Source organism: Microtus pennsylvanicus, chromosome 6 (genome assembly GCF_037038515.1).
Source record: "Microtus pennsylvanicus isolate mMicPen1 chromosome 6, mMicPen1.hap1, whole genome shotgun sequence".
Lineage (NCBI taxonomy): Eukaryota > Metazoa > Chordata > Mammalia > Rodentia > Cricetidae > Microtus > Microtus pennsylvanicus.
Window position 1 is genome coordinate 48,878,108 of NC_134584.1, and position 144,179 is coordinate 49,022,286.

Genomic DNA, 144,179 nt, shown 5'->3' on the forward strand with positions numbered 1-144,179 from the left:
CGAACCCGCAGGTCCTTTGCACAGAATTCTGCAGTGGACGGTTTGTAGCATTTCAAACTGGTAAGTTTCACCTCCGATTGCATCATCGGCTCTATTGTTCCTTGTGTTTTTCTTGTGGCACAGCGCCTGAAATTTGTACACAAGTATTAATCTTTTACAAGGGCATTGTTGACATTTCTTGTAATCATTTATTTGAGTCATAAAGCTCTTCTTCAGTAAGTTGATGGTGCCTGCCATGTTCAAGTACTGCCAGGAACTAGCTGATCTTGAACAGCACCATAAGGCCAGAGCCCAGACAGCCAGGTTGAGAGCTAGAATAGACTTCAGCTCTTTCCATGGTTCTGACACCAATCAGCTCTATGACCTGGAGCAGCAAATAATTCTGTAACAGAGAGATAGTTGTCAGACATTTTTTTGGAACTCAGTTTCCTTATCAGAAATAACAAACGCAAACTAGTAACATATGACACCTGTCCATTATACGAAGATGGGTGATGCCCTGGAAGTCCTCTTAGAGTTCTCTCAAAGCTCCCCCCTCATGTGTGCAGATAATCGCTGGTTAATTAGAGTTTTAGGTGAAAGTGCCTGGATGTGGCCTGGCAGGTTACAAAGGCAAAACTGGGAACAAACGGAGCCACAGGTCATGCGGTCTTCAAGTGGAAAGCAGAGGTTTTGTTCTTCTCTGTGCATCCCTGGGATCAGGGCCCAAGGATGTAACCTCCCTGCATCTGCAATGTTGTCTTCAAAATAAAAGTCATCATACATTTTATTTCTATGATCTAGGGCTAGTGCATCAAATAAAACAATCTTTATAAAAGCCCCTTTAGACATTAAAAATTAAATTCTGATATAAAAGCCACCAAGAAGACATAAAGGACCCTTTCAAACACTACAGTTTAAGAAATCAGCATCTCATGAAACATTCGAAAGGACTGTTAGTCATGCCTGCAGAACACTTTATTTATGGCTGCTGGAAGTGAATCCTCGTTAGCACGATGATGCATTCCCCCAGTGAGGCCTTTGAGTGGCAAGATTCTAATGCTCTTAGAGAAATCCATGAAGTCCAAACAGCCTCACCTTGTCCGAAGTGTTTTCTTAACATGCACATCCATCGTGGCGGGAGCAGAAAAAGGCTCTGAGATTGGGCTGGATGGAGGAGGCTGATAGTCACGTGTCCCCTGCATCCTGAGAGGCTGTGTGAACACCCCTGACTAGGCTGTGTCAGCAGTCCCAACAGCTCTGGGTCCCATCCAATGGAGGGAACAAAGACTGGGGATTCTTTTAGAAAATTTCTCTGAGCGGCGACATTGTCCGACACAGTTTCTTTGATAAAGGGCTCATTATCTGTCTGTGTGACTTTGCTCTTGGTTTTGATGCTGGCAGTGCCAATGAGAGCATATTTAAGCAAATCCTTTTACCCCGACAGCTGTAGCAGCGCCCTGACAATGTGTGCCAGCGCTCCAGGCTTGGGTGTGGAATACAATCAACCATGGGCTAAATTTCCAATTAGCTGAATCACCAAGGAACGTAATTTATTAGCTTGCTTTTCACTCTGCTCGCCCTTCCCCGTCACTTTTCTAAGGCAAGCTCATTTTCAGATTAAAAAGAGCAGAGAATGCCTTGGAATGGTTTCTGGAATTCAACTGGCATGTGATTTCAGGGGCTGCGTGGGTCAAAAGAAGGCCACTCTAGAACACTGGGGGGGGGGGGGGATGACCTCAAAGCAAAGAATTCAACACAGTAATCCACAATTGAATTGTTCTAGGAGATGGTCTGAGAACAGTAGTGGGAAGATCTACCATCCCAGTCTGAAACAGGTCATTACGACTTCATCTCTAAAAGGAGGGGACAGATTTCAGATGAAAAGTCAGGAAACCCAAAGCTCAGAGGACTGCAATTTTTGTGAAGAAGAAAACAAGTTTTAATTAAAGTAAGGTAACTGACATGTTCCTCTTCATCAGACAATCCCCAGAACATGGTCCCTGGCACACTCCAGGCACCTAGGAGATTTCAACAGGGATTTTTTTTTTTATAGCAAGGATGAAATATTCAGCAATAGTCTCCACCACATTTACCCATTAACAAGAACCTTTCAGTCCAGCCAGGGCGTACCTGTAATTCCATCCCTTGGGAGCCTGAGACAGCTGGACGGTTAGTCTCAGGCCAGCCTGGGCTACACAGTGAGACCCCCTTTCCAAAACAGCAGCCGCAGAAATAGCAGTCTTGCAGCGAATCATCCTGCATCCAAGTTTCCCTAGACTCAGGAAGGGATTACGGTGAACGAGGAGGTTTTCAGGTTGCTATGCAGGCTGTGTAGTAAACGAGAGGATCGTATCAAAGGCAACATCAGTAATGGCATGTACTTTGTAGACTTGAATATTTATTGCAACAGCTTTATGGAAGACACTAGAAAACTCCCATTGTTCTCAGCAAAATTAATAAATCATTGCAAACCCTGGCAGAATTTAGAACGCCGGGGAGGGGAAAAAAAAGCTATCCTCTTCTTTTCTTATATCTTTAGTATGGCATAATTGGCACAATAAACTGCACAGACTTGATGTGTAAAATTTAGGGAGTTTTAACAGACACCTAAGGCCAAGAAACCATCAGCATCATTAAGACAATGAGCATAGTCATCATGCCCCAAAATCTCTGCATGCCTTTGCTTAGACGCTCCATCTCTCCACGCCTACATCAACCCAGAAGAGCAGCAATCAATCATTAATCACAGAGCAATCCTCTAACATTTTAAGTGCATTTAAACAAGCCCTTTTAGACCATTTATTTTGGACTATTTCTCTCTCTCTCTCTCATCGTAGTTTGAAATTGACCCTTGTTTTGTGTATCAGCAGTTGAGTCCTTAGTTCTTTTGCTTCTGCCCCTTCGTTTACTACTGACAAAGCAGTATCCCCCAATGAGCAAACACCAGAGTTTGCTTACTCCTTCACCTGTTCATTGCTGGAAGCAGTGCAAACAAAACATGTGTGAACGTTTACAGTCTTCTGGTGGGCCTGGACTTTCATTTCTCTGGACCGAATACTTAGGAGAGGAACGGCTTGATCTTATTGTAGACATACACTTAACTGCTTAGCTGTTTTTTTGACTGTCCCAGTCCATATCACCTCTGCCAGTGTAATGGAATTACACTTGTCCCATGACCTTGCCATGACTTGGCATGGTCAACCACTGGAATTTTAGTTTTTGGTAGACCAGGTATAACTATGTTATTTCATCATATATTCTTTTTTAATCTGACAGCCATTTATTGAGAGCTTCGAGAATGCAAAATAACATTCTTTAAATAAATTTGGTCCTTAATTTTTAAAAATGTTGTTGCATTGAAATGGCTATAATGTCTACTGTAAACCCGTAGTGCGGTAAGAAGAGTTATGCTCACAGCATCCTGCAGCCATCACCAACTTGCTTCAAATTAAGCCCTTCCTGCCTTGCTACTCTGAAACCTCCCTTTCTCTCCACGAATTTGCCTAGTCTAGATATCTCATGTCAATAGAATGATATTTCCACGTGGTTTTTCTCTCACTAGGCATGATGTTTTAGAAAGTTCATCTGTGTCCAGCAAGTTCACCAAAAATATTTTCTCTTATGTATACGCACATATGCATATGCTTCCTGTGTTACATGGAGGTATTTATCCACTCATGTGATGAGGAACAGTTGGATGGTTCCCAGCTTTAGGCAATTGTTGAATATGGCTGAACAGTGTTCACAGTTCCTGTGAACATGATGTATAAGTGTCTGATGGACATTTGTGGTTTTCATTTGTACTTCCCCATGGGTTTTTATATGTGAATTGGTTTTTCATCCATATATTTTTTGTTGTTGTTGAAATTTTGTTTGAAACCTTTCAACCACTTTTCAAAACCACAATTTTTATTATTCTGTCGTAAAACTTTCAAATGTACTTTTAAAAAGTTTGCTTTTAATTTTCATAGTAGTATAATTTGGGGAGAAATATTTTGAACATTGATAATGCCCAACATATTATTTTCTTTTCCTTTCATCCATTTCAAATTTTTGTGTCCTAATATTCTGGAAAGCTTTTCAAGGCCTTCCCAAAACATTGAAAAGTTATATTGCTTTAGCTGTTAAATTTAAGCTGATGATCCATTTCAAGTTAATTTGTATATAGTGAGCGGTAAGGTCAAAGCTTGCTTTTTCTTGTACACAACTTCCCACATGCCCCATGACCATTGATGGGTTACAACACATGTATACTGGTGGTATGTTGGCCCCACTGACCTGTCCGAAAGTCTGGATCTGGTTTATCTGCCAGATGTGCTGCAGGCACATCACCCACACTGTAATGTTTTAACAGTCACAGATATAGGAGTTTAGCAGGGAGCCGGAAGTCCTACCCTTCAGACCTCTCTCCCTTACTGAGTGCTCCCTTACAGAGCAGTTTAATAAGGAAATGCATACATTTTGCTTGTTTTATATTTTATTTGCTCAGCCAAGCTTATTGCTTCAAAGTGTACCTTCTTGTTGAAGATGGTTTGAAGAGAAGATATTAGACAAAATGTAATTGAAATCGCACTAAAGTGCCTCATTACTCCCCTTTCATACCCAGAGAGTCAGTCATATAGCATGACAGTACTTGCATACATGAAGCCTGAATTCCATTTCCAGTATCACATACGCACTCATGCGTGTACTCCCATTCACTTACAAGAAACTAGGGTCCCCAGGGCATATGCCATTATCAGAGATTTGTAAGCATGCAGCCATGCACTTAGTCTTTCTCTGGAATACAGTGGGTGGTTCCCTCTTTCAAAACTTCATACGTAATAGCTTTAATAAGCTCATTGCACCTAGATGAGAATTATAGGAATGCTAGCTTCTTGAATTCTTACTCTGATATTAAGCATCCTAGTCAATGTTTTTTTTCTTTTTCAGAGTTCATAGTATGTATTTAACTTAGACACTCATAAAAAGATACTAAGATAAGTAACACGCAGCTTGGATTCACCCCAAGTACTTTTCAACTATCAGGCAGGAAAGGGGGGAAAGAAAAGTACTGGGCAAAAGACCACAGTGTTTGAATCCAAGGCCGTCAGCCATGGTCCTCACCAGTCACCAGCTGAGTCATCAAGTGTCGACAGTTTCCATGGTATTGAAGAGCAGAAGATGTGGGATGGGTGCATCTTCAGATCAGCACCGAAACACCTCAACATCCCTCGCCTTACTTATTTTAAATTCACAAAGTGGTGACCATCGTACTCTTGGCTTAACCCACATTAAAAAAGAAAAACAAAAATCAAAAACGATGATTTAATTGCTACCACATAATAATAGGGATATTTCCCATACATGCAGATTTTTAGCGTCTCTCTGAAAACTGGAAGGTATGGAAAACCTGAACTTAGAGTCGAGGCGACAGCTCTCAACTAGCCTCCAGTGTCAGCTGCTCCTCATGAGATCAGATGTTTCGACACCTGACAACCTTGCTGAAGATACCTTTCCCACCTGCATTCTCCACGGTAGTGGTTCTTAAAAGCTGGCTTCACCTTGGTGCTATGTGAAAATACTTAAAATAATTGATGCTCATGGCTTACCTCTGGACATTTTATATAATCCATCTTGGGGATACAGGGCAGATCTTGGATGTTGGTAAATTCTCTAGGCAATTTTGCAGCGTAATCAAAATTGAGGGCCACTTGGATACGTCATTTAGCCTGCATATGTATCACCTGGCCATCTTGTTAACTGCAGTTGTGAGCCAGTAGGTCTAGGGTATGACCTCCTATTCAGTCTTTCTAATATGCTCTTAGTTCTGACAAAGCTTCTAGTCGGTGGGCCTCGTGTTGAGTTAGATTCCAGAACATTTGTATTCATTTAGTTTGTGTTTGGGACTCTAAAATACACACAGGTTTCAATCCTAATGGAAGCATACTCTAAGATGACAGTTAATGCACTGGCTGGAGTACAGATGGCCAGCCAGTAATGGCATCCTACTGACTTTTTGTTGTTGAGGAAGGATACCATCTCCGTTTGCTTTGTCCACTCAAATTCTTCCTCTATAATGCAGGTTCTTGATTGACTCTGATTTCCAAACCATCTTTGCTGCTATGTATTATAAGTGATATTCCTGTATTTGTGGAGGGAGCTGCACATCTTCTGACATTTTTAGGCACCAGCCAATGCCAATGCCAACAATTTGACCAGTACCAGTTGAACTGTATGTCCTGGTTAGCCTGTCTTTCTTTCTTTCTTTCTTTCTTTCTTTCTTTCTTTCTTTCTTTCTTTCTTTCTTTCTTTCTTCCTTCCTTCCTTCCTTCCTTCCTTCCTTCCTTCCTTCTCTCTCTCTCTCTCTTTCTTTCTCTCTCTCTCTTTCTTTCTCTTTCTTTCTTTCTTCTTTCTTTCTTTCTTTCTTTCTTTCTTTCTTTGTTCTTGTTTTGTTTCTGTTGATTTGACATGTCTTTCGGGAAGAAGGGATTCTCACCTGAGAAGATTCCTTGATTATATTGGCCAGTAGGCAAGTCTGGGGGAAATTTTCTTGATTAACTCTTAATATGTAAGGACCCAGACCATTGTAGGTGATGTCACCCCTGGGAAGGTGGTCTTGGATCAGTGAGGAACAAGCTCCAAGCAGTTCCTCCATGACTTCTGCTTTAGCTCCTGCCTTGATGTTCCTTCAGGATGGACTGTAGAATATAAAATAAAATTATCCCTTTCCCCCTAAAGTTCCTTTCGGTTTTGGTCTTTATCCCATCAACAGAAAGCAAACTAGAACACTGTGTCTATATGACATATGAGCATTTTATTGGAGTGGGTTCCAGGATGTCCCAGAAGCCCCAGGGCAATCATTCTCAAAACCCAGGATGCAGCCAATGACCTGGAGTTCCCTAAACAGCTTTTTTTTTCCTCCCTCCAATCTGACATTTTTGGCTTAGTGAAGACACCAAATTTAAATTTCCAGTAAGCTTCAAGGAGATGCGCCTGGCTCTGACTGAAGTATCTGGAGGTGTTGTAGAAAAGAAAGGCAGGCGAGTCGCACAATGGGCCCCCTGCCTTATCATATCAGCTTCTTGCTTTATAACAGTCACATTTTGTGTTTCCAGATAAGATTTTACTCAAGAGAAAGTTACTAGAAAACACAGGTTTAAGGCTGTGCCTCAGAGGTTAAGAACTTGTCATGCAAGGGTAAATACCCGAGTTCGGATCCCTAGCACTCAAGTCAACACTGGGTGGGCATAGGGGCTCAACTGTAAGCCCAATGCACAGGTGGTAGAGACAGGCGATCTTTGGGGCAAACTGGCTAACTGGACTATCTGATGAGGAGCTCTGTGTTCACGTGAGAGACCCTGCCTCCATAAATGAGGAGAGCGATTGCCAACCACACACACACACACCTGCACATGTATACATATACATGTGAGCATGCATATACACACACACACACACACACACTCCAAGAATGAATACTGATATTGTATTGTCACTGCCTTTAATTCATAGAACATATGGGAAATGAAAATACAATACCATACTTGCTGTGGGACAATGGTTGGTAACCCTGTCACTTATATTTTAAATAAACGCTGATTGGCCAGAAGCCAGGCAGAAAGTATAGAAGAGACTACCAGGCAGGAAGTAGAGGTCAGGCAAGAAGAACAGGAGAATTCTGGAAACAGGAAAGAGGCAGTCTGCATTTGTCACCCAGACACAGAAGAAGCCAGACAGAGCAAGCAAGATGTGACTGCTACACCGAAAAAGGTACCAAGCCTCCTGGCTAACACACACACGAATTATGGGCTAATATAAGTTATAAGAGTTAGTAAGAAGCCTGAGCGAATGGGCCAATCAGTTTATAGTTAATGTAGATCTCTGTGTGTTTCTTTGGGAATGAATGACTGTGGGACCTGGTAGGACAGAAACCTCAGTCAACACATACTATTGATGTGTGGGAAGTTACCAATTTGATACAAATGAAACAGGTTATTTGGTGCCGTGCATGGGGAAATAACTTTATTTTCCTCCCATGTGACTCTCTCTGACATAAGCTCTGTGTTGTGTTCGACTATGATGGGAAAAAGTCAAAGAAAGCGTAAGTGTACAATAAATTGCTGAAGACTTGTCTAAAAGAAAAAAATGTGATTAGGGATCACATACTGTTTTCAGGCTGACTAGACTCCTCTGGTGGGGGTCTCTTTACAAGATTCTAGGGAGCGCAAAAGGAGGAGATAGCTGGAAGAGTTTTAGTCTCCTCAGAGGTGAACCCAAGGAAAACATTTGTGAGTGTTTATTATTTTAGTCATCTTAGTTTGGATTAGATCCAAGGACTTCTACCACAGGAAACACATCATTCCCATCCACCAGAAGGCTCTGCAGTTGGCATAGTACAAAGAAGGTTCCCTGCTTTCTTAGATTCTTATTGCTGTGATAAAAAATATCCCGACCAAAGCAACTTTAGGGAGAAAGGGTTTAGCTCACAGTTCCAAATAGTCTGTTATCATGGGTAAGTCAAGGGAGCCACAGGAACTTGAATTAGCAGGTCACGATTATGTTCTCGATGAGAAAAGAGCAAAAACTAATGCGTGCATGCATAGGGCTCAGTTTCTTTTCTCCACTCAGACAGTCCAGAACCTTTTGCCCAGGGGGATACTCTACTCATATTTAAGATGGATCTCCCTATAAAAATTAACAATCAATATTTAGAGAGATTCTACAAAGCCTAGGCTGACTTGAACTTCAGACTCTCATGGCCACAACTTCAAAGTGCTGGGATTGCAGGTGAAGGTTACCACATCCCACATGATAGGTGGATTCTTAAATACGATGTGAGCAGCCACCTGCTTTTTGTCTTTTGTCTTCACCAGACACCAGGAGTAACAGAAACATCGGTGTACCAAGGAAATCTCCGATTTATTAGAATGTGAGTCACCTTTAAATGCAATTACATTTGCTAAGAATAAGCTGTGAATTTCATCTTTTCCCTTCTGCTTCCAACACTCGCAGTAATACAATACCAAATTTAGAATTTGACAAAAGACTAAGTACTTGGTTAAGAAAAAGTAGGATTCTTGCCAGAATACTGGAGAAGAGCCGCAAAAAGGAACTTTAGGGAGAGAAGGGTGGGTGGCTGCGGATCCCTGAACTGCAAAGTAAGCCATATTCTGGGAGCAAATTTTTTAAAAGTTCAAGAATTTCTGAACATTTTCAGAGAACAAAACATGGGCTGACATCTTCTCATATCATGGGAAGGTTGAGCCAACATCACTTTTTTCTTTAGGAGCTTCAGGTGTGGTTAATGCTCCAAGGATCTGCATTCTTACATTTTAGAAACCATAGCATTCATTTGAGTTGCAGCCTGTCAGAAGCATTAGAGGGTGGTGGGCTATTTGAATGACCTACATAGGGCCTGCGGGTCCAAGGACCGCCAGAGATCCCTTCTCACAGAACTCTTTTTTTCTCCCAGGTCCCGCCTGGCTCGGGAGGCAGCGGTGCCAGGCGGCCGCAGGCTGCGGGCACTCCTTGCTCCGGCTCACCCTTTCACCCCTCCTTCACCCCAGGAGTGCCACGCCGGGTGGCGCGGTTTTTCTGACCACTAGGGAAGCTGTGCTGGCGAGGCCAGGAATTACAGGGCCTCCCTTCTTTGGCGAGCCTTGGCATCTGCGTCCTCTTGACCCTAGCCACTGCTTCTGAAACTCTAGTGTGTTCGAAAGGCACAGGGTCTCGAAGAGAGCAGGTAGCTAGCCGGGTTCCCAGGAGGCCAGAACTTATCCTCTACCTCCCCCTGGGTCCCCACCTCCACTCCCTGTAGGGCCCGGGAGACGCCCCGCAGACGAACCAGCCCCAAGCGCGCAGAAGTAGAGCTCCGCAGCGGGGACCTCCCGCCGTCCGGTCGCCTGGGACATCCCCGTGCCGGGGGCGGAGGCGAGGGCGGCGGGGGAGGGGACTGGGGGTAGGGGCGGGAGGCACCGAGTACTGAGCCCGGACCCTGGTCTCCCGCCCGGAGACTGGTAGAGGCGGAGGGCGCGGCTCGGGCTCTGGGGGCGGGGTCTCGGGCGCTGATTGGTGTGTGTCTGGGGGCGGGGCGGCGGGGCGGGTCCGGGGCGGGGCTGGCGCCAGGCGCTGGAGCCGAGGGTGCACCGCAAGGAGTAACGAGCAGCTGGAGCCGAGTTGGAGGAAGCAGCGGCCACGGCGAGGACGGCTGTGCAACCAAAGAACCTGGACAGCGGAGCGCCGGCGGGTCGCAGTTGGATCGCAGGCGCCTGTGAGCTGCGAGCTTGAGAGGCCGCTGAAGCCCAGGCCAGGCAGAGGAAGGAAGCGAGCCGCTCCGGAGGTAGGTGGCGGCGGTGGGTCCCCGTGTGCCCGGGAGGGGGAGGCAGTGCGAACACGCTCGGCCGCTGCTCTTCCTGTCACCGGCAGCCGCTTCTGCTGTGGAGCCACTCGAGGGGAAGCGACCCAGCTGCCAGCCCCCAGTCGCCAGCATCTCTCCGCCTCTGGAAAGCCTTCTTCGGGCCAGTGGCTAGCCTGCGTGGTCGCGACCACCTCCTGCTGTCGTTTCCTCGGTGTTACCCGGCTTTGCTCCCTACCGGGCGCATTCGGTCCCTGGAGTTGCCAGCTATCGCCGGCTCCCCTCCTCCTTCGTCACCTCACGCTTCCGAGGGTCCCCTTTTGCCCTGCAGCTTCCTGGAACCGGGAGCGCGCGAGGAGAGCGCCTGGATCTCTGTCTTTGCAATAGCGTGACGTCCCCTCCAGGCCCGGCAGCTGCAGCCGGGGTCTCCGGCCAAGCTGGGCCACGGTGGTCCCCGGAGCTCGCCCCCAACCCCCGCCCTCCGAAGTTTGCCGCCCTCCTCTTCCGGGGTGGGGGAAGTGCGCCTCGGGGCGGTCGGTGGCTGGGGCTCTAGCTTGGCGTCTGGCGCCCGCCGGGCTTGGGCAGGTTGCTGGAGGCATAATGAGTGGGATCCTGGCACCGCCCGGAAATCCAGCTTTTCCTAACGCAGGGCAACCCTGGAGGGACCTGCCCAGCAATATGCGGCCGACCCGGGAGAGCCGGCCCCGCGTACAAGCCTAGGCTAAAATATCAGGGGGAATTGTCTGCAAGCCACTTCCTTCCCAAAGGCAGAAACTGCCCGGCAGATCACGAGACAAAGAATGGAAACGCTCTGACCAGGCACGCATGTATAGAAATGCATTTTGGTTACCAGCTTTCGCGCACAATAATGCAAGGGTGTGAGCGGAGTGGCTGTGGCATGTTGAATGCTGTGTGCCGGCATTGGATTCAGGGGAATTCTACTCCTGGCACTGCTAATACCGGAAAGGTCTCTCTTCCACCGTTAATTCTCGAAGGAGCTGCAGGCTCTGGTTCTGTACTGGTGTGAGTTTAGGTTTTATTTAGGGGTTTCATGGTTTTAGGGCTTAAAAATTTATCCCTTTCTTTCCCTGTCTTTCCCCTTTGTCAGACAGTGCGAAGTAGGAAAGGATAAAGCAGTTCCGGGTTTTGAATGTAGCATAAGATTGTCATTTTCAGTGAGATCGAGTTTCAAGTTTTAGGTGGTAGGAGCCTTCACCGAGCGGATTGACCTAGACTCCTTGTGGAGCCCTCTCTTAGTATTTCGTTAGCTCATAGTGTGTTTTGGACACCTTAAGGATAGTAAATTATGAGCAAAAAAGCTTGGAGTAGTAGGCAGATGGGGTTATTTCTGCCACGGATTAGCAGATTAATGGTTTCTAAAGTAGAAATCATTAGGACTTCAGGGCCTTCTGCACAGGTGAGGTGTCCCTGCATCGTTTGTCACTGAACAAGGAACCAGCAAACCAGGAGATTTTTTTTTTTTTTTTGCTAGTTACATTCACTGTTTTCGGGATAAAACAATGGTAAGCAAGTCGTTTTCTTAAGCACGCAAGTTGTTTAATATTTGGAAAACAACTATTTTTGCCTATTACTAAGAAAATGATCCTGATTCTTCTTGCACCGCTCCTGGTTCAAAGTCAGGTTGAAATAGGAAAGGCGAGTGGGGGAAGCTCCTGGCTTTGCAGAAGTTCCCTGCAATGCCACCACCAGCCGCCTTCCCCTGTGTGCCTGTTGCAGGCCACACTTCTCTTCCATAGCAATCTGTCCGTTTTTATGATTTGAAGAAAGTTGGACTTAGCTGATCCTGGCTCTCAGACTGCTGTGGGAGAGTTTGCTTTTAACTTTCATCTTGCCCTGGGACTTGTTCCTAGTTGCATAACAGAACTCTGCCATGTGCACATTGTTATCTGCTGTTTTATTTGCATTTTTTATGATAGCACTCTGCTTTTTCACATCTGTGATGCACTGTAGCCGTGTAGAAAAGTATCTCAATGTGCTTTTTTCTTTAGGTTTTTTTTTTTTTTAATGAAGTTGGTTTGAGGAGAGAGCAATAGAACATGTTACAGGAATATGTATTTTGACTGCTGTTGGTGGGTTTATGCATGTATCTTTTGGAAATGTTAATTACACCTAAGCTGATGAGTTGCTTTTTTTAAAAATTTTTGTTAGTGCACATTAATTTTTTGGAACTTTTTTCTTTCTTTCTTTCTTTTTTTTTTTTTCCTTTTTGGTTTTTTTGGGACATGGTTTTTCCGTGCAAAGCACTAGCTGTCTTGGAGCTAGCTCTGTAGACTAGACTGGTCTTGAATGTACAGAGATCCACCTGCCTCTGCCTCCCAAGTGCTGGGATTAAAGGCAATGTGCCACCACTGCTTGGCAACTTTTTGGAACATTTTTATACATGCATGTTACACATTTTGGTCCTACTCACTCCCTCATTACCCTTTCTTGTCCCCTTTCCCCTGTCGCCTAAATTTCTCAGAAGGCTTTGAATCTTAAGTACAAGTCTATGCAACTCACAAACTTTGTACCCTTAAAAGCTTTGGCTGTTCCTTTAAACTTTTGCCACGAACACCATGAGCTTTAAGGTTATAGTGTTGATTGAAATTTCCTTTCTGCCGCCCTTTCTCCTAAGTAGTTCAGGGGAGTGTTGTAAAAAGCATTCACTTTGAAAAATTAACATACTTGTTAAAACAGAAACAATTCTGGTCCAGCTTTTATTGTGTTTGCATTTTTGATTTGCAAAATGTGTTTTATTGGATAGATAGTGAATGATCCAACTGGGGGGGGGGAGGTAGGGAGGAGGTTTATGGTCTAATTGACTATAGCCAGCTGAGCTAACGTGAGCTTTTACTTTTGACTGTCTCATGAATAAGAAGAACTTAGCCCCTGTCAGGCCATTATGTGTATTGGGTTGGCTAAGCCCAGAGCCCCTTGCATGGTGCAGGGTTTTGCTAGCAGAAGCAGGAATGAGGCAGCTGGTGAAACTTTGAAAACTAGAAAGTCACCTGTCAATGGAGGGGATTATCAGGTGTGTGTGTGTGGGGGGGGGTACCTTCATTATTTTGGAGGCAGTGTCGCAAGTTGTCCAGACCGGCCTTGAACTCTCTCTACTTGTAGCAGAAGTTGACTTCGAACTCTTGAGCCTGTGACCTCTACCTCCCCAGCCCCTAGGGTTGGTTATAGGCTTGTGCCACCAAACCCAACCATCAGTTTTGTTTTTACTTTAAAATTAGACAATGTAAATTGTATCATTTTTCCTTCTTGAACTTTTAAAGTTCTCATTATTTATTGTGTTTTTTAAAGCCTCGTTTGTGTCCACCCTAATGTGATTTTTTTTTTTTTTTTTTTGGTCATGGTTTTGCCAGCACTCTTACTGAAATCTCGTGCCTCAAGTAGTGGCAATTAAAGGCTATTTCTTGTACACTAAGGCCAAATGAACTGGAAAGTAGACTGTGTAATTATGTATAGCTAGTCTGTTTGGATTATGCTTTCTCTCACCCCCCACCCCACTACCTTCTGATGAAATGTGGGGTGAGTGTACTACAACCTTAACTGCAGAAATAAAAAGGGCCTGTAAAAACATCGCTGGAGATTTTGTTCTGCCGCCATTGTTTTCCTTAAAGTCAATCAAATGTATAGCCATCAGCACCTGTAGTCAAAATAGTCCTCAGGTTAATGATCACCTGGGAGGAACTGAAGCCATAGGAACCTGGCAGAGGGTCAGGAGGCTCTGCCAATGGCCGTTGTGAGTCGGTAGAAGCCAGATGCCTTGCCGGGCGGTTCAGCCTTTGCCCCTTGCCTTCCTCCTGGAATGCCTCTGTGGCCCTGAGGACTGGGCTCATCCCATGAGGACCCAGCTGCCCTCATTCTCCTGAGCATTGCGTTAGCGTGCTCAGATTTTCCTTTCTGAGGGCAGTCTAGGGAGCAGCCATGAAACCCAATTAGAGGACAGTGTCATGACTCCCACCTCGTGCCCTGTCACCAAGCAGGCTCCCTGTCACCCTCCTCCCACGTAACACCCCTTTGACCTCTACTCAGCTGCTTTCCACCTTGGGTCTGGAGAGAGAATTACTTGGGCTAAGTCCACAGGCAGGCTCTATCTGACTCTATTTACAGCAGGGTTTTATTTTAGGTAGCTTCGGGCTTCTTTTAGAACTGCTTGCAGCATTGAAAGGCAGCGCAAGAGAAAATTCCTGGCACCTGTCTGTTTCTGTTTTAAATCTGCATTGTGTAAAAGGCAGTAACATTCAATGCTGATATTGCTGGCAGTCCTGTCATTCCCGAGAGCAGTCTGCAAGAGTGCCACCACCAAAGTTGACTGTCACTTCAGGCATGCTATTTCACCCGCCTTGTTTTCCCATCTGCAAAATGGGGCTGAAAATTAAACCATGCAAAGCTCCCAGCACTGTGCCTGGCACACAGCGAGCCCCGAGTCAGGGATAATTATATAAAGCTTGTACCGAGAAGCCTGGTGCTACGTGCTTTGTGAGTGTAATTGCCTTTAATCCTCATAATGACCTAGTGAGGGATAGGCCTACTTCTTCCAAGGCCTCACAGGTGACGAAATGATGGAGGGAGGGTTCTAGGACTTGCCAATAGCTACCTATCTAGGCTGGGATCAGGACAGCCCCTGTTAGCTGCAGGGCAGAATTCACCCTTCCTGCCATGAATTTTAAGGACTCTTATTGTTCTCTCTCTCTCTCTCTCTCTCTCTCTCTCTCTCTCTCTCTCTCTCTCTCTCTCTCTCCTTCCTTTTTTATTTTGTCTCTCTCCCTTCTTTTCTCTTCCTTCCTTCCTTTCTTTCTTCCTTTCTTTCTTTCTTTCTTTCTTTCTTTCTTTCTTTCTTTCTTTCTTTCTTTCTTCCTTTCTTTCTTGTGTGTTTCACAAGAAGAAGTACTTTAGGGCATCTCCCTTTGGTCATTCCTCCCAGGGCCATCATTTCAATCCCTCTCTACTGTGGTGGTGCAAGGAACCAGGCATATTGGCCTCATATCTTCTTCTTGGTGGAAGGATCCCTTCTTGGTCACATGGCCCCTCGTCTTACCCCTCTCTCCATCCTGACCCTCTTAGTCTTAGAAGGACTGCTGTGAGTGGGCCAGAGGAACCCTCTCCTCTTCTCTTCTTGGTGTGCTCAGGGACACCTAGTGCTGTAACCGCTTTGCAGCCCTGTCTCTTTACTGTGTCACCTGGATGTGTACTCTCTGCCCCTAAAGGGCTTGCAGGCAGGAATTACATACCCTACCTACCCACATTAGCTACCCAGCCTGGAGTGGGGCAGCAGGCAGTGCATTCTGCCTAGCTCATTGCTTTCCAAAGGAATGAAGATATCAGATGCTGTAACACTGGGCTTACATTGAGCCCATCTTTTTCATCCTATTTTAATTGAGGCTATTCAATCCCATCACTTTATATGTAGACTCATGGTCTTTCGTAGACTCCTAGGTCAGTTTAATAGTTAATAACTTCAAGCATTTTGAAAGGTAGACATATTTTCAAGTAACAGTTCTTGTTGCTCAAAAGACTGTAAGTTGAGGTGGGACGTTTACCATAGACTCTGAGCTCTGTCACACTAAGCGGGGAGGTTACACATGGAGGTGCAGGCTACCCACCTTGTCTTGGCTATAGAGCCTTTTGGTGCTGCCACCCAGTGTCACGCTGCTAATTTCATCACAGGATGGCGATGTATAAATAGATATCGTCTTGTCTTTTTGTTTGTTTTTAATTTTAAATGCAGTTTGAGGAGGTCCATTATTTCTGCCTCCTTACTCGGTTTCCCAAATCCTGTCCTTTGTAAAAGGGGAATATAATAACACAACAAAACCAGAGGGCTTTTTAGAGTGTTTGTTTGGTTCTTTCTCATTGTGCCTGCAGATTAGAAGGTTAAACTAAAAATACATAAATAAATAAGTAAAAAAAATTATTTTTAAGCCATTGTACATTGAGCAGTCACAGATTTGTAATTGTCAAGCCTTAGAAACAATTTTATTTGGGCAAATAAAATAAAAATTGCTCAGTGTGTTAGCAGAGAAAGAAAATTTACTTCTAGTGAGTGGGACTGTAGACAGCTATGAAAGGGTTGAGAGACTGGAGCAAAATAATAATAATAATTATAATAATAATAATAATTCCCATAAGGCAGTTCAGTTGCATATGATCTTGTATAAGAATAAGTTACTTTTCAGTTTCTTACAGAATTCCTTTATGCTCCTTTGGGGGGATACAATATCCTAGCCTAGCTTACAGTTTACAGCATAAACTTGCCTGGGTATCTGAAAGTACTACTTTGTTGACAGTGACTGTGGTCTACATATAAAGTGAATCTGGCTGGGAAGAGCTCACTGGGCAGGTGTTTGTAGTCGAAGAGAGTGGGAGGCAGAATTCAGTGAACGTGGGAAATAGCTGTGGCGTCCAAACTCCAAACTGATCTCCGGCGGGCGACACGGGCACTCCCCATGCTTCAGGCTCTGGGTGCTGCAGTCCTGGGGACAAAGCAAGGGAGAGCTTGCCAGTCCTTGTGACTCTGGGTTGAGGCTTCGCTCATCTCCCCAGGGAGGAGCCAAGGTGTTAGAAACTGTACAGTAAGAGAACCAGGAGAGTAGCACAGGGCAGAAAGGTCAGGAGGAATACAGGTGGCAGGAGCTTCCTTTGCAGGACGGAGAAGGGCAGGTTTCCAGAAGTGGGCGGTTGTCCAGAAGTGATGGGCTCAGGATTCTTTTATTCCCTAGTTTATGGACTTCCTAGGCAAGGATGTCTTTTAATGGAGTCGTGTTGGAGGACATTGGCATAGCTGAGGTGGAAATAAGTTATGGTGGTCTTCAAAGCGGGGCCTCCACACGTTGACTGGATCTGTATTTAGGTTCTGCCTCTGGTGTGGAGTGCAATCACGCCTGAGATGCTAAACTTCCCCTGAGATGCTAAACTTCCCCCACTTGTCAAGTAAGAATATCTAGAGTACCTTGGCTACTGTAGGGATGGAAGGGGTTAATGGAGGCACAGCTCGCAGTAGATATCACGTGATGCTGATTGTGCGAACACTGCCTCATTTAAATGGGTATGGCAGGCCAGAGAAGTGTACCGAGTGCAGTCAGGGAGGGCTGCTTGCCTTCTCTGCCGGGCCAAGGTTTCTCTGAACCTTGTCACCACAGGACCAGGTCCCCACCCAAGTGAATGACTTGTGTGCTCACCCTCTTTTTACAACATTGCTTCTAGACTGCTTCCCTGACACTCAACCAACCTTAACCGTCTGCATTGATCATCCTGGCCATGTTCTACTTGCCATCCCTGAGTCATGTTCAACTTGCCATCTGCGAGCCATAAGAGATCTGGGGTTTCTGGATCAGAGTAAAATCCGGGGTTCTGCAGAGCTTTTAAGATTCTCTTGCCAGTGGCGGGGAGAGAGCATTGGCCCAAGCTTAGAGGCCTTGGCTTTTAGGGTGGGGATTGCTTCTCGAGAATCTAGCCTCCAACAGTTATCAGACTCCTCCCAGAGTCTCGCCCCCTTCTGTGGACTTAGCCCCAGGCACAATCAAGAGGCTCTCAGGGTCAGAAAGCCCTGAAAAGGCAGGGAGCAGTTTCTGAGTCGCTGGTGTGGAACGTGCCTAACTGCATCATTGTGTTGTGTGCTAAGGGCTTGTTTCATGGGGGCTGGAGGTATTGCATTTCCTGTTCTACTGAGAATCCCACCAAGCTGGTCCTCTGGGTGGTTGCAATTGAGGAAGTGCAAGGCACCAGCTGGCAGAAAGATCAGCCCTGGCTACTGACTTAGGACTTCCCCCTCCCCCTCTAAAAGACATACATTGCCAGGAAAAGCTAACAAAAATTTCAGGGCAGATTTGAAGGAATTAAATTATTCTTAGGCATATTGCCTGGTTTCCAAGCTTTTAGGGATATGTAAATTTTCATGTTCTTTGGAGTTCTGTGTCTCTTTTGTACAGAGCACATTAGTACAAAAAAATGAGATTTGCTAGTTCTACATTTTTGTGTGAATTTATGCAATGAATATTTAATTTGATTCTGGATCTTTCAGAAGGAGAGGTTTTCTTCAAACGTAATCTAGCTTATTTTCCTTATACGCTCCACTGGCCATATTAATTTTTTTCCCCCTCTGATGCCTGAAATGCAAAGTAGAGCACTATCCCAAATTAATATTCTCGCTACACAAAGATTTCCAGTGTTTGTTTTCACTTCCTTTTAATATGCAGCCCTCCTTAGAGCGTTATTGTATAAAGCTAAGAGGCTTTAGCCATGTGAAGTTGAATGCTTTACACTTCTGAATGCCAACACAACAATTAATCTGTGATTAGATTTTGCTTTTTAAGACGCCGGCATTGAAGAGTGCCTGTAACACTCAACTGCTAAAGTGTTTCTCTCTCCTAAACTTAGGAAAGTCTCCTTGATGGGACACAGGCCCGTGTGGCTGTGTTTGTATCGCTTTATTGTACAGGTGGCTGAACTGAAACCTTTAGCTGGAATTTAGTCTCTGCAGTAAAGGTGTCCTTGATCAGTCCACGGGGTGCAGCATGGATCTACGGTGCCTGCTGTCCTGCTAGTCATCCAGGATGACTAAAGCTCTCCCCGGTTGCTCTGCCCCCATATGCTTGGCAACTGAAAGACAAAGTTTGTCATTACCCTGGCCTCCGCCAAGCCTGTTTTACATAGTACTTCCGCAGCAGCAGCAGCGTGGCTACTTCCTTTCCTATCTTAACTCCTTAAGATCTAGCTGTGTCCTCACTACTGGCCTGCAATCTGGCATCCAAGAAAGTCAGCGATGGTTCCTGCCCCACTGAAATCAGCTCTGCTTACAATGCCTCCGGTGTCCTCCTGATTTCAGCCGGAGTTTTCGGCCATCACTAGTACTTCTACAGTGGCTGTCTCTATCCCATGAGCCCAGCAGGTCTCTTGGCTCTCCTTTGCCTAATATTGGTATGGAATTAATTCTTAGCAGTACAGGGTCAAGCACTTGCCCCCCTTGCTTCTGCCAGTGAGCCTTGACCACCTTCCACACATTTTCCCCGAATACCGTGTACCACTTCAGTCTGCGCCTTTACAGGCCCGCTGCCGCCTCTCTGTCTCTGTCTCTGTCTCTGTCTCTGTCCCCCCTTTCTCAGCAGCCTTCGCTTCCACTCTTTCCCTGTGCCGGTCCCTCCTGGGCATCGAGGCCAGACTGGGATTCCTTTAGTATAGGCTTCGTCCAGTGACTGCTTCCCTGCATGGCTGTGCAGTGTGCACTGTCGAGGACTGACTTACGCTGGCTGTCCGTGAGCATGACCTGATTGCCTTTCCAACCCAGGTTCACTCTTCCCGCTTTGTCTTCTGATGGATGAGACTGCCTTTGCGTCTTTCTGTACTATGACTTTTGCTTGGTCTGTCTGTAGCCAGGAGCATGCCTCGCATTCCATTCTGGCTGCAGATTCCTGCAGTGTGGTGTCTCTCTCTCTCTCTCTCTCTCTCTCTCTCTCTCTCTCTCTCTCTCTCTCTCTCTCTCTCTCTCTCACACACACACACACACACACACACACACACACAATGACATTTACCTAATGTTTTGGTTCCTTGTGTACTGGTCTTATCTCCAGAACATTGCCACGCGCTAGGGCTCCATCTCCCGACCCGCCCAGTGTTCTTAGAAGGCAGGGCCTGTCTTGCTAATCTTGGTGGTGTATACTGTGTCAAGCAGCACACACTGGCCCGTGTATGTCGCCTGCCAGAGTGATTAAGTACTTGTTGAATGGAAGTAGAAATTCAAATCCCCACAGATGGCAAAGTGTGATGTTCATTCATAAGCCTGGTTTCTGCTTTGCTAGGTGAAGCTGAGAGGGGAGTGTGGCAGTAAAATCAGACGACAGATGGACAATGTGACAAGAACGTCAGAAAGGATCGGGCCTCGCTGCGAGAGTCAGCCTGGAGTCGAGGTGTTGACAGGCCGCTGAGAAGGACACCGGGGCGGACTGCGGCATGCCGAGGGAGTAGAGCCTTGTCTTCGGTCACACCATTGATGGAGGACAGATGGACAGCCGGACGGCCAGTCAGCTCTCTTAAGCCTTTGGATAGCGGTCCTTCGTCCTCGGCTGGCCACCCGTTAGGGATTTTAGCCCATTCTGTGAACTCGCTTCCCCTCAAAACGTAAACTCAAGACTGCGGTGTACGAGCCGACTCCTCTGTTGCCCGGTGACAGAGCTGCAGACATGAGCGCCGAAGGGTACCAGTACCGAGCGCTGTACGACTACAAGAAGGAGAGAGAGGAGGACATCGACCTGCACTTGGGGGACATACTGACCGTGAATAAAGGCTCCTTATTGGCTCTTGGATTCAGTGATGGCCAGGAAGCTCGGCCTGAAGATATTGGCTGGTTAAACGGCTACAATGAAACCACTGGGGAAAGGGGAGACTTTCCGGGAACTTACGTTGAATATATTGGAAGGAAAAGGATTTCACCACCCACTCCCAAGCCCCGCCCCCCTCGGCCTCTTCCTGTCGCCCCAGGTTCTTCAAAAACTGAAGCAGACACGGAACAACCAGGTCAGCATGACGAGTATTCGGTTGTTTTTTTTTTTGGTTTTTTTTTTTTTTTACATTTTTTAATTGGTAAAATCTTAGATTTGAGCTGGGACATTAAGCTCTGAGTAGAAGTCATCTTGGCAATTTGACATGAACTGATATATAGTATATAAAAGTTTGGGCGATCATGACATGGCTTAGAAGTTTGCTTTTGTGTGGTTGGGAGCTTGTATAAATTGGTGGGTGATGGTGTCTGAGAGCCTGTTTAGTGAGTACCATTAAACGCTATTATTATAGTGGCCATTGACTTAACGCAGGCCTCCTATTCTTATGGCTGTTATTGCTTTGGGAAAGCAAAGGGTACGTCTAGTATAAGCATATTTAATATTAATGTGGTTTGCATGGAAAAATGTCGAGTCTTGTAGTGACCACAGAACTCAGCAGAGAAGAAACCATTGTTTTTCTAACCTAGAATCTGCCCCTGGGTTTTTTCTCGAGGCTTGGGGTTAGCATAAAAGGAAAGGAGCTTCTGTTCCCACAAGGGCCATACCATTGTGGCAGTAATGCCAGTCATCTGGAAACTCGGGCTCACTGGGTACTTCTCTTAACTTCTCTTACATGGAGGCTACCTCCATTCAAAATCCATGTGCTGGAGATGGCCTGGCCTTGGACACGGCTGTTCCTGGGTAGATTTTCTTTCTTTCTTTCTTTTTTTTTTTATTTTCAGTTTCTCACTGAGATGAGCTTCACGTTCAACATTGGTGCTGTTTTGTTAGATACTGTTTCTTACTAGTAAATCTTGGGACCCCCTTTGGGGGGAGGAGGTGGCAGGGGTGGCGTAGTCTTTCTCCCCACCCCCAGAGACTCCGAAAGGAATAACCACGTTCGTTAGACAGATGAAGCTGCTGAGCTGTGGTTCCATGCTGAGCAGAACTGGACGGGGCCTGCACGGGAGGCTTCTGGAAGGGCTTCGAATCAGGTGAAGGAGCGCAGAAGAGGGAGGCAGATTTCAGGGTGAGAGCTGCCTTTAGGCACTGGGCAACAGGGTGAACGATGTTCCAGAGGGCAGATTTGAGATATCCCCGAAGGCCTGGCTGCTCTTTCCGCCTCCCACATTGGACTCCAAAGGGTTACTTGTTCTGAGAATGTTATACTATAGCTTTAAAACTGTATTTCAATCAAACCAGAAAGTCTTGAACTGTGCATGTGTTCGGGGCACCGACAGTTTTCTAAGTGCTGTGTTTCTCCCATACTTTGGTTTAGCGGACTGAAGGTTTACAAGTCATTGGTTTTCTCTCCATCAAATAACAGCTTTCTGACCTGACTTCTCTTTGCCATTGTTATTTGGAAGATTCGCTTATTTTCATTTTATGTTGCGCATTTGTGTCAGACTGTGTGTGTGTATGCACACCACAGGCATGCAGGTGCCCACAGAAGTCATTAGAGGGCACCAGATCCCCAGAACTGGAGTTATGTGATGTCGCAAACTACCATGTGGGTGTTGGGAAATTACACCTGAGTCTTCTGGAAGAGCAGCCAGCACTGTTAGTCGCTTAGCTTTCTCTTTGCTCCTCTGACTTCTTATTTTTTTTTTTTTTTACATTAGAAATAGTTAAGTAGGTTCATTTAAGAAGAAAAATGACCTTGTTGCACCCCAAATACAAAGGGCTGCAGAACCATAAACAAAAGCTCAGCTGAGTTCGAGATGACTCATGAGGTGGAGTTGAGGGTGCCAGGTCATAATTACTGACGAGAAGACTCTGTGAACAATAGCTTCTAGACAAACACATATTGGATAACGTACCCGGTATAAGTTTATCCGACTGTCATATGCAGTCAAGGGATGAGACCTACAGAAAAATGACGCTCTTTTCTGTAAGGCGTGGAGCTATTCATCGTGCTTTCGTTCTCTGGTGAGCACGGAGATTTTTAACAGCCTTTTCATTTTTCTTTCCGATATGTGGAGGGAGAGAAAAATGAAAAATTATAGTAGGATGTAAGAAGAGGCCCGTCATGATATGTGTGGAAATATTAGGAAGAACGGGCCTGAATGTAAGTGAGAAATTCGGAATAACTGGAAGGTCAGGAAGACAGTGGAAGGAGGGGGTCACCAGGAGGGCACTGTACTAAATGTTCATCAGATACTCTAGGAACGTTAGCCTCATAGTCTCATTTAAATATGATTCATGTGCCATGGGAGGTCAGCAGTCCCGGGGTTGGGACCACTGTAGCTTTCTTTTTTCTTTTCTTTTTTTTTTTTGGTTTTTCGAGACAGGGTTTCTTTGTGGCTTTGGAACCTGTCCTGGAACTAGCTCTGTAGACCAGGCTGGTCTCGAACTCACAGAGATTCACCTGCCTCTGCCTCCCGAGTGCTGGGATTAAAGGCATGCACCACCATCGCCCGGCCACTGCAGCTTTCTTTTGCCCAAGAAATATTCATTTCCAAAGCTTTGGTAGCGGGAACTCATGTGACAACAAGAAAAAAAGCGTTCTCCTTCTTTTCACTTTTCCTCTTACAGAACAGACGCGCTCAGTCTTGTCGCTCTTCTGTGGACTCTCTCCATCTAATGTGGCTTCTTTTGAATCCTCTGCTTTCTCTCTCTCACCTATAAGCGCCCCCCCCCAGCCTAAGAACGGGGTGTCATTCTCTCCTCTGGGCACCTGGACCCCAGATGCCGTTGATGGGCCGTGATGTCGACAGAGGAGGCTTGGACCAGTGTGTATCTTATCCATGTTTCTTTCGGCCTGTTGATTCTCCACAACCCTGGGCATCCCCTTTTCTCTTCCTCAAGTTTGAGAGGAGGTCCTGAACTCCTAGGCTCCAGTCATCCTCCCCCTCTACCTCCCAAGCACCTGGGACTCCAGTTGTGTACCCACTGCTCCTGGATTACCATCTGCATTTCGAAGACTTTAACTCTGGCCCAAAGTAGACCCCTTTTGAGCTGTTCCTCCCTAGGCCGTAGAATCCACCTTTCTCTTGCCTTGTAGTGCATGCATTTCCAAAGAAGACGGACATTTAGTTGTGGAGTTGAAGAAGCAGGTATTTTCGTGAGGACAATCAGGCCCAGGTATGTAGCTAAGCTACTGAGTGCCGGGTACAAAGTAAATACTCTGTAAACGTCAACAACAAAACCCAGCCTAGAAGAACATCTGAACGAGGAGCTCTTCTCAGGAAACGTGTCCCTTCTGCCAATACGTTTTGCACACAGTTGTTTGGAACACCCTGGCCTATGCAATGAATGAGTTTATTTCTCGAACCGTCTTGGACTGAGGGCATCACATTCGTTCAGTAAACACAGATGGGGTTCCTAGTTTGTGCTAGAAAGCAAAGCAGCAGATGAAATGGAGACGTTTTCTGCATCCATTCCCCCCTGGCTGTGCTGCCCTCTCAGCTCCGGCAGTCCTTTCCCAGGTCCCTCATCTGCTGACCCCTTCCGCTTCTCACTGAAGCTGGCCCTGCTGCCCTTGCCCTCTGCTCTTTCACAGTGGTCCTGGTCCCCTGTGAGCCAGCTTTGCAACACAGTGCACTAGTGCCTCGTCCAGCCATGAAACCCCATGCTGGGGCTTGATCCACCAGCTACAACACATGTATGTGTGTCATGTGTAGGTGCACAGGCCGGATAGCTCAGCCTGCTTCTGGCCTCACCTCCCAGGTACCCTGTCACTTTGACCTACAGCACTGCCTCTTGTGCCTCAGGAAGGCTTATCTTCTGCCCCAGCCCTTGGGACAGATCATTCTGCCTCTGGAAAAGTGGGTGATGCTGATAGGGAACAGAAGGTGTGTCTTATCAGCAGGTGACCTGGGGCACAGATTTTGTATTATTTGCAGCGCCCTTCCCCTTTATGGCTCTTTCTTTGCATGAGGGTTGCACTTATCACTATGAGGTTCATGTTTTATTCCACCTTCCTGTAATCTAGCGCCCCACTTGAGGTTCTATAGGGACGACCTTTGTCCTGGTTTGCTGGAGTATGTAACCTGTATGCTTCACACGGAGGCACACAGCAGCGATCTGGCCCCTCTGCCTGAGCTATTGGGTAAAGGCATTCTGTCTGACACGCAAGCTGACGTTGTTGGGGACTCATGTTTCCTCTCCAGTACAAGGAAGTGAGTCAATCGTAGGTGAGGTTTTAGGGATGGGAAATACAAGCACATTCTTCTGGTGCGGAAATTGTCTGCCGCGCTGTTTAGCAACTTGAACACATACTTTGCAGTCCTCCAGGTGATGGCAGGCATTGGCTGGATACTTCATCTTGTGAGCTTCTGGCTGAGACAGTTTGTGTAAATCCGTAGAATCTGCCAACTTGAGAGGCCCCTTGGGCACCCGAGTTTACATAAACCTCAGGCATGCCCCGTGCCACCCATGACCCCGAGGTCTCCTGACAGCAGGTCCTAGCTGGCTTCACAGATAAAACAAAAAGCAGACGTGGGCTTGACCTGTTTGACATTTTGATCAAAATCCTTTCTAAATATGAAAAGAGCAGAGCCTGCGTTCTGTTTTCATGGTTCCCCGGGCATGTTATCTTTATGTTTTTCACACCCGGGCCTCTGAGTGTCCCTACATGCCTGTTCCTCCTTGTTCGAAAGCAAGGCTGCAATAAATCACATAAGTCAACTCTGCACCAACCAGAGGTCACAGAAAGGAGAGACCTGATCCCAGATTACACACCTTGGTGTGGTGCCTTGTCCTAAATGCACTGTTCTCTACCTGTGACAACAGACAGGAAGGCCCATTTCAGAATAGGTCTTTTTTTTTTTTTCTTTTTCTTTTCTTAACTTTGTCCACCTTCTTTCCTCCTCTCAAGTACTGCATCACCAGGAAGCTGGAGGACTGTCTCGGGCATCTGACTTTGGGTGGTGGTCCCTCCCTTGTTCTGCATTCTGTATCGGTGGTATTCTGCAGAGAAAGCAGGAAAAGGCACAGGACCTCTGATGAGAGGGCCCTTGAGCACCCCCCCCATCTTCTCTGCTTCTGAATAGGGAGAAAAAGCTTAAATGTTTGCCTTCTCTGTTTTTCTAGGAAACATAATATAATTCTTGAAAGATCATCAGTGTAATTAATTAATCACAAATATTTATTTTGATTGTTGTTGTCATTTTACTCGTCATGACGATAGTACTGAGAAGCAAACCCAGAACTTCATGCATGCTAGGCAAGTACTGTGTACCTAGCCCATATCTGTATTTTTTACTTATTTATTTATTTTTTAGCTACAGTCTCACCGTGTAACTGACTTGCCTGGAACTCGCTCTATAAACCAGGCTGGTTTTGAAGTCATAGAAATCTGCCTTCATCTGTCTTTGGAGTGCTGTGATTAAAAGATCTATCATCATTCCTGATTACAAATGTAATTCTTAATTTTGACAAAATGAGATGACCCTAACCACTTCTTTGGTGATCACAGAATTTATTACTTATAAATTATTACATATTATGATCTAGCCCTTCCTTCCTTGAGAATATAAACACATAATTAACAATTAATATTCTTGTCTATAAATTTTTGATTTGTTAAAATATTTTTCTTGTTAACTTAAAATGTGATCACCCCTCCCCTTCAACCCTCTCCCCTCGCCTCCTCCCCCCGCAAATGATTACAAGAAAGGAGAGGCATATTTTACCCCTTTGTAAAGGAAAACCAGAAGAAGAGAAGTACTCTCCCTTTCCCCCCTTTCCCTCCTTTCCCAGGAGGCCTCAGTCCCTCTCTGACACACTAGTTAGGAACTGACAGGCAGAGCAAAGAGCAGCTGAGTCAAGGATGCCCTGGGCATTCCCAGCCTAGAGGAAGGACACACCTCCTTCCCCTGGCTATTACTCACAGGGTCAGGCTGGAGCAGAGCCGTGGTAGCAGTAAAGTTACATGCCTGGATAACTGGACCCGTACCCTTCAGAATCAACAGCTACGACAGGCAGCTTAGGTTCGTCCTTAGCAGACTTGTCTCTGTTTTTGTCGTTATGTATGTATTTATGTGGGCAAGTATTGGTGACCTTGAATTTCCCAGAAGGTAGAGTTACAGAGTGTTGTGAACTGCCTGACGTGGATCCTGGCGATCAAGCTCCTGTCCTCTGAAAGAGCACACCTGCTCTTAACCACTGAGTCATTTCTCCAGGCCCCACATTTTTTTTTCCTTATGTGAAATGCAATAGGTCCCTCTAAGCCCTGGTTTTGCTTCTCTTGGCTACTTGAGGTCAACTGGGAGCAGACAACGTTACTATACAACTAGACGTTTGGAGTGAGAAAGGGGATATCTGACTTTTTAATGCAGTATATTGCTATGATTACTGTAGTTTTTTATTCGTCGTTTATGCATTCTACTCTTATAGGTGTGTATGTCTAGGGAGAAAATGGTATAAACAGAGAGGTTGGTACCATTTGTGTATTTAGGTGCCCATCGAGGGTCTTGGAACTAATGTATTCCTCATGTGCTATGTTAAATTTCTGAACTTAGCATTTTTTGGTTTGGTGTGTATGTATATGTGTAGGTGTTTGCAAAGTGTGATAAGGGCCGCAGACCTTACCTGTTCAGTGTGGATGAAGCCCTCCCACTTCCGATTCAAACAACTTCTTTAAACCAGAGGAGTCTATTTTCTTCATTAAGAATTGAATTAATGTCAGTGGCCTAAGTTTTCGCTGTCATAAAGGTAAAACCCCATAGACTACAAGCATTCTCTCTTTAGTTGTCGCTAGGGTTTTGGATAAGTTTGATGTCTAGTGTGGTTTCTAGGCGGATGTGTGTATCTTTGTCCAAAACGGGATTAGTAAACATGTCTTCAGTGCAGTTGGTTCTGAGAAAATAAACATTAGAAAAATTTGAAAGTCAACAACAAATGGTGCCGTACATCTGCTAAGTTGTATCCCACAAGGAAAAAAATTTGTACCTGTGGGAAATGCACATGCCAAGTGTGTCGTCACTTGCATATTCATAGTTGACTTCGTAACGAACAGAAAGTGAATGTTCACAGTGCAGCTGGCTGTTGCTTATATGTGGATTCCTGTTGCTAACAGATTGCCACAAGAAAGGATGTGAAATGAGCCGAAGACCGAGATGGGGATGGGGAGATAACTTGATAGCACTGGCAAGACGAGGAGCAGGGTTGCTCGATAGACCGCCCTTCATGTTTCCATGTCTTCGTTTAACTTAAAGCAGTTAATAGCCTAGCAATCTTTAGGTTTTTAATAAATCCACATAGAGACGGACAGATGAAGGTAGAAATTGCTTTTATTTCGGTAAGTTGGATGCAGTTGCTCTCAATTTTACAAAATAGTATCAGGCTCTTTCTAAAGTGCCTTTCTTTATCATTATTTATACAAAAGTTATCCTTATTTCCCCTTATTCTATGCTCTGGCAGTAGAAACATTGTTAACTAACAGTCTTGGAACTAAAAGCCAAATACAGTGTACATTGTTCAAGTACAACTATAATGGAGGGGAAACCTGTGACAGGACTTTCTACTTAATAATGTGTGCTGAGCTTTCTCCCAGTGGCCCTCAGCCACTCCAGCTGCCTGGATGCCATTTGGGAAGTCCTTCTCCAGACTATTTCTTTCATGGAGGGGTTGGCAATCTATTTGCTGTGATATATCTTATCTGTTCTCAGCTAGTGGCATGCATTACACCAGGCTTAGGTTATTCTGACTGTCGGCTTGATGCATCTTGAAGTTAGTGTAGAAGATTATCTGTAATTTGTTGATTAAGTTTGATGTCTAGGACAGGAAAGGATATCGGCATACCTGAAACATAAATTCTTTCTGATGTGCTCTTTGGATCAGCAACTTTGCTTCACTTCCTAAATATTCCTTAACCACTTTAAGACCAGCGCACGCTAACTGTAAAATGAAAAGGTCATACCGACTCTTCTGAGATGAGGCTATGTTTTTGTTTTAACCTCTCAATTACTACTACTAAGATTGGAGAACTAACTCCCGCATACCCCAAGGATAAGTTCTTTCACCAGTAGTACCCCAGTAATACTCTCCTGAACCCCTGTGTGTGGGACTAATAGAGAGTTTATATAGAGGAGTGATGTAGGGTAGCTGGGTAGAAGAAGTGCCCACAGGACCTCATCCCAAGATCTGCTCAGAAGCTGCTCTGGGGGTTATATGAATTATTGCTAATGAAGTGTTCAGTTGGTACTTTCTTGCCAATATCTATGATCTTAAGACATATATCACCAGTGTAGCGATTTCTGTACTTTTATTGGTGGGCACGTGGCGGCTGACCTCCCTATTGGCTCATGACTCTTCAAGGTTTATGGACAAGAGCAAATTAAACGGTGTCTGTGGAATGCTGTCTAATCCTGTGCCGCCTCTGGATTCATGTTGTCCTTCGGGATTTGTCTAAAGGATATTTGGACTAAATTCTCCAGGATCAGGAAAGGATAGTGCTGTGTATAGATCACAAAACTTTGCTTATATAGACTTCACATCTCTAGAAGAATTTGCATATGATTAGGCATGACCCTGTCATGGTACTAGTGACAGTCTTGTCTCATCATCATCTTGGTCCAGCTTTCTCTTCGACAGGAAAACACCTAATACCGGTCCCAACACATAGGATCAGTGGCCCAGCAAAAAGATGCTATCTTAGCTTCCACCTTGTTCTACTTGTTTTGATAAAATGCAATTTTCAAAATTACTTAAAGGTGCTGAGAAGTCACTGTTTAGTGATATTAGGTGTTTTCCTCCAATGTTATAAACTATTGTGACTGCGTTGAATGCTATTGGCTTTAATTTTACCTTATTTCTAAGAAATTATTTTTTTGTTTGTTTGTTTTCTGGTGCTGGGACTTGAACTCAGGCTTGTGGATGCTAAGCAACCATTCTAACACTGGGCTACACCCTAGTCTTTTGAGTATATTTTAATTCAGCTTAAGAATGTTGTTTTTTCACTAAACAATTCATTTGACTATTTTCTATTTCTTGCTTATTTCTATCCTAACTATAGACACATAGTTGGTTATGTTGGTGTCATTGTTAAACTTGATATGTATGATTGTTTATAGTTTTTATACATAACATTTAAAGACTTTACATATTTAATTTGTTTATTATATATAATTTTAAAGCATTCTCTGTCAACATTGGGTATATTGGTATCATTGTCAAAGAGTTACGTATGATTAATTATAGTTTTTATATATAACATTTAAAAACTTTACATATTTAATTTGTATATTATGTAAAATTTTAAAGCATTCTCTACCAATAACAAGCTCTAATAGGTTTGTTTTTTTGTTTGTTTGTTTGTTTTGTTTTGTTTTGTTTTGTTTTATTTTTTTGTCCTCCCAAGACAGGGTTTCTCAATATAACCATCCTGTCTGTCCTAGAACTTCCTTGGTAGACCAGTCTGGCCTCGAACTCACAGAGATCCACCTGCCACTGCCTTCCAAGTGCTGGGATTAAAGGCATGCAGCACCACTACCCAGCTCTACTAGGTTATTTTTAAAGGTAGCCAAAATGCGTTTTTTTAATTTTGAAAGAAACATTTAAATAAACCAGAACACTGACTTCATCTAATTCCAAGGAATGAGATGGAACAAGTGTGTTTAGAAAATATCAAAGTATGTATAACATCACCGTCACTGTCCCACACTTTCTCATAGGTGGATTTACTGAAAATATCTTTGATTTTTAAGCTGAACTTAAAATTCTGTAGACATAAGTGCCTTCCAGGCCTCTGCTAGGCATTTTATAGCCAGGTTTTGATTTGCTACTTGCTTATCCTACAAAGGTAGGCTCGGTTCTTATAACAATTTTGAGATAAGGCATGAGATTAGTGTGTGAATATATTTGGGGGGTGGGGGGAGAAGAAAGGGGATTCCATAGCCAAGGAGCCTTTGCTGAGTAAAGAGCCACAGCCGAGAAGGTGGCAGCCACAGCATGGGTCTTGACTTGGAATTGTCCTTGACGTCAGGGGCCTCACTTTGGGAATGACCTTCATGTGCGTCTGCCTCATCTGCTAAGTTACACCAGTTGTCCCATTCACTCAACTGCAAAAACAGCCACCTTCATAGTACATACCACTTACAGCATTTTCTTATTTCTGATAAAGATGTCAAAGGATGGACTTACAAAGAGATGGATGAAGCTTCAGAAAAACCGTAGTTTGGGTATATGCCTACATATGCCCCACTTCCACCCCAGGAAATCTGTACCTTGGTTAGATAGTTAACAAGTTATATAGTTTTATGAGCATACATAGCCGTCCCCACACACATACCCCGCCTCTCTTATTTTTCAAGCAACTAAATGCTGCTTCACATGTGTCTGAGTTTCTAGTTTTCATAGTTGGGGCTCATATCCTTTCGATGAGAATGGAGCACAGGCTGGGTCTGACCTGCTTCAAAGCCAAGATCCTGAGACTCTCCAGCCTAAGAGCTGTGTGTTTTGGCATGAGAAGAGCGGCTGCTTGGAGTCTTTACATCCAAAAACTCGCACGTTGAGTCAAATGAACCCGGAGGCTTGGTCCCTGAATTATGTCAAGGTTAGCAGTAAATGCCGCGTTAGGGGGCTGAGTAAATTACTAAATTCCCTTGAATGTCAAACTTTATTTCTCAACAGAGTCTGCCACTGCCAAGTTTGTAATGTAAACATTGTGTTCTGTTCCTCCAAGGACAGAAGGGTGGATGAGGGCCTGGGTAGGGCACAGGTGAATTTTATTTCTAGGAATTTAAGAAGACAATGTGATACTATCCTGTGTCTGGAGCAAGGAGTGCCAGGAAGACATCTTGAATATTCTAATGCTTGCTTTTCCCTCTTCAACTGAAAAAAGAAAAGTTATGTAAAATGTTCCCTGAGTTTAAAAGGCCCTAACTGGTAGTGCTGGTGTAACTTTTTGAGAGCCCCAAAGAGGCTGTCGCTTCCCACTGCAGTCATAAGAGGCAAGAACAAAAACTCATTCTCAATGCTTCCAGGAATCAGGACTTTTTGGGGAGCCTGCCTGTTGTAAACTCAGTGAACCCAGGTTTAAAAACACAGTAGAGTAAGGTTTGGGCACCTACAGGTATCCAGGCAGCCTCTCGACCTCCCTGTCTCTGTTTCATCTCTGGGGTGTTTCTCTCCTCTTCTTACCTCACCAACTGTACCTACCTGTTCAGTAGGAGCTAATAATTCCAAAAATAACCAAGAGTGAGAGGTACGGCGCCTGAGACCTGTAATCCCAGTGCTCAGGAAACTGAGGGCTTCACTCTGCCACCTGACTTTAGACTTGAAGCCAGCACCCCAGCGGATGGAGAGGATGGGCCAACAGCATTATCAGGGAGAGATCTTATTCATTCCTAAACAGGAAAAGCCCCCCCCCCCCCCCCCCCCCGCCTCCAGAGAACTGTCATTTTGTGCACACCGTGGGTTGGAAGGCAAGAGAGATTTCTCACTCAAAGTGAGAGGAGTTGCAAGTTTCAAGATTGCCTGCTCAAAGTGGACAGAAAGCGGCGGGGTGATTATGAGCTGAAGAGACAGTAAGCTGGGGTGACCTGGAAGGGGAAATATTAAAGAAACTTCGAAAAGTAGATGTGTTTTGAGAGGGACGCCAGAGGGAAGGTCTCACGGAGCCCGAAGAATGAGTAGAAAGGTGGGGGAGATGCACAAAGGAACGCGGGGTGAGAACCCAAGGCTTGGTGAGCTGGAGCTCGTTCAGGTAGAACAGGGCAATATGGCTGAGGAAGCATCAGGGCTGTATGCAATCACAACGTGTTCCCCATTGTTCCGCGTGGTGTCCCTGTAAAGCCACTTTTAGATATGTTGTAGAAAACTTTTTAGATAATAGAATGATTATAAAAGTAATATTAAGGTTCTTTGCCAAAACGTATGCAAGGTGTTTGTTACCAAGCAACAAGTTACCCTGTCTCTAGCGATCGGTGCCCAGAGCTGTTCAGTTTCAACAGTTTTGAGAAGTGATGGCAACCAGGGCATGAGCTGCTCCCCTTAGACTTGCAGAGATGGTTTAACACACAAGTCTTCTGAAATAACACATTAAACCTTTCATGTCATGTAGGGGAGGGGCTTAAAAGTTATATTTTCAACCTTAAGTTCACAGCTAGAAAGTGCATACATTAAAATTGTGATTAACTTGAGGATCGTTAGACATATACAGGGTAAATCTTCCAATTTCCTAGAATTATAATGATAAAACCAAAGTATATAACTGTGATTGGAAAATGCTGACTCAGCATAAAAACTCTAAAGAAATATATGTATGTCTCTATGTGTATACACACATAAATCCAAAGCTAGATTTATACCCGAATTTGCACATTGCACATGTTTTGGGTACTCTTTTAACACTTATTAACATGTTAGCTTTCTCCTTTCCATGACAACTTTATGATGGTGGCCTTATATGTACACAACCTGTTGTAAAAGTGTCGTTAAATGATGCCCCCGAGTCACACAGCTGGCAGAAAAGGTGGGATGTGACCTCACAATACTCTCAGGCAGATGTGCCCTGCTAACAAGGTAATCATTTTACACCACGTGACTCATCCACTCCTGTTCAGCCAGGGGTGTGTCCTGGAGCCAAGGACAAATGACCCCTTGGCTTTCCAGTGACCTGTGCTCTGCCAAGACAAAAGGAACTAAACAAAGTGGAAGTTTCCTGTCTCAGGAAATCGACTCAAGAAAAACCAACGTATGAAGCAGACATGGGAGTCATTCTTCCTGACGGCAGAGGAATGCCAGGTCAGCAAGCTGGGAAAGGAAGGTTCATGTTAAAGACAGTTTATCCCCTCTGCATGCTGCAACCTGTTGTTGTTTAAGGTGTGTGTGTGTCATTTGGGAGCCAGGGAATAGCCTTAGATGCCATCCTAAGAGAACTATCTCTGTTGAGACAGGGTCTCTCAGTATCCGGAAACATAATGTTTAGGCTAGGCTGACTGGTCGGGAAGCCCCAGGGACTGTCCTGTCTCTGCCTCCCTAGGACAGGGGTTGCAGATGTGAACCACCATGGCCAGCACTTTTATGTGGATTCTGGGGGTCTTTGTCCTTAAGAGGCTAGCACTCTAGTGTCTGAGCCACCCTCCCCCCCCCAGTCCAAACCTGTGAGTCTATTAAGATTGGTGAAAATATTAGTTGTCAAATTAGCCTTTACTTAACTAGTGCTTCTTGATGTTATATGTCATATTTTATTCAGGTATAATCTACACATTTCACACGTTTATATATAAAACATAAATTAGTATTCATATGCACATTATTATATACTCACACATAATACATATAAAATTATATTTACATAAGTAGATCCGATAGTGCAGTTTATAACGTCCTAGGGAAGGTTTTGCTGGGTTAATTATACGAATGTCCCTTTCTCACGGCGCCCCTTGTTCTGTCAAGCAGGCTGTGACTTGCTGCTACTTTACTGGCCTTCATTGTTTGGAGTTTTATGGACAGTTACATTGTAACTGTCACTTGTGGTCCGATCTTCCCCTTAAGGGAAACTTGAGAAACACTGTCAGCTTTTTTTTGAGTAGAGGAAGTTTAAACACATTGGCGCAGAAACTTCACAACTGTTTAGCTTAAACTCCCGTTCCTGTCAGCCCACATCTCCGCAGCCCCTCTGCGGCTGGAATCGGCTAACTTTGGCTCTCACTAAGGAAACCTTTCACAGAGCTCAGGAATGTTTACCTTTCTTTCCTTTGCCAGACCCCGGATCTGGGCAGCAGGTCCGAGAACTGGTTGCCTATCACAGTTTGGTCAAATAACTGAACTGTCAGAGTTCACAGTCTTCAGTTACATAACTGCCTTTGACCATTTCCAACTTAATTCTAAAACCTAGGCAGGTAATACTTTGAGTAATTTTGTTTTAAGGGTAAAGCCATCTTTCCCTCTCCCTTCCTCCCTCTCTTTCACATTTCCCACTGGGCTCCTTCCTTCCCTCCCTTTTTTCTACCCTTCCTGTCCTTGTATTGTCTAGCTGTTAGAGACTTGCCTTTCATACACTTCACAAGGGGATGGGTCAGTTTCGCAACAGCCTTTCCCAATGTAGACCTGCTGTCCAGCCTCGCCTCTCAGGCAGCCCGGCTCAGCCCGTTCTCTAGCATGCACTGAAGATCCGGCTGTGGTTTCTGCTTGGACATTGATGCGCCCCTCGGTTCAGTGGGTCCTTGAGGAACCTCCTTTATCAGCCTCAGATGCTGTGTTAGTTCACGTTTGGAAATGTGCTTACTCTCACGGGAAACTCTTTTGACACGAAGGTGGGAGTATTTTGCCTATAGAGGATGGTTTTTTTTTTTTTTTTTTTTTTGGTTTTTTTCGAGACAGGGTTTCTCTGTGGCTTTGGAGCCTGTCCTGGAACTAGCTCTGTAGACCAGGCTGGTCTCGAACTCACAGAGATCCGCCTGCCTCTGCCTCCCGAGTGCTGGGATTAAAGGCGTGCGCCACCATCGTAGAGGATGGAAAAGGGAGTTCCTGTTTAGTGTCACCACTGAAGGCCAGGCAGGTGCTAAGGAATGTTGTCACCTGACTCCAGACCTCTCATCTGCAGGCATGCACCTGAATAAGTACGTGGGATTTCGATTAGCTAGAAAGGTTGTATTTGTGACTTCATGGTCCTAGGTTTCACACTCTCATTTTCATATACATACGTGTAAGAGGAAATGTCCTGCTCTGACCTGGAAAAACTTCAGCTTCCACGTGGCCGTTCCTAAGTGCAGGTATGCGCATGCGGAGTGTGTGTGGTGTGCTGGGCATTGTGCACCACACTCTAGGGTAACTCCCTAGTCCTGTTTACAGGTTGAGGCTTAGAGAGGAAACCAGATCAGGGTCATGCACAGAGGCTGGAGAGTCAGTCTGCACAGCAGACTTGAATCCGAATGTGTGTTTCTCAACACCATGCACACAACCTTCACAGCCAGCCTAGAGGAAAGGGACCTCTAGACAGTCATATTTGACGCATTAAGAAAGAGCAGTGTCTAAACCGTAGACTTAAATGTTGCTAACGTTCCTTTTACTCTCAAGGTAACTTACAAATATCACAGCTAGGGATGGTCACGTGCTAGATTAATTCATACCCAGTTTGTGTCAAAATCATGTACTTGAAGCTTGTAGTAAACCAGAGACCTGTAGGAGGCAATTTGTCTACTCATTACTTTTCAAATTTGTTTTAATAACTATATTGTACATGGTTACACAAGGCTATTTTCATTCAAGTATATAATGTACACAGAACAAATTCCTCACCATCCCCCACGACCTTCCCCATGTACTTATTTTTATGAGACATAGCCATTACTTTCAAAGTTCCCTTTGTGAGATTTAACAGGTGCCATTCGTTCATTATTAGTTTTAGAACCTAGATTTGAAATTCTTAATAGCAATCCCAGTCTAAAAAGGCTATTTTTGTTTTATCTGATTGGTTAGGGGAAAGTTCACTGTTTGCTTACAAAAAGAACAGTTCTGAGCTCTTGAGTCAGGATGTGAATGTTTTTCATGTGGCTTGAAGTTGAGCCTTGCTCTGAGAACATAGTGGCCAGACTTTGGTTCACATCTCGGGCATAATTTGTGAGGGCAAAACTTTTAGGTGTTGGGCAGTTCTGTGAGGTCATCAGATGAATGCAATGTTTATCTTTGAAGTCCTGTTTTCAGGGGACACCAGAGCCAGGAAAGCATGCTCTTCTGAGCCGTTCCCACGTTTTCCTCCCACGTTGAGCCCATGAGACAGAGTGGTTGTCTGTGAGAGACCACATAGCCCCAGGGCTCTCATTCCACTGTGTTCAGGAGTTGGTGTATCCCAGTGCCATGAACAGAGTCACCCTCACTCCTGTGAGGTGGAAGTATGCTGAGCCCAGGCTTGCTCACAAAGCCAAGCAAGAGCTGAGGATTTCCCACTGTGGAAACGCCTTCCTTTGTCGTCTTTGGATTAAACCCTTGGTGTCTGGGTAAACTGTAGTGTGTCTATCCAGGGAAAGCCCCTGCTCTGGCAGAGGAAGCTGGACCTAAGTGGGAATAAAATTTGCTGACCCCTGCCTCCGAGGGTCACATTTTTCATTTATGTTTCCCATTACTCATCATAAATGACAGTGCCTACAGATAGGGAAGCCGTCCTCTTCCCACCCTCCCCAGACACCACATAATGGAAAATGCAAGTTTTCTGCAGAAAGTGGCGGCGGCCGCTGCTTCTGCTGCTTCTTTTTAAATAAACTAAACAAAATGTCAGTCTTTGATGAGACTTGCTTCCTGCCAGAATTCCCACTGGTCTAGTGTCACAGTTTCCACACAGTGCTGAGATGAAGGAGGGAAACTGGTTTTGAACCCCTTTACGGGAACCCTGCACTTCTGCCTCAGGATGGGGAGAAGTGTTCTGGACCTCGGTGACAGGCACCTAACACCCGCTGGATGCTAACTGCTGAAGGATAATTTTGATGAAGACAAGATTTGTTCCACCGCTGTGATCAGACACATAAAACTTTTTGTCAGGCTCTGTTGTTCATTTCCTGATTTTTTTTGTTTGTTTTGTTTCTTAAAAATCACCCTCTCCTATGAACTCCTAAAAGATGAGATTTTCCTCAGAGAAAATTCGGCTCTGGGAAGAGACATCCATAGAGGTCATAACCTAAAAAAATCTTCAAAGGAAGTTGAAGTGAATGAAAAGAGGGTGGGGTTAGGAAGACCTGAGTTCTGCGGTGGGCGACTGTTGTGGAAATCTCAGGGGAAATTTTAAAATAATAATTAAAAATAAAGCAACGTGAAGTTGGAGGGAAAGTAGTGGGGAGAGGGAAGAGTGGGGTAGAGCTGATCAATGTATATGCATGTATATAAATATTAAATAAATATTGAGAATCAGACTTCGGTTCCCCATGTAGGGCAGTAGTAGCCTGGCCCACTAGGAGTGTGCACCAGTCTTTGCGCCTTTCTCGAATGAGTGCTAGAGAAAGTAGGTGTAAGCCAGCCATGGTCAGCAGGTCATCGAAGAGGCAGTTCAGCATGCCAGCTACAGCAAGCTCCTGCCACGGCAAGCCTGGCCCAACCGGGGTGTTCGGTATACATCAGGTGCTGAATTGATTTTGATGGCTCAGGATCTGACACATGTTGTCTTTGGCACCCAGAGTGGACTGGCTGCCCTTCATTGCGCAATCACGTGGCCCCACGTGACAAAGGACTGCTTAACTGAGAGTATATAAAATGGTTCCCGAAGCTTCTCGGACAGTCGAGTACCTTCATTTTCCTTTCCGTACCCATGTTCATTTCCTGCTCCTCTAGAACCAAGCTTTAAGTATGCTGGTCTTTTACTATGAAAAGATTAACCAGCTGTAGTTTACATTAAGCCGTTAATTTGGTGTTTCTGTGGCTACATTAATTTTATTCTCTGTTGAGATTAAGTTCCCGTGGATTTGACAGATACATAAAAGTGACAATATATGCTCATCAAGGGGAAATAAAAGTTCTGCTAACCGCAGTCCTTAGTGGGGTTTTTAGTTTTCTGTTTATAGTAAAACCTTTTAAAATTGAAATGATTTAACTTGGTTCCCTTTTTATGGCTACCTAGCAGAAAACAAATCAGAGGGACGCAGCAGTTGAGTGTATTTACATGGAGACGGGCCTGAGTGATGGAAAATGTCTCTTCTTTCAGTAGGACTTAGCAGAAAGTATGTTTTGAAAGTCTCTTCCCTAAATGGGTCGTAATTAAAGACATTGGGGCTTATTCACTTTAATTAGAAATAGTAAAGCCCACTCAGTGGGCTTTACGGAAAATTTTTTTTCTAATTGCAGATTTTATTTTACGTCAAGTAATAAATTAAATTTTTGTGGGTACAAGAAAGACTGTTAGCCTTGACCACAATCATAACTCATGCTAAATATATTAATGTTGCACTGATGAACTAACTGCTTCTGGAGAGTTAGCTGGTTAGACCAATTGCTGACATTTGCTTCCTTAGTTTTCCAGTAATAGCAACAAGGCAATCTGTATGTTCTAGAAGAAATAAATGTACTTGTTTGAATTTTTCTGATCAATATGAATTAGTAGGACTGGAGGTAAAAAAGTGTAGCTTTTGCTGTGTGTTCTTTAACGTTCTGCCCGATTCTATTGCGTTGTATTTCCCATGGGTTTTATAGAGAGTTTCTGAGGAACCCAGAGAGGCAGCAATGCCCTCGGCCTCTCTGAGTTCTCTGCACAAGGGGCTGAGCAGAAGGGTGACCTTTCTCATAGTTACTGTGGGATTAAGCCAGGCACCCAAGGCCCCCACTTCAGACTGATTCTTACGTTTGCCTGCTGTCTCTAGGATGGAACACTGTATCTCAGCATCACCGAAGGGCTCGGTGTACAGTATGCAGCAGGCCTTGTTACTTGTCCCCTTTCTAGCCAAAAAGAACCTCCTGATTGCAGAGAAAACGATTCGGATGACTGAGTACATTGCCAAATTCCAGTTGTCTTCCACAGTTCTTTATTCTAGTAAAAATGGACACAGTCAGCAGTGCTAAGAGTTTTCTAGGACATTCAGGAATTTTCAAGAAAATTTCAAGGAAAAACACAGCAATTGGTTAGATTTTACATTATTTGCTACGTGTAGGGCAGGTGGAAGAGAACATGGGGTGCAGGTGGTTTCTGCTGTTGTAGGGTCCCCGGATGAACCACTGCCCTTTCTTCACTCAGTGTCCCCTCCCTTTGGTATTGTTCCTGTGGCATACTTCTGAGTGAGCCAGGCACCGAGAACTTCCAGGGACATCCTTGGCAAACTGCATCTTAGTTACTGCAAATTGTTTGCTGCCTGACCCAAAGATGGTCATATACTTAACCTTGGCTTTCTCATCTGTAGAACAGAATTGATGGCAAGGGGCTGGGGTATGAGGGAGCTCTCCTGGTCACCCCTCAAGTCCCAGAGGACAGGAGTGGTTAAAGCTTACTATTTGATGATGATGTTCAAAGTGGAAATTACACATTGGACAGGCACAGTCTTAGACTTAAGTGATAGGCCTAAATCTGAGAGAAATGAAAGGAATTGGAGTTGCCTAGCCACAGGAAATAAAGGCCAGGGGCCAGTTTAAACAGTAGAGAATGCATGAAGCAGTGGTTCACGGAGAAGAGTGAACTCTTCGTTCCCGGCTTTGCCAGTGTCCAAAAGAGAAATGAAGCGAAATGACAGCAGAATTACCACGGTTACTGCAGCTGCCTCTTTGAAAACACTCAGCCGTCTGAGAGTTCACTTCATTCTCAGTGGAAGGTAGACAGGGCCTGTGGTGCTCTGTGGACCAATGTGTTTTCTCCACAGCTATGTCCGTGCTTTCCCAGACACAGACATCCCTGGGCCAGTTGAGTTTCCTAACACAGCGTTTTTATTGACATGTGTATGTCTTGTTAGTTTCTGGCAGATACTTTCTCGTATGCTAGTCTTTCCTGTATGCATTCCTTCGTCTTCCTCACTGGTACCTAGGCTTGTTTGTTTTGTTTTTTTCTAAGACTGGCCTTTCTCTATGGCCCTAGAAGACGAGTGCCCAAGCTGACCTTAAACTCATGGCAAGCTTCCTGCCTCAGTTTCTCTGGTGCTAGGATTGTAGGTGTATGCAGCCATATCCAACTGTTTGTGCCACCTAAGTGCAAACCATTCCAGGAGTTGTTGATCTGCTGGGCAGAGTTTTGTAGACTTTATGTTATGTTCAGAAGGCATAGTCCTGGCAAAATCAGGCCCAGAACCGCAGCTCTCTTCTGCTTTATTCATTTAATGTGTTTCTTTTTTGAGGAAAACCTTTATTTTCAGAACTTCATTTTCCTTTACAAAATCAGAATTCACAACAGCAAAGTAATTTAAAAATATTTTGTTTTCATATCACTGATTCCTTATGAAATAGCTCATTAGTAAAAGAAAGATGCGCAAGGCCTTGGTTGGAGGGAGGGGACGCCTGCTCTGAATCCGATTGATTCGCCCAATAGAGGTTGCCATCTATTGGTAAAAAGAGAGAAGTAGAGGAAAAGGAAGTGCCCATGCTTCAGGTGGTGTGATAGTGGGAGGGGAGTCTTTCCGTGATGCTCTTTTTTTTAAAACGTTTGAAAATGCACAATTTCATTAGGAACCTAAAACCTGGTTTCTCTAGATAGTCTCTGTAAGTTATGATAAGTATTTAAGGAAAAGGGTGTACATAGCTCTTTTAAGTGCATATTTCTTGAGACCATTTTAGTGGAATAGAAAATAAAGTTTTAATTAGACAAACTGATGGCTGATTTTGTAACTCTGCGGTTGGTTTGGGCTTTCTTTCAAAATTTCAGATTCCAGCCTTTGGAATATGGTATTTCCTGTCCAGCTGACATGGGACAGGCCCTTGGAATGGGCAGCTGATGGCTCTGGTGCTGGGATCTGGTTAACTTGACCATGGGTACCAATTAAAGACCATTGATCTAAGTAATGGTATCTATCCAGAGTTGCTTAATGTCATAAGGTGCATTATACACACACACACACACACACACACACACAAACACAAGGATTTTGGTAAATTCTCAAGCCATTGCAAACAGGGAAAAGAGTTTCTTTACTATGGATGGTTATATATATATATATATATATATATATATATATATATATATATATTCAATGATTAAGACAGCTTGAACTTCAATAGAAAGCACTAGTATAGCAATTTTTATTAATAATCATTTAAAATCTACTTCTTATCCAAAATGTCTATAAATAAATCTTATAAATCTTGAAAGCTAAATTGTATACACATAACTGTTCTACTTGTGGGCTCTGTGTGTGTGTATGTGTGGTGTGTGCATGTGTATGTTGGGTAATATCCTAACAAACTATGGTTAAGGCCCGTATTCTAACTTGTGACTTTGTTTCCTTCCCATGTGCCTGCTCATCTTTGGAATTATGAGTATTTTTTAAATGCCATGTACTACCCAAATAATCATTTAATGCCCTTGTCTTGGGCATTCCATGTTCAGCTAATTAATTCACGTTCCTTCCACCCTGAACAAAGTACGGTGACAGCTAAAGAAAGAGGTGGAACAAGCGGAACCGGGGAACCCATATGTTATTTGCTTGCATCTTGACACAGTGCACCTATATATGTGTGAAACAAATATATAAACTGTTACAAAGCAACATATTGATAAAGCAAGCAGAGCATGATACAAGCAAGAAGCAGGCAGAAGAATGGTTGGAGGGAGGCCATGCAGAAGGAACGATGTTTCCCGAAGGAAGTAGAACCTATTTCTATTTTCCAGCAGAGTCTGATGAATGCCAGCATGAGGCTTACCCTCCATGGCTCAGTGTGACTGAAAAGAGGGGCGAGGAAGAAGGGGCAGCATTGTGGAAACTGTGGAGAAACTCGAGGCATGAATGTCTCCTGCAGGCAAGCTGAAATGTATTGTTGCAGTCGGGCAGGCTGCGTAATTTCCTGCTGAAAAGGCCTGCCCATTTACCAGTAATGATACCTTTCTTTCTTGTCTATTTTTGTCCCTTCCTTTAGGAAAAGGAATATATGCTTACTCGTTATTTAAAATTCAAAGCCATTTTCCTGTTCGGGTTGCTTTTGTTCCTACTGTTTAAGAAGAATCGAATTAGAAACCTTTCAGTCCCTCTTTCAAGTCGACGTTTCCCAATTATCTGATATGTATCCCTTTTAAAACAACCCCTCTCATCCATCAGATCCGTATCTTGGTATCCAGCCTTGGTGTTTCTCTTTTGAATTCATTAGTGCAGATATGGGCTTTCAAACCCTACCTGGACAGATTGTCCACCCTGGCACTAAGAAGCCCTGTTATAAAAGCCAGGATTGAAGCCTATACTCAGTTTCCCTTTTAAACAATATTGAACTGGACCGTTGGACATCCTCATAACTACACTGTTTTCCCTAGATGGCACAGGATAATCCCCCAAACCCTTCTAGAAATTCTGTTGCCACTGGTCCCCTGAACTGCCATTATAATGATCTAACCTCTCAGAGAGCTGCATTTTAGTAGGTGTTTATAGGCATCACTTACTTCGCATTTCAAGGGCTCTTCGAACAAAAACTGCCAGGGAAGGAAAGGTAACCCTGGCGTTCTCTTAAGCAATCATTTGAACATTCCCACACAAAAGTGAGTTGACCGACCATTTAGTAAGGGAGCGTATGACTGAAATAGCAACACTCCATCTCCTACTGCTGACGTCCAGTTGTTCCCAAGATAACTGGGGAGAATTCCCCGAGGACTCCTCTTTACGGTCTTGTGTGTTCTGTGTTCACTCTATGCCAAGTGCTAGCCTGGATCCCTTGAACGAAGCCCATAACATAACGGCAGGGAGCAGAATGCTCACCACCTAGTCAGGCAAGTGGTGTCCCTTGGGGTTGGAACTGGATCGGGGCACCTGGTTTTCAGCTGCCTTCCTTAGTCCCGCATGTGTTTCTCCCAATGGCTGCACTTTTCCTTCTCGGGCTGGAGAGCTGGGGTGACAGGAAGGGATAAAGGTCTCCCGGGGGATCTAGACCTCAGTAATAGGCCCCATGAAGGAAGGCAGGGGAGACCCGTGCATCGTTGCCTGCCCGTTATCACCCCCTTCTTCCGTCTCTTGGATTTGGTCAACTTTGTCAACTCCTTTCCTATTATGAAGGGCAGGGAGAAGTTTTGACTATTTCTGTTGGGCTTGACACACCTATATATCAAATGGAAACTTCCCTAAAGTGCAGTGGGTTTCTATATTCATTTGCTAAAATTTAGGTCACCCATAATATCACTGGTATGTCCATTGGCAGGCTTCAGTGCAATCATTAAAAGTCAAGTTGGTGAAGTGGACTTTGGTGTCCTAAGCTGGAGCTCTAACCTTCAGATATATGACGTTTCTAGGGGCAAAGTGTGATTTAGGTTTTACATAGCCAGCTTACAGATGAGCTTGAGAAATAGTATCCATACGTAGGCTGGAGACTTCCTGTGGCGACAGCCAGCCTACGAGGAGAGCCTACTGTGGGAACACGACTGTGTTCATTGCTTCCCATCCTTAAGAGCAGTACTCAGGAATGGGAATGAGCTGCCTTGAAATTTTAATATTCATTTCTGAGATTTCAAAATTGGGCTTAGCGACATGACTCCTTTGAAAGAAAACTGTGTCCTTGGAGAGGTCCTTAACTCAATACTCTGCACATAGACATCAGTTTGTGACCCCCAAGGGAAGAGGGAAGATCAATATTAAAGGCTCAATTTTCAAAGCAGTGGTCTCTTCTGGGTCATTGCTACCACTGTTGTAGGTGTCTTTTTTTTTTTTAAAGATTATGTGATTTCTCTCTTTTCCTTTCTCCCTTCAAAGCCTCCCTATTGTACATCCTCCTCCTCTTTCAAGTTTATGTCTCCTTTTTCTTTAATTCTTGTTGCATATATGTATATGTATATTCCTAAATACATAAGCACAACCTGCACAGTGTGAATAATGTCTCTTATATGTATGTTTTCCGGGCTAGCCGTTTGGTATTGGATAGCCAGTTTGTGCGCTCTTCCTTGGGGAAGTGTTCCTCTCACTTGCAGCATTGGTTACCTGCAGTTTTTTTCTCTATAGTTGAGGCTTTGTGAGCTTACCCCCTTCCATATGAGAAAGTGTCTGCTAAACATGTCAGCAGCTACACCCATCAAGTCTCTTCGGCATGGCTGCCTAAGCAGGATCTGACAAGGAGAGTACTCAATAGGAACTTTTGTTTTGTTTTTTTATCCTGACAAGATTTTGCTGTGTAGCTCAGGCTGACCTTGGATTTGAGATCCTTCTGCTTGTGCCTCCTGAGTGCTGAGTTTTGGGGCTCTATGACCTCACCCATTTATTGTTGTTTCCTCCAACTGTATTCGATAAGATAGATAATAGATAATGTGATTATTGTGCTGATTGACATTTGGCTTTTGTTACCGTGGAAGTAAAATTCTAGTGTGGAACTCATAGCGCTTGGAAGACAGGAGCAAGGGGATATTTGAGGCCAACCTGCTCTACATAATGAGCTTAGGGCTAACCTGGACTATAAGATCATTTCTCAAGCTGTGTATGATGGTACAGATTTACAGGCTCAACACTCAGGAAGCCAAAGCAAGGAAGATAGTCAAGAGTTCAAGGATAGCCTGGGATACAAATTGAGACCATGTTTTGAAAGAAAGTGATAGAAGAAGAAAAAACAAAACTCTAGAATAGGTTTTGAAATAGTAATGTCACAGTGTATGAGTGATATTATACTTTTGATAAAAATCTATGAAACATCCCTGGTAGCCTGTTATACCAAAGTCCACGCATGTTCTCAGCTCAAATGGTAGAAGCACCATTTCTGAAACCCATTGGTTGTTTAGGCTCTCTGGATAGATTTAGGTAGTCATTTTTATAATGAGTGTATCCTTATAATCCCTATGGCCCATGGCCCTTTAAATCATCATGTGTTAGGCTATACTGAGCATTCTGAACCAGAGCTATGGCACATTATAATCCCAGCTGTTTGGGAGACTGAGGCAGAGAATCACAAGTTTAAGGCCTCCCTGGACTACAGAGCAAGTCTGAGACCCTGTTGAGAAATGAATAAAGGAAGGGGGGGGGGTAACTGACGTATACAGGTTAGCGGTTGTTTTAGTATTTCTCTTGCTGTAGTGAAACACCATGACCAAAATTAACCTGGTGAGGAAAGGGTTTACTCCGAGGGAGTCAGGTCAGGAACTCAAAGCTGAAACCTGGAAGCAGGAACTGATGTATTGGCAATAGAGGAGAGCATGGGCTTTTTCTTTCTTCCTATGGCCTGGGCCTGCTTTCTTATAGTACCCAAGACCACCAGCCCAAGGGAGGTACTGCCCACAATGAACTGGATCCTCTCTTAGCAACCATCAATCAAAAACAAACAAACAAACAACCAAAAAAACCCTGCGTGACTGACGAATCTGGTGGTGGCATTTTCTTAATTGAGGCCCCTTCTTCCAGAATGGGCTAGCTGAAATAAAACTCGCCAGCACAGTGATGGCTACTTGCCTAACACACAGGAAGCTCTGGGTTTAATCCCAGTACCACAAAAACAAAACAAAAGACTGAAAACAAGAAAACCTGAGGGCTCTGGGTCCTGGTAAGCCATGGATGGGTCAAGTCGCCTGTGGGTGGGGGCAGCCTTGAGTTCCCTGTGGACTGGGTGACTCAGCCCATGACCATGGACCCAGCCACAGAGGGTAGGGAGCAGCTTCGTAGACTAGAATGACCACTTCTTTCTTTCTAGCCTTCTAGGTTCGTTCTCTCTCATTTTCAGACTTTGCATGGTTTTTAAGTTTCTTTGGATGACTAGAGCAAAGCAGGCAGAGGTGGGAAAGGCAGAAACTGCAGCCCCAGATTGGGAATCTCTGGGGCTTTGACCCTAGTTTGGGGTGGGCGGAGCCCTGGCTGTGCGCAGGAGTGGCTCACCTGGATGGGTTCTGCTGGCATCTTGTGATCCAGCCCGGCTAGCTGCGCCCAAGCCTATGTGCAGGAGTGAGGGAGGTTTCAATGCTTTGAGCCCTAAGGTAAGCCGCTGAGTATTGGAGCAGAAGGCCTGCCTTGTCTTCTGTAGGAGCAGCGCTGGCTAGAAGCCCTGCAGAGATGAGGACGTTTGCTCCTGGGTCCCTTCTCTGCTATTTAGCTAAGGGTTGTATCCTAGACCCTCGGGTCCACACCTTTTTCAGTCTCAGGATCAACCGATTATAGGCTCAATTTCAGCCAGAGTTGAGCTTGCTTGCATCTGGTGACAGCAAGGGCCTACATGTGTCTTTGATTATCCTGTTGCCCTGGGAGATGGTGTTTAAGTTGGCAGATGTCCTCACTGCAAGCAAAGCTTGTCATTGGTGAGGTTACTCACTCCCCACCCCCCCCCCACCCCACCCCCTCGAGGGAAGGAGGCAAATGTGTAGCATAGAAAAGTGTGGTGAAGCCATCGAGTTCACCAGAAAAAAGTAGGGGTGAAGTGCGGTTTCAGTTTCTTTCCTGGGCTCAGGATGACAGTATCTCAGTAACAGACTGCTGAAGTGTGTGTGTGTGTGTGTGTGTGTGTGTTCCTGTTTGCCAGCGTGTAGATATGTGTCTGTGCGTGGCATGTGCTGCCCAAATTGCAACCCCTTAGAAATTATCTAAAAGTTCTCGTTGGTTTTAGTCTTCAGTTCCGTACTTTGATGATAATTTTCAAGAAACTTATCAAAAAATTGGACAGAGATTTGTGATTTCTAGGTCAGAAGTCCCCAACCTTTCTTTGTAGAGAAGAGCCCCCCCCCCCCCCCTTTTTAATCCTTTGGGACCTCAGAGCCAGGCATGCTGGAGAAAAGAGGAGTAAGCCACGAGCACGTTCACTAACTGAACCCCACTGCCATCCAGTGGTGGTTGGCTACACCGCACAGGCGCTGAAAACTAGACCCACTTTTTTTCTCCCAAAGCAAAAACTGCTCACTTTTGTAGTTTTTGTTTTTTTCTGCTGTTCAGTTTTTTTTTCTCTGCAGCTCAATTTTGCACCCCCACCCCCCCCCCCAATGCTGGGGATTGAACCCAGGACCTCACCCAGGCTTGATAAGCCCCCTGCCCCCGAGATAGCATCCCGGGCCCTACAGATGGTCTTTGACAAAACAATTTGACTCAAAGTTAGGCTTCAGGCATTCTGGGTAAACTTGAATCTATTTATCTGGTCTCGTCTTCCTAACAGTCGTTGCTCTCTGGCTACGGGTCCTCGTCTCCAATTTGTCATAAAGTATGTATTTTCTCCTTGAATGTTTCTGTTCCTTTGGCTTAAAGATTAATGAACGCTCAGTGGTGTGCCTGCTCACCGCTCTTGCTTTAAAGCTAGCTTCCCGAATCTTTTTGAGTTTGGGCTTTGAGCTGTGGTTGACCAATCTCCTAGCATGGTTCACGACACTTAGCCTGCATTTCAGGCAAGGGTTTATGTGTCCCATAGGATCCAAGCAGGACTCAGAGAAGGAGCCAACTAGCAAATGGAATTATTTTGCCTTGTGAAAAGTTCCAGCCTTTTAAAACTGGGCTCTGAGAAATTAACAAAAAAAAAAAAAGCAAATATTCTTGGGAAGAAACGTGGTTTGTGAGTACTTGGCTACAAAGTTTGGGAAAGGAAAGACCATTTCCTCTGGCCTCAGGAGCACATTCAATGTGAAATATGACTGTTTTTAAAAGAGCCCAGTTTAAATTTATTTTGGGGTTATTTATTTGACTTGAAAAATAAATGGATCCAGTGCTTTATAAAAAATGTTCAGAATCCTATTTAAAATAAAGTGATATTTTGCTAACTTCGGCAAGGTGCTCCAGCATGTGCTATTAATTAAAGCAGCCGGGGCCTTTCGGGGCATTTGCGAGTCCCTTCCCTGAGCAGGGCTATCGGAATCTGGCGCACACATTTGCCTTGCTGGCGCTCTTTCTGGTAACTGGAACCCGTGCTTCCTGCCTCCAGCAGCAGAGCCGCGTTCACATTGTCACTCGGCACTTGATGATGCAGGTGGGACATCGGCTCCGTGGGAAGCGCGCCTGACACAAAAACCTCTCAGCCCATCTGTGCCCATGCTACAGAAAGTGGCATTCTGTAGCCCGTGGGTCAGCATTAGGCTTTGCTTGGCTTCGATTTTTCTTGTGTGTGCATGTGATTTTCTGTATGTGTTTGCGTTTTGTGTGTATTCACATCCATGTGTTGAGGTGAGAGGTCAGTGCCTAGCGTCTTCTTTAGTCACTTTCTATCTTTAAAAACATATGTTTATTTGTGAGCCTGAGTGTTTGTCTGCATGTATGGTCTATGCACCATGTGCGTTCCTGGTGTCTGTGGAGGTCAGAAGGGGTGTTCTGTTCCCTGGAACTGGAGTTACAGGTGGGTACTGGGAATTGATCCTGGGTCCTCTGCAGGAGCACCCAGCAGTATCAACCAATGGGCCATCTCTCCAGCCCTTTGACCCTATTTTTTTGTGGTGGAAACTTTCTCTACCTGGGGTTCACTGATGTGGCTAGTTTGGCGGGTCAAGGAACTCCAAGGATCCATCTGCCTCTGCGGTACAGGTGCCGGGGTTCCAGGCAGGCTCTTCCAGGTTTTTAATGTGGGTACTGGGGATACAAACTCGGGTCCTGTTGCTTGTGCAGCAAGCATTTCATTGACTGAGCCCTCTTCTCGGTCATATTTCCAGGATCCCAAGAGATGCTCACACGTTGGCTATCTGGTCCTCAGCGTGGCCAGTAAATAGAACTCTGCACATTTGAAAGGGATGAATGGGTGTCAGTCAGTGTCAGAGCAAACTTTAGGACTCCTCTGAGGTTTCTGTTCATCTGGTGCAGCTCCCGAAATAAAGCCCAGCCAGGAGAGATGCCCAAGAAAGCGGTCATCTTTCACCTACGTGAACTCTGGAGGGGTTTTGTTGCTTTGTGTGGTCGCTTCCTCTTTCTCCATCTTCTCCTATCAGAATAGAAGATGGAAAGTTCGCTGAAAAGAATTTTGAGTCATGGATTTCAGATTGCAAAAGGACTGGAGGGGTTATGGACCTTACTCTACTCTCCTTAAAAGAAAAAAAAAATAAACCCACAGGAAGAGGGATGATGTGACATAGCACCGAGGTGTTTTCTGTGTAGAGTACTTGACAAAGACTTCTTCGTTTTAGTGAAATTTTCAAACTTGTTGCCGTCAAGACCCTAAGATTAGGCCTATAGAAATATTTATTTAAAATGTAAATCATGGTTAGTCTTGGGTTGGTCTGAATGGACTAGGAAGTGTCCTGATTTTTAGTTGTCACTTAGGGTTTACGTGGTTCACGAGATGACACCTTTGGAGGAATGTAACTATTTTTTAGACCCACAATCTTTTTGTCTGTCTTAAATTTTATGGAATGCAGAGGTGCAGATTACCTCAGTTGCCTTTTACATTTTTTTTCTTCCATGGGGCAAACAAAACATTATCTTAAATTAAATCACAGTTTCCTGAGGTTCTGGAATCTTATTCCTAAATTTTCCACTGGGTAACCTCCAAGGCCCTCTTGCCCGTGTCCCCAGTTGACTCGAGTCAGGCCCTGTCTCCAAAGATGGATTCGATGTGGCCCTGAGGCAGCATTTCTGGGGAGAGAGCCTTAGAGAGGAACAGACCTAGAAGGGCCTGAAACATTTTTTCCCCCATTGGGTTGCTACAGAGTTTTTGAGAGCTTCTGAGATGTCTAAATAAATGAAGAAAGTTAGCACCGTTTGATTGGTTTTCGAGGACACTTTCTTCAGTCATCCTGAGTATGTGGTCAAAGACTTTCCACATTGTGGAAAACTCGCTGTACCAAAAGAAAAAAAAAAAGAAATAGGGAAGTTAATGTGTTCAGGAACAAATTCTGAAGTCAGGACCTTCCCAAAGTCTTGGTTGTTGGCCTTCTTGACCACCGATATTGGAATGATTTGATGACCTGGGTCAGCCTCCAAAGCAGCCTCATTGTCTGCTTCAGCAATGGAGCCATTTACGTTCCTTGTTGGCTATTGCTTTGTGCCTCTTTTGGAGCAGGAGTTTATGGAAACTCTGCCCTACAAAATAATCCTTGGGGAATGTGAGGCCATGATTAGAGATGGGGCTGAAGGAAATGCGGAAGGGTTGGAACTGGCAGCATCTTCATCTCAGCCTCCGCATTTGAGCTTTTCCAGGCGTACTCAGACCCCACTGTGCTTCATCTAAAGGGAGGAAGTGAGGGCGAAAGTGTCAGCGGACAGCAAGGAGGACAGTAAGGATCTGCTCCCACGCAGCCCTGGATCCTCTAGTCTCTACAGCTATGGTAGCAGCGAGGCTCTAACTCGGAGACTCAGAATTCTTCCAACACCTTTTGGAGTATTAGGCTTTGCAGATTAGACAGAAAGGGTGAAGTTAGATGCACCTCATGGCTCCCCCATCTTTATTTCCTTGAGTTCCCAGTTCTGTGGCTTGCGCTGGTGACTGATTGGGACTTTGAGCCCCAGTAGCCACAGGAGCCTAAGATTTGCAGACCTGGTAACTCAGGGCCCTTGGAGTTCAGTTTTATTATCTCTCTGAAGGCCCTATTTTAGGGAGCGAGACCCTGAATTTGTAGAGAAGTCTTTAAAAACAGTATCAGTTGATTCAAAATGGCTGGGTTCAAAGCAACTGATTTCCCCACCTAGATGATGTTTCCCGTTCCTTACTGGAAATGATTTGAAGTGACTTATTAGCAGTGTTTTCTCCGCCCCACTGTGTTTCTCTTCAGTTAGTTGTTTTTGTTTTTATTTTAAGAATCTTCAAACATAATATATAAAAAACCCATTTTGTGATGTTTTAAATGCAACATCAATTTATGACTTGCTTCCTGTACTCCCGTGGTGGTAAAGTTGATTCTGGTCAAGTGAGCGTGTTGGGTATCTTGATCTCTACTGTTAAATCCATCGTTGTGTGGTGTGTTGATGACCTTAGACTTTTCCAGTGGTTCCTATCAGCGAGCAGTCATTTCCAGGGAAAACTGTTCCTCGCATCTTTGCAATGAGAATTGGGCTCGATGCTTTGTGAAAACTGACTGTGTCCTTGAGCCCCGGATCATTTTCGTTTTATAGTTTCTATATCAATATGATGGATTTCTTTTTTAGTCAGCTGAAGAGGTGGGTTTTTGTGTGAGCAAAGGCCAGAGGCTACCTGCAACCTTGAACTTTCTCTTAGACTGGGGAAGATGCTCATTGGGAGGGAGAGGGGGGATATAAATGAATGTGTGGTGTGTGTGTGTGTGTGTGTGTGAGAGAGAGAGAGAGAGAGAGAGAGAGAGAGAGAGAGAGAGAGAGAGAGAGAGAGACTATGAATGGGTAAATATGGAGGAAGGAAAATATTGGTAAGTTAAGAAAAAAGGTTTGGAAAAGGAAGGGCAGCTGTTCAATGAACATAAGCCCTGTATTCTAGTCTGGCCTTAGTGAATGACCGTGCATTCCCTTGGGTATTTGTGGCTTGGTGACCTTGCAAGGTTTTGGGAGTGGTGGTACCTTGGACCTATCTTGCAGTGTAGAACATTCTCAGGCATGGTCACTGTAAGAAGAAGTCAGAAGTACTTTATTGAGACTTCCTGATGTGCTAGGTGCCACAGAAAGCTGGATACTGGGCTGACTGGTCCAAGGTGGGAGCAGCCCCAATCACCACCACATCTGGACTCGCCCTAACCTCCCCTGAATGTCTTGAGTCAGAGTAGTGAGTAATAGAATTCGGAACTTAGGGAAACACAGGTAGCTGGTTGACATGCGGAACTCCGATGTCCCCTCAAACATCATCTTTTCTGTCTATCAGAAAGATGGTTGACGCTACAGAGTAACCACGAATTAAATGTGGCTCAATGCAGTCATGGTAGCCAGTTGGAATATTTCATGTACAGGGTGTGAAATTCTTGGGCTGTATTATGTCCTGCTGCTGCTTTTATACATATGCTGCGCGATTATATTCTTCCTTCATTAGCTGATTTTGGCAGAGTACTTTGACATTTCTAACCAACCACTTGCTGTCATTTCTGAAGGAGACTCCACACCGCTGAGATCTGCTCCCTGTTCTGTGTTAGTTGTGCCTATTCAGCGCATGCAGCAGCTGTCACCCAGGAAGTGACATTTCTGAGGGAGATTCCCTCTTGGGAAACATAGCTTTCTGTTCTTTTCTTGCTGCTTTTCCTGAATAATCATTTTTCTTTAATTTGGTGTCTTTCGTTAATTTATATTATGTGATCCAAGATGAAAATTGTCTGCAATTCTGGTTTCTGCTGCCCTTGCGCCCCACCCCCCCCCACCTCCCACAAACACCTTGCACTCAGAGAGAACAAAAGACACTCACCTCTTTAAAAGAAACTCTCTTCTGGGCCCAAACTATTAATAGATATGAGTTATGAAACTCATTGCTTCTCCTAAGTGCCAATTAGGGGTTGGTTGAAGCTCCACAAGTCACGAACTTACAGAGCAACAGGCAGCATAGCCACCCATGCGAGAAGACGGTGTCACAGCATAAGGAGCTGCTGCATGGCTCTGTTCTCTACAGCCATTTCTTCCTTCCTTCCTTCTTTCTTTCTTTCTTTCTTTCTTTCTTTCTTTCTTTCTCTCTCTCTCTCTCTCTTTCTTTCTTTCTTTCTTTCTTTCTCTTTCTTCTTCCTTCCTTCCTTTCTTTCTTTCTTTCTCTTTCTTCTTCCTTCCTTCCTTTCTTTCTTTCTTTCTTTTTTTCTTTCTTTCCTTCCTTCTTTCTTTCTTTCTTTCTTTCTTTCTTTCTTTCTTTCTCTTTCTTCTTCCTTTCTTTCTTTCTTCCTTCCTTTCTTTCCTTCCTTCCTTCTTTCTTTCTTTCTCTTTCTTCTTCCTTTCTTCCTTCCTTTCTTTTCTTTCTTTTTTGATTTTTCAAGACAGTGTGTAGCTTAGATTGTAACCACCATCCTTAAAAAATAGTTCCATTTGTTTTTAAGAATGAGGTCATTAACCTGGATGTTCTAGAAAGACTGAATTGGTGGCGACTGTGCTGTAAAAAAATGTACACCATTAGAACATCTTATCAAGAAGAAACAGAGCTCACTGAGGTGCTGGCCTCTGCCTCTAATATTGGTAGATATTTCTACCTCCGCCCCTTCTATATTGTAACTTCTGTTCATTTGTCTTTCAGCCAATAAGGGCCATGCTAATGACCCCTAATTTTATAAATGAAATTATTGCAGCTCATATTGTCCAGATGTGAACCTAAGCAGACCGTGGGCTTTCTGACTTAATGGCTCAGTGATGCCAGCCTTTCCCTGCTAATTGAACCTTCTGTCATCTGCAGTCAGCGGACGAGGGGCTCGAAACAGGAGGCGCTCAGTCAAACTTCCTGCTCATTTTAGGGGAGGCCAGGAGCAGATGGAGAAGCATCAGATGCAACAACTTTATTAATCACACCACTTCACTCTAGTCCCGCTGATGTCCCGACCTCATGCTGGATGCCACGACAAACTCTGGGACAGCTGACTTCATATTGCAGCAGCTTCTTTGCTTGTGTCAAATGCTGTGGGCGCTCCCAGCTCCTGCTCAGCTCAGCCCAAATGCTTCCCCAGGAGGGCTGATTCATTTGGAGTGGTTCCAGCTATCAGTCAAAGTGCACTTTCCTATTCAACCCTCCCATAATACTGCGGTATAGTTCCTCAGCTGTTTGTCTTAATAATTTTAGTTTTTAAATAGATACATTCCCCCAGATAACCAAAGCCACACCAAGGAAGACTCTTTGAAAAAGCGCCGCTGCCCACTCCAGGGTCCCCCATCCTCAAGTCACCACCGCACTGAGCTGCTGGCTCTATCCTGAGCTTGTTCCGAGTATGGCATGAGTAGAAACGTCAGCCTGTAGAATTCCCACTTAATTCTTTGATCTGTTACAGTGGAAGTGATCATATTTTACATTTATAGGAATAAATAAAAAGTTAATGTAGCTGCTGCAAAACTTAATTCCATACCTGCCTCCATTCAGGGCCCCTGTTGCAGGGCCCTGCGATGCCTTAGAGCGCTAGTCTGACGTCTGCATGGTGACCGCGTCATGTATTCCGTTTGATTTCTTTTCAGATCTGTCTCTTCCCTTCCAAAGTGAATGGTCAGTTGGCAAGGGGCAGAACTGTGCCCACAGGCTGTTGTCGTATGGTGATTTTCAGGTGTGAGGAGAGGTGACTGCCACCATGCTGGGGCCTGTTGCCAGTGGGTGGCTAACAATCCGATCTGCTATGTGTTGGGTGGACTCTTAGGGAAAGAATGTGCTCTGTAGGGAGCTGAGCCAGTCAGGTAGTTCTTGGTTTCCCCAGCACCATTCTAACTTTGCCATCTGGCTCCGGGCTGTTGTTTTTGAAGGCCCCTGGGGAGTCCCTTGAATGGGAGGCTGGCTCTGAGGAGTTCAGCTGTATGAGAGTCTCCATGCACCCCTTCACCCCCCATAAAGATGGGGATTGTAGAGCTTGCTCACAGTGTGGTGGGAGATTGTATTTGGAAATTTCAGTAAGAACCGCTCAAGTACAGGAGTGCAGAACATAGTACATGTTAACCGCATCACAGTGTCGGCCATGACTGCTGACATCTTCGTGCCCACAGTTCAGCTGCCCCGGGCTTAGTGTATTGTTTCTGCTCTTGTGTGGTGTGGGATTATTTTCCATGACCACATTTTACAGAATGTATGATTTTTCTGAAGAATTAAACAACTGAACGGCAAGTCCCCACTGGCAGACTCCTCAGAGTCACCACCTCTGCCTGTCCTGTCACTGACTATAGTTCCCAGGCAGACTCTTCCTCCCCACCCCCTTTCTCTCAGAGCCCAGCAGTGCTCTGAATGCATTGCTCAGAAATCTAAAACCACCAAAGGGGATTCTTTGATAAACAACTCGGAAGCATAGAGGAATGAGGGCAAGAGAAGGAAACCAAAGGTAACTTGGAAAGACACACGCTCTTGGCGCTGTATCCTCCGCTGTATCAAGCACTCATCAGGGGCCCTTGATGCCCACACCCATCTCTCCGAGTCTCTGTCCTAAGCACCAGATGAGACTGGTGAGCTTTTCCAGGTTGCCATCCTGGCTCCAGAAGTACCCTGAGTGTGTAGTGTGGTTTCCAGGTCCGAGACTGGCCCTATTCTTTCCTCACTGGCTGGCTTTTTGATAGTCTCAGATCCACGTTCTTCCCTCCCCACCGAGTCCACTGCTGTCGCAGTCTGGTTTGTAGCAGTCATGACTTACATACTGGCCTGTTACCTTCCGTGAGGTCGTTGTTAGGAAGTCACCAGAATTCTTGAGTCTCTTTGCGTGTACTGCTCTTTCTGGCAAAGTGAAAACATACACCTAATTTGCAGACACCCTGTTAAGCCCCGTACCCTGGGCTCAGGATGACAGGGTATTGTATGATGATGTAGCAGACATCGCTGCCCCCTCTCACTTTCTAATGTTGTGCACACGCACACACACATTTGCAGTAACCTGTGCATAGTGTTGACACTAGCTGTCCCACGGGCACCTCACATTGTTCCCAGGGTTGCAGTTGCATGGCTGCTGAGAGCACAGAGTTACTTTTTAAAGTGATTCATGTACAGGACACATGTAAATTTATTGATTTTGTATTTAGCTATGTTGTTGCCTTCCCAGACCCTAGGATTAAGCAATTATTATGGCCGATCAGATTAATCCTTGGTCATTTCTCTCGGCTGCATAAATGTGGCTCAGAGATAGTGAATACTGCAATTTATTTAAAACCACCACGAAGAGAAGTCACGCCATGCAACAAGGCTCACACAGGACGTTTATTGGAAAAGAAAGGAGAAGGGCAGAGAAAGGGGCAGACACAGGTCCCTGGGGACAAGAGTGGCAGAAGAGAAAGAGAGAGAGGGAAGTGGGCAAAACCCACCTTTAAAGGGGAACGTAGCGAATGTACACAGGAGCTGCTCTTAGTGGCTGTTACTGAGGACGCATCCTGTCAGGACCCAAGGGCAGGCCAGTACAGATGCCTGAGAATACTAACCCTGAATGTTTAGTCCGAAGTTACCAGACTCCCTGCCCACAGAAAAACCAGGAAACCATTGAACAAATCCTTTACCTCTTGTCTTTTTGGATTAATTTTATTTTATTTTTTTATGGGATATAGTGACAGTTGTGCCCAGAAAAGGATCTAAGCATATATAGAAAAGCAAACAAGCAAACAAATCAATAGAGGTCACAGCGCGAGTACAGCTGTTTGTTTGTTTTAAACCCCTTCCTGGTTTCTTTGTTAGAGTCCCACAGTTTGTTATTATTTATTTATTTAGTTTTTTTAGTTTTTTTTTCGAGACAGGGTTTCTCTGTAGCTTTGGAGCCTGTCAGAGTCCCACAGTTTGTAAGTGACCTCAGACATAATCTGTGGATGAAAATGTGTCTGTAGAAGACTGTTACAGAAGCAACCGACAGGCGGAGCCCTAATGCAGCCGTAGGGTGATTTCTTTCAACTGCTCCCCTTCAACCAAGTTGCCGAAGCGCTCGCTCTTGGAGCCAATTGAAAACATCTGTTGTTTTATTTATAGCTACAATTTCTAAGAAGCCTATTCTATAGCAGTTGAAAAAGGAGTTGACAGCTCATAATTCATAAAGTTACCGAGGCTAATCTGATAGAACAAAATGTACGAAACTGCTTCCCATGGTGCAGGCACTATCACTTCCTGTTCGGGCCCAACAGAGAACTGGTGGCTGGGGGGGGAGGGGCGGGGGGGAGCGGAGCGTAGAAAGGGTCTATCTCTGAGATGCTAAAGGCAGAAAGGGCTCGCCACAGTGCAAGCATTCCCCCCCCCCACACACACACACACACTACCCTCGCATTCCCCTCCCCCCCACTGAGTCACGGTGCTTTTTCATTAACAACATCCCAGGTATTTCCATTTATAGAAAATCGACATTTCCCCACCATTCCCACTTGCAGCCAGGAAGTTTCAGCTGTGTCCTGTCGGCAGGGCACCGTATTTCCACTAAGAGCGAAGGTGTTGATTAAAAAGCCCGACTGGTCGCCTCCTACCCAGAGTCCGGCTTCTTTTAACTTCACTTCGTTTGGCAGTTAGCGCCTTGGTATTGACTTGACCACTTCACCCCCACGGGCTTGCAAGCAGTTATTAGCACATGCGCCCTCTTCAGATGTCACCTCCCTGTTTGTTAGCTTATTCTGAGACTCGTTGGTGGAATGAGGTCAGATGTAATCAATATATACTTAATATTTTTGCTACAATTCTATCTGCAGTGCTTCCTGGTGTTGCTGTTAAGAAAAAAAAAAGATAGCCTGGCAAAAATAACTCCCCGTAGCATAGTACTAGTTGCAAATGGGAATGCTTTTAAGAGAATGTATTGGTACACTGCATCTTCAGCTTCAACGGACTCACCCAACAGTCTCAAAGTCATAACCAAGCTACGTCCATTCACTTTGTTAATGAAGAGGTGGGTACATTTTTGTTCATTTATTTGATGAACATGACATCTTTCGAAGCAGGAAAATATATTAGCCCACCAGAATTAATTGCCCGTGACAGAGGCGGTCAAGGCATATTGCTTGACCCTTCATGCCATTAAAATTGTGTTGGTTTACTTTTATCTTAAGACCATTTGCCTTTATTATATGGAGGTAGCATAGTTTATCTGCCTGTGATTTTTTTAAAAAGGTTTTGTTAATGAAGGAACTCCGACTTACAAACTTATTTTCTCCCATTTAATAGAGAATTTTCCATTCGATGTTTTTTGAGTCTTTGATCTTGTTTCCCCATTCCACGTGCAACCCATCTTCCTCTTGTTCTTCCTTCCCCTCCTGAAATTCTAATCACTATATATATACTTATACAGATATATGTATATATATTCATTTTTATTATCTACTTTACATGTTGGGTGTTTTGCCTGTGTGTATGTCTGTGTAGTACATCTGGCTTCAAAGGCCAGAAGAAGACATTGGATCTGCTAGGGCTGGAGTTACAGCCATTGTCCACTGTCATACGGGTGCTGGGAATTGAACCCGAGTCCTGGAAGAGCAACCAGTGCTCTTAACCACAGAGCCGTCTACTTAGTCCCCGGGTCATTTTATTTTTCACTGGCCCTTTCTACCACCTGATGATTCACAAAGAGTCCTTCATATTTTGCCAAATATGATAAGTTGGCCAGTTATTTTTAGCTGAATAAACCCAATGACATTCTTAAGGAAGAATGTGCTTAGTTTAGCCTTATGAGAAAAATATTTAATAAATGCTGTCCTGAAAATATTTAGCCTGGCTGAGTGAGTTGGCAAAATTTCAAACCAGATAAAGTGCGAGCCATGGTGAGAGCTGGCCCACCAACCCCAGCCCAGTTTGAACAAACATGCTTCTTGTCACCAAGGCCTCCAAATGTTGCCAAGGTCATTTACATCAGTCGCCTGCAAAGTTCTCTGCAGCCTCTGCTCTTGGCCATGTCATCTCCAGAATGCACCAAGGGGACCTCCCAAGACAGCAAGACATTCAAGTCGATTTGCAACTTTCTGTTGTACTAACTTTGGGCCAATCGCTTTATTTTTCAAATCTTACTTTCCTCGTCTGTAGGTTGAGGATAACTATAGGCCCTCCCAGACCTCTTCAGGTTCTAACTTTAATACTTCGAAGCCATTGGGAGCAGTGGTCATGGCCTCCACGGCTTCTCCAATGCCCCATTTCTCTCTGCCTCCTCTCCGAACCACACACCAAATCTAAGGAGCCTTTTCCTTGGCTGGAACTTGCCTTGAGACCTCAGTCAAGCTGTGACTCCTGCCGTCCTTCCTCACACAGGGGTACACAGAGGCGCCAAGCAGCCCGACTCTCTGCTCCTAGGATCTGTGGACGTTGAGTTAGGTAGGACATCAGATCTAACCCACACAGTCAATGCCATCTGCCCAACACAACTGAGGGGCTTTGCCACTGAGGCCCCTTGTAAAACCTACCAGTGAAGCAAGGGTTCTCAGTAGCAGGAGCCAGAGAGTCTGGCTCTTTGAATGCTCTTCTCTCTATAGTTGGTACACTCATCCTCAAGTCTTGCTCTTTGACAGTGTGGTCTGAGATCTTGCAGCATGGGTACCACCTGCAAGCTGTGGGAAATGCAGAATCCCAGGCCCGCCACCACACATGTTTAAGAATTATTGATATGAAGGTTTGGACAGCTTTCCCCTACATAACTGTCCGATACAGTCTGACACGCAGAGGTGTTTACTAGATACTTCAGGAAGAGTTTGTATTTGTTACTGACTTTTCCAAGACAGAGGGGTTCTTTTTGTTTTGTTTTACATATGTTTGCTGATACATGAGCTCAGATGACCATGGAACTTTAGTATATTCTGGGAACTAGATGAAGACCTAGTGAGCCTCTTCCTGGCTTGTATTTGGCCTCCTTCCATTCATCCTCTCCTGGAAGCAATGAGAGCACTACTCTCATCCTGAAGAACCTACCCCCATGACCTTATCTAAACTCAATAACCTTCCAAGCCTGGCTCTGAGTATCGTCACTTTGGGGATATGCTAGTACTTCAAAGGGCTTCAACCTATGAATTATGGGGAACACGTACAGCCCGTGACAACTAATTTGTACCCCTTATATTGAGATGCACTGAAATATTTATGTATAACATTTATGACAAAATATTAATTGTAGCGTCTAGGTGGAACATAGCTAGGCATTTGCTGACCAATTCGTTCAAGTTTTCAGTATATTTTCAGATATCAGAGAAAAGCCCTGGCTCCCTGGGGTTCCTAGGATGGGAGTTGGTGATTCCTTTGTGCCTCTGATTTGCATCCAGGCTTTCTGAAAACTCTCAGTACTGTTCAGTTGGACCACTTTGCCTTTTTGGCAGTTTTTCTTCTCAAGCTCTCCCCTCCCTGGGCCAGCCAGCATCTGCTTCTACTTGGTCAGTGGTTGCCAGCCTAGATCCGGCTTCCAGTGTCTCTGTAATAACTAACTGTCCCATCCATTTTCTCTAATTGCCTTTGGGTCTTCTCAAATTACAGCTTCTGATCGGGCTTCCCTGTAGCATTTGTAACGTGTTTTATAAGTTTGACTATGAAATTTATTATTGAATTGATGTGGGAGAAACACAAACATCACGGCCCCTCCCCCCCATGTAGTTCTGCTATATTCCCCATCTCCGACTGTTATGAACAGGAGGTCTCTCGTTGCTTCAGTGTGCATAATGTTGTTGATCAAAACAGAGTGAAAGTGGAGGAGAATACATTTACTGTGTAGCTTGGGGAGGATACAGATAAACTCACGCTGCTGCCAAGGTGGCCTTACTGGAACCCACCAGTAAATATTACGGCCATCACCTTATGGGATTGAGTATCACACGTCTTATGTGTTACAGGACTCTCTTATAGCAGTTACTACTGAAATATGGGAACCTTTAAAGGAAATTTGGGAAAACGTCATAGGTTTCTTTCCCTAGCCAGAAACTGATGGAGAGACAATTGGCCCAAGCTGAACACATGTGCACAACTTACAAGTTTATGACATTGGCCAAATGACTTAATTTCTCTACCTCTGTTTCCTTGCCTTTAAGTCAAGAATAATAAAGACACCTTTGAACTGCTGTGAAAAATAAATAAGAGCATGTGTGTAAAAGAGTGTGGGGACACGGCCCCTCGCTGGTGTCCTTCATGCACTCGTTCAGCATAGAGCCAATTCTATGTGCAGGAAATGTGATTTTTTTTTTCTCTCCCCATCCCCACCTCCCTATTCTTTCCTTTACGGGGCATCTGAGTCAGGCTTCAGATGAAATCTCTCCAAGCCAACAGACCCAAAGGCCAACTTCCGTATAAATCACTGGCCTCGAAAATTCCTTGGATTCAACTGTAAATATTTTCTAGGTAGGAAGTGTATGTGTGTGTGTGTGTGTGTGTGCGCGCGCGCGCACGCGCGTGCATTCACTCTCTTCCTTGTTTACCTCCTGCTCAGCATTTTAATTTGCTGTGCACTGTAAGCTGTCATCTTTCCATCAGATTCCAATTTAGGTGATAAGGATCACAATTAATTAGCCTGCCTGTGGAAGATTAAGAGCAACCTCGTGCTTCAGCATTCTAGTCACCATAAGGCTTTAGCAGAGGCCATCAGAGACAGACAGCGCTGTGTACCGGCTTGCGCTTCAGAAGACCTTTGTCGCTGATGCTAGTCTGCTATGGAGAAATAAAACGAAGTGGGTGGAGTCTTCCCCTCTTGCTTTGCCCTCCGACCTGTGGAGCAGAAGAGATACGGGGAGGTGAAGGTGGAAATGGAAAGAACTAAGGAGCGTAGGGCATCTACGAGGACTTTCGGACTTTAAATCTGTGAGCAGTTTTGAAAAATTCCACGTTAGTAGTTACCTCTGAAAACCATGTGGTCATGCCTGAAGATTTATTTCCTATCAGTTCCCATTTCTCATTGCCTGTAATTTTATCTTCCTTCCCCTTCAAAATCAAACCCATCTTGTTTCTGGGAGATTAGTATAATTTATTACACAACCATTTCAACTTAGTTTTTCTTTCACATTCAGAGAACTGACATCAAATAACTTAAACAGAATAGTATTATGGTCAAATATAATATTTGAGTTGACTCCTAAAGAGATACGGAGTATTATTTATAGAGCAGGAGGCAAAATGTTAATGTCAACTCCATCAGACATGCTTCAAGCTTTCCTCCATTAAGAAATATTAAGAAAACTGTCTTAATATCATAGATAGTTCTCATCTTAAATTTTCTTATCATGAATGACTATTTAAAAATTTATTAATGGGGCTAGAGAGATTGCTCAGTAGTTCAGAATAATGACTGCTCTTGCAGAGGACCAGGGTTCAGTTCCTGGACTCACATGGCGGCTTACAACCAACAATAACTTGAGTTCCTCCTTGAGCACCAGGCACACAAGTGATACCAGGCACACAGATTTGCAGACAAACATTGATGCACATAAAAACAAAACCTTTTAAATCTTTAATCATAGTAAAGATTTCTGGAATAATTCCAGTATTATGCTTTCTCTACTCTGGGTACTGTGTCCACTGACTGAGGTTGTGTTGTTCTCCAATCCTTACTAACCTCATATGATTACTCCCATATTACAGATGAAAAAATCTCAGGTCCAAGTTAATTAACTTGTCCAAGACTGCTATCAGTAACTGGTACTATGAGGATGGTACCCCTGTCTCTTTGTGCTTTTAATCATGGAAGCGCTGCCGATGAAACCAGTGTGTACCAAGATTAACGAACCCACGGTTTCTTCTCTTTTATTTTGTTTTTGTTTTTTAACGCTAACTGTCTTGCCCAAAGAGCGCACCAGCTTTTGATGTGGTTTGCAGCCCGCAGAGCTTAACAAGTTTGAAGTCCAGGGTATTAGCTGTTCTAGGTAGACAGTATGAACGTGTTTATAGAGTTTGTTTAAGAACAGAATTGGGGTTGCTTTGATTTGTGTCCACTACTTTTTTTTTTTTCTCTTGAAGTTACAAGAGAAAATTGTCTCAGACAGAAATAAAGCTTGGAATCAGCGAGTCAGTAGACAGTTTAACATCTTGATTTAATATCGGTCCCCATTTGCATATATCCTTTTTTTCCTGTGTATTTTGAGTTACATTTTGAGGGGTAATGAGCAGGTTTTTTTTTTTTTAACACACTTCCAAGCAGCTTCTATTAGGAATGCAATGCTTGGCTTGGGCAGCCTCTGCCGTTTTCATGTTTCTGCTTAAACTTTCCGCTCAGTCCTGCCAGGCACTAACTTTAAAATGTCTTTCTCTTTTCTTTCTTTTTAATTTTTTTTAATGGGAAAGGCCTCCAAAAGGTGCAGCTGTGTGTTGGTTTCAGCTTGCACTTAGCAGCGGTGTTGGCACCACAGAGCGCACAGAGCGCTCCTATCTCCCACGCACCGCTGGTGCCCAGGAGTGTTGAGGCTTGCCCGACTTAGTTTGGGAAGGGCTTCAGTTGGGAGAGAGAGTCTCTTCTGTTATGTGTGGTTGGTTGTCACCAGGGCCTGCAGAAAGAGCAAACAGAAAATGCGGCCTCTGTTGTAGTGTGAGTGGTTTCTTCTATGACCTAGGGCTCTCTGGTTCAGCGGAGTTCTTGTGAGTGGGAAGGAAGGCTGGCCAGATGGGTCTGCCTTTCCTTAGCAGTTATACGTGGTTAGGTTCTCCCTTCTCAGATCTTTCGACTGTTTTTGCTTGGTTTCCTTTTCCTTGCACAATGTTGATTTCTTCCAATGAAAACTGATTTGGCTGAGTGAGACACTGGGCTTGGATGTGTCGGGAAATCCACGGATGCTTCCAGATGCTTCAGACAATGAACTATGGCAAGCTTCCAAGTCAAAGGGCATTCCTTTTCATGTCAAAGATACCTGGAAATTTTACACCAAATGGAATTTATGTGTAAAATTTAGAAGTTTGTGTTGCTAATTTGTGTTTTGCTTGATAGTCCCAACCTGTATGTATGCTCTGTAGTTTTTTGAGAACAAATATTTGGTGCCGTTATTTTTTTTCAGACTATGATTTGATCCTCTTATTGTGAACTAATCAACAACTTACCAAGCTTAGTCATTCCCAGTAATTGCTGCTTCCTGCTGCAATCTCTTATGACGAAATCTAATGACAGATATATAGACGTAGTGTATATAATGGAATTAGAGAATAGTTGGGTTTAGGATTCTCGAGGAAAGTAGCACTTGTTTTGGAATACAGCTTAGAATTCTAGTGATAATCCCACTGTCTACAGCGGGTGACAGGAACTTGCTCTATTACCTGGGTCTACATAGTTCCGAGAGGAAGCACGTTGAGTGAGAGACCTTATACTCACGAATAGGAAATCCTGGAATTGTTTTGTATTCATTGTCTCACCTTGTAAATGTTGTCTTTTAAAGTTCCTCTTGCCAAAGCACTATCAGCTGTTGTGCTTCATGCCTTTGGCCGATAAAGCTGCTTTCGTCTTAAAAAAATTCAGCTGGACCTTCACACAGTACAGCTTCCTACACGCGTGTACAGTGATTTGAAAAGACCAGCGTTCTTGTAGATATGTGGGGACCCCCACGGTGGTTTTCAGAAAAGTGGGTATGAGTGAAACAAAAGATACTTTGTAGCTCAGGATAACTGAAGACAAACAAAAAGAACCTCTTTGCCAAGGAAGAGCGGGAAAGACAAAGGAAGACAAGAGAGTGCGCTCTTTCCTTTTCTTTTTTCTCAGCTGGAGGAGAAATCCGGATGGAAGTGCCTCTGCGGCACTTGGAGAACCAACAACTGTTGGGTGCATATTTCAATCACAATCACATGAAATTTTTAATTATCATTTAATTTGGTTTTCATATTTGCCTGCCTAAGTGATCATGTTGATTAGATTTTGGAAAGAGATAAACTTTATTAAGCAATTCCGATCTCAGTGCCAGCTTTTGTTGGTTTTTTTTTTTCCTCCATAAAAATGCTTATGTTATATATGGGAGTGGATTTGATGAAGTTAGTCGCATGAGTGCAGGGTGGGTATCCGTATTTCCTACTTAGCTGTGGGCTTTTGGATTTGGGACTGTGTTGGGGTTCTTTAGCAGGAAAACACTGTATTGAATCCTGGTTGATAGCATTTCTTAACATCATTTCTCTACTGCCAGGTTCCCTTCTAGTGCATACATACAGGGGCAGAATGACCTTCATTTTGTTCAGTGTAGAACGGGGAAGGTCTTTGTGGGAGAGGATACTGTTGTGAGCTCAAACATGAGAGCCAAGGGAAGTGGTTTATAGTTTATCGAAGGAAATGAAATTGTGTGGCCTTTGCTGCTGCTGCTGGTGTGTGTGTGTGTGTGTGTGTTATTTGCATTTCTCTTCTAACCAGCGTCTCGCTGGGTAGCCTGGGCTATCTTTTAACTTGTGATCTTCCTGCTGTAGCCTCCCACTTGCTGAATTAGAGACCTGTACTTCCAGACAGCTTAATTTTTTTTTCATTTTACAGTGCTTTTAGTTAAAATGATTATAAACTTTTAATAAACACATTTATATTATAAACACTTTTCAAAAACATTTCACATCTGAACATTTAAAACTGACTGTTCTCGTTGCTCGGTTTCTCATAGAAATCACCTACAAAGTCAAACTTACTACCAACTCAAAACAATTCCTACCCATATTCTTAGACACACCTTGGTTCCAGGAATGAAGTCCTCCACCCACAGCCTTGTACACAGTAGCTGTCTAGAGAATTAAGGCCATTTCTACTCTACCTTTATCTTGCCAAAAAGCTAGGGGAATGATGTCATGAGGCAGAGTCTCCCAGGAAGCCAGATGGAGAGCTTTGTAGGTTACTTAGCACAAATTTTGAACAAAAATGTCTTCATTCTGAGGTCCGTTGGTTCCTTAACTTTTCATTAACAGAATTTGCCTTCACCCGGGTTCTCAGATTGCATGCTTAAATACTGTGGTCACAACTGCATTTGCCTACATCTGTTAATTAAACTAAAAAAAAAAAAAATCAGCTGCTGAATTTTGCAGTGGCTGCATTTTATTGTAGAGCAAGCCTGTACAAATGTTTCTCTCATCACAGAAAGTGTCATTGTATAGTGTTGTGATAGTTTTCCTGCAAAATTTAGCTCTTCTGTCATTCTGGTGGCTGTTGTGGTCAGTATAGTTAAATGACAAGTTCCATGGGTCCATCTATACCGGGCATGTTGAAATCTGCAGGGGTCTTAGGACAAGGGGTTTTAGAGTTTGCAAAATGACTTCCTAAGTCGTACTTAGTCCTTTGAGGTCAGCATTTAATAACACTGCTTTTATATTCTAAATCTGTTACTATTCTACATTGATTCTTGGTACTTGCAATGGTTTAATTAGAATCTTTTAATATCATATACATCTTATAATAATTATACCACTAAAACCTCACTGAAACCTAATTATGACCATTTAGTGAAGTATACAAACTGTCCTAGATAAGATGCAAGTTACGAATCATAAACACCTGAGATTACTGGATTATTGAAAGACAAGTTACTCCTGAAGATGTTTTCATTAAGATTCACAACCCTATATTTTGAAGTTTGAGAAATTTGAGGTGAAATATTTAGCTCCCTCTTCTGGCACAGTTTTGAAAAATACTTTTACTTCCATTCCCCCCCCCCCCTTTTTGAGTGAGAAATATGGTCAATATATTGTCAGGAAGTAATTTGTGATTGTCGTGGCATTAGATATTTTTGTATAGTTACAACATTTGGCAAAACATACACATAACTTATGAAGATACCGTTTATCAAAGTGTTGTGTTTCTTGAGACTGGAGAGATAGTTCAGTAGTTAAGCGCACTTGCTGCTCTTATAGTGGATTCGGGTTAAGTTTATGAATCCACTGAACTCACGAACAACTATAATTCCAGGTCCAGGGAATCTGGTGCAATTTTCTTTCCTCTACAAGTGCCAGGCACTCAAGTAATACCATATACATCATATACATATATACCAGCAAAACACTCATACATACTATGAAATAAACCTAAAGAGCTTTTTAAAGTATCTTATGTCCTACACATACACGTGTGTGCGTTCAGAAAGAAAAAGTTTTGACAACAATTACACAGGGGTTTAGTTTATTGTTAGGTGACTACTGGGCATTGATAGAATTCAGTGCAAGGGTCCAAAAGAACGTCCAGTTGCTATGATCAGCTATTCAGTTATATATCATGATAACACACTATCTCATGAGATTTTTATCTAGTCTCTCCAACCTGAGCTGCAGTTCTTTCATAATAACCTAGAAGCCAGACTGATTTCAGATTTTCTGAGCTCCCCAGATTGCGCTCTTAAATATCAATGTGCCCGAGACATGGGGGTGAAGAGAGCTGTATGTTGCAGCATCTCTCGATTCTCCCTGAACATCCAAGCTCCAGTCTAGCCTGGAGCCCCTCTACGTAACCCAGGTACCCTAAGACAGGGCAGTCTGTCCTAGGAAAGATGCCCCAGAGGAGAGACCTTCAAAGCTCTGTTGTCAAGGCCTTCTGGGATTCTTGGTGGGCGTTTGGTGAACATTCTGAAAGGGGAAAAACAAAACCCAGGTATGTCCCTGGGGCCCCAACAGTGTGTAATGTGGTAGAGGGCTCCCCTTAGCTCCGTTCTGTGTTTATTCTAGCTCCATTCTGTTATGGATTGGAGTAATTGAATTATTTATGCTTAAATATTCTGTATTGTGGTTGAATGCACTTGACTGCTGCACATGAAATCTAATGTTGGGAATTTCTTTATTTTTCAGCTTTCACCCTTCCCGATCTGGCTGAGCAGTTTGCCCCTCCTGATGTCGCCCCACCTCTTCTTATCAAGCTCCTAGAAGCCATCGAAAAGAAAGGTAACCAGACTGCTAGAAGGAGTTAGTGTTAGACCTTTATTTCGTGACTGCTATACTTTATATGTATCCCTGGACCACTCATTATGTGAATGTCTTACTGGTTGCTGTGAACAGAGGCTGTGCTAACCACACTAGCTGTGTGGGTCTCTGTAACAGGGAAGAATCGTGACTGATAATTCCTAACTCTAGAGAAGTGGTTTTCAACCTTCCTAATGCTGCAACCCTTGAATACAGTTCCTCATGTTGTGGTGACCCCCCCGAGCTCCAATTATTTTCATTGCTACTCCATAACTGTATCTTGCTGTTTTTATGAATTATAATGTAAATATCTGTGTTTTCTGATGGTCATAGGCAACCCTGTGAAAGGGGTCACAACCCACAGGTTGAGGACCACTATTCTAGACTACTACGTAGTTACTATGTGGGAGTTATTCAGTTCTTCCTAATTTAATAAATATGATTAAACTGCTTTTTAATGGCCCACTGGAGTTGCCAAAAATTATTGACAAACTAGATAACAACTAATTGTCGGGGTTGGCTTCCAAGGATATTCAGCACGCATCTAGAGTAGATGCTGGGTGGAAATGGGAATGGCCCTCCGGCAGCAGGCTCACCGAGTCTGCAGAGAACTGTGTTGTGCACACACGGTCTGTTTTGTCTTTCAGGACTGGAATGTCCGACTCTCTACAGAACACAGAGCCCCAGCAGCCCTGCAGAATTACGACAGCTTCTTGATTGTGGTGAGTCACTTCACCGGACTGTAAACGAGGATAAGCTCACCTTTCTGTTTCAGATGGCCCGCCCCCACCCCCATCCACACAACACCTTAGGTCTCAAAGGAGTCCTCAAAGCCTGCACAGTGTCCTCTGCTCAGTGAAGTTAGCCGTGCACGCCTTGGCTGTGTGGCCCCTGAGTGGAGGCGTGAGTGTGTGAGTGTAAGCTGTGAGCTCTCAACCTTTTCCGGCACGCGAGCCCCTGGGTTCTGCTGGAATTTCAGAAACAATTTCTTGGCATTTATCAGATGCTATCTCTGCCATGTTCCTCAGCCTTGCTTTTGGTAAGCTCTTACTCATATGGGTCACCTGAAAATATTCTAAGCCTGCGTCATTTGACAGTTGTCTCCTGGTGTCCTCTTACCCCTTCTCGGGCTCTTTCCCTCCCACCTGGCCTGCTGGCTTTCTTCCTTGCTCACCTGCTGACTTTCTAATGCCATATGTCCGTCGAGTAACATCATGGCATTGGGTGTTTATCTAGTAGTGTAATGGTGACCGTACTCTCTGCAGAGGGAAATTACGGGGTGAGAGTATTAGCCGCTTCCTGTGATGTAAATAGCCCCACTGTGGTTGACTTCATGCTAACATGATGTCATTGAATGTGGAGTTGGGAAAAACGGAGGACGTTTGATCTCCTGAGCCAGCAGCCAGCTCCAGCACACCGTTACTTAGGAGACACTAACTTACTCTGTCAAATAGTGGCTTTATGTGATTTCCTCTTTCCTTTTTCATACAGGGAAAAGTACTGCCCTCATCCCAGGAAGCTATCTTCTCGTGCCAACTTCTAGAATGTCTTAAATCCATTCATTTATAGTTTTCTTTCTTTCTTTCTTTCTTTCTTTCTTTCTTTCTTTCTTTCTTTCTTTCTTGTTTTTGTAGTTTTCTACCTCATATTATTTACCTGAATTTGGATATTTAAATAAAAGAGTTGCCTATGTTGTTCTGGGCAAGGCCCCTTCGGAAGGATGCTGGCATGGGAATGCCCACCTGACCCTCACGAAGTAACCATTTGAAGTGGGAAGTAGCTTGAGGCTTAGGCCATTTTAGGGAATTTCTACAAAAGACATTTCTTAGAGAAAAGTGTGCGACTAGATGCTTATCAGCAAGTGATTTCACTTGAAGCAAACCCAAGCAAATGTCTCAACTCCAGTTCCTGTGTCCCTTGAGCTCAGCCTAGCACACACAGGGCAGCGTACCTCTGGGCTTCTGTGTGTTCCGCCAATCTGCTTGTTAGACGCTGGCTGGTGGAAAAGTCCAGAGTGAGAGCCTTTTCTGTTTTCTGTATTTCTACCAACCTTACCAGGGCGTTAAGGAAATACTGAATTTTGTGCCTTGCCAATTGAAGTCGGGTTACATGTATTGGTTACAAGAACAAAATAAAAGGTAAAATTGGATGTTTGCTAAAAGTCACAGGAAATGTGAAGACACCAGAAACCAATGAAATTGTGAAAAGTTGTGGTTGAGGTTTTTAATGTGACCAGTGCAAAACGCTCCACATTAGCTTTGGAAAAAGTTTTATTTTTATTATTTTTGTCACACCACTCAGGAGATGGCACAAACCACCAAGATTCACTCACGTCAATGATATATTTTGATGGGCAGCATCCTTCCTCATTGCCACCAAAACTCACATGTAGAAAACTTGACACATGTTCATAGCCACAAAAGAGCAAACACTATCCAACCTTGGGAGTGCATCTGCCAAAAGTGTCCCCAGGTTGTAGACTTTTCAATACCTGGACCTATTATAATGTCCCAGAGGAAACCTCCGTTTCCCCTGACAAAAAAAAAATTGCTAGCTTTTGAACAACTTTGTAAATTTGCAATTCCAGACAGAGGTGAGGCAAGCAGCCCACTTATCTTAATGCCCCTTTTGCAGCCGCTCATGGTAGCCTAATTCTGAAGTGTTAGTGACGCTAAGTCTCCAGTAAAGAAAGCACAAGTTAAGCAAATTCACTTAACATGATTTGGTGGGAGAGCGAGCGAGCGGCAAAGCCCTGGTTTATATCCAGATTATTTTGATTGTCCCTGCCTTTCTCGCCCCTCCCTTATTTTACCCTAAAACAAATTGCCCTCCCCACTTCTTTTAATCTTCCTTGAATTTTAATGGTCAACTTCCTCCTGGTGCATTTTCGTGTTTCTCTTACCGTGCACCAGGGCTGTCTGAACCTGGCCCTCTGGATGTGATGCACCGATGAGGAGTGTCAGGTTCACTGCTGGTTAGTCAGCCACATCCCCAGCCTCTACCCACTAGGTGCCAGTAGCATCCACCCCCGAGTCACGACAGTCTAGAATGTCTCCAGATAGTGCCAGTTTGCAGTCTGTTCTACCCCCACGCCCTAGGAACCACTACACCAGATAGAGATCATTTGGTGGCTAGCTGGCTGGGGACTGGGGGTGGGGCCTCCCAGGGAGCTGACGTGGTATCGAAGGAACTGGTTACCCATTGGTAGTGCGGTGAAAAGTGAAATGACGGAACACCCTCTCTCTTCACCAAGACAGCTGTGGGTGTCTAGGAGCTGCCAGGGTGGCGTTCATACAGAAGACGTAGCTTGTATTGCACAAGTCAGGAACCCCGGGGCACATGGGAAGTCCCATCTCACACACACACACACACACACACACACAAATAATAATAAATAAAACCAAATATACTCCGTCATCAACTCTTGTGGCCTTTGACACGTGGTGAGTTTATCCCGAGACCTGCATATGTAATTTCATTCAAACACTGTAAAGACTAGGTAGACCACACACTCTGCGTTCTTCAGGTCTCTGGAGTGAGCGGCAGCCTAACAGCTCCAGACCAAAATACTTGCCGTGCTTCTTGTGTTGGCTGCTAGGGAGGCAGGAGGAGAGGGACACTCTGTCCTCGAGGCCCCCTAAATGACATGTGAGATACATAATTGCCAGACTGCTTGCCAAGTCTTCTGGTGAAAGGACTTCTCATCGGCCCTGCAAGAGCACCAAGAGAGGGCCATGTGTCTCGAGCACCTAGAAGTCTACATATATCGACAAATGGTGGAGCATATATTTTTTCGGGTGCAACTGACTTTCAAGGCAAAGAGATAGAAAGTGAGGCCCACAAGGGCCGCAGCTAGCGGGGCCAGAAGCTTCAAATATTCTTTGGAGGTTTGCAGTGATGCCCATGTAATCTTAATCAATACTATATCATGTCACTAATAATGACCTAGTTTCAGGCTAGACCCTTTACACAAAGGCCCAGTATGGCCCTTGCATCTTTGTGAGACTGGGGTGTGTCTGGTTAGAATGGGCCCTGTCTGATTAGCCCTTTAGAATATTTCAGCAACACATGTTTTATCTCCGTCTCCTTCTACTTCTGCAGGGTTTTCTTGGCCTGGACCATGTGTATTGTACACAAGCCTGATTTTCTGAGAGTATGAGCCACTTACATCTGGCTATTTAAGGGGACGAGTTCCGCTTAATGTCATGATGTGTCCAGAAAAACTTTTCTACCTCAGTTTCAGCCCAGACTCAGCCCGCAGTCTCTCCGTGCGTGGGTCATTTCTCATAAAGGGTCGGGTAACCGCGTGTGGTGCTTGTGAAGAGTTTGACAACAATAGAAGGTTTCCGAATCAAAGTTTAAGTGAAAACCAAACGTGTAATAGTCGGAGATGTTTTTGGCGGCATTTACCTGCGTGCCGTCCTTCACTTCCACCGCATCTTTAGCTTGGGACCTGAAATCCCCGCACCTTGTATTGTGCATGCTGTCTGTGCCATCAGGCCACGGACAACACTGGTGTAGGGTATGAGTTGTCATGGTTCTCCATACACACAAAGTTCTCCATAGAAACACTGTGATTGAATTATGGGAGACTTTGATATGAATTTTCTTATTATCCTTCCTCAGCATGTGTATCTTTTACCCACATGCATACCTCACATTTAAATATATTCTCATACATACATTAGTATATTTTGGGGTTGGATTGCGTAAAATTGTTTGTGAAAACGGTTGTTTGAGTTTCTGATTTGAGTTTTTATTTTAAAAAATAAAGTTTGGTTTGGGGTTAGAACAAAATTTCCAGGAAGTTTTGGAACGGCCCTTGACACAATTCTGCCATTTTGGATCACATATTTATGCAAAACAGCATTCCCCTGTTCATAACTTTTAAATAAAAATGTTGACTAGCTCTGAAAAGCCCTGAAAGTGCTCTGTATCTTACAGTATCAAATACTAAGCTAAGATTTAATTCTGTATAAGCATAAACAAGGAAATCTCTCATTAGTATGCAAGTTAGCCTTCACCTTTAATCAATGGTAAAATTATATGTGTACCTAAGAATCCCTTTAAAACAGACTGCTTTATAATTTCAATAATTATTTGCTCTGCATGCCTTTACAGACCTCTATAGTTCAGGTCATATAAAAATTACTTGGCTACAAAGAGATCATGAATAGGCAAAGGTTTTGTTTTTTGTTTTGAATTGAAAGGGGGACAGTTGAAGGGGCCCTGCTTTGCACAGCCATCTTTCAGGGATAGCCCAAATAATGTCCTCTCTTCACGTAGAACCTTCTTAGCATGACTCTGGTATTTTCTCATCTCCGAGACACCACCCAGTTCGGCCACACACTGAGTTACATAACTATACTATCTTGCTCCTTATAGCTCCTTCACAGCAGAGCCCTCAGTGCCAGAACTGAAGACAGTTAAAAAAAATGTAGTGTCAGCCCACCTTGTGAGCACACTGCTCCCCAGATAACTCTCCTCTTGGTCCCTCCTTGCCAAATGCCCCTCTTTTATGGATGCCCTCAGTCACTCTTGTTCTTGGTGCCCCTGCTTTCTAGTGGACCTCAGTTCCTTCCCCACCTCAAGAGCTGTGCCGAAAAGTGCTTTGGATTACTGCTACCCCTGTCCTGGATGACTTGACCTCCTTTCTAGCAGATGGATTTCTCAGAGAAACTCGCTCCTCTTCTCTGAGCTAGTTGGATGCTCTCAGGTTAGATAATAGCAGCATCAGGAGAAGCTTTCTGGAACAATTGGGATTATTCTATAGGTAATCTTAAAACTGATTGCTCAAATGCTGAAGTATCTTGATATTTAGCTGAGCATCCTGTTAAGGCTGAATTTTATGTAGCATTTATCAGTTCAGATTTGAGGAAACCTGGGAATTTTCATTTTTCATCTTCCTAATGTGGTTTGAGGGAACATTGGCTGTGTGTGTGGGTGTATGGAGATCCAAGACGATGAAGGTTTGCTTTCTTTGAGACTTCTTTCTTGACTCCCCAACAACTGCCCCTCAGTGTCTGTTCACATAGCCTTTCCTTTGTTCACGGATTTCGGGTGTCTCTGGGACTTTTGTCTTTTCTTACACTGATGCTGGTTAGATTGGTTTCAGGGTCTACTCTAAACCCTTGTTTAACCTGATCACCTGTGATAGGATTCATCTCCAAATAGCGATGGAGCGTTGGGACTTTGAGTTCCAACACAGCCACTAGGGAGGACACTAACTTATCGGTAATAATATTATTTTTTGTTGCGCTAAGGAAAGTGGTACCAGCATGATAGCTAAAGTCTGAGCATGCTGGGTGCTTATTATGTGGGACAAAAGCTACGTGAAGAAAAGCTGTTCTCTCCAAAATTCAGGAGCCTGCCCTATGAGAAACAGTCTTTCCTGAGCCCTAATTTCTGTTTCCCTCACGTTGCTTTGTTCCCTGTGTCTTTTTTAAAGCCCCACATTTTGAAAATTGGCCCAACAGAAGTATGAACGCCTGAAATATTTCTTCAATGACTTCTCTCCTAGATGCCGCCTCAGTGGACCTGGAGATGATTGATGTCCAGGTGTTAGCAGATGCTTTCAAACGCTATCTCTTGGATTTACCGAATCCTGTCATTCCAGTAGCTGTTTACAATGAAATGCTGTCGTTAGCCCAAGGTGAGTTTTCTCTCTCCAGACCTCTCCCGCACAGGTGACCGAGATGTAGATAGGTCTGTCGTTCTGTGAAGTGCTGTGTATAAGGAGAAGGCACTGAGAAAATTCTAAGCTGCCCTCCCAGTGCCTCACCACCACCCCAGACTCCCTCCTTTTCCACACAGCGTCTGAGTATTTGACAGAAGAGACTGAGACTTGTGCTGGCTTAGAAGTCTGCCCATGTGTTAAACTGGCTAATTTCGCTTCTCATCATGATCTGTTGGGAAGGTCATGACTATCGAAGCCTTATTCTCAGATTCAGAGACCTAGGACTAGAATGCACGGCTAGGAATCTTATTGTCCACGGCCCTGCACACCCAGAATGAAACGTATTGAGGGTGGAGCACTCAGCATCAGGAGCCAGAGCTCTGTGCAGTGCTTTGGGGACAGGAAATTGTGGTTCGTGACCTTCAAAGTTTAACCTGTGCTCCTTATCTGATGCTCTGAGGAGGCAGCCAATCAGGCTTGGAGCTGCTTGATGGAGGCCAGGCTTCTGAGAGCACACCCTGAACATTTTGTGGTTTTTTTACAAGAAGAGTTTCTTGTATTTCATTTGACTGGAGATCTTTACTTTCTCACAATGCATTTCTTAATAAGAAGGGCAAAGGTCCTAGGTGCCTCTCCTGAAGGTTTCTGTCTGGGCCTCCCTTGGTAGCTACAGCAGAGATTTGAAATGGTTCAAGCATTGGCTCATCGGCACCTCTACATAGCCTTACTCTGTTTCCTGTATTTCTCTCTGTAACTTGTAGAAGTACAAAGCCCTGAAGACTACATCCAGCTGTTGAAGAAGCTCATTAGGTCGCCTAATATACCTCATCAATATTGGCTTACGCTTCAGTATCTGCTTAAGCATTTCTTCAAGCTCTCTCAAGCCTCCAGCAAAAATCTTTTGAACACAAGAGTCCTCTCTGAGATTTTCAGCCCTGTGCTTTTTAGATTCCCAGCATCCAGGTAAGTGAAAGATAAGAAGGTTTGGGGGTATGGTGGGGATGGGGTGGCCCTAATGACTATTTAAGGGTGTCTGAAGATCCTGGCCACAGATGCACATCTCATGGGGACTTGGTCCACACACATCAGTAGGATGATTTTGGAGACGGTATTGTTTTTAGGAAGGACGATTCTCACGAACCACCTTTCTTATTTGCAGCTCTGATAATACTGAACACCTCATAAAAGTGATAGAGATTTTAATCTCAACTGAATGGAATGAACGACAGCCAGCACCAGGTAAGACTTTGCAATATTTGATGGTCACTTGGCTTTTTGGGCCTTTTCTTTGTATTATACAAGTTTTAAAAACAAATAATAAATACAAGAAACAGAGTAAGGCTATGTGTAGGTACCATCAAGCAAATGCTTGAACCCTTGTGTTCTCTCTTCCTTAGCTACAAAAGGAGGCCCATACAGATAGAAACAGTGGTTTCTATCTCCTCTGAATGAATGCAGGTTTCTGGTACAACTGTAATGTTTAATAATATGCTAATTTATAGTTCACAGAAGAATAACAGTGGTGGGCTATGCGGTACATATCAGTTCTTGCAAAATTTAAGCTATCTTGGTTTTAGTCTTACTTTTTTTTCTCTTAAATTTACTAACTCGATACAAGGTCTCATCACGTAGTTCAGGTTGGCCTTGACCTCAAGCCTCCTGCCTGCCTCCACCTTTCTGTCTTATATGAGCATAGGGCGAGCTCTCTGGACCCCGACACCTTTTATGCTTCAGGCATATTTATGGAGTTCATTTTAGCTGTTGACTTTTTTTCTTCTTTTTGGGTTTTTCTGATACTTATAAAGTGGGTGGGGGGGGAGATTGATAATTACTATATAATTTAAAGTATTTTGGAGTGTGTGTTTTGGAAGGGACTATGCCGAGAAATGTCTGTCAGAGCAAACACTTTCAACAACACAGGCAGCAGGAAAGCAGTGTTGACTGCAGTTGTGGCGAGCCAGGTGGTCTTCTAGCTGTTCACTGAACAGGGCGGAGGGTGTCAACACACCTAGAAAAGCAGCGCGTTGCTTAGAGAGTCCAAACAGCCTGTGATCTAGTAGCACACAGGGCTGCTCCTTTCGATTCCTAGTCAGCCCTTAGTAGGTGAAGTATAGTTGCAGGGCCAGGAGGAGGTTGTGTTTGCCTTCTTCATGTATGCCTAGACTTTTAAACCCAAGCACCCTGCTTCTGCTCTCTGTGATGGGTAATTCATGCAGATTAGCACGGCTGGGTGAGTAGCCACTGAGACAGAGCGACAGGCTGGGCTTTTTTGTCATGGCCAGCTACGCTTTTTTGCATCTGGATGCAGCAGACTGAGAGAGGCAAGGGCTTGGGCTCAAACTCCATCCTGAAATGACTGGACATAGATGAGTGCTCAAGATGCAAGATTTTGAAAGGGCTTCTGTGGGACTGACCCAAAATACTGTACCTAGCGTGATCATAGAGGAGGCAAGCGTGGTATCTTCCAAAGGTTCCACACAGCAGCAAACAGCGTTTTGTGGGGATACTTGGAGCTGTAGACAGAGTGCACTGGATAATGGATTCAGGAGCCCTGGGTTATGTTCAGGAACTGCCTTTGGCCGCAGTGGGTGAGGACGAGAGTGGGGCCTGGATGTGGCTGTGAGCCACTGGACTGCCTACGCGGAGACTAACCACACAGGCTAGAAAGGAAGAGGGGCACCAAGAATAGGCAGGCCCCAGCCAAAGCGCTCAGCGGCAACTGTTCACTTCCTCCTGACTGACACTGAGATGCACCCTGGAGAAGAAGCACAGCTGTGCTTTGCCTGCCCTGTAGGGCTTGGGGTGGGGGGTGAGGGGAGCTGAGGAGTTGGTCATCATGGCCTTCTCCGTACCACTCACTCCCTGACCTCATCAGGCAGGTGACAGGGACGCTGAAATCCAGATGGGACTTTTATAAATGAATTGATTACTAAGGTCTTATTTGTCTGTTTGGCGGGGAGGGGTATTTCACCGCTGGGAGTTTAATATAAATGGATTAAATGTCTTTTATCAGACTGACTTCTAAAAGTAAGCATGTATCATCGCCCGCCGTTCTCATGACGTGGCCTAATATACAGAAGAGCATGGCAGTCCCCCATGTAGAAACTGGCGTACTAATTTCAAAGCAGGATTAGTTCCGTCAGCTCCGCTGCTGAGGATGACAAAGATTGAACATCCTGGATTGTCCCAGTATTTGTGCAGACTTTAAAAAAAATAAATAGAAAGAAGGAAGGAAAGAAAACAGATTAAACCCAAGTAATTCTTAAGCCCTATTTGAGCCATTTTTTACTTCATGCGGTAATTTTCAGCCACTCTGAGCATTGTCTAGGTCCCTTGGGATTAAATGGATGCCTCAGAGGTTCTCATTTCATGCTCCACCCACAAGAGGGTAGGGGAAGGTAGGTGCCTTCATCCTGAACACCTTTGGGCTCCAGGCTAGCTCCAGCAGTGATTGGCAGGGTATCCTAGAAAAAGAAATGACCTCTACAACCCGGTGGGAATCCAGTGCCTTTTCCACCAGTCCAGCATGCAAGAGCCCCCAAGGGCTTTGGAAACTCATCTCCAGTGCATGCTCATAAATCAGGCATTTATCTAAGCTGCCACTCTGAACAGAAGGGAGTCTTTGAAGGACCTGTAAGTGAGGAGTACAAGGAGGTGTTTGTTGTGTGGCAGATAGACGTGTCTCTGGCTTCTTTGGGTTCTACCAGGTAGTAGTTAGAAAGATAAGGTCTGTTAAAAACAGCCTCTAAATTCAAGCTGGGAGTGCATTTCTAAGACAGAGATTTGGAGGTGCAGTTGATGACTTTTTGCGGGTAACTGAATAGATAAGTTCATGGAAGAATACAACCTGAAAAGGGCCTTGAAAACCAGGTCTAATTCTAAGTGGAACAAAGGAAAATAGCATTTTGATTTGCAGATGGACAGCAAGCCAGCTAATCAGAGTGTTTGAGGCACATCTTTAGGTTGTGTGCACTCATAGGACATTTGTACACTGCGGTCGGTCCCTTAAGAATGTGTTTCTGCAAACTGGCCCATCAGGCGCTGACGTAAGGCCACGTTTTAGGTGACAGGGTTATAAGGTACCACTGGGACCCTGAAGATACAGAGATGAGAGGCTTGCTCTGCTACCTGACCAGTGTATGCCGCAGGGAGATCTGTCCAGGAGCTACCTTTGGGTCCAGCTTGTCCTGTCTGCAACCTTTGTATACCTAAGTTGTTGAAACCATCTCGAACCATGGGGCTGTGTTCAGTGTACAGTCAAAAAGCCTTCCGAAGTTTCTAGAATGTGATGAGCTAAACCTGAGGGAAGAGCCTATGGACAACAGGGAACAAAGGGCCTCAGGGCCAGGTGGGTAGCTTCAGGAACAAGGCTTCATCAGATGCGCCGTGGAAAGAAGAATGGGTCGCTCTCTCCCAGGGTTGTTAGGATTAGATGAGCTGACATAAATAAGCTGTGTGGCTTGGTGGGTGGAGTGGCCTGGATGTCAGTACTGCTCCCCCTGTTACCTTGCCAATGCGCCTTTGCACGGTGCACAACACGTACAACTGTGCACAGCGTCCCCTGTGCCATCCACTTCATCTGTGTCCCAGTAGGCCCCAGTGTGCCTTCTGTGCAGGTTAAAACGGCCCATTCACCGTGTTTGTGTTCCTGATTCCCTGTTCCCTATTCTTCAACTGTCCCGTGTGCTTTTTTCAAAACTGTTAGTTTAATCGGTTTGGCTACGTTTATAAAAGGCAAAGACAAAAAAGCTATCTCTCATTTTGATCCCTTCCAGTTACAGATCTGAGCCCAGACTAATAATTCTCCAAATATACTCATAACACTGATAAACTTGGACTTTCAAAGAAATTGTAGAAACCCGCTCATTTTGTGCACCCAGCGGCCCTTTGAGGTAAAGATTCCTTGCTCTTCTGGAAGGAGGCACAGGTGTGGCCAGGGGATGCAGAGCGCGTGTTTCCAGAGTTTTGTTAGCTTGCCATTCCTCTGTGCAAGAAGTCCTCAATGTGTTTAAAGCTGAGTGGCAGGCTTTCTGGAATTTCTTTTACACTGCCCAGACATGGAGAACTAAACTGATCTCGCCAGGGCAGCCACAGTAGGAACAGGTCCAGTGAACACAGGGTACCCCTGAATACCGCCCATATTTTGGATTTCACGGACGTATTCAGAGATGCTAATGTAGCATAATTGGAGTCTAACATTGCACCCTCAAGCCTGGAGGAGGCAACAAGTGGCTCTTTCTCCCCCTGTCCTCCTACACCTGTCAGAGTTAATTTTTAACCACTGGCGCATTGCAAAACATCTCTCCTGAAGAGCGTAATTCATGCATCGTGTTTGAAATGCTCTGGGCTGGGTGTTTGGCTGAGGCGCAAGCAAATGCTAAGACGGGGAAACGGTTTACTTTTCTCTCAATTCCCCCCCCTCCCATTGGGTTTCAAATGGGGTCTGACCTGAGTTGTTTCAAAGGTAAGGAATGAAACTTTAAGATGCAAAGCCTGAGAGGGGGTAAAGGTGAATGGAGGGAGAGCCCAGCTCCATCCCATTAAAACCAGCCAGTTTTACTCAAAGTCTGCACCAGCGTTGTGAGCTCTGGGCACGTGCTGGAGGATGGTTTTACTTTTGTTTTCAGGGCACAGCCTTCTCTGTCTCTCAAGGGACAGGATGGGTGGGGGGAGGTGGCCCTAATCACTGGGGAAAGAGTTCCCTTCTCCCTTAGACAGTGGGCGTGCCTTTGCAGAAAGCCCTTAGCCTGCCTCTGACTTTTTGCATATGTAAACCTGGGTTTGTTTATTAACTGGAGGATGTTCTTCGTTGTTAGTGTGTGTTCTTTGAGACCCCAGGACATGGAGTTATAGATTTACCTCCTACTGGATGGCCCTACTTTCTAAGTTGTGTTCTGTTAAAATTATGAAGGAACTCATTCCTTTTTACCGTCAATGATTGCGATTCGTTGAGTTTTTTTCCTGCTGCCTCCTTTTCCATGGCTTTTACTCTTTAATAGTGGCGCTCGGAGTTCTTTGAGAAGAAGCAAGCTTTCCAGGTCTCAGACCATGGGTCCCTTCATGCGTGGAGAGGACTTGTTCAGGGCAGAAACCATGTCCCAGAAGTTTCAAACGCATGTTAATGATCAGAAAGTTTCCTGACTCGGTGCATTCTGCTGCAAAGCAGAATCATGGCCCATCTTTGCCTCTGGAGGGAGCTGTACAGAACCCCCAAGGAAAGGGATGCACACTAGCTTGAAACATCCAGAAGGTGACGTGAGCCTCCAGTTAGACTTACAAGGTTTCCTGTGTCCTGGGTCTCAGCAGTCCCAGGTAAATGGGACACTGAGAAAGCACAGGTTTTCTTAAAGAGGCTTAACAGGCAAATGGAAATTATTTCCTAGGTGTCGTGACATCTGCACCTTTGGTTTATTTGTGACTTGTATAGCCAGCAGCATATTTGTAATCATATCTATTAGTTTGTGGGGCGTTTTGGTTCTAGAGAAGATGAATTGGGAAGTTTGGTTTTCTCTGAAGCAGGAGTGATTTGCTCGGTTCCGCCAGCAGAGGGCTCCCTCCCTAAACTTATAAAGATCACGAATCTTATCAGTGGGGACAGATTCTTCTCACACTTGCAGCCCCATGGTAGAGAGTCCCTAGTAGCTGATTGTGCACATTGTGAGGAAATTGTTTGCAACAAGGTGTTCCTGGCTATTTGAAGGCTTTTTGGGGAGTGTACTACTTTACCATAGATACTTTCGTTTTGAGACTCTCAGAGTTACATTTTAATCTCTCTAGGAGGTAGGTCCAGACAGGTATGCTTAAAAAACCACAGTGTCTGTTTCTTCAAGAGGGCCACTTTTTTAAAGCAAGGCAATGCATGCATATAAAAAAGCAAATTTACTTTTCTTAAGCTAAAAGGAGAAAACCAGGAAACCAGAGTTTTGTTATAAGTATGATTGTTTTTTTCATGTGGCCTAAAAGAAAGTAAATTCAATTTCTTATCAGTTTTTACTTTCCTCGATCACGGGAAGCTAAGACCAGAGAATGGAGTTTAGTCCAAAAATCTGGAGTTCTTTTTGTCTGGGGTTTTTTCCTCCCCTATAGTATGAAGGAATCGCCTGGGGTAATATCTAAATTACTGTTGTTTTGGGTTTGGAGGCTTTATGCATTTTATCTCTGGTTCAGAAGATTAAAGTGGAGAGGCCTCTGTGTCGATGCAATGGAAAATCCCAGGGAAAGACTTGAATTCTTTTCTGGCCAGCCCACAACCCTAAACCTAGTTAGTTGCCACTTTCTCAAATAAAGGACTAGAATCCACAGGAAGGAAGGTGTGTCCTTCTTGGTCCTATCCTTTGCCACGCCCAGCTGGCAGTTAACCCAGTGCAGACACACCTCTTAGAGAGTCCTAGGACCTTGAAGGTGAGCTGAAGTTGACCTCTTGAAAATCTGGGCTTGCAAGGAGGATGCCGTCCTGGGGCTGCCAGCCCGTGTGCCTGTGCGATGCTCTCTGTGAAGGGCTTTCCTGATAGATACACCTGCTGCGGGGCCAACTGTGCCAATGTGTGGGAGGAGGTGGACACAAGAGTGAGGCACCCTGTTCTGGGCGGTTCCGAGAGGTTCAGGCCTTCACAAACGCGGCTTTGATTCTATTTTTTGCTGAACTAGCTGGGCCATTTCCTGTGCCGCTTCACTGCGGGCCACTTGAGCCCCCGGAGCGGGGGCTGCCTGCACATACAGGCACCATGGCCACCAGGGAGGACTATTTTCAGAGCTCCCTTACAATGCCCTTCTCATTTCCAGGGCGAAAATGAGCAAGTTAGTCTTGCCTCGGTCACTTGTCAGCCTGATGACAACTTTGACTTTGACTTGGGTGCCCCTCCCCCTCCCCAAATCCCTAGCTCAGCAAATATTTGAACCTGCCCAAGTTAATCATGAAGCCGCGATCTTTATCTGAGCGAGACGGGCGAGCGTCCGCCAGAGCTCCTTTCTCCCCCTGCGCAGTTGCGCGACCCAGGGGGGCTCTGCTTGCGGAGCCGGGGACGTGCTGCCGGGGCGGGGCTCCGGGCGGAGGGACCGGCTACAGCCTAGCCTGGGGGAGCCGGCGGCCGGGCCGGGCGGAGAGTCGCGCGCCCCCGCCTTGCGCGCTCTCCTCCTGCTAAGCTTGCGACTGCCTGCCGGTGCCGAGCGGGCGGGGGAGCCTCGGGGGCTGGGCCCACTTGGTGGAAGAACAGCTTCTTTGGATTTTTTTTTCTCGGTGGGATACTGGCAGTTCAAAGCGAAACCGCTGAAATGCATAACCTACAAAGTAAGTCGCTTTTCATTTACGCACTTCTCACCGGGCTCTTTATCTGCAAGCTGTCCTCTCTAGTTTGACTGGAGCGGGTGTATGTGAGTGTCTGTGTGTGCACTGGGAGTGTGTGTGCCTGGGGAGAGCAGATGGGCGATTAGGGGGAGACGCTCCCTTCTGTCCTCCAGGGGGGGACACTGTAGGGGGGAAAGAGATGGCATTTAGGTTTGGAGTTTAGAAAGTGGGGGTCAGGAAGTTGGGACCAAGCCAGAGCTTGCAGAGAACATGGAAAATCACCTGTCTCTCTGACCTGCCCCTTGGGTCCCCTTGCCACATGGCAGCAGCAGTCTGCAGCTAGGCTTCCTGTAGGAGTACTGCACACTGGCCCTTTCGGGGTGATTCATGGGTTGGTTATACTGCCAAGGGAACTTGTCCCTTTACTTTTGGGGAAGACTCAACATTTTTATTCAACTATTATTTTTTTTCCATCTTTTCTAAGGACATACTTCACCATGACTTTTACCATTTTTATTTGAATTTTAGGATAGATTTAAATTTTAGTTTAGATTTACTTCAACTTGTAGGCAGATAGAGAAGTGTGAATTGGAAGGAACAGGGTTGCGTCTGCTGCTGTCTCCAATGAGGCAGAAATGCCCTAGGGAGGGGGACTCAAGTGGACAGCAGCCAGAAGAGAGAATGCCTTGCTCTACTTTTCATACTGTGTGATCCCAAACGTGGTGGAAATCTAAAGGGGCTTCTGTGTCCCTCAGTCTTCCCACGGGTGCATAGCACACACACACACACACACACACACACCCGCCCACAGAGCCCACTCACGTTTTTTAAAATGAAGCCTCATTCACATTGGAGCAGTACCCTTCACAATAATGTAAATGTCAAGAGATTCGGGTCCTCGGTGGCCGTGTATGTTAAAGCTCCGGTTGCGAAGACAGAATCACATGCAGAGGGATTGAAAGAGCCAAACTAAATCCTTAGATTTGTAGAGAAATTGATTTGTTTATATTGAACACTGCTAAGAAGGAGTATTGTCCCCCAAGTAAGGTACTGAGCTAAAGAGAGAAGAGAGAGGGGAGGGGGAGAGAGAGATTACATCACCTTTTTTTTTTTAAGCAGCTAGCAGTGAGTCGGGTTCCTGAGCGAGCCACTTGGCAGAGAGCACCTGAACTCTGCCTTCTGATATATGGCCTCTTATTTTGGCAGAAGCACCTCATTGTCCAGTCTTGTTAGGTAGGAAACATTGAAACTCACCAGTGTGGACCATTAATGCTATCATTTCTGCAAATAATAGGTGTCTTTATTCCTGTGCTGAGTTTGCATGATTTATTCTGTAAAGCCTCATTGTGACCTTGGGATATTCTGGTAGAGGCATTTTGTCTGAGTATTCTCTTTTAGCTTCCCCCTTTTAATGTGGTACATTTATGGCTATGCTTAAGAACTGTGGGAGACTGTCTTAAATATTCAGAGCGCTTGATCCTTTCTGCCTCTCACATAGAGGAGCGATATCTAAGGGCAGTAGTTTGATGCCTCTGTAAGATTTTTACACCGCGGACTAGCCAGGCTATCTCTAAGCCCAGATGCACAGAGGGACTGAGCTAGAAGCTGCCGATGTATCAGCCGTTGTCAATCTGCCAACAGCGGAATGTACCATGCTGCAGGGAGTAATAAAAGGGAATTAGAGAACTCACTGCTGGAAGAGAGCAGGCAAATTAAACACCTTTCGAAACGATGAGCGTGCAGACATTGCAGCTGTGTGACATGGAGGCAGGCAGGCGCTCGGAGAGAGGCTGGGGCCATGTGAAGCTGGCATCCAGGAGACCCGATGAAGCAGGAGTGGTCTGGTGACATTTTTCTGACTTGATTGGCTGGGGCGTGTGATGTAATAGGTTACAGTGCAGCCCCGTATAGGTTTTAAAATGAATTCCAAGGCACCATTACAAAGAAAGCCGGACTCTTTTCTTATAACTGAGCACAGCCGAGGAAACTCTCGCACAAATGTACACCACGGTTTGGACTATGGAAGACCTGGACTTAGAGTGTGCCAAGACAGATATAAACTGTGGCACGGACTTGATGTTTTATATAGAAATGGATCCACCAGGTAATACTGCACTATTAATGGAGAAGCTAGTTAATTTTCTGTTTTTTTTTTTTTTGGAAAGCGGCTGTTAACAGATCCTCTTGAGGTTGCTATTTTTACTAATTTGTTTCATGGTTTAAAATTAGGCTGATTATAACTTTAAAATTAAACAGACTGTTTGACTATAGCAGCAAGCTCGGGCTGTATGTGATACAAGCTGGTTCTTGCTGAACGGCTGGCTGGGAACTGGATTCCACTTTTTCCGCTGCTGGCGTCCTTTGTTAATTATGTTCCTTGGCAGGTTGGGCTATATTGTTGTATATTGTTCCTTTAATTAAGGGGACATGTCCTTTGCGTTGTTTGCTCTGCTGGCTGTGGACTCTGGCAGTGTGGTACTTTGCTGTGATGATGCCGGGTGCTTGAGAAAGCTCGTGAAAGGTAGCCGTGACTTAAACTCAGGTCTGCTGAGTCTCAGTTGTTGGAGACTTGCTTGCTCTCCTGCTGAGAGACTACAATGGAAAGAGAAGTGGGCTTTCCTTGCCTTTGGGAAAGAGTCTTGCTAGACATCCGAAATCTTCTGGGGGTCATAAATTGAAACAGTCACAGTGCTTTCAAAGTTAGTGGTGTCAGATTTAGGTAAAAATCCTAGCTCCTTTGGTTGGCACCTCTGGGGTCAGCCCTCCCTTCAATGGGGAAACTCAGAAATGCCTAGGGCGTGTTGTCACCTTGTGGATGGATGTGCACACTGATTTGACATTGAAGAAGAGGATCGGGGTTCTAACCTAACGTGTAGAGCACAGTGTCCCCCAGCAGCATAGTAACTGAAGACTAAGGAGATGTAGTTCAAAGAGGAGTTTCCTGAAGTGGCTTTGGCAAGAGCCATGCCTGACAAACTAACGTAGAAATAACATAGAGAAACCCAGTTCTTAAAACACACTGCTGTAAAATGAGGGCTTAAAAAAATGTGATTGCCGCGCTCCTGCAGGACAGAGCAACCAAATTTGTCTTTCATAATTAAGGAGGAGAAGAAAGAGAAGCCAGCTCCTGTTATTTCTGCTGCTCAGATGTTCCTAGTTACTTTCTTTAGATAGAGCTGCCTGGGCACACAACTTTAATACAGCTAAAACCCAGAGGTAGAAATGTCGACTCTTGGTTAGCATTGACATTTTCCCCCATAGCCAGTCCTATTTATTTCTTAACCTCTAGGTCTGTCTGTCTGTGTCGTTCTCCCCCCACCCTCCTGCACTACTTTTTTTCCTTTACAGTTTTTGTTTTTAAACCATATTCTGAGATTTCTTTTGAAAACAAATACCTGCTGTGGTCCGTGGAACTGTGAATCCCTGGTGTGCTCTCCTCCACCCCTCTACCACTGTGAATGTCTTAGGAAATTCAACTGCCTTTTAACTGAAAATACAATTTTTGTGCATTTTTAATTAAAATAAAATGAAACCACTTCCTCCTTACTCTTCGCTGCTGTAATGAAATGTTGTTCGTCTGAAAAGATGCAATCCTAATTTGAAATGTGCACTTGGAGTCAGGATGGCAAACAACTTTCTTTTCCCCCTTTGCCTGCAGCACTGCCCCCGAAGCCACCCAAGCCCACGACTGTAGCCAACAACGGCATGAACAACATGTCCCTACAGGATGCTGAGTGGTACTGGGGAGACATCTCAAGGTAAGGCCGTGGGGCTCTGCCTTTCCACCAGATGCAGGGAGGCTTCCAGTAAGGGAACAGAAAGCACCAGCTTGCTGAGTTCCATTTTTAGGATGTCATCCAACATAAGCATGAAGCATAGTTGGTTCTCTTCCAAAGACGAACAGAAAAGTCACCGAGCACCAGAGCAGTGTGGGTGCTGGAGGACACTGGAAATTAAATACCCAGGAAGCTTCCCTGTGGACAGAGATGTCAGGGAAGCTCCCAGGGTGACAGAGCACTGCCCGCTTTCTCTCTAGTGAGCAGGACTTTAGGAATTCAGGTTATTGCTTCCCTCATAAACCCTTTTAGCTTTTCGAGTGCTTATTGAGTGGGCTGGAGGAGCCTCTTTGTGGACTATGACTTTCTGGGGCGATTTATCAGAAACTGTTTTTTTTTAAAGGGGGAAAAAATCCTTGTATTATAGAGATGCCAATAGTGTAAATGGGTGTATGCATACGTAAGTGTAGGTGTCATGCACTTATTTTTAGTGGGATGAATTTATGACATTTCTGTATAAGCAAAGAGAAATTGTTCATTAGTTTTATGTGCAATAGCGACATGTGACCCCACAAGGACAGGAGGATGTAAGATGTGGGACCTCTGGATTTTCTGCTCAGTGACTGTGAAGGCTAAGGGTATGGCCCAGTGGTACAGCAATCCTGAGTACAGGAGGGGAAATGGTGTGCCTGTCTGTCTGTCTGTCTGTCTGTCTGTCTATAAGTGTGTGGTCTTTCAAAGTTGAAAAGTAAGCATGGTCCTTCATTGTGCTCATTCCAGGGAAGAAGTGAACGAAAAGCTCCGAGATACAGCGGATGGGACCTTTCTGGTACGAGACGCGTCTACTAAGATGCACGGCGATTATACTCTTACACTAAGGTGAGCCAGGGAGGTAGCCGTAATGGGGATGTATGGGGTGTCGTGAAAACATTTCTTCATTAGAGTTCTGTCTCCTTAAACCTGCACATAACATAATGGGTTTCATTATAGAATTTTGAAAGATGCTTGTTCTTCCCTCTCCCCGACTCCTGTCTCCCTCTTCTAAGAGCCCCCCCAACCCGACTACATCAGAAAACTTTAATAATCATTAGTTTTCTATTATATTTACAGGAAAGGAGGAAATAACAAATTAATCAAAATCTTTCACCGAGATGGCAAATATGGCTTCTCTGATCCATTAACCTTCAACTCCGTGGTTGAACTAATAACCCACTACCGGAATGAGTCTCTCGCTCAGTATAACCCCAAGCTGGATGTGAAGTTACTCTACCCGGTGTCCAAATACCAGCAGGTAATTTAATCAGCACTCCTCCCACCACAGGAGCACAGGGCCAAGCCACTCTCCAGCGTGGAAAATGATTTGAAATTGGCTTTTGACAAACTTTACACCATGACTGGGATTTCACAATGGCTGAATCAGATAGCATGTTTGCTGTTTCAGTAAGGACTGTTACTGGAATAAATACCTTATCAACTGAGGTTTTTTCCCCCCCTTGTATATCCTTTCCAGGATCAAGTTGTCAAAGAAGATAATATTGAAGCTGTAGGGAAAAAATTACATGAATATAATACTCAATTTCAAGAAAAAAGTCGGGAATATGATAGATTATACGAGGAATACACCCGTACATCCCAGGTGAGTTTAAGATAGTTTGGACTAGTACATGTTATAGTCAGATTCAAAAGAAGAATTGTGTCTAACCTATTTCTGTAGAGCCCATGCGTATAAGAATCCCACATTAGGCTTGCTTCTTCTAACTAGCAGGGCCATTGGGAGCTTTCAGCCCATGCAACATGAGTCCTGACTCGAGACTTCTGTTTAGGCCGGACTTTAATAAGAACTGCTAATGGCGGTTTGTCCAAACTCTGGGATAGAAATTTCATATCCATCCCCTCTGCTGTGAGGAGAAGTGACTGTGTCCACTGTGTTAATTGCCAGAGGAGAAAATAGCATGGATGATATAAATAAGATTAATTGAAAAGACTGACGAGGTTGTACTTTACATATTTAGGAATGCACACGCAATAGTTAGTGAAAAAGAGGCCATGAATTTGAAAGAGAGGAAGGAAGGGTATACGGAGGGTATAGAGAGGGGAAAGGAGAAAATCATTATACTGTAATCTCAAAAATAAAAAAAATAAGTAAAAGAAGTAATTTTAAAAAGTGAAGGTAGACAGAATTCTCCACAAGAAACGTTTGTTTTTATATCCTTTAACTAGAGTTTGTGAATTCCCGTTCAGCCCGGCCAACAGAGCGCACGCCGGCTTTCCCTATCTCCTGGTCCTGTATTGAGGTGTACAGTACAGATTTCTCCCCACCCCCCACCCCCTTGCTACTGTTGTCTAAGCAACACAGCACAGCTGTTTACATAGCATTGATGTTGTATCAGGCTTAAGCAATTTAGAGATGATTTGGAGTTGATGAGAAAAATCGCACGGCCCCCGCGTGGCCATCACATCATTTCAATAAGGAACTTAAGCATCCTGGCTGTTAGGGGCCAAGAGGGCTCCTGTAACTAAGTTGATGGTGCCCACGGAAGCCTGTACCAACCAGCAGCACGTCTGCATCGCATCACTAGCTAGCTTGTCTCTTGCCGTGAGAAGTCGTGTTCTGAAAGGGATGACATTGTCTTATGAAACTTGTGTTGCAGGAAATTCAAATGAAAAGAACAGCTATTGAAGCATTTAATGAAACCATAAAAATATTTGAAGAGCAATGCCAAACCCAGGAGCGATACAGCAAAGAATACATAGAAAAGTTTAAACGTGAAGGCAATGAGAAAGAAATTCAAAGGTAGATGAACCACGAGCATCCCCTGTACCCTTGTGACAGAAGGAACAAAAATTGTTTAAGACTGGTCAGACTGATGCTCCCCGTTCCTGGCACTTGAGCAATTTTAAGATGGAATACCCAAAGCTTCCTAAATTTTGGGGGGAACCTTGCGTGGTATGCCCAGATACTTAGCAATATGTTTTTCTCCTTCCTGCAGGATTATGCATAATTATGATAAGCTAAAGTCTCGCATCAGTGAGATCATTGACAGTAGGAGGCGGCTGGAGGAAGACTTGAAGAAGCAGGCAGCGGAGTATCGTGAGATTGACAAGCGCATGAACAGCATTAAGCCAGACCTCATTCAGCTGAGAAAGACAAGAGACCAATACTTGATGTAAGTGTTTGAAACAGAGCCCGAAGAACTGACAGTGGCTAAAATCAAAGACGAGTCCTCAATGGCTTTTCTTTTTTGCAAACCTCTTTCAGGTGGCTAACGCAGAAAGGTGTTCGGCAGAAGAAGCTGAACGAGTGGCTGGGCAACGAAAACAACGAAGAGTGAGTAGCTACCGAGGATGGGGGCAGCCAGGCTTAGCACATCTGGCAAGCGAAAATGTGTAAACTTGGTAGCTTTAGCCAGTGATTTACAAAGGGAAAGCTGAGCCCAGGGAGACGGGGCTGTTTTTTGTTTCATTTTGTTGTTTTCCCCACAATTGTGTAAATTGACTCTGTGTCCATAATGATGTCCCTGAGCTTCAGAAAAAAATCCTCAAATATTTTTGGAACAATGAGAGAAAAACAATTATGTTTAGTTTCGTTTGAAGGTGAAGTATATGTTTGGTTTGAATTATTTGAGCACTGACAGTCTTCTCAGTACTGTCTGCCCAGGTACAGTACTGTCTGCCCAGGTACCTAAGGGCGACTGCCAACTTGAAGATGGAGATAGTAATAACTTCTGCTAGCGATTCACCCTGGGGAAGGGGTGGTGAGGAGGCAGAGTCCTCCAATACAGCTCGGAAGGAGACCCTGGGGCAGGCCAGGATTCCCACTGCCTTCTCTCACTCATCTTTGCTTCTGCCTGGACAGCCAATACTCACTGGTAGAAGACGACGAGGACCTGCCCCACCACGATGAGAAGACTTGGAATGTCGGAAGCAGCAACCGCAACAAAGCTGAGAATCTATTACGAGGGAAGAGAGATGGCACTTTTCTTGTCCGGGAGAGCAGTAAGCAGGGCTGCTACGCCTGCTCTGTGGTGTAAGTAGCTCCAGAAAACTTACTCGTTATGTTTCCTTCATCTATTCATTTGAAAGATCAGGATCTGAAAGCATGTTAACCTTGGAGGATCATACTATGGTTGGTCTAGCCAGACAAATGAATCCATTAAGAACCTAACAGAGAGACACCTGTCACCATATAGTAGGACAGCTGGGACTTGGGTTCCAATATTGGGACAAGTTAATTCCTCGTTGTCTTGAGGTCTTTTTTTCCTCTCATCTTAATTATAAACAGAAGTGGCCATGCCTTCCCACTGTCCCCACCCCTCTAAAAGCTAGTAGAGTTAGAATTCAAGGTTATGTTTTGTGAGAACATCACCGAAAATAGATAAAGAAATCCTTCAGGGACTGACTAAAGCAAGGAGAGGTAGGACCCCACTGCGGTCACGCAGAGATACATGCGGAAGGAGGCATAGTTCTGTCTTGTCGCCTAGTTCGTTTTATTTCATAATAGTTTAGGGAGTACTTTGAAAAGTAAAATTTGAAGGTTGAGCTTGACGTCTGTAATCCTAGCACTCAGAGTGACTGAGATCAGCAGAGGCTGTGTATGGAGACCCTGAGTCAATCAAAAGAGCCACAAGCATCACTGGGACAAAGAAATAAATGTCCTCTTGTGTGGAAAGACACTACAAGTGCCTTATATTCTATGGCCAATCACTGCTTCATGTACGAGTTCTTCCTGTAAGACAGAGAGAGGGAGAACTGGGATTAGGACAAGAGAATGAGAGATGGGGAGCGATGATGACGTTTCCAGGAGAGCCTGGATGAGACCTGCTGATCATAGCTGGAGGAGAGCTAGAACGTGGTCTCACAGAGACAGTGCTCTCCGTACCTAGGAGGTAGGAAACTGCCACTTGTCACACGCTTGCCAGATGCAACCACGCATCTATCAAGCACGCATCTCATATCTCACAGGCACCCTAAGACATGTGATGTCCCTCTCTCCTTTAAACCATTTAACCCCTGACCAGTCCAGTGAAGCAGGCCCAGAGGATCAGCCCTTGTGTGTGTGGCTTGACCAGTAAAAGTGGCGCTAAGAGTTCACTGTGGCTTTGAGGCTTTGGCTCCCCAGGAGGGACACAGACCCACTCACTGTGCCCTTCCCTGGTGATGATGACATTGTTAAAAAATATCCTGCAGCATTCCAGATTGTCTGAGACCAGCTCAAAAGACTCTTCTGGTTCCCTCTCCCCTCTGCAGGGTAGACGGCGAAGTCAAACATTGCGTCATCAACAAGACTGCCACCGGCTACGGCTTTGCTGAGCCCTACAACCTGTACAGCTCGCTGAAGGAGCTGGTGCTACATTACCAACACACGTCCCTCGTGCAGCACAATGACTCCCTCAACGTCACACTAGCATACCCGGTATATGCACAACAGAGGCGATGAAGCGCGCTGCCCTCAGATCCAGTTCCTCACCTTCAAGCCACCCAAGGCCTCTGGGAAGCCAAGGGCTTCTCTCTCCAGCCCGACCTGTGAACTGAGCTGCAGAAACGAAGCCAGCTGTCTGCACGTGGGACTCGAGCTTTCTTGGACAAAAAGAAGTCGGGGGAAGACCCAGCAGCCTAGGTCTTCCTGTTGGATGATTAGACATTTCTAACCTTGTTCTTTTTCTTTCTTTTTTTAATTTAAAGCCACAAACCAACACACAGAGAAAAAGAAATGCAAAAATCTCTCCGTGCAGGGACAAAGAGGCCTTTAACCATGGTGCTTGTCAATGCTTTCTGAAGCTTTACCAGCTACAAGTTGGAACTTTGGAGACCAGAAGGTAGACAGGGCTGAAGAGCCTGCGCCTGAGACCGCTTGGTCCAGCCTGGTTTAGCCTGGGTGTCGCTGGGCGTGGTGAACCCAGACACGTTGCACTGTGGGTTATTTCCTTTGTAATGGACGAACGATATGGAGCAGAGAGGCACATCTGCTCCCACGGGACACTTTGAGAGAACACCGACATGGTATGTTCGGAGGAAAAACAGAAACACCGGAAAATGTCTTGCTTAAAACTTGTGAAAGCAACAACAAAAAGATGAGTGTGGACAAGGGGACTTGAAAATGACATTCAGTATATAAAATATGTATATAATATTGGGTGACTAACTATCAAATAGATGGATTTGTATCAATACCAAATAGCTTCTGTTTTGTTTCGCCGAAGGCTAAGCGTGCAGCGCTATGCAAATCTTCATTTTCGTTACGTTGTTACCAGTTTCAAATACACCTTCAGAATAAGCTTCCTTCATCCCGATTTTTTTGTTGCTTGAAAATACTGTTTCTCGTTTTTGTTAGTATTTGTTTTGTTATTCTTACTTTTTTTTTTAAAAAAAGAAATGTACAGGATGCCAGAAAGGTAAATGGCTTAAGAATTAAAACTATGAAATATTTTACAGTTTCTCTTGTACAGAGTACTTGGCTGTTAGCCCAAGGTTAAAAAGTTCATAACAGATTTTTTTTTTGACTAAATGTTGGGCAGGGCCTGATAAGCTTCAAAGCTGCTTTATTCAATAAAAAAGAAAAAGAAAATGATATATGATATGACAAAGTATTGCTGAGTCCAACAGTGTTGTTTTAAGACTCTTGAACTACGGTACCTGGCAATGTTTATTTCCTAGTGAATTGTGAACTTCTTGAATCTGGAGGGGAAGGTAGCCACGGGTTGTCACCGGGGTGGGGGTGGGGGTAAGGTGGTGTGCACTTTCTCGGGATTCCAGAGAAGGGGAGAACTATTGAAGAAGGGAGGCTGCTTGTCTCGTCTTTCCCCGTCTGAATGTGGTAGGCATTACCCATCAACAGCGACTCCAGACCTACTATAACTCCATGCAGTGCAGCTGGCCAGCATCTCCCTTCTCATGAAGGAAGTGCTGAGTTTGTTTGGGGGTTCCTGGAACGTGCTCTCTTTGTTGTTGTTGTTGAACACACTGGTTTTCAAGGTTGAATCCCTGCATTTAGAAAATGTGTTCTCTTTTTTAATATTGGACTAGTCACGGCGGCCGGCCACCCTTCCTTTCAGCAAAAGCATGGTCTGATAAACAATCCTTTTAGTTGGATGCTTGTTATTTTCCTGGCTCTCCGTTCACTTTAGAACGGACAGCGAGCAGAACCCGAGTAGATGGTCGCTGTGCTTTGTGGAAATTGGTAAAAGAGATACAAATGGCAGTTCTTCTCACTCACATCTTTGTGCATGCTGTACTTCACGGTGAGGAAGGGGAGCAGGTGGTGGCATCCTTAGGATAAGAGTCGAGTTTCCCTACCCTGATGTACGTGTGTGAAAGCTGGCGTGTTTGTCGGGAATTGTCATGTGCTGTGAAGAGGGGAGGCTAACCAAAGTCACGGTCACAGCCCTGGTAGACTCAAAGGCCATCTCTTCAGTTTCACGTTCCCTTTCTATATCAGATGCACCCACGACTTTCTCTCCCCTTTCGAGACTGGGGTGAAGGGTTTCTGTGTCTTTGAATGTTGCTGTTTTCACCTTTTGGAATTTGCAACCTAGTGGCCGGGTGAATGGTCTGTAGAACTATTGTTTTTATTTCCTCTGAAGCCACTGCTCACCCTCTCAAGCAGAAGTTGGTCAGCCAGACTGTGAGCCTGCAAACTTGACTCTTCTAAGCTGACTGCGCCCTTATTGCCAGACAATTGATGATTTCCCTGGGTTTACTCTGGGCTTTGCAACCTCCAGTGGCAGCATTCTGCCATGCCACATATGACTGAACAGTCAATTGTAAGCTAGGTTTGCAGGTGGACTTTGCTTTCTTTCTTTTCTTTTTTCTTTTCTTTTCTTTTCCTTTTCTTTCTTTCAATAGCACATCACGTATGCTATCAAATGCAAATAACTTTTGTTTTAATTTTAAAATGGATCTGAAATTGGCCATTTCATTACAAGTTCTGTTACCGTTTTTTTTTTTCTTCAACACTCTTTGCAAGATGACTTTCAAAACCATCTCATCTCATGAACTTGGGTACAATAGATTTTCCATCGTCAGAAGGCAGAAGTCATTTGTCCTCTACAAGAGGGAGCTCTGCCACACCTGTCCTGCTGAAGGCCTTTTTGATGACAGGTTAGTCATGACGCCCACCAACTCTGTCCTTAGAGACGTTTGGTCATTACGTCTCCATGCTTCCATCAGGGCAGGCATCCAGAAGCGTTCATTGAGTGGCCCGTGAGTGTAGAAGGATACAGCACTCCTGATCTGTAAGTGTGCCTACATAGTTTTTCTCACATCCTAAAGACAGCCAGACACTAAGCTGCAGACAGGCTGAGCTAGACTATAGAAGTGGGAGGGCTGGGACCTCATGTTCCACACCAGAGCGGTCACAACCACATGAAAAGGCAGCAAGCATATGTTTGCAACATTTGGCAACTTCACGGCCCTGGATATATGTATATATGTATATGTGCATGGACTGTGTTTCCAGTACACTTTTCAGCCACGCAGATCCACAGTCAAGTTCAAGTGCATACCCAGCAGATGTCTAGTGCAGTTCTTGTATATGTGTATGGTCTTCTTTCCCTTTAGTGTTGCTTTGTGTTTTCTTATAAAGGTGAAACTTGTTGGCAGATGAAATGAGAAGTTCATCACTTGACTTTTCTTTCTTTCTGTTTTGAGAAGCTATGCCCTTTGAGGGAGCGGGTCTGGATGACTTGCTTTTCTGACTCATCCTCGTTTTCTCAGTGTTGTTAAGTCAGTGTGTGTGTGTCTGTGCGCTGTCCTTGTGAGGAACCAATCGCTTTGTCATAGATCTGGTCTTGAACTAGTAACTTGTTTGGGAAGTCCTGCTGATGTTCCTTATTGGGAGACAGTTCCTGCTGGTTTTCCCAACTGTGCTTTTCGCGATGCATGATATCTAAGTCAGTTGGAAAGTGGGCTTTGCTGTGTCTGTTCGAATTTAGGGTCATTTTAAGAAAGGGGCAGTTAAAAGCACAATGCCTCACGTGGGACAAAGTTCCAAAATGCCAAATTCTCCTATTTTTTACGAAAATCTATAGTTATATAAAATAACTAGTACTGGGGGTAGGGAGGAAGTGGCTCCACTGGTCAGACGCTCCAGCTTCACACTGAACTTGTCACCATGAGATGGCATTGGCTCCCCAGGATGCTGCTATTTCAGAAAAAAAAAAAGCAAAACAAAACAAAAAAATACCCCTCATTTATATGTGTGTATTTTTTAAAGCTACACTCTGTTCAATGTTTTTACAGATCTGTTTATATGACATTGATAAAATAAAGTTGGTCTTTTGACGAGAGGGAGGATGTGATTTTGACGAGAGGGAGTTGTAATTTTTGCCTTTACAAGGCAAGGGGGGTGGGGAGGGAGTGTGCCTCCTTGACATTTTGTTCAAGCTATAGATTCAGTGAAGCTATGTATTGTTTTAAGTTGCTTAATGCATTGTATTAGGTCCTCAAACAGAATAAAGGTTGTTTTGAAACTTAAAGTTTCCATCTGGAATTCTAGTTTTCACCAGAGACATTTCTAAACCTCCACCAACCCATTTGTTCCTCTCGCCTAACTCAGCTTTATAAACAAAAGGTACGGATTGGTCGCTTGGGAGTGCTCAATATTATTTACGTAGCATCTTAATGCTTTTATGGTAAAATTACATATGTCTAGCTGGTTGCATTTCAAGGCTTGTTCTTAAAAAAAGTCTCCTTTTCCTCCATCCTTCCTGTCCTCCACCTAATCTTAACCTTTAGCTACTAGTACCTATGGCTTTGGATAGCTTCTTGTAGTGTTAAGGCGAGCAGGCCTGCTGTTCATCCACCCAGCTCCCTCATGGCTAGCTTTACACGCGAAATAACAACATAAAAAATTGTATTCACTTAAACACTGCCTGGCCCATTAGCTCTAGCCTCTTTCTGGCTAATTCTCACATCTTGATTAACCCATTTCTATAAATGTGTGTAGCACCACGAGGTAGTGGCTTACTGGGAAGATTCTAACCTGCGTCCATCTCAGAGAGGAGAACTATGGCATCTGCCCTCACTGCCTTCTTTCCAGCATTCTGTTCTGTCTACTCCACCCATCTATACTCTGACCTATCAGGTCAAGCAGTTTCTTTATTAATTAACCAATGAAAGCAACACATAGAAGACCCACCTACAACAGCTTCTGGTGTTGACTTTTGTCCACTGGGTAACTTAAACTGGTACAAGAACAGAATGCAGTGGTGAGACCTGAGGTTATAAATGGGGCCAAGGTACCCCCTAATACCAGTTAGCATCGCAATGCCTGGCCAAGAAGCAGCTCTTCCTATGAAACAACTTCCCCACTGACATTTCCTGCTTGCTGAAGCTATGGCTGCACCACTGTGTGTGTACATACATGGGTCCCACATTTTATGTGTTGAGCACGGTGAGGCTGCTGGATAAGAAGACTTGATCTAGGAGAAAGTGTGAGAGTAGGCCACTGCATATTAAGCATGGCAGTGGCTCTGAGGTTAATGTCCTGTCTATTTCTAACTCTGGGGCATCATAGAGCTCATTTCCTGGATCTTATACCCTCTGGTTTCCATGAGTGAATCTCCTCCATGGCTGCAGTTTCTGCTGTATTGATTGTCTCCTACAGGTGCGAATGATACCCTGCGTATTTGCTCTTCAATAAGGCTCTGGTCAGGTTTTCCAAATATCGGCAGTCTGGTGCTGCTTTTAACTCTGTTTTCCCAATATAGCCTCATTTTGGTTTCTGAACCCTTTCGTCTGCTGAGTGAGTCTCCTTACTTAATTCTGCCTGTCAGGAGCACTGACCTGTATTACCTAGTGGCAGGGATACATTCTGGAAAATGGAATGCCTGTATAGTTTTGTCACTGTGTGAATGGCATAGAGTGTGTTTGCATGCACCTAGCTAGCGTAGCCTGTCGTACTACACCTGGGCTGTATGGCTTGAATCTATAGGGCCCAAACAGGCTACAAGAATGTGAGAGGAGATGGAGCACAAGAACAAATGGTACAATCAAGACACGTGAACTTGAGCTACTGCTGGTGTAACATAGCAAGCTTCCACTTTATACTTAGGAGTGTGCTCTAAAATACGTCAACTACATAAGCCAGTCCCCCAACATGTATCTACGAGTTAGAAGATATTACCCCCATCCTACAGATTGGAAAAGCCTAGATGTGACATGACTTACTCAAGATCTTGGAGCATGTTAGGACACAGAGTGTCAAGGTCATCTCACTCAAAGCTAAGGCCCCCTCCCCCCTCAGGATAGAATCTAAAGACTTCCCATGAAAAAACATGCATGGAACAGTTCAAAGAAGGGCCACTAGGAACTCTTCCTGCTAGGGAGTGAACAATGTGGCGAGTGGTAGCGAGGATGTGGTGGCCAATGACAAATGGCCTGGAATAACATGATGTTACTCAGAACACAGCAGCATCAGCAGAGAGAACATGGTGACCAACAATGGATGGCTTGGAATAACATGATGTTGCTCAGAACACAGCAGCATCAGCAGAGAGAACAATGTGACCAACAATGAATGGCTTGGAATAGCATGATGTTGCTCAGAACACAGCAGCATCAGTAGAGAGAACGTGGTGGCCAATGACGAATGGCCTGGAATAACATGATGCTACTCAGAGCACATCAGCATCAGCTGGTACTTGGCTGAAATCCCAGCTCCCAGACTTCATCCCTCACTTGGTGACTCCAGAGCAGAGCTGTCACTCTGCCCCAACAAACTCTGCAGACTCTCTCCATGGAAACAAAGGCTGCTTTATGTCACCTCTTCAGAGCGCTCCTGCTACTTTGCTCAAAACAGACATTAATGAGTCCTAGAAATGTTACTTCATGATACCGTGGGTGCTAGTGGTACGGACACCACAGGGAAAGGGAACTGGTCTAATTTGCAGTGGGGGTCTTACTGTTGCCTCTAACCAGCTATGGGAACCTAGCCAACTCGTGTACCTATCCAGGCCTCCAGCTCCTTCCCTGTGAAAGCCAAGTCTGAATCTGGGACTCTTTAGGATATAGAGAGGGAATTTGGTGAACTGAGAGAAGCATCTCCATCCCCCAACACTCCCGTGACAATCTAACTACAGTTAGAGCCCACAAGCATGGCCGGTGACTACAGAGCTGTGGTCGGTCTGAATGTAATGTCTGTCAGTCCTTGGCAGTGTTGGCAAGATGGCCGAAGTGTTGCAGACCAGGAGCCTGGGAGTCTTGCTGACATCTTAAAAGCTGTCCTTTAAGTGAACCCAAACTGGCAACTGAGATCTTTTTACACAGCGTGTATGGAAGAATATTTCAAAATGACTTTCAAACACCTCCTGATGACAAGAGGCCTACCAAATCCTCTAGGCCAGTGGTTCTCAACCTTCCTAATGCTGTGGCCCTTTAAATCAGTTCCTCATGTTGTGGTGATCCCCAAGCATAAATTATTTTCATTGCTACTTCATATCTGTTATTTTGCTACTGTTGTGAATCCTAATGTAAACATCTGTGTTTTCTGACAATATTAGGAGACTGCTAGAAAAGGGTTGCTTGACTCCCAAAAGGTAATGAGACACAGGTTGAGCACCACTGCCCTAGGTGCTCAGTGGCTAACAACAGTCTTTTAAGACGTGATTGCTGAGCCCATTTTTTTTTTAACAAACAAAAAAAAAGACTTTTCTTAACCAGTGTTTGAAACCATCTCTAGAAATAAGAATCTTGAGATGCATTTAGCATAAATAGATATAATAGATTCTTTCCTATCCAAAGTTCAGGTTATCTTCTCCAAAGGTCCCACTTTGGAGCCTGTAGCTGAGTTTTGCTGTCATAAATCAGCTCAACAGAAAGCCGCTGAGTTGCTTTCAAAAGGGGGACAAGAGGATAAATGAGTAGCCAGCAACACACGCTTGCTTATCTGCATTTGGCTTTCCAGAAGGAAAGGGAGAGATTCTCTTCTCTCTCCAGCACTCAATCACAATGGCCTGAGCGTGGCCGCAGGCTCAACTTGCTGTTAAATAAAAAAATTCCAAGCTCCACCTGCCTTGACACATGTCCAGATCTGGCCCGTAACATAAGGACAGGACACTGAACCTCCAGGACCGCCACTCACCACGTTAAGGACAGAATGCCACAAGAGCTCCATCCATCACCAGGACGGCTCATTAAAATTGTCACGGTGACTGGAAAATACACCGTCCGTTGTCTGACTAGCCCACTGGAACCAATTTATTTATAGAGCTTTCATCTCAGAGTGCACTGATTTACTGTCCGGGCTTTCGCCAACCAAAAAATATGGAGAACTTTATCACCATGGAGAAGAGGTACTGGTCATTTTCTCTCGTGTTTGCTGTCATCTACAGAGATGCCCTGTGCCGCATATGCCTTGCACTGAGTTGCTAAGGGCTGTGGATCCCCCCCACCCCCCCAGCACGACTTTAAGAGTCTGACAGTGCTTGTTATCCATTCAACAGAACTTCACTGAGAGGTCTCCATCCAACGATGACAAAGGAAAATGGCTGCCTTCAAAGAGGTCTGTGATCTACTGGAGGCAAACTACAATGTCTGTCCTCTCTTGTTTGAGACTGATAATAGTAATGAACAATTTGCTTCTAAGTGACCAAGGGAGAGTTAAGCTTTACAGAGCAGGGCACACTTCAAATGTCACCCAGTGGAGGACTGGGCCCGCATACAGACTCCTCATGGCGGTTTCTCCCAGCCTGTACTGTTGAGACACTGGTGTTCTACTTCTCCCATTGCCCTTAGGTAATGCCAAGGGTTTCAAGTCCTGAAGTTTCCCTTCTCTCTTCACATATGAGCAATACCCTAGGTTGGTGGGACTCTTTTAGAAGGCTGTGGAACCCTTAGGAGGATGAGCCTTTTGGAGGAAGTTGGGGCCCTGGGAAGTGGACCCTGAGATCTTTATAGCCAGGTCCCATTTCCAGCCCACTCTCTGCTTCATGATTACAGATGTAATGTGACCAGCTGCCTCATGATCCTGCTGCCGTGACTTCATGCCATGACCTGCTGCATCCCATCAAACGCTAAAGCTCTTCTCCTTCAGCCTCCCCTTGTCAATTATTTGGTCACTACAACAAGAAACCCAGCTAAGACAGTGAACTCACTCCTAGAAACAAATGCCTACATCTGTGGTTCCCATGTTGCAGGGGGTTCGGATGGCTGACATCACACAGTTCAACTCCAGGCTGGCTACTGTCCTCCCTGCCCAGGGACAGTGGCCAGGCCTTGCCTGGCTCTTTTGCCTTGGCATAATAGAAACGAGCTGCATTCAATTGCTCATGTTCCTTTTATTCCAGATGAGAACTCCTCACCCTTGCTGTGCAATAGTCTCACCCAAGTACCGCTTTTACAGAACACATCTGCCTTCTCAGAATCTGGGCCAAGATGCCACACAGAATGCACTGAGCTCATGAATGGCATCTCAATAACGTTTGTCAATAAATATGCACCCTGGTCCTATTTGCCTATCTAATAGAATTGTATTCCCTAGGACTATATCTCCCACTTTCCACTGACTGTTACTCTTAGCATAGGGATGAATATGTGGTGGATGATGAAAAATGTATTTGCTTGACTTTTAAACTATATGCATTATATAAAATATTTACAATTCCTTATACCTATATCTAAAATATTATTTTGTTTTTATTGGATCTTGGGCATGCTCTCTTGTATTTCTCATAAGCAACACACTAAAAATCACTGATCTGTGCATGGGTGATTGTCTATTAATTATTCTGAAAAATATATTTAATTATTAAATACAAGTATACCAGAAATTTTTTTTAAAGCATAACACACAATAGATCACAAAACAAATAAAGGGATAGGGGAAAGTTATTGATAACAAAAAAAATTATATTGGGAAAATTCCAATAACTGAAGGGAAAGTCAGCCTTCTATCAGCCAAGAAAAAGGGAAAAAAAAAAGGCCATGCAATAGCATCATAGCTTAATGCTCCCATAGAAGGACCTTGTTAGCACATCAGGAGATAAACACTTCCCTTCCCCTGAGGAGTCTGTCACAAGTCTCTGTAAATGATAGTGATCCTTGCATAACATTCTTTAATTTTTTTTCAGAAAAATTCCCCATATGATGCTTTCTTATCCAACCTGTAGATCAAAACCAAGTACGGTTCTAGAAAGCATTGAGGGCTAGGCTCAAAAACCTGCGTGACGGTCATCCTGTCCCTTTCCCAGGACTCTTTTGGGCCACATTTCTCAGGCCTCACCCTGCCTGAGAAAGCCATTCTACAAAGTATACAGAAAGAAAGGGCGGCAAAATTAGGGCCAGCTGCTTGAATGCTGTACCCTCACGGGCCAAAGGCTCAGTGGAAAATGGCGTGGCTGCTTGATAGTAGCTTCGTGGCGTACATAAAGAACGGCGGTGCTACTTTCCTTGACGCTGTGAAGTCTAGACTCTGTACTCCCTGCTAGACATCAACTCGGCCTGGTTCCCAACCTCATGTGGCACTATAGTTCATTGTTCTCCCCTACCACACGTTTTTGGGCTGAATTATTTATACTTCCTTTGAAGGATGACAGAACTAGTGATCAAACCCAGGGTCAAGAAAGAGAGGATTGTTCTGTCAATTCTGTTAAGCAAGAGAACCTTGCCTAAAGAGTGCCCATTGAAGCCCTACCCACAGGACTCTTTTGACAACCTGGATCAACTTTGTCTCTGGCTGTCACCAGTCCATGGGTACACATGACGTGGAGAAACAAGCATAGATTCACCTAGCTTTGGCAAACATCCTATTCTTGGCTGGGCTACCATTGAGGAAGGTAATAGAAACCTTAGGTTCTATGGCCACCTCATCCCGTCCTTGTTCCTGTTTTCACACATTGTCTGGCCAACATGAGTTTATGCTGTGGCCCTTCAGAAGAAAGGGTTTAATTGGCTCACCGTTCCGGGTTAAAGTCCATCATGGGGGAGGGATCATAGTAGCAGGGACTTGAGAGACAGTTCAAAAAAATGATTATTAAAAAGTTCAATAAGATCTGAGAACAGACAGACAAACAGTTCACTGAAATAATGTTGATACAGAATAAACCAAGTAGAGTTTTTGAGAAGAACCTTACAGAAAACAAGCATTTGAAAACTAACTCAATAAATCAATTAATTAATCAAAATCTTCAACAATGGACGAGATTAAATGGAGAAAAATCTGAACTCAAGTCTAGGCTTTTTTTTTTATTATAACTCAATCAGATTGAAAAAAGAAACAAATAAATAAGTAAATAAATAATAAATAAATGAAATAAAGAAAGGAAACAAAGAGAAGTTTAAAAATGGGAGCATTCAAGGCTTTCAAGGGACCACTTAATGAATAATTACATGCATTTAAATATCCAAAGATAACTAGACAAACAGTTAATAAGCACAGAAAACCTAGTCAGGGTAGAAAACTTCTTCAGTCTTGGGAAATATATAATCATATGCTGGAGGCTTATAGAACTACAAATAGACATGATCAGAAAAGATCCTCACTTCAGCATATTATAGTCAGACTGCTAAAGTAAAAAGAAAGATTCTAGAATCTTACAATGTACCAAGACCCATTTTAAGGCTAACCCCATTATACTAATAGCAGGCTTCTTAGAAGAAACCCTAAAGGCTCAGAGGAAATGGAATTATGTATTCCAAGTTCTGAAGCAAAGTGACTGCCAGTTGAGAATGCTATACCCAGCAAGAAAGGCTGTCCTTCAGAGCGAGGGTGAATAAAATCCTTTCGAGACAAGCAAACACAAAAGATGCTTAAGAGAGCCCTACATTCAAGAGTAAAATAAAAACCCCAGTCGCCAGGAAAGCACGCGAAAGTATAAATCCCCACTAGGACAGTGCGTACCTAAGAAGTAGAAAAACCGAGCATAACTATTAAACCAAGGAGGTAAGCAAGAGAGAAAGAATAAAAATATCTGAAACAGCCAAATAACATCTTTAGTTATCAGTGATGAACGTGAACACAAATAAACAAATTCTCCAATTCAAAGAGCCTGGGTTATTTATTTCTCTGAACCTGGGTCACCTCACTTAAAATATAATGTTTTCAATTTCACCCATTTTTCTGCAAATTTCACTTTTCTTTTTTTGCATCTTCTCTGATCAGAATAGAACAAAAACTTGAGGTCACCGATGAGAAAAAATGTTAGAGCAATTACACGGATATGTAAAGATTAAACAAGATGTTTTCCTGTAAACAGTGAGTCATGAAAACAATCAAAAGAGAAATTCAATTAAAAATTTTTTAAAAGGCAATAAATTTTTATATATACGTGCTCCAGTATAACGTGAGATATAGCAAAATCAGCATTGGGAGGCACGGTTAGATCAATAGGTACCTGGGTTAACATAAATAAGCAGAATTCAAGTAAATGATCTAACAGTGCACATTAAGAATTTTCAAAAAGCAGGGATAGACTGACCTCAAAACTAGCAATAACAATCAAAGCAAAAATAAGTGAACTAGGGATAGATCGATGTCTCGGTGGCTAAAGGTACTTTACGGTGCAAGTCTGATGGCCTAAATTCAATCCCTGAGACCTAGGTAAAGGTAGGAGAGAACGGATGCCACAGAGCTGTCCTCTGCCCTCCACACACACTGTGGCATGCATATGCCCCTCCCTGCCACACACAGATCATCCACCCTGTATGCACACAGAAAATAATTTTGGAAAAAACTTAAAAGAAATAAATGAAATAGACACAAAAAGATAAATTAGGTTCTTGTATAAAAGTAGAGGTCAACAAAACTTCAGCTAGACTAATGAAGGAGGGGAATAGACAATTCCAAAAAAATGAAATCGGAGATGGAAAAAGGAAACATTTTCATTAGTGTCACGCAAACACAAAGTAGCAAAAGGATTATGAAAAAAACTCTTTTATGTTAACAGATTGGAAAACTTTGGGAAGGTATCAGTTTCTGGATACATATGCTCGAGCAAAATATCAAAACCTGAGGGCATTTAAAACAACTGAATGGGCCAATAGCCAGTAACAGGTAATGAGACAAAATCAGTAGTAGAATATCTCCCAATAGAAGCCCAGGACTGCGTGACGGCTCCACTGCCGACTTCACGCTTCCAAGTCATTCCAAAGGACAGAAAGGCAAGGAGCTATCTACAATACCAGCATTGCTCTATTGTCAAAACAGACAGCAGCAAAGGAAAATCACAGACTTATTCTTAATGCATATAGATACAAACATTCTCACCAACTTACTAGCAAATGGAATTCAGTACCTCGAGACGATCTCTTACTGTGATTAGGTTGAATCCATCTCAAGGATGGTTTCATGTACTAAAATCATTAAAGATAATATATCACATCAAGATAATGAAGGATAAAATAATCATATGATCAGCTGGCAAGGATCCCAGAAATAAACTTACACTTCTACAGACAATTGGTTTTCAACAAAGGCATCAAGAACATATGTCTCAGAAAGAACAGCCTCTTTAATAAATGGTGCTAAGAAAACTTAATATCTCCATGCAGAGGACTGAAACTTGATCTCGTGTCTGTCACTCAGTAGAAGAATGAACTCAAGCGAGATCAAAGACCTAACTATGAGAGCTGGAACTGAAATGAGCTGAAGAAAAAGTCCAATGATGCTCTGGATAGAGCCCCGTAAGATTAGTTACAAGCAACAACTGACAAGAAAGATTTGCATCAAACTAAAATGTTTCTATATAGAAAATGGAACAAAAACGAAATACCAAGAGACATTCTACAAAATCTGTAGAAAGTATTTACCAACTATTCATCTGGCAGAGGGCTAATAGCCACAATATTTAAGAAGCTTAAACTACTTAAAAGAATTCCACCAAAAATCTAAATCCAATTTAAAAATGGGAAAATGATCCCTTGCTCAAAACAAAGAATATAATTTGTCACCTGGAAGTATGTGAAAAAACGTTCAGCATCTTTAGTCGGAAGGGAAATGCAAATTGAGACTCCAATGAAATACCGGCTAGCTCCAGGTAGAACAGCTATCGTCCAGACAAACTGGTGGAAGATATAGGCAGTGTGTTTATCTCATGTGTGAAGTTCTGGTTCAATCTCTGGTGCATGCACACATATGTGCAAGCACACAGACACATAAACACACATACACACACACCACACCCTGTTAGTGAGAATGTAGGGGAAAAGGAAGTCTATACTTATGGTGGGAATGCAAATCATCATAGCTACTAAAAAGGACCATATGGAGGTTAAAAAAAGAAGCCAACACCTATCCAAAAATACCTAGGATTGAACCTCACTAAAGGTGGAAGACTCTGTACAATGGCAACTTTAAAACACTGCAGAAAGGAATTGGAGACATTGGAGGTACAAAAGACCCCCCACCCCCCACTTGTGAATCAGACGAACCAACACTGTAAAAAGAGCTACATGACTGAAACAATCTACAGCTTCAGTTATTCTCCATCAATGATACTCTTCACAGAGCTAGACAAACTCTCCCCAAACCTTGGTGGGAGTGCAAAGGCCCCGAATAGCTAAAGGAATCCTGAATAGGAAAGATCAAGGCTGGAGATGATCACAACACTGAATTTCAAATTATACTGCAGAGCCATAGTCATGAAACCAGCATGGCACTGGCATAGAAAACACACATAACCAGTGGAATGGGATAGGGAACAAAGATATAAATCACACAGATAGAACCACTTGACTTTCAGCTAAGAAGCCAGAGTCATACATTAGAGAAACAATGACATCTTCAACAAACGAAATTGGGGAAACATGCGAAATGAGACTAGATTCCCCTTCTTCACTCTGGACAAAAAGCAGTTTAAAATGGATCAAGGTCTTAATATAGACCCGAAACCTTGAAATTGATAGAGGAAATCAGAGAAAATACTTCCAGACAGAGCACAAACTTTTTGAAATGGTCTCTAATAGCCTAGGAATTCACAGCAAGAATCAACACATAACGTCAAATTCAAAGCCTTCTGCACAGTAAAGGAAGTAGGAATGGAGCGGCAGCCTACAGAACAAGAGGAAATCTTGGCCAGCTAGACATCAAACAGTGGCTTCATACACAGAATAAAGAAAAAAAAACATACTTAACTCTTCTAATCAATAAATAAGAGCAAATGAATTGGATAGAAACATCTTAAATAAAGTCCAAATGGCCTGTTTAATACATGAAAAATATTCAACATCCTTAGCAACAGGGAACTGCCAACGAAAACAACACTGAGGATTCAGCTTACCCCAGCAGAGCGCTTATCATCAAGATGGCAAACGACAACAAACGCTGGCAAAGATGCAGGGGAGATGGATCCTTATACATTGCTAGTGGGGAGGCAATGAATGCAGCCTCTGTGGAAATCAGTATGGGGGAGCTTAAGAAACTAGAAATTAACTATCATATGATATAGCTATATACCACCTGTGGGTATACACCTGAAGGCCTCAAGTCAGAATATGGTAGAGATACCTCCCCGTCTGTATTTACTGTGGCACTGTTCACAATTGCCAACATTTTGAATCAGCCTACACATCTATCGACAGATGAATGAATAAAAAAGTTTTACTAGGTTGTATAAAAGAATGAAATTACATCACTTGACAGAAAATGGATAGTTTGGAGGTCATAGTGTTAAGCAAAATAAGCCAGCCTCAAATACCTTGAATTTTAAAATCTTGATTGTAAATATATGTACATTTATTTAAATATATATAAAATATATGAAATAAGGCACTATTAGAAGAAAAGGGAGTAGGATATGAGGGATGAATATTAATAAATTACAATGACATACATGAATAAAATGTTATGATTGCACCCATTACTTTGCAAGCTAATTTAAAATGTAATTTAATCAAACTAAAAATAGAGCTTCAACATGATCCATTATGATCCATTTATTCAATTTCTGGAGATTATATATGTATATACATACACACACATACATACACCAAAGAAATACTCATGCTTAGTGCAGCATATTCACAATTACTAAGGCATGGACTCAACCTAGGATCCTATCAACAGATGAGCCAGTCAAATAAATGTGCTGTGTGTGTATAATACTATATATATATATATATATATATATATATATATATATATATATATATATATATTATCCATACATGAGGCAATTAAATGCTGTCATTTAAACCAAAATGGATAGAATTGGTAACTGTTATGTTAAATGAAATAAGCCAGACACAGAAAGGCAAGGACCACATTTTCTGTCTTATGTGAAAGCTAAAAAAATGTTTTACTAGAGAATGGAAAGGGGAAAGCAAAGTAAAAAGGGGATATGGAATTTGATCAGTATATACTATATTCATGTTTGAAAACATTATACTGAACCCCATTAATTGGTAGAATTAATATGCATTAACAAAAATCTTCGAAAAGTAAAATAGAGAAAAAGAGCAAAAAAGTTAGCTATATAGTAGATAAATGGAAGAACTTGGGTATAGATTGGAGACACTGTGTGCATGTACACTCTAAGTTCCAGAACAGCAGAGCAGGCAAAGACGCATTAATGAAACAAGTCTGCGGTAAGAAAAGACTTAGCTGTCATACACCAAGGGCCACAAGAAGAATAAAGTCCAAAGGCAGAGTCTTAGCGTGAGAATACAATGTGTGTTTAGCTTTCGCAAGGCTGTGGGTCCAATAGAAGGAAGACAAGGGAGACAGCAGAAGAGCTTTAGTATGTTTGGTTCCTTTTGTAGGGTTCAAACTTATGCATTTCATATGTAACCAGGAAATAACAATAGTGGAACAGAATGTTTTGAGTAAAATATTAACACTACTGAGTATTTAAGCGCTTAATGTGATTTAATATTTTAAGTATTGAAAATATTTTAAAAATGAATCTGGTATAAAAACTTTTCATCATATCTTAGGTTTCCATCATAGCATAGGTTAGGGATTGTGCCAACAGCCATATAACACGCCAGCAGCTAAGTCACATCTGAAGGCAAGAGAATCATAAGACATATAATGCCCACAAATGATCACTCAAGACATATACTGTCTACAAATGATAACTCTTTACCGTATCTGAAAAAAACTTACTCAAGATAAATAATCCTCCAGCCAAATCAAGGGAAAATCAAGAGTGTGAGGAAATTCTGATGGGATACCCAGAACCAAGCAGTCAGCTTTGAGCACGCATGAGCAACACTAAGTGAACCCAACAGACTGTATCTATGTACACGCAGCAATAATTTAGAAAGAGGTTATAAACTTGAGAGTGGGTAGGCAAGAAAGGAGTTGGGGAGGGGGAAGGAAGGGCTGTAAATGATACAAATATAGAACTCACCAACTTCTGAAGGAAATTTTAATTAAAAACTAGTGGCTAAAAGGCAGTGGAGTTAATATATGAATAATTGCTAACATTTCTGATAATGAAAAGTGACAGTTGATTGCTTGAGAGTATATGTAATAGTCAGATGAATTTAAAGGTCCTAATCATTCTCCTAATTCTGAAAGTTAGGGAAGATAATGAATAGTTGTGAGTCTGTGTTAAGTATGAGCAAGTATGCTTACAGAACTTGCCTTTAACAATATTAGACCATTTCTTAAATTTCATGAATAATCCTCTAAAGTAAATCAGAAGATATCAATAAAAATTAGAAAGCTGTTTTACCCTTTGCAGCCGCAGAGATGGCTCGCTATTTAAAAAACATGTACTTCTCTTCCAGGTGAATCAAGTTACATACCCAGCACCCATGTCGGGGGAGGGGGTTGACAACTGCCTGGAACTCCAGCTCCATGGGATCCTACGCCCTCTTATGAACTCTTCTGGCAGCTATTCATTTATACATACATACATGCCTCCACATGGAAATACATACATATTATAGAATATTAATAACAATAAAATACATACAGAGATCTGCACAAATACCTGTTTATTGATATATAAATATGATCATAATATTCATATTTTCATAATTTTTGATTTGCTGTTTGTATGGAAACAGATACATAGGGTATACATACATGAGGGTGCCTATATGTGTGAATGTGTGTTTGAATTCTTGAGGAGTCATCTACCTTGTTTTGTGAGATAAGGTCTCTTACGTGGCCTGGAATCTCTGGTTAGGTTAGTCTGGCAAGACTAAGGAGGCCTGAGGATCAGTTTGTTTTACCTCCCCAAGGCTGTAGTTGTGCTCTTGGCTTTTTTATATGGGTTCTGAAAATAGAAGTCGGGTCCTCCTGCTTGTGTGACAAGCACTATTCTACCTGAGCTGTTGCTCAGCCCTGATTTGCTTTACACAGAAACTACTTGATTCCATTTTGCTAAACAAGTAGGCACACATCTATTTTCCTACAAAAACGTATTCATGAAATGCAGCTTTCTATGCAAAAACTTTTTCATGGCTACCTGTTTAGTAGCATTATGCAAAGGCTGAAGCATGGCGTGTGGTGTGCTTTTCTTCATGCTCACATGTGGGGCAGCTGCTTCTACAGCCCTCTGGGCAACTGGAGGGTAAGTTTTCAAGAGTGCATAGCACATTTAGGTGGCAGCCGCCAGGTTACTTCCTGACACTGTAACTCTGTCCTGCCTCGGCTTCTCTTCATTCCTCTGTGAGAGTGCAATTCTCAGAGGTCTTTAACAAAACACAAGTACTTTGGAACTTGCCACAGTTTAAGAGGTTTGGTTCAGATGGGGGCAATGTTGAAATCGCCACTCTAGCTAAAAGTCATGGTTTATAAAGTTTTGACCTTCTTGTCTCATGGGATTCTTTCATTTCTGCTGGGAGAGAAAACAAAAACCCTATAATGATTTTTTTGTTCAAAAATCCATGTAAAGGGATTTAAAAAAAATCAAACTATGTTATTTACACATGAAACAAATTTGCTTCAAAGGAAACAATTTCTGAAGGATCCTGTTGTGATATACTTTGAGAAAGGACGGTTCCATCTGAGAGACGGAGCAACTGATCCTCAGGTTAAGCAGACATTTCTATGACAGGTAAAGATGGCAATAAATAGTGGTAGTCACCCTTGTTCACATTGTCAAACACTTACTGTGGATCAAACATGGTGCTTTGTATGTGTTATATTGTTGAATTTTATTACCAACTTACAAATAAGGAATCTGAGCAGCAGAGATTGTGCAAGGAAGGGCTCAAGGACACAGAGTTAGTCTATGATGAGACAAGGACTCAGGCTGTTTAATGTGCTAAAGCCATAGCTCAACTGCCGGACCCTGAGCTGTCCCTCACGATACAAGTTGCCCCAGCTACTGCCACCTGTTAGGAGGTGGGGACCTGCAAAAACCTTGTCTCTTAAGACATGAACTCAGGACAAGTTGTGTACTGTGCTGGCACACTCCCTCTCCTCCACTTCCATCTCTTAAGCAGTCCCTCTGACCCCGTTCCTTTCCATTCCGTTTCTATCCTTGCCTCTCCAGCTTTCAAAGTCGGTTCCATTAATCCTCTGACTGCATTGCCTTTCCAAAATTCTGCTTTCCGTCTATAAAAAATGTAGCTTCAATATCAGTTGGTAAGAGAAAGCCTGCCTGCAAGGGACTTCCATACTCAATATCTTGATGGAAACACAATGTCATCCAAGACTCAGGCTCTTTTTCTCCTTTGCTTCCCATGGGGGACTTTTAGCTACATTTTTGGTTGTCTCATGCCCACAAGATGAGCCTGCTCCACCCAAGCCAGCACGTTCACATGGGAGGAAGGAAGTGGGAAGAGCAGCGACGGCAATGAGCCCTCCCTACACACACCCCTTTTCTGTGGAAAAGGGGAATTCCTCATGTCACCTCCTCCCGCCAATGACTTATAACATGCAGTGTCCGGGACCACGTAAGACAGACAGTGTGGCCAGGAGTTGCCAGGAAAGACAATTCTTTCCCTTAAAGGAAACACAAACAAACTATAGTTAGAGGTAGTCAGGGAGAAGTTACCCTTAGGATGACTGTTGAATCCATGTCATTCCATCATTGGAGCATCTTGTAGGCTCCTTGGCATCCCCAAACAGAAGCACAGTAGTGAGAACAGAGGGGACCATGACGATCGCACCATGTTCTGAGTGCCTTGTTGGCACTATACAACCCCCTGTAATATCTCACGCATTAAGTATGAAATCCCCACTGCCGACCTACAAGCAGGGCTCTTCTCTGACACCGTTTGATAAATTCTTGATTGAAACAGAACTACATTCAGATTTGATCATATTTCATTCTGGTGAGAAGCAACACTGCAAGCCAGAGGGAGTTGACTGAGCCTTCTACTTGGCCCTTGAACAGCTTTTCTAACCGTTTCCGTAGGGGATGGCTGACCCCAACACGAAAAAAAAAAAACGAACAGGAAAAGGCAAGGAAGTGAAGCTTATGCTTCATATTTTGCTAGCAAGATGGACAGAAGATCGGTTAGGGCAGACTTGTGAAACCACCGCCTCAGGTAGCTTCTTCCTCTGCCTCTTATAACGGGAACAACCAGGTCTGAGCATGGCACTGCTGGCTTCAGGTCCGGAAGCTATCCCGAGTCTTTCAGCAGCTCTTCCTCATGCTCTTTAAAATATCCACAGCGCTTCCTGCCCTGCCCTTGGCTGTCATCTGCACTCTCCCCTACCCACCCTCCTCTTCCAAATAGCCTTTGGAACACACACATTCTGAAGTCATAAGTTCAGAACACAGAGCTGTCGAGCTGAGGGACAGCCTGAATTTTAGCCAAAGTCATCATGGAAGTTAGCAGTAGTTCCAGCTTAGAGCAACACTGTCAGCTAGAACAATAAATCTGACGACATCCGCAGTAAGCACCTACAGAATGGCCTCTCAGAGGTCCCTAATGATCCTTGACTTCTGCTATTCATGCTCCATACAGTGCAGAGCTGATCTGTGTTTCTAAGGGAAGGCCTGCTGGGAGGGCAGTCGGCTGGAAGGTGTAAGATCCCTAAAACAGTCCTCTAGAGAGATCCATGTGGTGATGGACCAGGGCCTCCAGCCAAAAGCCGGCATCAACCTGCCCACTGCCTTAGAAGCAGATCCTGAGCCCCCTGATGAGTGCTGCTTCCCAAGTGATCTAGAACTTGAACTTCTCAACATCCCCTAATCCCAGGCCTTCTGAGACTATGGGACATCATGATACCACTAGGAAATTAAAGCCGCTGATTTTTTAAGTCTCCATTCCATATAATCTCAGTTGATTCTGGGATCTATCCTCCCTAAGTGAGAACAGACATAAACCTCCATCCACAGATGAGAACTAACAAGCAAGCCTAGAGACAAAGTCACACAGTCACAATCACATTCTAACACTAGTCAGGACCAACCGAGTTCCCTGGCCATCTGATTTCGAGTTTGGGATATGTTCTCCTGTGATTATCTACTGCAGTAGTGGGGCATAAGGAAATGGACCAGAATTCTTACTCACTTTATTCCCTGACCAGATTAATGGACCACTGCCTAAATGCTAGGTTGATTTACAGCTATGCTAATGCCAGCTGTCTCATTGCCAGGGGTATGCCAAGGGCAGGAGGCATACTTCCTGGCAAAGGGAGAGAAGATAGTTGTTTTCTCTAGGTATTGTTTTCTTCCTCCCTCTTTAAATGTTCATGGTCTTCAACAAGAAGCAAAGATTCTGAAGCGAAGGGAAGATGGTGCTCTGCCTAGGGTCCTCTCATTACACATCACACGGCCTCAGCTGAAGCCCAGCATCTTACTGAAGGATAACCCAGAAAGCACTCTCTCCAGACTTCCCCATGCATGCACTTAAACTCAGTTTTCTGTGTCACGGTTTGGAGAAACCTTTCTCCTTGAGATCCTCTTAAAAAGAATCAACTTTAGAAATCGGAGAGGCAATGCATTTTACAGCAAATTCTTAACTTCTCTGTGTCTGTTTCTTCCAAAAAATGGTAATATTACTTGCTATATAAGAATAAAGGAGGGTGTCTATGTTTTAGATATCAGCACAGAACCAGACGCACAGAAAATGCCTAATAAATGTGAGATATAGATTTAAAAAAAAACAACTAATCACACACACACACAAACCACATCTAGAGAGTAGGTAGAACCCACAGGAAGGAAGATGCCCATGGCTTCCCATCCCTCGGAAGTGGAGTGTTCAGCAGTATTGTATGGGCATTGGCCGTATACAAGTGAGAAGATTCCCATGGCTTCCCATCCCCTTGGCAACAGTGTTCAGCAGGATCATATAGGCATTGGCCATATATAAGTGAGAGATTAGGCTAAGGAGAGAAAATGAGACATATCAGAGGATGACAGGAGTAAAGAGATAGCAGGTAGACAAAATAAACAAGACAGAAATAAAAAAACCAAGAACCAGACTGACATGAGATGCATTTAATTCTCTTATGCAGTAGGCAAAGGCTTTATGGACCTTACCTCCGTCCCGGCAAAGTTACTACAGATCTGCTCAGTGAGAGCCAAGGGATGAAAGACTTGCACACTCATTGCTTGTTCAACGAGATCTTTGTCTACTCATTTGCTCACCTATTATGAGGGCTCCTTCCCAAGTACACATAGGGTTGGGTCGGGGCAAGCCTTCAGGTCCTTAGACACCCAGGGCCCACAGATTTTCCCACTTACTGTCCCTAAGCCATTGCATTAACTACACTCTGCAGGGCCACTAGGCTTCTTCTTGACTGAAATCTCAGTACTTGGACAGGCTGTTGTGTGGCTACAAGTCCACTTGGATTCTGGTGGGAAGCTCTTTCTCAGTGTTTGGATGGATGGTAGCCATGCTCTTACATGCCCACTGATCCAAAGAACTTCAAAAACAAAGCAAAGCAAACAAACAACACAAACAGTGATAGGAAGCTGAGGAAGAGCTTGAGGCATTTAGCAAAGGTGGACAAATTATGTCGAAGTGGAAAAGGACTGAGAAATAGGAGGTTGGTTAAGGACTACAGGAAAATTTTCACTTGGAGGAGGTGTCAAGAACATTTTGAATAGTGAAATGGACAAACAAATCAAGGATAAAATGGTGGGGATACTGGTGTCTGTGTTATCTGTTTTTCAGTGAAATCTCAAGCACTGCCAGCTGTAGAGTTTTACTGGTAACAATTCAGTTTTGTTCACAGACCCGTGAGTCACATGCTTGAGAAGGCCTGTGCATCATGGTGTACGTGCTGATTTGGGAAGGCTGACCAGGCAATGACAACAGTGAGTCCTTGGGGAATCGAGGCAAGGAGATCAGTCACAAAAGCAGAGGCTGGAGTCATGCAAAGTGTTCCACAAACCAAGGATGCACCGTCCCTAGGAGACGGAAAAAGCAAAGCAGATTTCCCCCCACAGCCTCCTGAGGCAGTGAGTGTAGCTCTCCCAACCACCAGATTTTAGCCCATAGCACCAGATGACAGGTTTGTATTGTTTTCATTTGTTGCAGCAGAAACAGGAAGCTCATACGGTGGTGAGCAGCAGGCTGCTTCCTGTGCCCATAAAGTGAGTAAGCAGGGTGTAGCCTTTGACGCGTAATGATGTTCACAGTCCAGCCCCTGGCTCTGACTCTTCATGACTGACAAGCTTTGGCCAACAATATAGCTTCTCACCTTCTTCCTGCCTTGGGTTCTAGATTCCAGGCTGAACCACTGAATGCCTCTTCATCTCTAATGACCTCAGAGCCCATCACCTCGTTCTCTGTCTCTCTGTCTCTGTCTCTCTGTCTCTCTCTCTCTCTCTTTCTCTCTCCATTACCTAAACACCCAAATGACAACACAGTGGTAAGCCCTCATTTCTTGGAGGGTCTCTGAAGCAATCTGAAAACCCCACCTCACACTGCTGAAGCATCATTATCATCACTTAAAAACAAGGAAACCGAAAGACCAAGCACAAGTGACTCACTGAGGCCACGAGGGAGTAGTCAAGCCTTAGTGGTCCATCCAAGACTTCAGCTGCCCTGGATGCCATGCGCTCTCCGCACACCTCATGCAGCCAAAAGTTGCTTCATCTCTGAGCCTGCCACTTGGTTCTCCTGTCCGAATCCAAATATTCCTCTAGCCTTTCCAAACATTTGTTAAGCTTAAACAATCCCGTCACCGTCCTCACTTACAGAAGGGCTATGGCGTCACCCACTCCCTGTCGTTGGTCCGTTCGGACAACTGTGACTAAACACCACAGAATGAGCCCCACAGAAAGCAAAAGGTTTACTTACAATTCTGGGAGCTACGACGCCAAGATCAAAGCACCAGAAGGTCTTGTGTCGGAGAAACCTTCTCTCCCTCCTGCACAACGCCTGCTATTAGTCCTCATGAGCTAGAACTGGAACGCAAGCTTCCGCAAGCTTCTTTTATAAATCCCACCCCCCTCACAAGTGTGTACCCTCAAGACCGAATTGCTTTTTAATAGACCTCACCTTGTTATACGCCACAGTGGGGATACAATTCAGTTTGCGTTTGGGGTCTAAATGTTTAGACTATATCCACTTAGGTCGGAGGTAAGTATACAGAAAGTCGTGAGCCAGGCTAAGTGAACACACAAAAATGGTGAGCCAGGCTAAGTGAACATACAAAACAATGGTGATCCAGGCTAAGTGAATATCTGGTTAGGAAGGGGGACAGATCTGAATGCTCTGAGTCCAGGCAGCATGACAGAGACAGCAGAGCCACACTCTGGCATTTAGTTTATGATGTAGTTTCCTGAAGATGGTGGCCTTCAGTGACATCAGTGACCTTTTCCCAAAAGGCAGTGAGTGTGAGAAACTGGGCTCCAGATAGCTGGTGCTCAGTGGATTTCAGGAGGGCGGTGGGGTGCAGGCCTGGAGAGCTTCCAGGCAGCGTGAGTCAGCAGATGCCAATGCCTCCTAATAGGAGCCCTGCAGGCATTGCTCTCCAGGAGAAAGGGAACCAAGTTCTAGCTGTATCAGCCAGTGCGATGTTTAGCCAATTGTACCAACCATGAGCTGGAAACAGTACCAATGGACTGGTTTGATTGAGCCGCAGTCAGGTGAACAACTGGCATGGCTGCAGCCTGGACTAGTCATGTTCCTCATCTGGCTGAGGCAGGCAGAGAGCTGCAGGAAACTGCACTATCCCCAACCTCATGGCCCCTCACTCAAAGACAGGAAGAGGCCCACATTGAGGCCTGAGATATCAGGAGCAAACTCCACTGCTCTTCCTTCTCCACAGACACAGGGCAAGAAGGCGGCTTCATTCAATGTCAGAGACCCACCGGGAAGAACACTTTTTAAAAAAATACGGGTGCAACACATCTGTTTTTAAATAAGGACGTAAGTGGAAGCTTCAGCCCCCTCTCTTAAAGACACAGACACCTAGCATTCCTCATTTCCTGTGGGCTCACAAGCATCACTCCTCACTTGGTGCCCTTTATTGACCACAGTAAGCCAGCATGCAGCATCAGATTGGGCAAGGAGAGGACCCCTCTCTAATATGTCCTTGCCACGCATCTCTGCTCGTCCTACCTGCTTTCTTTTAAATGGTTTTTTCTTACCAAGACAATATATAAACTTAATTATAAAAGTGAAATAAGATTTACTGGGTGTTTGCTATGTGCCAGGCTTATAACAAAGACTTTACAAGGGCGTGACCCTTTAACTGTGCACACCTGTAAGCCGAGCCCTGATTGGACATCACCCTTTAACTGTGCACACCCGTGAGCCGAGCCCTGTTCCTGTCGCTCTTCTGAGTTGAGTTGATGCAGAGCAGAAGAAACTCCTCCCACCTCACAGAACTTCTCCACTGTGGCATTCGACTTGAACTCTGGTTTCGTTTTATTTACAATCAACACACTTAACATCACGGCACTCTGCTTCAAGAAAGTTTATAATAAAACATTAAGAGTTTAGACTCTGGAAAAATAAAACTAACATGTTCCAAGAAAGTGCACGCTCGCATGCACGAGCGAGCGAGAGCGCGCGTGCACACACACATACACACCTCACCGTCCCATTCTCTAGAGGCACTGACTTTTAGTTCTTGAGTTTGTGTCTTTGTACACCTGTGTCGTTGCTATAGAATTCTAACGCATTTCCAATTCTTACATCTCTTGACCCCTGTTTATATAATCTACTGTTTATTATGGTGTATGAGCACTTTGACTCCCATTTTAGCTCACTACATGTACCCTAATTTTGGTTGAATCCCTGCCTAGTGTTCCCCTGATGACAACTCATTTCAAAGACAAGTGATATGTGGTTTTCTTATTTTGCATAAACTTTTTGTTTTTTCTTGGAATTAATTATTACCTGATATTTTATTTGATCAAGTTTTAAAAAAACTGTCTCAAGCCTTCCTATGGCTGTATAGAATCAACATTAAACCTTTCATATTTTCATACTCATTGGAATCTGTTGAATTTCAATATATATTGAATTCAATTGAATATATATTTCAATATATACACATATATATTTTTTCCCTGGAATCCTCTGTATGGCTCTGCTCCGGGCCACTTGTTCATGCTTGCTGCACAGCTGTTGTTGGGGACTTCCCTGCGTCATCATCCTGGGATTTCCCTTCACCTCCTTCCTGTGTGGGTTCCAGATTCCTAAAAATCTGCCTTCCTCTTCCATGGTTTATCTCCTATTTTGGTCAGTACATCCTCCATTAGTTTCCTGAAAAAGAAAAAAAGATGGAAAGGTACCATCTCCCAACCATGAAGAATGGGGTGGATCCAGAGAAACTTAATAAGTTTTATTTGGCTGTCAATCATACCTTCTCTCATCTTTTCCAGTCTCTTCTCATTGCTTTTCTGCGTGTGTGGTATGTCAGGGTTTTCCTTGGCCTCTAGTTTCATAAAAGACATTGTCAATGCTTTTAACAATTGTTGTTATTAAAGGATGGATTTTTGGGATGGGATAGATTTCACTGTCATTACCCTGCAGCAACTAAGCCCTGTGCATCTTTTTACTGGGTATCCAGTTTTGGAATCAGACTAGTTTAGTTCTCCAGAAGATAAGTATTCATGACTCGAGGTTAATATTCCACAAAACTAGTTCATTCTTATTTCTCTGGTTGATTGATAACGGAGAAGCCTGGCATTGCCGCCATTTTCTGAAACCTCAGTGTGCAGCTCTTGTATGACTCAAGTCCATTTGGATCCTGGTGGGATGCTTTTGTCAGTCCTTGGGTGGATGGAGACCAAGCTTCCAAGCACCCAGAAATTATCTAGGGAACTTTTATTTTAAAAGAAGATCTTCGAAAGAAGTTGGAAGAGAAGGAAGAAGAAGAGGAAGAGCAGGAGAAGGAAGAGGAAGAGCAGGAGGAGGAAGAGAGGAAGAAGAGGAGGAAGAGCAGGAGAAGGAAGAAGAGGAGGAAGAGGAGGAGAAAGAAGAGGAAGAGCAGGAGGAGGAAGAGAGGAAGAAGAGGAGAAAGAGCAGGAGGAAGAAGAGGAGGAACAGGAGGAGAAAGAAGAGGAAGAGCAGGAGGAGGAAGAGAGGAAGAAGAGGAGGAAGAGCAGGAGGAGGAAGAAGAGGAGGAAGAGCAGGGAAAGCAGGAAGAGATGAAGACTCCCAGGGCTTCTAGATTAACAGCATCTCAGAGTTTATAGCTTTAAAAGTACTCAGGAAAGTGTTCCTCAGATGTAACTGATCCGCACGCTTGACAATTCTATTTCCTCAAATCAAGGCTGCTGGGGTCCTTCCCTTTTGATTCTGCCATTCTTTCCTATGCTCTGCTTCCTAATTGATGGAAAAGCTCACGTTACAATTCAGTGGCATTGCGGTATACTTGCAAAACACTGTGTGTTGGTCTTGTTCTGCACTCATGTCATACCTGGTTCTTAGATATCATTATTATCATTTCTAAGATGTGGTTGGACTCTAGTTCCTAACATCCCCTTGAAGGCTTGAGAATTCCCAGAAATGATGACTAACAGATACTGAGATCAAAAGGTGGACGCTATGGTAATACTAATTTATAGATAGGGGAACTCATGGCTAGAGAACTTATTCAGCTCTAGTAATTGTAGATCTGGATGTGATCCTGTTATGGAGGGCCAACAGCCCTTTGTTGTTGTTGTTTGTTTTGTCTTGTTTTGTTTTTTTAAGACAGGGTTTCTCTGTGGCCCTTTTGATGGTGACCAAATGCCTGAAAAGCACAGACCCAGTGAGACTCACATTTTTCACTCTTTCCCCTGCTTGGCTTACTGACCACCGGGGAGGCCCTCCTGGGTGAGGTTCCACAGGTGTTAGCTGCAGTGACTGTTTTAAGTGCCAGAGCAGCATACGAAACTGGGCCGGTTACGGCGCAACACTCCCAATACCAATGCCTCTGAGATCCGTGTTAACTCCAATCGGAGGAGACTAACGAGTGGAGCCTCTCAGGCACAGTCTGTGAGTCCCTAGACATTAGTAGAAATAGTGATGACATCGGCATCATAGCAGCTCAGAATCTTCTCATGGAATCCACGCTAATAGAGCAATGCTAATTATGATACTGCTAACAGGAAGACTAAGTTTCTGAGGCTATAAAATAATCTTTTTATTCCTCTTCTTGCCCACCTGCAAGCCAATAATGGTTTGCAGATAATAATGATATACCTACTTAATTAAGAATGAAGTGGGCTGATATATAATAGTACCTGTCTCTAAGTGTTTAGCAAATGCTAGTTGTCATGATTAGAATTATCTTTCCTCAAATTTACATTTTTGGGTCATGAGATTTTTGTATGCAAGCAAAACTATGGATAACAGTCTCAAGTCTCAAATTTTATTTTTTGTTTGTTCTCCATTTTAACCAACTGCTGGCTGCTTCTTCCTCTCCAAAAATAGAACTACCTGATTTATAGTAAAACAAAGAATCAAGTCAGCCCACTGTAATGTCACCTCTGTGGTCCAAGGGGCCCTCCTGACCTTCAGCAGCTCACTGTATCTACACAGCTCACTTAGTATTTCCTGAACAATCAGAGGCCACAGACTCAGCATTCTTCCAGAGAAATGTCTCTGTGAGACTCTTCTTCATTAACAATATGTCAGTGTGTGTGAAGGGGTGTTCATGTATTTATATTTGTATGTGTATGTGCACATGTGTGTGGGTGCATGCATACATATATGCCTATACATGTGGAAACCCTACATATATTCACGATGTTACCCCCTAGTGCTCTCTATCTCTTTCTTCATGACAGGCTCTCTTATTGCACTTGGAGCTTACCAATTCCATTAGACTGGCTGGCCAGCAGGCCTCAGGGGATCCTCCTGTCTCTGTCTCAACACTGGGATTACAGGGCCATCTCATACTTTTTATATGGGTCATGGGCATTGAAACTCAGGCTTTCATGCTTTTGTCACAAATTCTTTATGAACCAAGCTTTCTCCCTAGCCTCTCAGATGTTTTTATTGAGACATTTCTAGAATTCTAGGCTAAGCCTTGGGTCTTTTGTCTTCCATTGAGCACCAGAAACTCCTTGGGTCAGTTAGCATTATCTAAGGAGCCCTCTCATGTTCAGCTGGCTCCACAGAAGAGTTCCTTTTCAGCTCCCTTCCCCTGATCAGACTCCACACACTTGACCCTGCTGAGGAGAAAAAAACTGATGCTTACAGTACAAGTTTTTTTTTTTTTCAGGCATCCCCTAGCACCTAGCCAATGAACTTTCCAGCTGGCCCACTTATATAAAAACGTGACCTTGTGAAGAAAAGAAAGGAAGAAATGAAGGGAGTAAGAAAAGAAAGAGAGAGGGGAAAGAGAGGAAAAAAAGAGAAGACAAGAAAAGAATGGAAGAAAGAAAGGAAAAGGGATTGACTGATTTTTGGCTGAGTGGGTCCCTGCAACTGACTCCTGTGTCATAGCAAAGTTTTGGTCATACCCTGCTTCTTCCTAGAGGGATTCCTCCTCTTGAAGTCTGAAACCTTCCCTTCCTTCATTTGCTAGAGCAATTGCTTCCTCTTGATGGTGTGCCGCTCATGTTGGCGGTTAGACTTTTACCTACACACTTGGTTTGTAACTGTGACATTTGTGTGTTTCTTCTGTGCCTCTCTCCCTGTGCCCACCACATTTGTGGGTACCTGAATGAAGATTCAGACACTCAAAGACTGAAAATATTTAGGAAAAATGCATCTATACTGGAAAAGAACACCGATTTTTATCGAAATAATAGAGCATGGCAACTTCTGACTCATATCACATCCTAGCTGAGCTTATTAGTGATTCGGAGAGGGTTCAGAGATAACAGAAAGAATGAACATGTTATCCACAACTCTGTGTTATTTTATATAAGGGGCTTGGGCATCTGTGACTTGTATTATCCAAGGGGGTCCTGGAACCAATCAACCCCCGTTGGATATTGAGGGACACAGGTACTACGAAATGCTTTAGATAGACAATCCTCACAGCAAACCTACGAGGCAGTCCCTGTAATAAGTCTGGCATGATATCAGGGAGGTATCACAGAGAAAGGTTAGTCACCTGAGCCTGGAAGTGGTGGGGCTGTTGATACAATGTCTGTGTGCTTAGCCCACTGTTACATCCCCTGCACACAGCAGTCAGGCGAGACACGCTACTCACGTAGTGGCTAATTTCTCTGCCTTGCTCTGGCCCAGTCCTGCCTATATTTCCCCCTCTAGGAGAAGCAAGATGGGGGAAAAAATGATCAAATGTCTCCATTACTTTGACCTCCTTCGGAGAAAAAGGATTCTAAAAATAGTTGAAACTGTTATTTTAAGCCTGTGTTTTATCACTATGGTTTGCGATTCCACTGGAGATCTTCTTTGTGGCCAGAACGCCCAGATATCCCGACTGTGGCAAACTTGTTATTTTTGATATCAGAGGGTTGGGGATGTTTCTGTTTGAAACATTGTCTGTTTACATTCTTTAGCCCAAAATAGTCTGAAGTGTCAGTATTATGTCTTCATGTTTCTAGTAGAATTTAATGATGCTACATCAATAGCCACAAGTCCCTTTGAAGTATTTTGGCCCTTTCCAGACTTTGGGAAGCTATATTATAATAATGACTAAGGTCACATTTATGAAGTGATACTGTTCCCCAACAGGAAAAAGGAGATGTGTATAGAATGAAGTTGGCGGTGACACCCTGGGATGACCCGCCCTCCTAAAAGCAATCGTTCTCACACTATGTTCTCAAAACATTCTCATTACAATATCATAATTCAGCACACCCTTTCTGCTTTTATCCCGGCCCCCAGAAGAAAACCATGCCTCTAGTCAAGGCCATTCCTGCAGGCTTGCAGGACCCAGGGCACACTACATTACACGCTGTCCTTTATCCCTCCCCCAAAGCTATTATTGTGATAAAGCCTGGTCACTCAGTAAATAATACCAAGGACAATCTGCAGCAGGACTAAGTCACAAAAATTCATCTTGGCAGTGAGAAACGAGAGGAAGGTCTTTCAGTCCCAGCCACTGTCATCCCCCAGCTCCAACGCCCACTACCCTATGTTTGTGAATTACCAGGAAGCCAAGAAAAGTATTAAGAGTGAATCATTTGCTTGACCATTAATTGTTTTGTTACACTTAATTTGTTTTATGTACGTATGTGTGTGGGTGGTAAGGGTTGGGTGCGGGCCATTTCATGCAGAGGTCAAAGGATAACTTGTGGGGGCAGGTTCTCTTCTTCTACCATCTAGGTCCTGAGGATCAAAACCAGGTCTTCAGGTTCGGTGGCAAGTGCCTTAACCCACTGAGCCATCTTTCTGATCTATGTTTAAGCACTTTTAAAAGATGAAAACTCATTAAAACTAATACTTTTACAATAATGGGCTCTTAAAAGTAGGGACATTGGAAAGCTGGTGCTCCATCCTGACATTGCTTGTGTATGGTTTTACTTCCTTTTGGAACTGCCTTTGGAACAGGATACTATGATTATGGAAGAAGTCAAACAAAGCAACCAAGGCACTTTGAGAAAGACCCTTGTTAGATAACAGGTGCTGCCCCTGGAAGGGGATCAACCACACCTCATAGCCTATCTAGTACCACCCTTAAGCTGTTAAAACCCAAGACAGAGTGGGACAACAGGATTGGCTTGCAGAGTGACCATCTGATTTTTTAACCTAGTTTTTTCATTAAACTCAGATGATATGGGCTTCCCCTCTGTATGCTGTGAATACCATTGGTTAATAAAGAAGCTGTTTTGGGCCTATTGCAGCACAGATAGGGCAAGGTAGGAATTCCAAGCAGACAGAGGAGAGAGTAGGCAGAGTCAGGGAGAAGCCATATAGCTAGGAGACAGATGCTGGACACTAGACAGACCCTTACCGGTCTGGGCGGCCGGGTAACAAATGAGCAGTGTCCGCCAACACTCAGAGACCTTGTAAGCTAGAGACCTCTTCCCACTAAATCTTTATAGTAAGGAATTCCTTTGTTCTGAGGAGTGTTCTATTTCCTACCCCAAGTTTCCCCTGAGTAAGCAGCTGGTGCCTCTAAAGGATTTTCATCTGAATTTCACCTGAGATACATCTCACCATAGCTGCGGAACCTGTGAAGAATATTTATTTAATATTCCTTTTTTATAACCCTCATGACTACAAGCAATTAAATTTCTATAACCAGGCAAAGCCCAATCACCACAGTCACCCAAAATAGGTGGTCACTTTGCCCCAAGGATATACAAGCAAATCAGCCGAAACATTTATTTTTTTTCACTCTTGAAATATTATTAAGCTAATATTTCCATTTTTTGTATGACTTGACTTGTGCTCACCTTTTGTGACATCAAAATAAACATTTTTTTTCTCAAAAAGATGACTACTTCTACGCTCTCACAATTGTCAAAGAATGCATTTTGGGTCTTAAGGAAATTACAAGAGTCAATTTTATAGGGGGCTGTGCCCGACAGAACATCTGGCACACGTGACACCCCCTTAACTACAAGACCATCTCCTCACCCCTAGCCAGACTTCCTCCGTGAGCAGAGGTTGCAGATTTTCCTTGGGTCAGAGGCAGTTCTTCTTTTAGCTCAGGACGTTAAATTCCTCCCTGGAGTGCTGCAGAACCATCTAACCTCCCTCTTAGCTATCAGGACCATAAAACTTCCCAAGTATAAACATGGAAGGGAGTGAACACGCAGAGCTTGCCTCGATGGCCCGAGACACCCCCTCCATCCACTCGCGGTAGGAATAAAGCTGGGCTCTCTGGGCTCCATCTCAGTAGTCGTTGTTCGCAAAATAAAGCCAGATCTGACTCTAAAAAAACCGTTCAAAGCAAAGAAGGGACAGGAAGTTCCAGGGCAGAGGTCCTGCCCAGAGAATGCAGAGGCGTGAGCAGGAAGAGAAAGGTGCACTTCGGTTGTAGGATTGTTCTAGTGATCAATTGGGAAAATAAGGGCTCCTCTGAAGATGCCCACATCCTGATCCTAGACTTTGAGTAAGTTACCACATAGCAAAAGAGAAATATACCTACAGATGGAATAGAGGTTCCTATCAGGTGACTCCAGCATAGGAAGACCGTTTGAAAATGCCCAGGAAAATCACAGAGCTGCCAAATGCAAACAAGGGGAGCAAAATGTGAGAGCTAGAGAAGGGATGGCAATGGAAGTAGAGCTTTGACAATGGAGGTGGGGACCAAGGCATGCCAACAGCCTGCGGCTGGCAGAAAAAAAAAACCAGAAAAGGGGTTCAGGCTCTATGTGGGAACCCGATCGTCTTCTCCGTGTTCAGTGAGTAATGTGTAGGTGCTGTCTTCGCAATGGGGCTTTGCTGTCAGTTTGTGGAGAATGACCTAGGGTTTTGGTAATGGCCTGGGTAGTTTGGGAATTCCCATGGGACCCCTTGGACCAGCAGCTCAAGGAGATGGAACCCAGTCCTGGTACTGGGAGCTTCATTTAGTGATAAGAGATGACCAGTTAGATTCTGTTACTCCATTATTTAGCAATTTCATTTATAATGTGTTCATTTATGTCTATATTTTAGGAAGCTTCTACTGTATTAGGCTACCATATTACCCCTCAGATGGCCCTTAATTTTAGCTGTCTGTCTTTCCCAATATTCCCTGCCTCATGCCCTCTCCTCCTTCTCCTCGTTTGATCCTCTCATTTGAGCCATGCCCCACCCAATTCCGCCATAACTATCAATTCTATTTCCCTTTCCTAACAAGACCTGTCTGCCTTCTGCTAGTCCCTTCCTCTATACCTCTATGATCCTGTGAATTACAATTCAATTATCAATGACAATAACAATTAACAAGACATATCGTTCATCTCGCACCTGCTAATGCCTATTGCTGCTAGTTTCTTCTCTCCCTTCTTCCCTATCCCATCGTCCCTCAGTTGTTTTCTTTCTTCATTTGCCTCATGAGAAATCAGTGGAGGAGGGGATGCTCTCAATTTCCACCATCAGCCTCTCTGGAGTGGAGTATGGGACTATGTGGACTCCCATTCCATAAGTAGGGACCAGCAAGGAAGAGATCTTTGTTCCTCAGACAGAGTTTCTCAAATTGCAGTGCACATTAGAAACACAAGGAAATATGAGTAAAAATAGACTTCAGAGGCCCAGGGAAGGACCTGGTATTCTCTTGGTCTATGGAGTTTTCTAATATTGCTGACACCGTGGTGCACCATCCATACCTTGCCTAGCTATTGTCCAGAAGGAATGCTGACTAGGTGTACAGCCGGGTAGCAGTGTATAGGGAGAGGCTAGGGGAAGCCTGGAGTTTTAATAGTACCCTCTCCCTGAACCCCTCGTCACCCTTAGTCAGCCACCCACTAGCCCCAGCAAAACCCACGGTGGCTCTCGACCTCTGTTTTTAATCACTTCCTTGAAACTTACATTACATACTCACAAATGAATAGAAGCGTGGGGTTGGACTCGAACAAGGGAGGCAGCTGCCATCAGCAATGCATTCAGAATAGTAAACCCAGGCTGTCAGAAAAGAATGGAGAAGATAAAACATATTGTATTAGATACCATTTTTATTAACATTTCTGTAACAATTAAATGCTCTTCTTTATAGGAATTATTAAAATAATCTGTCTTTCTTTGATAACTCCTGTTCTTTGCCATGAAGCACTAAGAGGAGAGCTATTGATTTTGAATGGTCTCACAACCTAAAACAAAGCAAGCCCAGAGAAGGAACTTCACAGCTGACTCATGACCCCCCCCACCCAAGGAAACACTGACTGGATTTCTCATCTGTCTCATCCTTAACCTAACCATACTGTGGGCTGAAGCTCTTGGTCATTTTCCTCCCAAAGATAAAACATAGGGGGACAGGTTCCCCCTCATCACTACGTATGCTATACTAACCCCAGAATGTAGCCGATTCCATTCTCTCTGCTTTACACACGAAAAAGCTATGGGGCAAAGATGGTTAAGAATGGTGTGCCCAAGATCACAGAGTTGGTGTCATACAATGTATTTATTTCAAGGCCACGTTCTTTCCCACTACAAAAATATAAAAAATAGAAAAATCAATAAACCAATCAAACAAACAAACAAAAAGCTAGTTCAGTTTGAATTCTCCCAAAGTTAGATGCTGGAGCTTGAATATACAAGCCATTGTTTGAGAGGTGGTTGCAGTTCACTGAGGGGAGAGAGAGAGGGAAGTTAGAAAGGGAAAAGCAAGCAGTTCATGTGGGCCATTCCCAGAGATTGATCAGATCTCTGCAAGGTATCCAGCAGCTGCTATTAGACAGCATCAGTTCTAAATGATGCTAGCCTGGCCTGCGGCTGATACCCATGTATCCAAGGGGTTAGGCCAGGGGTCAGAATCTCAATGGTATAGACCATTTCTCTCTCTCTCTCTCTCTCTCTCTCTCTCTCTCTCTCTCTCTCTCTCTTCTTTTCTCTCTCTCTTTCTTGTGTTTTGAAACAGGTTTTCTCTGTGTATCCCTGGCTATCCTGGAACGGAGGCTGTAGACTAGGCTGGCCTTGAACTCACAGAGATCCACCGACCTCTGCCTCCTTGTGTGCTGGGATTGAAGGCATCTGCCACCATCGCCCAGCTGAGTAGATTGTTTCTTAGCTTGGGTGAAGACTCTGAGTGGCAAGCATTGCAGAAATATAATTGAATATATAGGCTGGACAGTCCTTTCACATGAAATTCTGGAATTCTCTATATAGATGTTCACAGAGGCTATCATAATTTGCTAACTAATAAGTGTGTTGTTATGTTAACATTGTGTTATTGTGTTCATCAAGAATAATGACAAAGATTGAAAAACAGTATGATGGTACACACTATAGTCCCAGCACTTAGGAGAATGTTAAATTCTAGACCATCATAAGTTACATAGAGGGACCCACCCTCCTCTTCCCCTCCCCACAAAAGAGAAAGGACAGGAGAGGCAGAGGGAGAAAAATTCTCTTTCAATAGTGCCTCATCAGGTATTATGTAAATGCAACCCCTAGTTAGTAATACTTAATGGGGATAACTAATCCTTTAAAACATATCTCAGTTTGGCCCTGTTGAGTAAGGAAATTAAAAAAGAGCTCCAGCCACTATTTCACATGTACACAGGGAAGTTCATATCAGCTAAGACATTCTTCATTCTCGGAAGTCTTTCCTACAGAGCTTACTGAATTCCCAAGCTAGTACCCAGAAGGACACTTGGGGGAGAGATTCAATTGAACCCCCCAACTCACAGTTATGATCAAAGTTGAAAAAAAAAACCCTCTGAGGTGTGCCCCTGCAGACCAGTGACCATTTCTATATTTGGAGATTAAATCTGGTCAGTTCAGGGATCTCTAGGGAATCATGTGTGAGCATTTGTAGGGGTCAATGGGTCAACTGAGGTCAGATCTAAATGTGATTCATGGGTGCTGGCCAGAATCTGGCACCATTGGTTGAAACATGGAGCTGAGGTCAGTGTTCACGGTTTGACTGTCGGTGGACCTCTGTGTTGGTATAATTCCATGGCCACAGACACTGACCTCTTACCAAAAGGTGGCCTCCTATGGGCTACCTCTCTGTCTACCACAGGGAACAAATGAGAGGCTGTAGATGAATTTGTACACAGTCATCATGTCTGTATGGGGGAACCCACAAAATCTTTTTCTTCCAAGAGGTCAAAACTTATTTTTAGGGGGAATACAAGAAAGCAAATAAATGTCTAGAAAGAGTTTTATAGTAAGATGGAGGCAGTGCCATTTTCTCTGTATTATTTATTGTTGCAAGTTGTGATAGCCATCAATATTCACTGTCTTTGTTTAATTTGTGGTCACTGGTTAATTTTTGCCTTTTGGTAACTTGGTGGTCATAATCAAAGAGGGGCATTTCAGAGTCTTTGGCCATTAGTAAACCCTTGCTTGCAGGGAAATGACAAAGAGGAGTGACATTACACATCAACAGGGAACTTGCATATAGAATATGGGGGACTTAGCATCTTTCAGGGCAACGAACTGGATCGAGAGCTCTGACATATAGGAGCTTGGGAAAGGGTTTCTGAGGACAAAAGGGATATTTCTAGAGTCAGTCAGAAGGAAGAGCCATGAGTGTGAAGACCTTCACTATTCCAGAGGGCACCCTTCAAATTAATTTAGCAAAGGCAGAGATGTCCTCCCAACATCAAGAGAACAGAAGGGTCAAGCAGTCTCTGTGCCTTGATACAGCCAAGGACTTCAAGGTGGCCAGCAGGATTCTTCATCTTTATTTCTTGACAATATTTCTGGAAGACTTCATGTCTGCCTGGTCCTTGTCCTGTATGTGGGAAGATGACAGTTGAATTTCCAACCTTGAAATGACTTTATCATATGCAGTGCCAAAGAAGAACTTTCCAGAGATCTCTGGGAAGTCCCAGGAGGATTCCCTTGGGGAGAACACGTTGGTATCAGTTGGTTAGTGCTGTTAACCACTAGGCTCAGACCCAAGACTCCACACTCTGGTGAAATTCTTGCACAGAGAAAATGACCGCTGGATGCCACTGGGTATCTGTGACTTAGAATGATGGGCATGCTACCATTTTGTAGTCATGTCATTTAGGATGGAACACTGTCTTTACTGCTCCAGCACAGGAATTTGGCTGGCGTTAGAAGTGGCCAAGAGTATACTCGCACTTCCACAAGCATTCTCTGCCACCCCACTCCACCTGCTTCATGTTGTACTGGCCAGAGCTGCCATATGATCATTCCTAACTGTAATGTGGTCAGGATTGTAGGCAAGTACTAGAATGTTTGATGAGCATCACTGTCCTTGCCAACCTGGCTGAGGTCATATCTATCTTTAAGTCAACACTGTGGCCAAAGAAAGATAGATATTCTAGGTTTTGGTTCTGGGTTCTATACCATCCCTGTCAACAGAGCTCCACTTACACACTCCAGAGATACTAACATCCCCAAAAACAAGCCTACGGTTGATATTTTTTCCTAGATCATGTTAAGCAATCAGATTTTTTTTTCAAGACAGGGTTTCTTCGTAGCTTTTGGTTCCTGTCCTGGAACTAGCTCTTGTAGTCCAGGCTGGCCTCGAACTCACAGAGATCCACCTGCCTCTGCCTCCCAAGTGCTGGGATTAAAGGCATGCACCACCACCTCCCAGCTAAGCAATCAGAAATTTAAAGCCTCAGAACCAACTGTTCAGCCAAGCTTTTCTCAGAGTGAAATGTATATCCAAGGTAGAATTGACTGAATGGGTGATTACCAAGGACACACAGTATATGTCATCTGAAAGGGAAAGGATGTTGGCATTCCTGAAATTCAGCTCACACCACATGCCTGGGAAGGTTGCCAAGGGAGGATGAACACCAGCATCCATCAACAACCGGGAGACAGTTCAATGGGTACGTCTACCCATGTATAGCAGCAGGTGACCAGGCCTGCTTCAGCAAGGGTCCTGTGCAAACTCTTTCTCATGGAAAAGTGGTAATGTGGACGAGAGGCAAAGTAATGACTCCCTGATGGTATCACCAATCAAATACCAAAACATGTGACCATTCCATGTTACATGCACAATAAAGAAGAACTTCTATGACAGGTGTCATGAAGGCTCCAAGTGCAGAGTTTGAACTGAAGTTAGGAAGGTTTCCATATAATCTTGTGGACCTTTGGAAGAGTCAGAGAAACTGGGCGGTCGTGGCACACGCCTTTAATTCCTTCTTTGGAGGAAGAGGCAGGCAGATTTTTGTGAGTTCAGGCCAGTCTGGTCTACCAGAGCTAATTCCAGGGCAGGCTCCAAAGCTACAGAGAAACCCTGTCTCAAACCCCCACCCCACAAAAAGAAGAGTCAGAGACACAGCAGTGAGAAATGGATTCTGGGCTTGCTGGCTTTGAAGATGGGGAGTAGAGGCTGAGAGAGAAAGTATGAAGCCAGAGAGGATAAGGGAGTATTTTTTTTTTCCTTAGAGTTTCTAGAAGGTTCCAAACCAAAGTGGCTCCTTGATATTAATTAGCCCAGAGATACTTCTCACCCCTAAAACTGTAATATGGTAAATTTGTGTTTTCAGCTATTCACTTTATCATAGCAACAATAAGAAACTAACTTTTGAAATTCACACATCTTAGGAAAAGGGGATTTAGACAGGACAAAGTCCTTTAGGAAGAGCAGATTCTTTAGGCTTTAGAAGTTCTAGGCTGTCCTTGGGAGATGGAAGGGGCACTATACAGACAAGGGCATCAGATGCCATGATTCTGATGATGGCTAAGTTGGCCGAGAACAAAGAGGTTCTAGAAAACTCAGTATTCTTTGGTCTACTGTGTCCTTCGTGGTATCAAGGTGGTCCACTATCTAACTACCCTTATGACTTTAAATATAGACATTGAATTAGAACATAGTAAATGCAAGCCAAACAAAAACAAACAACCAGGTATTTTCTCAGCAGGGCACAAGTTGGGTGGGGCACTAAAAGAACTGGAGCTCTGCAAGCCAAGAAGTCCAGGCCAAACCCACAGACCTAGTTAAGGAGCAGCGTAGACACAGCCCGGACTTGAGAAAGGTAATTTTGCTAATGAGTTGACCCTGGGTGTGTCCTATAGCGTAGTCACACAGGAGATGGTTATGAAACAGTGTTCCCTTATGGGTAACTCAGAAGCTTGCACACAGCGTAAGCTGGGTTTTTTTTTTTTAACCTCTTCAATCACCTTGCCTGCCAAGAAGAAACACTACAGGGAAAAGCCTTCCTTCTTGGACTCAAATGGATGCCCCCTTCCCACTCGGAGGAGTTGGTTGGTCCCAGCTTGCAGGTGGAATACTGATTGGTTCCGAGGAAGGAGGCTTCCACGGTTGGTAATGGGCCTCCGAATTCATCGCAGCTCCGAGCAGCATCGGAAGCGAAGCACTGTGACCATTTTGCAGAGACTCAGAGGCTTCCCGCTGGGAGCTAATGGTCCCAGGCTTGTTCTTAGGCGAGCATGTGTTCACATTAAGCCTGAACCTTAGTGGCGGCACATCTACTAGTTATCGGCATCCGCGTCATCTGGAGCAGACAAGTCACTCCAACATTTGGATCGCATTAGCACCGTTTGCTGGCAGCTCCTTACAGAGGGACTCAACCTCCTCGCAGAGGCCAAAAGAGTCTCAGCACCCCTTCTAGGAACAGCTCTGCTGTAGGACAGCTGGGGCAGGAACTACTGACACACTCTGCCACCAACGCCAAGTACCCACAGCTTCTGATTTGTGGGTATGAGAAGGCTTCATGACACCCAGACAATGGTTACCAGACTTGCAAACGGTTCGTTTGTTAAGCTAATGCATGAAGTAAAGGAGGCCTACCACCTAGGGTGCACTGAAAAACACATGCCTGGTGCATATCTGTTATCTAGATTCGTCACCATGGTAACACTATGGGGCTTAGACTGTTATTCTTAGTTCTTAACTCAAAGACCTAAACTCTAACCATCCTTGGAAGGTTAGCTCGTCCAGTTGAACTGCTATTTCCTAGCAGAGACTGGGCATTCTCATGATGTCTTTGCACATCTTATATGTTGTATTTTAAAGCATCCTTTTCAAAAGATCCCACCCGTCCTGTCAATGTTCTTTATCATCTAAATAAATAATCTTTCCTTCTCCGGCATGTAGTTTCTATACTTCTTAATACGATGAAAGATTGATTCAATTCTAATAATTGATATATACTTTCTTTCCTTTTCTTCTGCCGGGAATTGAACCCAAGGCCTCATGTGCAAGTTAGGCAGGTGATAGGCTATGCTGACCATCCTATATCACTAATCCCTCCATATGCATTTTCATAGGGTAATATAGACATGAATGGAAAATTCTAATGTTGTTGGGTAATACAAGCTCTGGGTTTAGCTTTAGAAAGGTAGAATTTGTTCTTCTTTATAAAATTATAAAAGAAAACCACCTAAATTCAGAATTCTTAAAACCATCACTTTTAAGTGGAGAAAATAATGCCTGTCTCATGCCTGGGGAATGTTATCAGGATCAAATGGACTAAGAGGTGCAAAATTGTTATGCCCTAGTAATTTGTGTACTCACAGAAATAAGCATAGGCCTATCTGCATTCTGTATCAGTTTTGAAGTTATAAAGGCCAGAAGTCTAGGCCTTTCATAGAATCCAGTTCGTCTTCAGAGAGTCATCCGTCTTGGGAATGAGTCCCAGGGTTTTAATATCAGCCACCCATTTGTTGAGAGCCTCCTCCACACGCATTATTTCTAATCCTCACAGCTCTCTCTTCAAAGCATATATCATTGTGCACCCATAAATCTTGAGAGACTGAGGCCGAGGTGTTGAGTATCTTGCTTAAGTAGGCGACAGAAAGAAGATGACAAACCAGGATAGCAAATTTGAAGTCTGTCCAGAGGCTTGAATTTGGTAGGAACAAAATGCTAAATAAAAATGCTAAGAATTATATTGCTCTGCTTGAAAACTCACTAATTTTTAGAGAGAGAGAGAGGAGAGAGAGAGAGAGAGAAACTAGCCTTTAAGTCTAAGCCCAAATTTTGCCCCTTAATTACTCTTGTATTAAGCGTTGAGTCTACATTTCTACTTTGCCCCTTAAGGGGGAAAAAAGACACGAATAAAGAGATAAATGTCACATACAGAATGACATTATGGGATCCTGCCAAAATCAACATATCCATGAGATGGTCTGAGCTTGTGTTTCCACTGACCCTTGTCCCGCTCACCTTTGACAAGGGGCTACCCGTCCTCCACTGAGGTTAGGACAGAGTGCAGAGCAAAGGGCAGACTTCGTGGCAGAAAGGGACACATTTGGCTCAGTTACTAAACCCTCTGCCTGCCACCCTCCTACCAGACTTCCTGCTTAATCTTTATTTAAGTCCTTTGAACAAACGTCCAACAAGGCAAAGATGCCAGCTGGATACAGGATGGAAACTGTGTTGGGGAGGGACAGCTTGTCTCCAGGTAAGAATCTTGTTGAGTCACCCTGCTTCTCTACACCAGACCTGTGAGGTTTGGATGAGAAAGAACATAGCAGGTTGGGAAGAGGGCGGATGCCGGAACAGAGCAGGTGGGCGTGTACCCCGACTCTGCCATGTTCACTTTATATCTAAATGAATTACTTAACTTTTCTGACTTCACGCATCATCTCTAACGGAGTTATTAGTAATATTATCTAGCCCAGGTGAAAGGCTCAACACACTGACTGACCTATCAAGTGTGTGCTAATTGTTGCCATTAGAAGATGGTAGATGCAGAGGTCGGGTGGAAAAGGAGATGTGCACATTTTCACCTTTAACTGGAGCAAGCCTGCAGTGTCCCAGGTCGAGCACCATGGCTCCGGATGGACTTAAAGCCTTATACTCTACGTAGAAGGTCCCAGTGTCACCTAGAAATATTTTTCTTGATTCCTTGCCACAGTGTGACCAGATTGGCCATGATTCAGACCCAAGAATTTCCAAGGAATGGTTCTCACCAACCCTCGTCTGACCTTTGCTAACACACTCTTGTCTCAAATGGCAGTGAGGAAGCCAACCAGTTACATCTACCTTGAGCTCCTTTAAAGTACGGAGACCTGATTTCAGTCTGGAGAACTGGTACTCTTGGATAGGGGCCAATCTCTTATCACTGATCATCTTGAGGTCCAGAGATAGATGTGACCAACTCAAGACTGGGCAAGAGAGGAAGGAATGGCACTTAAGTGAAATAGTATGTCTGTCTGAGCATTCCTATGCGAGGCTCATCTACCATCCAGAGGCCAAATCCAGCCACTAAGGTACTAACAGATTACAATCCTAGTTCTACATGCTTAATTCTCCACAGAAGAGAATCCTGGTGACATTTTCTGACAAAGAGTATAGCTTTTCAAGTTTTCCCTTAATGGCTGTGTGTTATTCTTACCTGCATTGTCAACTAACGCTTTCCCCTAAGACCTTCATGGAAAAAGAAATGTGATCTCAAATCCAGAATACTATGGCTAGTATGGACCAGTGAGTAAGACACAGTAATTGTCACTAAATTGTCTTAATAGAGCATAGATTTTGACAAAGTTGTGACTGGCAGATGGTTCAGTGCAAAGTATAACATGATCCTCATGGGGTCATCCCAGGGACACCAAGAAACTCATTATTTACCTTTAAACCTGACAAGAGAGGATGGGCTAAATATAGCCCTTAAGGACTAGAGAGATGACTCAGTACTTTGGATCACTTCCTGCTCTTCCAGAGGACCTGACTTCAGTTCCCAGCACCCACTTTGAGCAGCTTACAACTGCTTGTAACTCTAGTTCCTGAGGGACCCAACATATCTATGCATACATACCCAATCTCCCATATATATATATATATATATATATATATATATATATATATATATATATATATATATAATTAAAAAATAAAAATAAATCTTAAAAGAAAACAAAATACTTGGTGGCAAAGGTTATGTGAGTTTGTGCCTGTTGTTTGTTGACTTGTTTGTTTGGGGTGTAAGATGGGGATTTGCATAAAAGTCATAGGCTTTGCATTAGAGATGTCTTCCCCTCTGAGGAGAGGGACAATAGAAAAGAATGGAAAATAAATGCAAAGACCTAGGACTCCCAACACAAGGCACTGAGCAGAGGGACTCTCCCTTTCCTTCTTAACTCCAGAGGGATGAAGTGGCTCTGGGCACATGAGTATAAAACTGCTGTGGAAAATGTTCTTGTATACTGTAAAGATTTATCACTCATATTGGTTTAATAAAATGCTGATTGGCCAGTAGCCAGGCAGGAAGTATAGGCGAGACAATCAGACTAGGAGAATTCTGGGAAGAGAAAAGGAAGAGACATAGTTGTTATCCAGAATCAGAGGAAGCAAGATGAGAATGCCTTACTGAGAAAATGTACCAAGTCACATGACTGAACATAAACAAGAGTTATAGGTAATTTAAGTTGTATGAGCAAGTTAATAATAAACCTGAGCTAATAGGCAAAACAGTTTACAATTAATATAATTGTATGTTTCTTTGGGACTGAATGCCTGAAGGACCAGGCAGGACAGAAAGTTCCATCTACAACCTCAATGTCTAACCCCAACTCCATATCTGGATACCTATGGAATTTTGAAAAGTTGTGTTAACCTTTTTGAGGTTCATTCTTATCTACAAAAATGCAGATTCTTCTCACCCCACAGTTAGCTGGAAACAATCAAACCACATAATTTATATGAAAGTGCTCCATAAACTTTTAATGTGCCACCATATTTATTCTGGAAGTGATCACAAAGTGTCACCCCAAATGCCCTTTCACATGCTGATGGATTTAGATTGAGCACATGAGGGGAGAAGCGACAAACACAGGGAAGAACTTCCTTTATCTGTGTGGAGGAGACAGATCTTCAGAATGGAGCTGGATGGGCATAAGCCCATCCTGGGAATGTCATCAGAAGATAAACTCAGGCAGTAGGAAATAAAATCTGGAAGTTGATATCATGTCCATGCAGACTATGGCATCACTTGCTGTTTTTAAGCTTTATTCATTTTCCCCACAGATCACCTAATTTACTATTGGTTTGTCTATATCCTTCCTGCTTTCCCTCCTATTAAGATGGTACTTGAGCTTCTAGATCATAGGGCCTTGAGGTCTTTACATTTCTCTCCTATGACAACCATATACACATATTATATTAACACACCTTCTATCCCATTAATACATTTGCTGTTGGTGTACTCCATAGACTCAGCTATAGTGCCCTCAAATGACTAAAGAAAAAGCTTCCATCCACACAGTTCCTGTTATGGAAAAGTCCACTATCTAATAAGCCTAATGCACAGGTCCTATTCCACAACAGATGATAAAGATTTTGAGGCATAGCTTTTGCTATTTCTAATTTACCCCTAATACAATGTCACACCCATAGGAAAGGTTCCGAGACTGGTGCTAGCCAACACTGATCATTTTCTCATATATGACACCCTTTATCTTCCCAAAGAACTCTTTCTGCTATTGTAAGTTTCAGCCCAGATCTTTGTAATTGGGAATACTTCCCTATACAGCAAATATTTCACAAGACATGACAGCATGAATAACCATCCCTATTCATCTGCTCTCATTTTCTGCAATCAGCAGGAGTTATGCCTTGGAAGACACAGCTATATGAATTAGGATGAATGGTCAAGAGAGGAGAGGGCAAGAAAGAGGAACAGGGGAAATAAGTAGGAGAGACGGAGACAGAGACACACAGACAGGAGCTCAGGTGTGCCAGGGAGAGGAGAGAGGCCCTCAGCTGAGAAGCATTTTCTAGTATTTGCTTCTAACAGAGAATATTTTCCCTCCCCCAGCACACAGGGCTGGCGTTGTTGCTCTTAGAGTGTATACATTTCAGAATATCAGTCCCCACTTGCTTAGATAAATGGGGAATCATAGAGTAGGGTCTCTACCTGGCTACGGAAAACCTTTAATTCTGGTACGGTGTTGGGAGGAGTCAGGACCTCTGACCACCAGTGCTGGGTTTCTTGTTCAATGAGGAAAGCATAATTCTTTGTGTAACCTAGCCATGGTTAATGCGTTTCAGCTGGATCCTGCCTTGAATTCAGAAGTTCTCTGAAGAAAAGCTTACAGGCTATATTTCACCACCAGGCACTGACTGCAGAGAGCTCTTGCCAACTGCGGTGATGAGTGAGTCACCAGCGTGGTTTCCAGTGGGTTCTTCCACTCAGGGAACAGCAGCGGCGGCATCAGCACACCTCTATTTTTGGCAGGTCATGTTTGGTGTCAGGGTTTCCTGTCGTGTGCCTTGAGCTCTTAGTCCTTCTTGACATGCGCTCTTCTCAGCATTGGGCCTGTCAAAAATACCTCAACAATACCAACAACCAATGGTGTTAGAAATGGGGTTAGAACATTTCAGGTTCTACTTGATCCCTTTCTTAGCGGAGTTGCTAAAACCTTCTGCATCATATACTTGGATGAAACGCTGGCAGGGAGGCTCCATCCATGGTAGTTTCACTTTCTCTGCTCCTGAGGGGGACAGGAACATGCTTTTCTGTTCTCTTTCCTGCTAATGGCAGACGCAAAGTGGTGGGCTCTTGGGATTCAAAGGTTGGAACGAATATCAAACAGTAGCATCTGCTGGAGATGCAGGATCCTTAGTCTCACCCGACCTGCTGAGTTCAAATTTTAACAGGACTCAGGGTGATGTGCATGAGAGGTGAAACTTAGTAATCACCAAGCTAGAGCTACTACCAACCACACAGCTCCAGGAGCAGCTGAAGTCCCACGAGTTGAAGCGGCCTGAATGCTAATACTATGCCCCCACTCTCCTGGGCCAGAGAAAAGAAAGGCTCTCTTACATCAGCTCCCCCCGCCCCGTCCTGCCACTCATTCAAACAATTTGGCCTGAGATGTTTGCCTGACATTCCATTGTATGCCTGACTTCCTACAAGGTGCCTGGACTTCCAGCAGGCTCTGGTCTAGAACACATGGGATACAGTTTGGACTTACTGAGTCATCACAGATCTTAGAAGTCATGTCCTTATTTAAATGACACGCCTACGGATGGGTGCTTAAAGTGGTATCTTGTTCAGAAAAGGTGAAGGAGGGTGCAAAAAAAAGTAAAAGGATGTAAGCCTGGGAGCCTGAATTGGAAGGGGCGGGGACGTCGCCATGGAAGGCTGCCTCTCCTTTCTAAACAATGAGGATTTCATTGCTTTTCCCATTTCAGTTGCGTTTCATTTGTAGGGCCTTATTCTCATTTTCTCAATTGTCTTCCTACCCTCATTGTGGTTTATGAGATGCTTTCTTGTTCATTCGCAGAGCTCAGCAAACATTGCTGGGGGCGAGGGTGGGGTTAGGGGATGGCGGGCATTGAGCTGGCCACTGATGCTTTCACGTTCTCTGCAGGTAACAGTGGAAAAAAGGCCTTGCTCTTGTTCAGATGAGCAAGTCTTCCAAATGTTAGCTCCCTCCCTATCTGCAGGAAGACCTGGAAGAGACACTATATGCTGAGCAACATTCTCAGCCATTTGAAAGAAAGTGACATACGCAGCCCAATGGTGACATTGTAAAGAGGCAGGTTTATGTGTTCTTCCTAAGGATGTGCCTGTTGCCAGCAGCAGTGACCTGAGATTGGGGGCATGGCCATGCCAAATAAAGGGAACTTTGACTTTTGACCTCTAACTCCAGCTTAAATTTGAGTAGCAGTAGGGAGGGATGGAGAGAAATCCCAGCTTCATCCCTTTGACATCTATGAGAAGATGAAGGTTGAAAATGGGCTTCTGTAAGTGACTGGATTGTTAAAATTAAAGTGGCTGAATAACTTTCTCCTCTTTCATCACCTAGACTGCGTGGCTATCATGGACATCTTTTTGAGGATCGACTCTGCGGGTGGAATTATCATTACCTAGGAGCTTATATTCTGGAGACCTGGATTCCCTTTACTATTAAACCAAGTTGGCAAACACCAAAGGGAAACACGGTATGGTCTTTAAAGGGTAGCACAATTGACTTTCTGACAGTACAATTCTTGCCGAGGGCACGTTTTCATTTCAAGTCCACCTATAATCAAAAGATGAAATTCTGGAGTCTAATTAGTTTCATGCCACCCATCACCTCCACCAACCAAGCAGCAGCCGAGGGGATGGAGGCCTCTACAGAATGCATTGTTGCTGGCCAACTCACACAAACCGTGGAGACGCGGAAAGGATGACTGAACTGGGAATACAGTTGTTAGTCAATTTTTTCTTTGCTGTGACAAAATGCCTGAGGAAAAAACAAATTAAAAGAGGAAAGACTTATATACTTCCTTTGAACCGTGGTTTCAGTTTGAGGACAGCCTGGTCTACACAAATGAGTTCCAGGACAACCAGGGCTATAGCCTAAGATCCTGTCTCAAAAACCAGAACCAAAACCAAAACCCTATCACATTTATCTACTACTACCACATTTTCTCCCGTCTTTTGAAAGCTGTTCCGGGCTTCACTCTGATAGCTATAGTTATTCCAGAAGTCCTTGGAGTTAGACAGATGATCAGATTGTAAATTTAACACACCACTACTCCCCGAATTTTTCAGAGACCAGGACAATGAACACATGAGTCAAGGAAAAAAGGCTTCCTTGCTTCTCAGGAGAAGCTTCTGGAAGAAGCAAAATCCCAGATAAGGATGAAGAAATGGACTCAGTTTATGAGCTAACACAAATCTATGATATTCTTTGTTTATGGACCGACAAGATTCCAGCAATAGCTACATAGTGTCCAAAACGAGAGATCCATTTTGTTGCTGCCATTGCTGCTGCCAAAGGCAGAGAACATAGCAAAGATATCACTGTACCTGTGCTGGACAGTCTTATGTCATCTTGACACACACCAAGGTCATCTGAAAGGAAGGAATCTTAACAAAATGGGGCTGTAAGCAGGCCTATAGGCATTTTCTTAATTAGTGATTGATGGGGGGAGGGCCAAGTACACTGTAGGTGGTGCATCCCTGGGCCCTGGGCTGGAGGTCCTGGGTTCTATAAGAAAGCAGGCTGAGCAAGCCAGGAGTAAGCCAATAAGCAGTAACCCCTCCATGGCCTCCACATCAGCTCTTGCCTCTAAGTTCCTGTCCTGTTTTAGTTCCTGCCCTGGCTTCGTTCAATGGTGGGCTACATTGTGGAAGTGTGAATCAAATTTATTTCCTCGCCAAATATCTTTGGTCATGGTTTCATTATAGCAATAGCAACCCTAACTAAGACAACACCTATGGGCTGGCCCTACTGCTACCGTGCAGTCTCTGGCTTCTAGCAGCTAGCTAGAGAGCTCTGGGATATAATCAGACACTGGGAGAGTTTAGATCTCATGGAATGACTGATGATTTGGGACAGGAGGTTCTGATAGATAAACTCTTCTCTATTGCTACACCATCCTAGACAGTCCCAACACAGCAGCTCAAGCAACCTTCTGAAGCCTCCAGGTTCTATGTTCTCTCTCCTGTCTTTACCTCTTCCTCTCCTTCTCCCTTCCTACCCGCCCCCCACTCTCTGAACATGTGTAGGTAGGTATCCTTTAAGCCATGGTCCGCTTTGTTCTGTCTGGATCCCATGGCTCACTGACGTGACCAGATTAACTAGCATGCTCCAGGGATCCACCTGTCTCTTCCTCTCCAGTGCTGATAATACAGATGCACGCCACCACATATGTTTACATGGGTTCTGGGGTTTGAATCCAGGCCCTCAAACTCGTGGGACGGCACTTGATCAACTCACAATTTGACTCAGCCCCTCGCTGTCCTGTTTCCTTTTGTATTCCAAGTCACATCCTGGGCTCTGATAAAGTTTTATATGAGGCTTTGCTTTAGATTCCGAGAACATGGGCAAAGATAGAGAGGCGGGGACGATCTCCTGCATCATTAGTTCGTCTCTTATGGCTATGGAAGCAGCGCAAAGACGAGGGCGATTTTGTGAAAATGAAGCAGGTACTAGAAGACACTAAAGGACATCAAACTGACATGGGAGGCCTTCTTCCCTCTGGACTCTATTTAATTGAGTCAGGTAGAGGTTCCTTGGACGCAGCCTTCTGCGGTTGGCAAATTAATACATTATCTCCTACGGTACTGGCACTTGTATTTGCAAATTCTGCACACACACACACACACACACACACACACACACAGCCTTATAATAAATTGCCTCTTTGACCTTATGTTATCATGTGGGTTCCTGGTACCCACTACCAGTCACACCCTAACTGTCAGCCGAATGAAGTACTCTGAGTACTCATTGGAACTGCTGTGCTTTTAAGTATTAAAACAACCAACATGGGTTAAAAAGCAAGGGCTATGACTATAGCCATGCATAAAAGGCCGTTTATTTCTATTTTAATTTAAAAACAGGCACACACACACACACACACACACACACACACACACAATGCCCTTTAACAATTCTGGAAGTTCTCGCCAATTCAAGGTAAACAATGCCCTCCAATAAGAATAGTTTAAGAGTTAATCTCTGCCAGGCCAGCTTCCCTCTAGATGACGGATTCATTAGTTAATCATTCTGAAGTCAGGATTAGCGCGCAGTCCCCAGTTTAATAAACTATTCATTTCCTACAGCGCTGAACACTTTCATGGGCTTTTTAACTTTTACACCATAAACAGGACTATAAATTGTGTTAGCAATTGTTTTTTAAAAGGACGTCAAGACTTCCGCTCTAAAATTGAGATTTGGGCCTGCACATTAGCTGTTCCCCTCCCCCTCGACAAAGTTCCTATTGAAATGGCACAGAACATGTGAACATGATGAAAAATTATTCTGAGAAACAGTAAAGAATTCTCATGAGAGTGTACCTGGGGGAACTTAGCAAAAACAAACATCCCTAGCCGCAAAGTGAAGCATGCATCGTTAGGGGCACACTTCTATATTAACCCACCTCAAAGAAGCTTTCCTTTTACGTTTCAGCTAAAACTTCTTTGGGGGCATGGCTGAGCATACCCAAAAGCATTCGGATTTATTGTTTTAACATTTTGAACACGTGCTCCATAACTTTTATGGTGCTCGCATCCAGAATTGTGTCCACTATCTTTTATTCCATTCAAACTAAGCGTGCTTGGGAATGTATAAGTTAAACTAAGCATGCTCAGGAATGTGTCCATCCTAAAGTGCTTTCCAATGAACACATAAAGGCTTCCTTATGAAAAAAAATTCCCCATGCTTCCTTTGTTCTGGGTAGACACTGTACTGCTAATAATAATAATAATAACAATAATAATAATAATACCAGGGCTTGCCTGCCTTACCTGCTATAGCAATGCATCTTTCTTCACTCCCTTGTCTCTTTGTTCTACTTCTTTGGCTTCCACTCACGAACATGAGAACCCATTGTGGTCATCTGTGATAGAAACGGACACAGGAAAGCACTGACTATCCCAAGAGTAGTAGACTAGAGTTAGCTAGTACAAGGATAACCCCACTTAAGCTTGAGTAGATTGAATAAGATCATGAAGTCTAGCACACCAGGGGTTAGGGCAGTCTTTGGTGCCTACAAGGCAGTCTTTGTTGAAGCTGATTCCTACATGGGTTATCCTACCCCTGGGAGGAGGAGATGGTAGCCTCCATAACCTTGTTACCACAGTACACACAGGAAAAAGAAAAGTCATGAAGTAAGAAGAAGAAGAAAAGAGCAGCAAACTCTGCAGAGACGCTGAGAGCCTGAGCCCTCACCCCCCACCCCCACCCCCAGTTGAGTTCGTTTCCCGTGGCCATTGTTAGAAACTGGAAAACAATTTCCAATCATTTTCCGGGGGCTGCAGAGCAATTTTCCTCCATCAGGAAACAGTTTGAGCTTGGCTGATTGTATGGAAAAGGCAAAACTGTACTAGACTTATAGCTGCCGAGGAAAGAAAGGGTCCCTTTTGCCATCCAAAGGTTAAGGCCATGGGTTCTAGGGCACTGATTGAAGTTTATTGATTTTCAATTGATGAAGTACCGTCAACTCTAGGCAGTAAAATGACATCCCTCAACCCAGAGAATATTGCTTCTCGTCCCAGACTTGCTCTTGAAGTTGACAAGTGAATGGGTTTCTGGTAAGCATTTGTTACATCTTTCAATCTGGACACTAAATTGGTGTGTAGCAATAATACGAGGGTAATTATAGGAGTCGGAAGGACTTTATATCTTGCAGAAGCCTGGATGTGTTAGAAAGCAGCCTGTTTCACTTGCGAATTAGCATTAGTTCGCTCAAGAGGAAAGTGCGTTCCAAAGAACTGGATTCAATTCAATTAAAGAATGTGTATGTGGGTTTTCAGGGAGGCAAGGTATAGGGCTGAAGGTCACAGGAATGAGGGCTACTTTCTCTTTCTCCCTCCCACTTCCCCCATTTAAATACCTCTTCATTAATTCCGTGAAATCCACCAGAGAATTTGCTGCTCCCAGGGGTCCAGCCTGTCTCACTTCACTTAAAACAGCACTTCCCAACAGATGAGTAGGTTTTATTCCCCCTTGCTGCTGGGGGTGGAGGTGAGGAAGGAGGAACTCTTCCTCTGAACTGGTTTCTCACATTGTCTTCCTCCATATTCATGAGCCAACCTCCGTGTCTCTGCAAGATGTTCTACAGAGGAGCACTCATTAAAATGTACCTTGCAAAAAGAGAGAAAAAAGAAGAAAAAAGTCCGAGCCTTCAGTTTGTGAATTTCAGTGTCCTTATCTGCAGAATGGGATTAATAATTCATCCGCCATGGGGTTATAAAAATAATTGATAAAAACAAAGATGAAAACATGTTTTAAGGTAACAGAATCTTCAAGGCAGGGACAGAGTGAGCTACATAGGGCTCTAGCATTACCAATTGCAGCATGATTCTGGCAGGTCTTTTAAAGCTTTGTGGTCATAGACTTCCCTGTTGGTAAATGTAGGTAGAAGAGTATCTAGTTCTTAATGGATGCATAAGTGCAGGGTATATGGGTTCAGCATGCCTTTGTCACGTAGGGGAGTTCTCTGTGTCCTCCGAAAAGAAACTATCAGCGTGTGCCGTGGCCCATACGGAAGGGCTGCAGCGTGTGGGAGGAAATGCAGGCCAACGTAGAATCTGATCCACCTTCCTTGTAGGCTCGCAACAAAGGAAGAAAGCTCAGGTGAAGTCTAGGAATTAAGAAAAACTAGAGGATTGAATGGACTGGAAATACCCAGGGCACCAGCTGTAGCATGGGGGGGGGGGTTTGTGCTATTTCCTGCCACAGCTTAGGGCCTTGCTGTGTCAGTCCAAGCTCCTGTGGATCTCAGCCCCTGATCGCTGATCTTGATACCTGAGAGGTATGATCACCCATCACTACAGAAGAATCAACAAGACTCTCACCTTTCCTAAAAGGCATCTCG

General features: G+C 44.0%; 1 protein-coding gene across 3 annotated transcripts; it reads left to right on the forward strand.

Moving 5' to 3' along the window:
• The first annotated feature begins 10,168 nt into the window (after nucleotides 1-10,168).
• Pik3r1 (phosphoinositide-3-kinase regulatory subunit 1) lies at nucleotides 10,169-92,799 on the forward strand. Of its 3 annotated transcripts, XM_075976173.1 has the most exons (16): nucleotides 10,169-10,303; nucleotides 20,125-20,839; nucleotides 67,369-67,461; nucleotides 68,127-68,201; nucleotides 74,000-74,131; nucleotides 74,917-75,118; nucleotides 75,315-75,394; nucleotides 86,098-86,197; nucleotides 86,996-87,094; nucleotides 87,326-87,506; nucleotides 87,726-87,851; nucleotides 88,867-89,009; nucleotides 89,206-89,382; nucleotides 89,475-89,543; nucleotides 90,072-90,242; nucleotides 91,463-92,799. In XM_075976173.1, exons 2-16 carry the CDS (start codon nucleotides 20,506-20,508, stop codon nucleotides 91,650-91,652), a joined length of 2,172 nt encoding a protein of 723 aa, XP_075832288.1. In that variant the 5' UTR covers nucleotides 10,169-10,303; nucleotides 20,125-20,505; the 3' UTR covers nucleotides 91,653-92,799. The 3 variants fall into 3 exon arrangements, with proteins under 3 accessions (XP_075832288.1, XP_075832290.1, XP_075832289.1); XM_075976175.1 differs by lacking the exons at nucleotides 10,169-10,303; nucleotides 20,125-20,839; nucleotides 67,369-67,461; ... (2 more) ...; nucleotides 74,917-75,118; nucleotides 75,315-75,394 and adding an exon at nucleotides 82,229-82,442; XM_075976174.1 differs by lacking the exons at nucleotides 10,169-10,303; nucleotides 20,125-20,839; nucleotides 67,369-67,461; ... (2 more) ...; nucleotides 74,917-75,118; nucleotides 75,315-75,394 and adding an exon at nucleotides 83,534-84,543.
• The last annotated feature ends 51,380 nt before the right edge of the window (nucleotides 92,800-144,179 follow it).

What these genes read in the sequence shown, in the direction of transcription:
- Pik3r1 (XM_075976173.1), top strand. Translation starts at nt 20,506, where the DNA reads ATGAGCGCCGAAGGGTACCAGTACCGAGCGCTGTACGACTACAAGAAG. An exon ending in AATGAGAAAGAAATTCAAAG is followed by an intron (nt 89,010 to 89,205) that starts GTAGATGAACCA and finishes TCCTTCCTGCAG; the next exon opens with GATTATGCATAATTATGATA. An exon ending in TGCTACGCCTGCTCTGTGGT is followed by an intron (nt 90,243 to 91,462) that starts GTAAGTAGCTCC and finishes TCCCCTCTGCAG; the next exon opens with GGTAGACGGCGAAGTCAAAC.